The sequence below is a fragment of the Lacerta agilis genome, chromosome 8 (genome assembly GCF_009819535.1).
Source record: "Lacerta agilis isolate rLacAgi1 chromosome 8, rLacAgi1.pri, whole genome shotgun sequence".
NCBI lineage: Eukaryota > Metazoa > Chordata > Lepidosauria > Squamata > Lacertidae > Lacerta > Lacerta agilis.
This window is the reverse complement of record NC_046319.1, coordinates 4,408,055-4,551,740: the sequence shown is the minus strand read 5'-3', so window position 1 is coordinate 4,551,740 and position 143,686 is coordinate 4,408,055. Positions and strand designations below refer to the sequence as shown.

General features: G+C 47.7%; 2 protein-coding genes across 2 annotated transcripts; both read right to left on the bottom strand.

The window, feature by feature from the left end:
* Window positions 1–35,017: 35,017 nt before the first annotated feature.
* LOC117050854 (tubulin polyglutamylase complex subunit 2-like) lies at window positions 35,018–39,962 on the bottom strand. The gene is made up of 4 exons (XM_033156748.1): window positions 39,922–39,962; window positions 36,680–36,689; window positions 36,137–36,280; window positions 35,018–35,320 (listed from the first exon to the last, which is right to left on the bottom strand). The coding sequence occupies exons 1-4, from the start codon at window positions 39,960–39,962 to the stop codon at window positions 35,018–35,020; spliced, it is 498 nt and encodes a 165-aa protein (XP_033012639.1).
* Window positions 39,963–69,498: 29,536 nt separating this feature from the next.
* On the bottom strand, window positions 69,499–141,486 carry ADD2 (adducin 2). The gene is made up of 15 exons (XM_033159110.1): window positions 141,338–141,486; window positions 96,461–96,671; window positions 94,066–94,201; window positions 91,341–91,492; window positions 90,154–90,234; window positions 88,927–89,076; window positions 86,948–87,091; window positions 86,200–86,298; window positions 82,837–83,013; window positions 81,072–81,323; window positions 79,147–79,266; window positions 78,656–78,745; window positions 77,074–77,230; window positions 74,967–75,083; window positions 69,499–69,853 (listed from the first exon to the last, which is right to left on the bottom strand). Exons 2-15 carry the CDS (start codon window positions 96,641–96,643, stop codon window positions 69,549–69,551), a joined length of 2,163 nt encoding a protein of 720 aa, XP_033015001.1. The 5' UTR covers window positions 96,644–96,671; window positions 141,338–141,486; the 3' UTR covers window positions 69,499–69,548.
* Between the last annotated feature and the right edge of the window lie 2,200 nt (window positions 141,487–143,686).

Genomic DNA, 143,686 nt, shown 5'->3' with positions numbered 1-143,686 from the left:
CAGCAGAGGACATCTCTTGGAAAGGAAACGGACGTGTGCCTTGCACAAGCATTCCTAGCAGAACAGAGTGTTAGGATTCTTCTCCCGTGCTGCAGTCATGAGATGGTTTCTATCACATGACAGTGTAAGTTTTCATTCCACCTTGTGGGAAGTGACGGAGACAGGATGTTTGTATTACTGTGTTTCTGTGATGTGGGACGTTTGTCCTTTGCTCCTTCTCTTTGCTGTCTGATGCTGAAGAGGAAGGAGCTGGTTTACGATGCTCCGAGTGTAAATGCTCCGAGTGTAAATAAACGTAGTCTAGCCAAATGCTGCGCTACTGAGTCTGTACGTTGACTGCCTACACTCTGCTGATCCTGAAGTGTGCTGATGTCTCTAAGGTATCAGTCGCTGTGATGTTGGGGCTGGAGAAAGATTCTGAATCTCCCCAACGACCCACCAGGTCTCCTACTCGTGTGGAGGACCTCCTGACACAGAGGCCCCTTTCACCATCAACATCCACAACATCCACAGATGCCCCCCGTGCAATCGTTTCAACGGGGTCTGTCCTCCTGCTTCCCCCTGCTCTGACGTCTTGGGGGCTTCCTTACCACTAGTATATCCCCCAGCGTCTCTAGTGAGGGGGCCTCTGAAAGCAGGCTGGTCAACATGGTGAGACAGGCAGTGACAGTCCGCTGATAAAAGTCCTGAAAGGAGAGAAGCAAAAGCAGTTAAAAGCTGAAGACCCCCGTGGAAATCCCAAGTGCTCTGGAGCCTTCGAGTCCAGCATCCCCTTTCCACAGTGGTTTCCAACCAGGTGACCCAGTGGGAAACCCGCAAGCAAGACGTGAGCTCAACAGCACCCTCCTTCCTTGGAGGTTGGATGGCCACCTGTCACGATGCTATGGTTCTAGTTCTGGAGCACCTCGGGTTCCCTATGCCTGGTTCTTGGACTCCAACCACTCCTGGCTCTTGGCCATGCTGACTGGGGCCAATGGCAGCACATCTGGAGAAGCACACATTCTCCAAGGGGGGGGGATATTCTGAATCAAATGTTGTACTAAACTATTAAATAAACTAGCAGTATAGCAGAGTGAGAGTGAGAGGGACAGGAGCTGTATGTTTGTTTAGCGTGTGCGCCCAAGGAGCCAGCAGATCAGCTGAGACGCTGGGGGATTTGCATAATTCCCCCCTCTCCCTCATCCCGTGCCCTCCCTTCCGCAGAAGACTTCCTATTTCACCTCCTAGCTTTCACTGCGCTGGTGGCTCAGAGCTCAAGGTTGCTGTTGTTTTGCTGTTGGTTGCTTAAATTTTATCCTTCCCATTCAACCCCTCCTGTGCACTGCCATCACTCTGCAGCCTCATTGCTCAGTTTAGGGAACTCACAGACCTTTGCTAGCTGAGGCTGCTGCAGCTGTTGCTGGCTACACACCGCTTTTAAAAGCGCCTGCTGGCGAAGGAGAGCCATGGATCCTCCGCTCACAACTGCAGCGGCAGTGGAGGGATTCTGCCGCCGCCCGCAGGCATTCGTTCCATAAGACGCACAGACATTTCCCCTCACTCTTTAGTTGGAAAAAAGTGTGTCTTGCGGTGCGAAAACCTTGGCCCTCCAGATGTTTTGAGACTACAGTTCCCATCATCCCTGACCACTGGTCCTGCTAGCTAGGGATCATGGGAGTTGTAGGCAAAAAACATATGAAGGGCCAAGGTTGAGGAAGCCTGATCAAGCGTCTCTGGCAGCATTATTTGTAGCTTGCACGGCTCAGGCTCTTTGCCCTCAAATCCTTTAACCTGGCAACCCCATTTTCCTCCATTCATATCCCTAGAAGCAGGAGGGGCAGTCACCTGGCTCTGGGTGGTTGGCTTCCAAGATGGCAAACAAAATACTTTTTGGGTGATTTTCTGCACAAGCTCACTCCGAACCAACTCATTCGTAGGTGGTCTCAAGGCACTGAAGAGGAAAGAGAAAGAAGGGGAGAGGAAACGATCAGCACCCAGCCGTCCATAAACTGTGTCTGGCCAAGGGGTACAATTCCAGGGTATGGCAAGGGAGGAGCCAGGAATAGGTGGGGCAGGGACAAGCTGTAGGGAGACTAGAAGTACCTCCCCGTACTTACGTCATATGTGTGATTGTGTCCATGGCCTGCTGCAGGACAGAGATGGATCCCTGGGGCTCCTCTTCAATAATTTGCTGTTATGGGGAAGCACACAGCATGTCAGAGAACTGGAGGCTCCATCCCTGCCGCCGCCGCCACACCAAGTCCCAAATTCTGCTCTCTATCCAGCCCAGCCCACGTTACAACTATGGGAGATGAGTGGGCTTCCTGGATCTGGGAATAAGATCCATTTTTCTCCTGGACAGAGCTCTACCTCATAAGAACCTAAGACCAGCCTTTGGGACCAGGCCAAGGGCCCATCTAGTCTAGTATCCTGTTCTCACAGTGGCCAACCAGATGTCTGTGAGAAGTCAGGGAGCAGAGCATAAGAACAAGAGCCTTCTGTGGCTTCCAGCAACTGATATTCAGAAGCCTGCCTTCCTGCCTTCCTTCCACTGTGGAGGTAGAACATAGCAATCATGGCTAGGAGCCATCGATAGCCCTCTCCTCCTGGGAGAACCTAGCCTCTTTTACTCAGGCACCGGTGAAACCCTGCTGAGGTTACCACAATGTAGGGCTGCCTTTAAAGAGGGTTTGGAAACTTGAGCTACTGTAGAGCAGAACATGACCACCCAGGAATTAATATATATATATAAAACGCTCTGAAAAAAACACCCCAGGAGATCTCTCTCTCTCTCTTTTTTAAACTCACCATAAGGCAGCGAGCCAGGTCTTCTTTTTGGGGGAGGGTGACATTTCCCCCATTAATGTTTTTTAGTGCCTTGCTTGTTAAAATGGCTGCCTTCATGAAGCATTTTTTCACATCCTGGTCCTAAAAAAAGAGAAGGGATTTTATCAACGCTTTGGTTTTACAATGGACTACTGGAACAGGTTAAGTTTGAGAACCAAGGTACCACTGTAATACCCAGTTTGGTCCTAAGTGTGGCATCAGGATACACCCCAGTCTGCAACCCTATGAGAGCCATACCTTCGTGCTGTAATTGTATTGAAAGAGGATTTCTTCCATTATAGGTCCAATGAAGGCCGGCAAGTCTTCAGGCCGCGCCCCAAAGGCCATCTGCCCATAGGAAAGCATGGCAGTGATGCTGGCATTCCTCTGGTGGAGGGAAAGGGAGGGGAAAGTGAGTTTGGGAACCTTAAGTGCAGTAGGAGGCAAATCACCATTTGGTTGGGACCTTTTAGCAGCTTGGTCAGTAAGCTGTTGTGCAAACTTACAAAATTCATATTTTTTCTTCCTCCAGGAAATTCAAACTGCTGGCAAACCAGGGTTCCCCCATCCTACATTTGTGCATTGGGGACATTTGACCCTATTGAATTTTGTTGGTTGGGCCCAGTTCTCCAACCTGTTAAGATTATCTTGAATCCCGATTCTGTCTTCTGCAGCATTGGCTACCCTTCCCAGTTTGGTATCATCTGCAAATTTGATGAGCATCCCCTCAATTCATTTCGTCTAATTTATTTTTTAAAAAAACACGTTGAGCAACAACGTTCCCCAGGACAGAACCCTGTGTGTGACACCCCACTGGTCACTTTCTCCCCAGGATGACGAGGAACCATGAAGGTGTAGACTGACCACCGGTGCTCTTTTCCAAGGGAGGTGCTTTTTTAAAATTAAAATGAACCAGGTGGATCTGCTCATCTTCTCCATAGTGAGGGTTGGAAAAATTCATTTGTCATTTCCCAACTCACAGAAAAAATCCAGGGGCAACACACTCCTGGGTTTCATTGCTCTTGGGTAGCAGAGCACAAGAGAGTTCAGGGCTGCATTCAGATGTAACAGTAAACCAGAGGTCATCAGCATATGTTTTGGACTCTAGCTCCCATCAGCCTCAGCCAGCATGGCCAACGGTCAGAAGGAATGGGAGTTGCAGTCTGTAGCATTTGGAGGGCACCATTTTGGTTACTTCTGTGATAAACTATGGTTTATTATTGTGTGAATGAGCCTTGGACTCATCGGCTCCTGCTCCCTTCTCCTATAGCACAGTTGCAAAAAGGAGACTACAGGCTTTTTCTTCCATGTTTAACTAACCGCAGTTTAGTGATGCCCATATCAGGACACACTGTGGTTAATCTTAACAAAGATGAACAAGCCAACTTCTAACCATGGATTCGGGAACTGGCTCCTTTGAACAAATCATAGTGAATGTTAACCATAGTTTGGGGCGTTTGAAGTAACACTTGATGGAAGTTAACTGAAAATGGAAGGAAAAGGTTCTGATCTCCTTCCAGCTGGGTTGAAGGAGAAGTGGAGAGTCAGGGGCACATGACTCCAAGGCCCCCTCAGATTATGGAACTGTTAGATCCGCATGCAGTTACTATGCCTTTGTAATAATTCACTTAATTTACAACTATAGGGAGGTGAACACAGAGAGTGATACTCAACTATGCTTTGCTTCAAGTAGACCTGTTGAAATGAATGGGCCTAACTTAGTCATGTTCATGAAATTCAGTAGGTCTACTCTAAAACATAGTTGAATGGGGCCAGCAGGCATTCCCATAAGGCAGAAGAACCCTTCCCCGATAGCAATTTTGGCAGCTCCCCTGCCCTGGGGTGCACCCCGTTTTTTTTAAAGCTAATTGCAGCTGAAACCTCTCCCCTCTTTCCCTCTGCCTCTCCCAACCTGCCAACTGCCTTCTCTCTTGGGTTTTGCTCCCTCCCCTCATTTGGAAAGGTGTCCCCTTCTTCCAAACTCTAAGACAGGGCAGGCAACCTAAGGCCCGTGGGCCGGATGTGGCCCAATCGCCTTCTCAATCCGGCCCGCAGACGGTCCGGGAATCACCGTGTTTTTACATAAGTAGAATGTGTCCTTTTATTTAAAATGCACCTCTGGGTTATTTGTGGGGGATAGGAATTCGTTCATTTTTTTTTTTTCAAAATATAGTCTGGCCCCCCCACAAGGTCTGAGGGATGGTGGACCGGCCCACGGCTGAAAAAGGTTGCTGACCCCTGCTCTAAGAGGTTCTTCATTCAAAACCACAGAGAATCCCCGCCACTTTCTGACAGCAGAACACTCTCCCTCGGGAGGTTCTGGACTCTCCTTCGTTGGAGGTTGGATGGCCACCTGCCAGAGATGCTTCAGTTGAGATTCCTGCATTGCAGGGGGTTGGAGTTCCAGTTCAAAACACATGGATGGGGAAGGGGCACCAGGTTGGGGGTGGCTGACCTACACTCTTGCAATGCTCCTTCCTCATTTGACACCCTTACCTCAATCACTGCGTGGCCGAAATCCCTCACCGCAGTCAATGTCTCTGGCAAGTGGCAATAGGCTGCCACACCGACAGCCTCTGAAATTCCCTAAGGAGAATGATGCACATCAAGCATGTCAGTTTCTTCGTTGCAATCAGTGATCATGAGGGATAATAATAATAATAATAATAATAATAATAATAATAATAATAATAATATACCCCGCCCTTCCCGGTTTAAAAATCGGGCTCAGGGCGGCTAACAACCAATACAAAACAATGATAAAAAAACAACTTTTAAAAAACAGCTAAAAACAGCATAAAAAACAAACATCAGTGGGATCACCAGGGCTAACTGGCCAAGTTAGTCTTGCTAGGCCAGTAGGGAGACCAGGGAAGGATTTTAATATGGTGTCCCAGAAGGGTTTCTTCAGAAAAAAGGGAAGGGGAAAAAGGAATAGGGGATCAGGCTAGATTGAAGGCCAGGCAGAATAACTCTGTCTTACAGGCCCTGCGGAAGGAAGTCAGGTCCTGCAGGGCCCTAGTCTCATGGGACAAAGCATTCCACCAGGTTGGAGCCAACACTGAGAAAGCCCTGGCCCTTGTGGAGGATAATCTGGCTTCTTTGGGGAGGATAAATGGGATTCCGTAAGCACGGAAAGGCGAACCTATCAAATCTGCACTTTCATAAACCATATTTGAAACAAAACATTGCTATCTTTTAAAATTTGCACAGGTGATTTTGCAAAGCAGTCATCCAACCAATGTTTGAATAAATGCATATTTTAGGGCAGGGGTCTGCAACCTTTAAGACACAAAGAGCCACTTGGACCCGTTTCCAAAGGAAAAAACAACAACTGGGAGCCGCAAAACCATTGCGACATTTAAAACAAATATAACACTGCATATATTGTTTCTTACCTTAATGCAATAATAATAAATAACGTATAGGAGCCAATACAAAGTATAATTAGTAAAAACAACAAGAATAAGTTCTTACTTTTTTGCATTGACTCGGGCGTACCCAGGATCAAAACTGGGGGGGGGGGGCAAGCCATGGTCGTTCAGGTTGTGACATTTCAGCACGGAAAGGCGAATGAAACCAAAATTTTAGGGAAATTATATATAATCATAGCAGTGCTTTATTACAGTAGTTATTACAATTATTTGCTTGGTTTTTTAAATTTTTATTCTAGTTACATGTCTTATACCAGGGGTGGCCAACTCCCAAGAAACTGTGATCTACTTTCAGCAGTGATCTACCCCCGTTTTTGGGGGTTCAGCTCAAAGTTGTTTGGGGAGGGTATGGTGGGTGGGAGAGAGGGCTTCCCCCTCTAAGATAGGTTGGCAAGCGAACTAATAAAGAAAAAGGGGGGTGGGAATGGAAAAGTGGGGTGGAAAAATATAAATTGGGGGTGGGGTGGGGTGGGGAGGATATCTATTAAAAATATGTAGTAGTTTAAAAAATAAAAATAAAGGGGGGAAATCTTTTTCTTCTTTTTCCTTTTTTTGAAAAGAAAAACAAAAGGGGAAGAGAAAAGAAAAAGGGGGGATAGAGGGAGAAAAGGGTAATAAAAATTCAAATAGAGTGGCTGCAGCAGCTGTGGGGGGTGTTGGTTTGTTTTTCGTTTGTTTGTTTGTTTTAAAAATGGGATTTCTCCCCTTGGATTAAAAAAGGAGGGGAGGAAGAAAAAGAGAGGGGGGGTGGGAGAGCAAGGCAAAAAGCCAAAAAGCAAAAAACAGGTTTGAGGGGGGGGGGAATTGCGCTAGGCACTGCAGCGCGCCGGCCTCGGGGCTCCGGGCCCTTGGGGCTCCGGGCCCCCGAGCCGCCCTTGGGGCCGTCGTTGAGCATGTACACCGCCCGCAGCGAGCGCTGGCGAAGCACTGGTTGGCGGAGGTTTCTGAAGCAGCCCGGACGTTTTTGCCGCTGCCGCCCCAAAGCAGCTCTACTTCATCCTGTCGGCGACCATCACCGCCCTCCCGTCACGGCGACGCCTGGCCCGCCTGCTCCGCCCTCCGCGTGGCTGCTTTGAAAAGGATTCCACCCGACAGGGGCCGCTCAGAACAGGGGCCGCTCCAATCGCCGCCACCACCTCCCGCCGCCTTTATTATCCCGACTCTTTTCTCTCTCTCTCTCTCTCTCTCTCTCTCTCTCAATAACTCGCAAAGCCCAGCTCCTTCTTCTCCCCGCCCTAACGCCACCCTCATTGGCACGTTCCCCTCAAACAGGAACAGGCATCGCGGCGGCTCATTGGCCGGATGAAGCGTCGCTCTCCCGTGCCCGCCTCCCGCCTTCATCCTCAGTGGCTACCTCGGCGGTAAGGCCCCGGCTCCGAGCCTATGCGCCAAGGCGGGCGATCTGTCATGCCAATCGGCACGCCGAGGTGGTAAAAGCTCAGCCCTCCCCACACGCTTATTGGTGTGAAGAAGTCGCTTCCTCTCTCTGGGAGTGGTCAAGGTGGACAACAATCTTGGGTCTGTCCTCGGGAACCCCGAGAGGGCTGAGAAAGACCACCCAGCTGTTCAACGTTGATGCGGATTATTCATGGGTTTTTTGGCCCTTTTTTTGCCGATAACCATTTAATTATTATTGAAAGGGCATTGAAAGGGGGCATGCCGGAGCCGCGGGAGACCTGTCAGAGAGCCGCATGCGGCTCCGGAGCCGCAGGTTGCTGACCCCCGTTTTAGGGGAAAGTGTGCATTAAAAAATGTACATAAATGGGGTTTAGTGGGATTTGCTGGCAAAAGCGTGTACATTTGTCACAACCATGTATTTAAAAATGTGTTTATTAGGAAAAATTAGCACTAAAATGTTGATAAATTTTAATGAGAATGTGTGTTTTCTCTAAAAAGGGTGGGGGGGTTGCAGATTGCTGCAAAATGTGGGGAACCGAATTTAAGAGTGGAGAAATGAGACACTGAGAGAACCAATTTGGACTGATCCTTCCATCCCGGATAATAGGGGTGATTTGAAGAATGGTATTTATGTGGATTCTGAAGTGGACTGACCAGAACACGCCTCCCACCTCTTTGAATCTTGTGATACAGTTCTTGGCTTCATTAAACGCCAATATACATTAAAATGCATCATTTATTCCCTGGAAGTATTTGTAATCCACCCTTCACCCAAAGGCGCCAGAACTGAAATAGGCACAATCTAAACCAGGGTGGTCCAATTTCTCATACCAAGTGGGCCGCAAGAGTAATTTAACACGCAACCTGTGGGCCGCACACTGACTTGTTGTGTGGGAGAGGGGAGCTAGGCCAAAATTTGACACACACACCCCGGGCCTTATGCTGCTTTCCCAAAGGTAGACAGGTGAGGTGCTGGATTTGGGGAAGGAAGCAGGAGGCTCTGGCAGGATCTTGAGCCTTCCCACCTTCTTCCCAATGCTGGGAAAGAGCTAACTAGGCTTTGGGAAGGAAGCTGGAGGACTCTGACAGATCCCTCATGCCTCCTTCCCAAAGCCTAGCACCTCGCTTCCCCAGGGCTACAGGTGTGTATGGGTGCCTCAAAGGTTGCTGAGGGCCGCCAAGAAAGGCATTGAGGGCCACATGTTGGCTGCTCTGATGTAACCCAAAATTAAACCATGCTCCAGATATATGGAGGGCTGGAAAGCGGTTCCCACTATAAGGGGCATTGAGGGTTTGACTGGGTGGGCAGGAAATCCTTGGAGGGTGATGCAGTTGGAGGAACGAAGCAGAGAAATAAGGAGAGAGGGCTGGTGGGGTCTGTCGGGTAATGTCAGGGACTGGCTGGATGAGTAAGAGTGGGGGGCACCGCCTGCCCAGGGGGACCCCAGACGACGACCTAGACCAGCGGTCCCCAAACTAAGGCCTGGGGGCTGGATGCGGCCCAATCGCCTTCTAAATCCGGCCCACAGACGTCCGGGAATCAGCGTGTTTTTACATGAGTAGAATGTGTCCTTTTATCTAAAACTAGCTGACCCGGCCACACGTTGCTGTGGTTTTTGAAATGCTTTTGTAATGCTTAGGTGTAATGTTGAGTTTAGGTTAGGTTAGGTTTTGTTGTTTGTATTATAAGACTTGACGGTAGACTACCTTTTCTGTTTTGCCATTGTTTGTGTAGATATGTAAGTTTTGTGGATTTCCAACTCTAGAGCATGGAACATAAAATTGTCCATGAGAGAAGCAATCAGTTTCTAGATGTATACCGCAGGAGTTCAAAGTTTGTCATTGGGATTTGTTGATAGTCATTGCATATGGCAATCTTATTGGAAATTGTAGTCTTCTAAATTGGAACGGTATATCTGATGGTATTATTGTTATTCGAGGAATGAGTGCGTATGATGTGGGCATTGTTTTGTCTTTTGTTTTAATTTTTTTTGGTGATTTGTATGTTTGTTGGTTGGTTTTTTGTTGGAGGATATAAATTTTGATATTTTTTGTTGTTGTGGGTGGTTTGTGTGGGTTTGTGTGTGGTTTTTTAAAATATTTTTTATTATTTGTTGTTGTAAACACAGGCACAGGCTTCCCCACCCCAGTTGAACTGCGTCCCCTCCCTCCCTATTTTTAAAAATATTTTTAAAGAGTCCTCTTCGGTGTCAAAATCAGTGCCCTCCTCTTGCGCCTTTATTTTTCAAATCGCTTCCTTAACACTGCGAGGCCAGCAAGGAATCTCCCCCCCCCCAACACTGCAAGCCACCACCTTTCCATTTAGGAGATTCTCTCGTATAATTGATCCTCGCACACTTTTCTTTCTTATTTAATGCTGTCCTGAGAGCAGCTGGCTGCTCACATCGCAGCCATGTCGTCATACCTTCCAGTTTTTAAATTTGCTATTTGAGAGAGGAGAGATCTCCACTTTGCATGTAAAGAATTTATCTGAAGGAGACTACTCCTGTTTCTAAAGTAAGTTGAAAGGAGAAGGGTAGCAGATAGGCTTTAAAGTGCAGAGACTGAAGGAATGTAATCATAGAGTTGAAAGGGACCCCCAAGGGTCATCTAGTCCAACCCGCCACAATGCTATCCTTAATGTTGTTTACATCTCTTCCCCCCCCCCTTCACATGGCTTAAAGTCACTTGTAATCAGATTTTGGGGTTGATCCACTGGGGTTGGATCAGTATAAATAGAAGAATGCAATTCTATATAAAGGAGAAATATTCCATGTAAATTGGCACACTTGAATTTAAGCATGCTTTACAGTCAAGGCTGTAGGAATAAACCAATTTAAATGCTCTATAATGTGTAAAGTTGGGATTTTACCCTCAGGACTGGATTGAAACGAAAGTTTTGAACAAGTTTTCTTCAAACCCAAGAAAAATGATATTAGTATAAGACATGTAACTAGAATTAAAAAAAATTCCAAGCAAATCATTGTAATAACTATTGTAATAAAGCACTGCTATAATTGTATATAATTTTCTTAAAATTTTGGTTTCATTCACCGTTTCCGTGCTGAAATGTCACAACATGAGCGACCATGGCTCTCCCCCCCCCCCCTAGTTTTGATCCTGGGTACGCCCCTGGAGCGAAGCATGGTCGCTGAGCTTTCTCATCCTACATCCTCCCCCCCCCCACCATAAGGAATGGTATGGCCCAGGTCTAAAAACCTTTTCCTGCCTGGAGCCAAAACTACTAAGAGCGCTTCTGGCTGGGGAAAGAGAGTTTAGGACTTCCTCTTAACTGTTTTTTTGGAGTGCAGTAAGGCTTTTGGCAGAGGCTGGGGCTAGGGAGCTTAATGGGGGCTGTCCCTGCTGTTGGTTCCTCCGGTGGTTGCACACGGGGAAATGGCGGACTGAGGTTAAGGAGGGTTTTTGGTCGGCGCACGGTCTGTGATGCTGCCCTGCGATGAGCCTTTCTATTGGTTGTTGTTCAAAGTCTTCAGTTCTGTTGCTGGTGACACGTAATGTGTGCGCCATTCCCCCCCCCCTTTATTCTATATTTTAGGCATGATAGGTGTTCTTTTCTTTAATTTTTATTATGCCAGATCCTTCCTTGATGGTCATGTTACGCTTTGTCCTAATTTGATGCGATTTGGTCCAGCTGTTACGGAGCAAGGTCCAGCGCGCACGCAATGGGAACATTTTTATATATATAGATGCATCTCTGGGTTATTTTGGGGGCCTGCCTGATGTTTTTACATGAGTAGAATGTGTCCTTTTACTTAAAATGCATCTCAGGTTTATTTGTGGGGCATAGGAATTCGTTCATATTTTTTTAAAAAAAATATAGTCCGGCCCCCAGAAGATCTGAGGGACAGTGGACCGGCCCACGGCTGCAAAAGTTTGCTGAGCCCTGACCTAGACCCTGGATCGTGGTGGCGGGACACTGGGGAGCAGCCTGGGGAAGGGACGAGCTGGGAGGCGCCTGAAGCAGGAGGGTTCAGAAGGAGGAGGTTGAAAGTCTCAGTGTGAGCGCAGACTCAGACAGGGAGGAGTCCCAGATTGCATCTGCTACTCAGCGGCTGGGCAGTCCCAGTCCTGCTGGCTCTCCTCCCCCCTGACACCCCTCTTGCAGAGAGACCTGCATGTTGCTGGGTGACGGGCCAGGCAGGCTCAGAGGAGGAGCCCACCTCCTCGCCTCAGTCACTGTCTGCTTGGGAGGCATCTGGAGTGAGTTTCTGAGGTCTGTTTCAGTCTCCAGCTGGAGCAAGTTGAGCCAGAGCAACTCTGCAGGGCTGTTGCTTGCTGTACATAAAAGCTAACTGCATGTCCTGCCTCACGTTCTTGCCTGCCCTGTGAATGGCCTGTGCTCGCCTGACGGCTCCTTGACAGGCGGCCTGGCCTGGTCCAGAGGAGGAGCCCCCAGGGAAGAGCAGGCCAGAGACTGCAGCGCCACAGATTGCTCCAAGGAGGGACAGAGGCCCTTTTAGGCTCTGCTTCTGCTCCGCCGCACCTGGGCTCCACCCCGCCACCTCTGTCAAACAGCTGCAGACTCGTAAGGAGTGACCCTTGGGGCTTTTTTTGGCCACAACCCACTGGAACTCAGTTCTGGAACCTCTCAGATGGGCACCATTGTCATTAGAAGAGAACATGGTGAGTTCCAGCCCCTATTTTTCTAGAAACAGAGCCAAGGACTTCATTCACTCACCTCTCTGACTCTTTCCTCTTCTAGTGGTAACCGGAAGAGGACCTTCAGGTATTGGAGGACTGTGTCTTCGCCCCTAAGATTCCGCACATGCAATCCATATTGCCTGTATAGGGGGTACTAAGGGTTGGGGAAGGTTTGGTGAGTCAGAGTGAGGAGACCACACCAGCTACGCAAACTGCTTTTTACCTTCTGAAAATGCCAGGTAAAGCTAAATAATCATAATCATAATAAGAGATTGCAAGTACTAGTCAATCAGGGACGCAGGTGGCGCTGTGGGTTAAACCACAGAGCCTAGGGCTTGCTGATCAGAAGGTCAGCGGTTCGAATCCCCACAACGGGGTGAGCTCCTGTTGCTCAGTCCCTGCTCCTGCCAACCTAGCAGTTCGAAAGCACATAAAAGTACAAGTAGATAAATAGGTACCACTCCAGCGGGAAGGTAAACGGCGTTTCCGTGTGCTGCTCTGGTTCACCAGAAGCGGCTTAGTCATGCTGGCCACATGACCCAGAAGCTGCACACCGGCTCCCTCGGCCAGTAACGCGAGATGAGCGCCACAACCCCAGAGTCGGACACGACTGGCGTCAGGGGTCCCTTTACCTTTTTACTAGACAATTGTTGTTGTTTTTTAAATTGAAGATTTTCTTGATTTACAAATGTGTATGCAATGTCTCTCTCGTATTTTTTCCATGTAACATTTTGTTTTAATGATTTGTGTGCAATTTTACACATAGTTTCCTTACCGTGCAAAACTAAATTATATTAATTTAACCACAATATCTTCTGAATTCCCAAGTCCTGTTACAACTCTTTAGTACCCCTCATTTGGGGAATTTACAACTTTCAAATTCCACAAATGAGGGGTACTAAAGTTCAACATTTCCTAATTGCTGTGCCTCCACTGTCGGAGGCAGGAATGCTTCTGAATACCAGTTGCCGGAAACAGGGGCGTCGCAAGGGGGGCGGGGGGGCCGCCCCTAGGTCAAAGGGAGGGGGGGTGACACTTTGGCTGGCCCCTGTCACCCCGCCCCGCCGGGCGGACCCGAATAGGGGGCATGTCGCCTTTTCCCCCTTCCAGCGGCTATTTTTCGGTGGGGGGGGGGCCGACCAGCGAGGGTGTGTGTGTCAAACTTGTCACCCCCTCCTCGCTGGCCACCACCCCCCGCCGAAAAAAACCGCTGGGGGGCGGGGAAAGGAAGCAGAACAGGCGCATTCAAGCGCTTGCTCTGCTTCTTTTTGCCCTTTCCGCCGCTTTTTTTCGGCGGGGGGGCCCGACCAGCGAGGAGGGGGTGTCACGCTTGTCACCCCCTCCTAGCTGACCACCCCCCCCTCCGAAAAAAAGCCTCGGGAAGGGGGAAATTCCCCCTTTCTGCATACACGTGCATCGTGACGTCATGATGACATCACGACGCACACGTCGTGCCCCTCCCCCCGGGGGGGGGTGCCTCTGCGCTGCCGCCGCCCCCAGCAGCGCAGAGGCTAGCTACGCCACTGGCCGGAAACCACAGGAAGAGGAGAGGTCCTCTGTGTTCAAATTCTGCTTTCAAGTTTCCCATGGGCATCTGGTTGGCCACTGTGAGATAAGGATGCTGGACTGTGCAGGCCGCTGGTCTAACCCAGCAGCCTCGCCTGCCATTCTTACGACACACTTTTGTCCTAGATACGCTGACCCTAGGCTCTTCCCGCTTTGGAAGAGAACTAATACCTGCACCCGCAATCTCTTACGGGTCTCCCCACCCTCCCTCCATGACTGAAACTGGGAGAGGGTGTTCTCTTTTGTGGCACCCCACCTGCGGCACGGTTGTTGGTTGCCAAGAGAGAGAGGGGAAACCTGAGCAGAATACCTCCTTGTATTCTGATTGGCTTGCTAGTTCTGAGGGAGCTTTGCCTTTGAATGTTTCATTCAGTGTCTCCCTGCTATGTACAAGGCCTGTGCTAAGAAAAAAAGTAAAACTTCTCTGTCCTTTTTTCCTTAGATTGTATGCTCCCCCCCCCCCACAAACCGGTGTTATGATACGCAGGACTTACCTTTTCATGAACAGCCTTGGAGGTTTGCTTTTAAAGTCGGAAAGAAAAGGGAATAAAATTAAGAAAAGTGTTATATTTCTTGTCTAGAGAACAGTTGCCATTTATTTGCCACTTGTCGTATCTTAAAAATAATAATTCATGCCTAGAAATAGGCTTCTTGCAAAAATCATTTGGACTAAAATCTATTGCAGTCAATTCTTTTTTAAAAAGTAACACTCCAAACAAGATGAAATAAATCCTCTGGACTGTGAAACACACCATTCATTTAAAGCACTTTGTTTCCTGCCATGAACACACCATAATAACAAACTGAAACAATCCCACCCCCAGTATTATTATGTATTAGATTTTCAGTTGCATAAAATATTGGCTTGCCTGCTCTGCCAAATGCACAGGCATTAATTAAATCAGTTTTTTAAAATAAAAAACTTTTGGAGGAAAAATCTTTCTAAAGATAGTTTTCTATTTAAGTTGCATTATAGTCCAAAGGCTAAAGGTAAAGGGATCCCTGACCATTAGGTCCAGTCGTGTCTGACTCAGGGGTTGCTGCGCTCATCTTGCGTTAATGGCTGAGGGAGCCGGCGTACAGCTTCCAGGTACTGTACAGAGCAGCACACGGAAACGCCATTTACCTTCCCACCGGAGCAGTACCTATTTATCTACTTGCACTTTTGACGTGCTTTCGAACTGCTAGGTCCAAAGGCTATTCATCAGGAAATAAGGGTTCCTGTGGAATGCCCTCCCACCAGATGTCAAAGAGAAAACCAACTACCAGACTTTTAGAAGACATCTGAAGGTAGCCCTGTTTGGGGAGGCTTTTAATGTTTAGTAGATTATTGCATTTTAATGTTATCTTGGAAGCCGCCCAGAGTGGGCGGGGTATAAATAATACATTTATTATTATCATTATTAGTATTATTATGTTTTTCATATGGGCTAAAACTCAGTCTAAGTTTTCATTTTTTGTTTAACCCCATCAGTTAACAAACATGGATAGATATGCCAAAATGCTATTGTTTTACTTAAACGAATTGTTTAAATTGTTGGAGCTGATGGCATCCCTCCAGAAATGCTAAAATCACAGGCGGGCTGCTGGGCCCCTTTCCTAGCCACTCCTTTCACTCCTATAGACAATACCGGCCGCATCCCAAGGCACTGGGGCACAGCCATAGTCGTTCCATTCCACAGAGGGGATCCATCGAACTTCAGGCCCATCAGCTTATTAAGTGTAATTCGCAAACTTTACTCAAAGCACCTGCTGGAAAAATTCACAGAGTGGCTTGAGGATAAAGACATTCTGGCAGCAGAACAAGCGGGTTTTAGACCCGGCAGGCCCACGCTAGATCACTGCCTAACGCTACAACACCTGATAGAAAAATATAACTCAGGAGGGCAGGCCTTTGACTCAGTCCCCAGAACCAGACTCTGGGACAAGCTTCGGGCCACTACCATCGATAGAAGGCTACTACTATATTTAATTCAGGTACTGTAGTACATTCAACACGGCCCTCAGAGTCAGGTGCAGCCGGCTAGGGCACTTAACAGATCCCATCCAAACATTTAAGGGTGTTAGGCAAGGATGCCTTTTGGCCCCTTCATTATTCAATTTTTATTTAAACAACTTGGTAAGCACTCTCCACAACCTCGACTTCCACCCCCTGAAGTTAGCAAACCGGCACATGAGCTTACTAGGGAAAAGCTGAAGTCCCCTTTTGGGGCGCCTTAGGATCAATTTTTATGGTAGCCCAAATCTCTGTCGTATGGATTAATGTATATACTTCAATTTTAACGCATGAGCTATTGCTGCAATCTATTAATGGTATATTTTATCTTTATGAATGCTGTCACTATTGTGTTATGTGAGCTGGTCTTTGACAGTAATAAATTATTATTATTATTATTATTATTATTATTATTATTATTATTATTAATGAAATGATTATTTTTCTCCTTCCAACAAAGTACAGCAGAAAAGTTGTCCAAATATAAACAGTTAACTTATTAAACCTCACAATAATTTCATAATTATGTGTCTATGGTGGAATGCTCTGTCCCAGGAGACTAGGGCCCTGCAGCAGGACTTTCTCTCCTTCCGCAGGGCCTGTAAGACAGAGCTATTCCGCCTGGCCTTCAACTTAGACTGATCCTTTTTTCCTTTTCCCTTCCCCCTTTTCTTTGAAGAAACCCTTACTGAGACCCCACATTAATTCTCTTCCCTGGTCTCCTTGCTGGCCCTAGCAGGACTAATCTGGCCAGTTAGCCCTGGGGATGCCACATTTATGTTGTACTTACGCTGTTTTTAAAGTCATTTTTAATCCATGTTTTTGTGTTTGTTGTTAGCCGCCCTGAGCCTTGTTTTGATCAGGAAGGACGGGGTATAAATAAAAATTTATTATTATTAACAGTATAACCAAATCAGTAATTTTTGATTTAACTGTAAAAACTTCTCTGAAAATGTATTATTCCCAAAATGAAACCTTCATCTGATTGTAAATATTAAGATTATACCAGCAAGAATGTAAAAATAAGATTTAAATCAAGTCTTACAGACTAGTGATTTGAATCGTGATTTGACTAGTGATTTGAAATCCACCCTGCATCTCACACACCTCGGGAGCTGGCTGAAGGTGTTCAAGGATGGTATCTAAAATTTCCCTCTCGTCCATCATCCTCAGAGTGTCTCTGATTGTTTTTCCTCTCGGCATCTTCGTAGCTGTCCACAGGTATCTGAATTTTTCATCTGACAGTTCTTGAGAAAGAGAGAGAAAGAGGTGAGTAAATGAGGCAGGCGAGAGGGAAAGGTCAGCTCTTTGTCAGGGGACTTTGTCAGGGGGCTTCCAGTTCCTCCTTCCAGGTGGGATTCAATGGCACGGCGGCAGAGTCGGTTCCGCTCCCCAACCGACTCCAAATTGGACATTTTTTGTGGTGGGAAAAGTGACGGCGAAACTAGAATGGAAAGGGGGAGCTAGCATTTGCTTGATGTTACATTGTCTCATCTCCTCAGTCAAAATCCCCACAAACTTTTGCCAACGGAGCAGGGCGAAGGTTCAGGAATCAGGCCATCGGGAAGGGGCCACAGAACTGCCACATCCACTCAGTTCCCCGGACCGGCAATGGCAGCCCCAAACGGTGGCTGCACCATGCCATCTTTGCATGCTTCCAACGGCACCAACTGGTGTCTATCATATTGGGGTCTTTCTGGGGTGGCTGAGGGTCATTTCCAGCCCTCATCAGGGACCTCCTAATGAAAGAGCTCCCCACCGCTGCTAGTACTACTTAGTCGTTGCTCTTCACTGTAAACTACGGTATATCCAGAATTACAGAGCCTGTGTGTACGTTCCAGGCACCTGGACTTCTGCTAGCACAATTGGGCTCCCCCCACCCTCTCTTCTCCCCTATGCCCCAAAGCACCCCCTAATTGGCTCAGGGGTAGGCAGGCAAAGCCCCAGAACAAAGCATGCAGGGGGAAGGAGCGGGTAGGTTGTGCCGCCAGGAAAGCAGAAATGTCTGAGCTAACATAGCAATCTGCTGAGCGCTGTGTTGAATTTGTCCCCCTTTCATCAAAGTGGGATAAATGGTATTTGGCAGTTTCTGGAATGTGCAGATAGCGGATGCATGCCGTATCTGAACAGGGATCATAGAACTGTAGAGTTTGAAGGGACCTGTGGGGTCATCTAGTCCAACCCCCAGCAATGCAGAACAGAACAGGGGCAGCCACCCGGAAGTCCCTGCTCCATGTTCCACGCCTCTTACAAAAGAGGGGTGGGGTGGGGTGGGTGGGACTTGCGCCCAGGGATAAAAGGAAACCAACCGAGACAGCGGCCTCGTATGATGCAGAGCTTGCCAAGGGGAACCCGGAAGGGATCTGGTTCTGCCTACTCACCTGGGAACCCTGGCCCAGAATCCTTCTTTTTAAGCAGGGGCAAGTGCTGCTGCTGCTGCTGCTGCTGCTGCTGCTGCTGCTGCTTTGCGACTTGCCTGGCGCTGGGCTGGCGTAGCACCAGCTCTGGGAAGACAACAGGCTGGGCCTGTGTCTGCCTCTGGGCAGGTGAGGGAGAAGCCTTCACCAGTATGGGGAGCAGCTGGGATTGTCTCTGGCTCTGGGCGAAGAGAGATGGCGGGGCCTCCCGCTTCTCCCGCCGCCCCTGGCTGCTGCTGCTGCTGCTCTCCGGCATGTCTTCCTGGCTGTCGTGGCCCTTCTTTTTCAGGCCCCGCAGCTTCTTTACGTAGGACGTCATCCTGCAAGAAAGGAAATGGCCCGCTGGTTGGTTTGCTCATTTGGAGCCCCGTTGGACGTCAGGACAGCAGAAGAGCAACTCGGCCAAAGGAACTCACCATGAGGTCTGGAGAACTGAATTTTGTCGCGGGTGACGATCATGCTTAACACTGAAATTGGCAATCGGTACCAGTTGTAGAGCTCAGTCCTATCCAGAGGTTAGTGTAACCCGATGAAGTGCAGGCAACCTGGGTCAGTTCTGGCCTTGGGTAAATCTGGATAGGACTGAGCTCTACAACTGGCACTGATTGCAAATTTCAATGATCATCGCCAACGACAAAATTCAATTCTCCAGACCTCATGGTGAGTTCTTTTTGCTGAAGTCTGAGTTGCGAAGGTGAAGGGGACCTCAGCGGCCAGGAGCTCAGCTTTTGGGTTTTCTTCCCAGGGCAAGAATTTAGCTGCTTCTCACGCTGATGACTGTGCAAAGGAGAAAGATTTGCAAGGTGGAAGTGTTGCCAACTGATCAGGTGGGGGACACGGCCGGGCCTCTAATAGCAGCCTGATCTACAGATACCAGAAAGCAAAGCTTTTACTGGCTATAGATTATTGGGTTGTCTTAGTTTTTGTTTTTATTATGCATTTTTTATTTATTTCGTTTACTTGATGAGATTTATGGGTATAGGATTGTATACAAATTATTATTATTATTATTATTATTATTATTATATCCTATTTGAGGCTCCTCCCCCGCAATCAGGCGGTATATAAATTTTATGAAATAAATTAAGAAACATGAAAACCTGCTAATCTGCCCAAATCAAACTGCCATTAGGCACAGAAACAGGCTGGTTAAAAGAAGGAAGTTGGCAATCCTGTTTATTTTGTTCCAGAGGTAGCCAGTTTGAATGCTCTTACCTGATCTCTTTCCAATCTGGGGGGTGCAAAAGGAAATGAAAGCTCCCTGGTAAGGTGGCTCCTCCTCACCAGCGTTGCTAGGGGCCCCTGGAGACATGAGGCATTATTGATGGCATCATCATGGGTGAAATGATGTCAGTGGCAAGGGGGCCTCTTGCTCACCTGGCCTGGGACAATGCCCCCCCCCTCAGTTCAACTGTGGCCTCCACTGGGTCTTGCTGAATCCAGAAGCCAAGCAGGTCTAGGCAATATTATTATTATATTTAATAAAGTGAATTAATGTTATTAAATTTCTATGTCACCCTTCATCCAAGGATCATCTGCTTGTTTCACCTCTGCACTCTAAGTTATGGGTGGCCTTTCTCTCTTGCCAGCATTGTACTGTATAGTGGAAACAGAAATGCCCAGCTTCAAATTATTATTATTATAATTATTATATATTTATTTCTACCTTGCTTTTTCCCTGATGGGGACTCAAGGCAGCTTACGGATGAAAATAAGACAGGCTAAAAACATGCCGGGGGGGGGGGGAATCTACAATTAAAAAACAATTGAACACTGATAGAATTCAAACTGTGTGTATACATATTAAAATATTGTAAAACCATACAAATAATTGCAATAAAACCAGCACAGCACAGGCCCTTTCATTCAAAACACGTTTTTATTTTATATTTGTGTGTACTTCGCTGATCATAGAATTGTAGCGTTGGAAGAGACCCCAAGGGTCATCCAGGAATCTTTTGCGCAACACGGGGCTCAAACCCACAACCCTGAGAGTCTCCTGCTCCATCACCTGAGTTTTAGGCCTTTATATAGTCCACTCCTATACACATCGTCTCAGAAGTTCTTTTAAGTTCAATGAGGTTTAATCCCAGGTAAATGTGTATAGATCCTTGCAGCCTTACAGCAAAATCTCCTCAGTTTGTTGGAATTCTTTTAAAAAAAAAACACAGTGGGTCTTCACCTGGTAACCATATATCCAGTGCTTCAGAGAAAGTGCTTGCTGTTTGATATCACACTGCCCCCTGGTGGATCTCTGCAAATTTTAATGCTATATTTTTAACCAGAATTTGCTGGCTACAGAACTGATAGAACTTTATCCCATGTAAAGCAGAGATAAGTTCCTGCAAATATATGCATACAATAGACACAGAAATGGGGAGAAATTGTCATTTAAAAGAGAACCTGCCCCATTCACAGTTTGGAAACGAAACGCAAAGCAGATCACAGCAGTCCTTCAAAATTCACACTTCTTAGAATTTCAAAACAAAATAAAATAAAAAATTCCTTCCAGTAGCACCTTAGAGACCAACTAAGTTTGTTCTTAAGTTGGTCTCGAAGGAATTTTTTATTTTATTTTGTTTTGACTATGGCAGACCAACATGGCTACCTACCTGTAACTAGTATCCCTGGTTGGCATGGAAACTGCCAAGGGATGGAACCGCAAAGAGCCTTTCTTCCCTCCCTTGTTCATTACATGGCGCTTCCTCCCTCCTCGCAACAGCCCTGTGAGGTTGGCCAGGCTGAGAGGCAGAGACTGCCAGCCCACCACCCTGATCTCTTCCTGTTTTTATTCTCACAACAGCCCTGTGAGGTAGGCCAGGCTGAGACCAACACAGCTACCTACCTGTACTTAGAATTTCACACGGCCATTTCCCAGCCAATCAATGCCTACAACAATGTATAGGCAAGAACGAACTGACATTCACAAATTCGTTGTCTTAGGGAATGATGCTTTGCCAAAGTGTGTGTATTAGGAGAAATTCACACTACAATGCTGATGAATTTTCACAAGGACTTAAAAAGAAAACACCATGTATCGGAAACTGATGTGGAGAACTGAATATCAGATTGGAAAAATGAAGAAGTGAATCCACTCATAATGGGATACAGAAGTTGATGTCTCCAAATACAGTACAAGCAATTACCAAGATGGGAAACTGCCAGGTTATATAGAATATGAAATGTATATGTGAATAATAGCTCAGCAAAATGTAAATATCTTGGGGCACATTTTAGCTCTGTAAGAACTTGGGCAAACAAGCAACATTCCTGGGATGAGCGAGAATATGACGTTTCCTGGCTCACGTCTTCCAAAGGGAAGACATTCCTTGCCTTCTCCAGAAGAGCTTCAAATGAGCCAAAAGGACATTTCTTCAGATACTTGAAGAGCGATCAGATGGAAGATGAAGCAGGCTGGATTTCTCCTGGTCCAGAGGGGAGGAGCTGAACCAATGGATTCAAATTACACAAACAGATATTCTAGCTAAACCTTAGGAAGGATTTTCTGACAGTAAAAGATGTTTGACCGTAGAACGAGCCCAGTCCGAAGGCAGTGGACTCTCCTTCATTGGAGGCTTTTAAACCGAGGTTGGATGGCCATTTGTCAGGGAACCTTCAGCTGCGATTCCTGAATTGCAGGGGGATGTAACAAGATGACCCTTTGAGGTCACATCCAACTCTACCATTCTATGAATCTAGAAGAGTACCTGCTGGCTCAGGCCAATGGCCCATCAAGTCCAGCATCTTCTTTTCACAGTGGCTGACCCAGATGCCTCTCTGGGAAGCCTGCAGGCAGGACATGAGCATAACAGGACTCTGTCCACCTGCACTTCCCAACAACTGGTATTCAGAGGCATATACACCTGTACCTGCGCCCAGTCAAGCTTGCTACAAGATTTCCACCAGGGAGCTGATGGGGCTCCACAGGGTCAGGGAAGCCACCTGGAAACAGTCCTATCGATGTTCCAGCCTACTTGGCCATTGCACAACAAGACCAGGGCCTCAGGAGCACCAGACATGCCAGTCAGAAGATCCCTTCCGATTCTACAAGTCTCTGGGGCCTGGACCATCTTATTAGAGAGGAATCTGCCCGGCTGCCCGGCCTCCCACTTGTCTGTCCATTTCCAACAGCAAGAACTGATGGACTGTCAGGCTGGGCTCCCTTACCCACCTGCTTGCTTACTCCAAGGCTGCCTCAGTTCCTGGCAACCAGCACCCCCTGGCCAGCCCCAGAGGCACCATTTGCCTGGGGAGCTTGTAGCTAGGGCTGTGGCAACCGTCACGCAAGCCTTTGGGAGGTAGAGATGCGAGAGGGCATTAGAGGAGGGGGGGAAGGAAAGAAAGAGGGACAGAGGCCAGTGCTGCCCGCAGCACCCCTGACCATCCTTCAAGGCACCCCAGGGTGCCACGGCACACTGGTTGAAAACCACTGCCTTAGAGGCTGGATCTGCTGCCCCTGTGGAGACTGCCATCTGAGGCAGTGGCCTCACCTTGCCTCATGGGTGGGCCAGCACTGCCCACGAGCATGGAGAACATCAGGCCAAGAGACATTAAACCAAAAGATTTGTTGTTGTTCAGTCATTCAGTCGTGTCCGATACTTTGTGACCCCATGGACCAGAGCACACCAGGCACCCCTATCTTTCACTGCCTCCCGCATTTTGGCCAAACTTCAAGGTTATCCTCACACAATTCTTCCCCCAGCCCAGTTCCTCTATCAACTTTCTACGTGTTTTATTGGTGTCATTTAGAGATTTCTTTTCAACTTTGTTTTGTAAAACAAGATCATTATATACAAAAACACCACCAGCAAATTGCTACACTATTATATGTGTGTATCTCATTGTCCGATACAGTAAACCACACGTGTTTGATCAGAGTTGAAATGTGCTGAATCTTCCCAGCATTCAAGAAACATCAACTGGCTCTGGACAACATTTATTGCGCTACTTAATTCCGTTCTTTCCTTTTTCTGCCATCTGTTCCCTTGGAGATCCCTGCGTAATCAGCTGATTCGTTCCCCATTCAGCCATGGCGAGGATTGACATCATTTCCCAGGTAGTGCACATTGCAGGGCCACAATGGGATATGATATGATCTGATAGAATCAAGTTCAGGGGTGACTTTTGAAAAGCAGGATAATTTCCACACACTGGAGAAACGTATAGATTCAGCCTTGACACAACGTTGAGGCCATTTCTATACGCACAGAACCACGGTTCTCAGGGTTGAGAAGCAGATCCCAACCCACACTCCATGATGCGCAGAACAACTTTCATGATTTGGGGACCACCTTGCTGAGACTTTCCTTGCCTCTGGCAGCTGAGGGTGTGGAATAGAAGTGTGGAACCAGCTCTTTTTGCTTGTTTCATGGTTGTTTTTTATTGAAACTTTTCAGCATACGATACCATAAAACACACACTAAATGAAACTAAAGGAAAAAGGAAAACAGCCAAAAAAGAGAAAGCTCTCCTTTTGCTTTTTCATCACATACCATTTCCCTATGTTGTGTTTTTAGCAAATACTCTCAGAATTGGTCTTGGTTGTTTTTCTTGTTTTTGCAAAGATGGCCCTTCTAAAAACTGGTGAGGTGGAGGGGTGGCTTGCAAATGCTATTCTCACTATTACTATTGCTATTTCAGTTACTACTATCATGATTTACTCATGTATTCCTGCCATTTCTTTTGCCCCTGGAAGGTGCTCATATGGATGCAGCAATTACATTTGCAAACTGTGTCATGGGGAATCTACCACGCTACAAGCTTCCGGAGTATGTGATCGGCCAGTTTGTGAGATCCTTCTCAGCTTCTGCTATGACGTTTTTACTGTTTTATGGTATGCTACTTCCCTTGACCCCCAGCGCCTCACAAAGCCACTAGAATAGCTGGGGGCAAGGAAGAACTAGCCTGAATTTTTATTCTTTTAAGTGACACACGAACAGCCTTCTCTCTCTCTCTCTCTCCCCCCCCCCCACATTGCGGATCTGTGCAAGGGCAGAGTGGTTCGACAGAGCAGTCTACTTGTAGCCTCCCCAACCTGTGCTTTTGCTGTTGAACAGTGTAATCTGGTTGCTTCCATTTCAGAGGCGCATCTTTGCCACCTATCCGTCTCTGTACATGTAGATTTTGAGCAATTTATGAATGAGGTCGGTGCACCAGGATTGGCTTTATTTACTGTATTTATTTCTTGAAAGTTATATATGGTATTTCTTGATTTTATATGGTATTTCTGCCCTTGCACAGATCCGCAATGTGTGCGGGGGGGGGGGGGAGAGAGAAGGCTGTTCGTGTGTCACTTAAAAGAAACAAACATACCCAAAGTGGTTTGCTAAAAGAATGAAACAGTAGGATTATCAGGGAAAGCAGTTAAACACAACTATTTCATAGGGAATCATTCTATGGCTTCTAGATAATAGACATGGAGAGCTTTGACCACACTGAAATGCTATTATAATAAATAATTGTCCTCATACAGGACTCCTCCTTCAGAGACAAATGTACCAAGGATCTTCCCTGTGACAGCCTTTTAGATATTTGAAGATGGCTATCATATCTCCTCCCAGTCTCCTCTTTCCCAGGTTAAACATACCCAGTTCCTTCAACCATTCCTCATAAGGCTTGGTTTCCAGACCCTTGATCATCTTGGTCGCCCTCTTCTGCACACTCACTCTAAGCCTGACCTCCCTCGCAGGGCTTTTGTGAAGACAGAATGGGGAGGAGCGGCAGCCCCTAGGAAAAGGGCCAGTCTGTCGTTCTCTCACTTTAGCCTGGGGGCTGATGCCGCAGCTGGTGAAGGCATACTGCGGTGAAGGTTTTGGTGAGGAAATGCCAGCAGAGAGCTCGGTTCACAAACCAGATCTCAGAATGCGGGGTGACAACTGGAAGAGAGAAGAGAGACTATTAGATCGCAGGATGAGAAGAACGGACCACCCCACCTTTCAAGGGGGGTTAATAAGGAACTCTGAGGCCTAGGGATGACAATCTGGGCCTCGGTGCTTTCTACAAAGGATGAAGGCATTTCCAAAGGAAATTCATCCTCCAAGGCGCTTCTTTGGGTGCTAGGAACAGTAGTCCAAAACATCTCCCACAAAGCTAACTGGGGTTTCCAGATGGGGTCGATTAATGCAGGTTGCAGGCAGCTCTTGGCCTGCTGGTATCACACAACATACGTGGCTTGTTCTTGTACACAAGGCAGACCTTCCCATTCCCTCCGCATGGGTCCAGCTCAAACTCCAGGCTCCACGAGTCCAAGTGAGGTTTCTCCAGCTGCCTCGTTACCTTTGGGGAGAAAGTAAAGGCTGCGCGAGGCTGAATTTTGGATGCAGGGCAAGAAAAACTCAAACCATGCAGAGCTTGGGAAGCTGGGCGTCAACGGGGTTAATGTATAAGGTCACGGAAATTTTTGATGGGGCAGCAAGTTGGGGCAGAGAGGAGGACCAAGGTCTCCCATGGACGAAGGGGTGAGATGGTGCAGTACCTCCTTCATCATCAGTGTCCTCCAAGTCAGCCAGCATGGGGGCATTGGGCAAGGCATAGATGGACAATGCTCTTGACTCAATTTAACTCTGAGATGCTGTTGATGGTCATGGAGCCGTGGCATCAGGTTGTCTGGAAAAAAGGTAGCCATTACTAGGTTGCTGGCATTGATGCCACAATTCTGTAGAAGCATAGAAGGCTCACAGAACATGGTGCCCTCTGGAGAAGAATCTCAGCTTGCTTGCTTGCTTTTTGCAAAAAGCAAGCGCCTAACCGTCATGGCCGCAAAAATGGGATTGGCAGCACGCAGAGGGCTGCTGCTGAAATAGAAATCTTTCTGCTGTCGAACAGCTCCTGTTTCATTCCCCCACTTCCCAAATTAAAGACAGAACACAATTTAAGCAGAGGAAATTGGTGTGTGGACGCAATTGTGATCAGATAAGAATGTATTTATTTCGTGTGAGTTTTATAGCATTTATATACTGTTCGACTATGAGAAAAACCCTCAGAGCGGATATTGATAAAATGATCAACAAAATGTTAGAAAGAGCTATTTAAAAACATTCAAAAGTTATTTATTTGTATACTGCCCATCATCTGAAGATCCCTGGGTGGTTCACAGCACAAAAACACAAGGGGCAAATGCAAAATACTCAGTAGAAACAGGAAACAAACCAAACCAACAACACCCTCTCCATTAATTAAAATCTATGGTAAGCTAAAAACCGGATTCAAACACGTGCCATACTTCTTAGCATCTGGGTAGGCTTGCCTGAACAATAATATTTCTAGCAGGCACCAAAAAAAGAGTACAGCGAAGGCGCCTGCCTGTTGTGAATAAGCAGGGAGTTGCAAAGTGTGGGCGCTGCTGCACTAAAATATTGATTCCTTACATATGTATTATGGGGTGTTTGTAGCAGTGTTGTTCTCAGCCTGGCCTCCCTCACAGGGCTGTTGTGAGAATAAAAACAGGAAGAGATCAGGGTGGTGGGCTGGCAGTCTCTGCCTCTCAGCCTGGCCAACCTCACAGGGCTGTTGCGAGGAGGGAGGAAGCGCCATGTAATGAACAAGGGAGGGAAGAAAGGCTCTGTGCGGTTCCATCCCTTGGCAGTTTCCATGCCAACCAGGGATACCAGGTGAGCTTCTCCAGGTAGGGCTTGGAGTGACTTGAGCCTTGGTGCGGCCTTCTCCTCTGTCCGTGTGCGTCTTTTGCGTGTTCTCGCGGTCCGTAGCTCAGGCGCCGCACCGCCGTGTCTTTCGGGAAACGCAGTCCTCCCTGTCCTTCATTTCCGTTCTGCAGGGGGGGAGGAATGGAGAGCAAGCACTACGAGTCCCAGAAGGCAATGGGAGAGCCGGCTCCCTGTCCTCCTCTCTTTCTCCCCCCTCCCGTTCCGAGTCCTCCCCATTGGCCGGCTCTTCCGACTCCATATTTGGGCCCAGCCTGGGGCCCGTTGGCCAATGGGAGCCGAGAGTCGGGTGGGGGGCGTGGCAGGGCGGTGGAACTTTGGCGGCGGCAGTTGGCAGTTGGCAGTTGCTTGCTTACAGTTATTCGTCCTGGAGCCCAAGGTAGCGGACGTGCACATGCGGGTCTCAGGAAGTCTCCCTACCCTGGCAGTATATGACATCAAACTGTGAATAATGCCATTATACGCACTGACTTCCTGACAGATTAGATGCGGGCTTTTGAGTTTCATTTGCCTGCCTAGCCAACTCCCAATTGGCCCTTTCCTCACTCGGAGGTATCAGAGTTTTGTTGGCCTGCTTTGACTTGCTTTTATATTCTGACTGTTGTTGTTACTGAAAAAAAGAAAGAAATATTTTCATGGATAATTTTAACATCTTAAGCCAGCTGACAGCGAGTCCAATTTATGCTCTCAGCTCCCATGATATTTTTTTTTCCAGACCCAGGAATGATTCCTGTTTGTGTGAAAACGTGTTCTCTGTATTGGCCCTTAGAAGTTAGTGTCATGTCAAGGAATTTGTTTAGGTAAAGTGTAGATGAATTTTCTATGACTAATTTTCTTCATGTTTCATCTACAAGAAGTTCTTTTCTTCGGGCAGACTATTCAACAGATCAGCCCTGGTTGCTCAGCTTGCAGTCCCTTGTTGCCACCCACCCCCTCCTTGGGTCCTGGCTGGGGGCTTCCAATCCAGAGAGAAGCTGGGGCTGTCAAGGCATCCAGGGCAGTTTGCAATGTTAAAATACTGAAACAAAACAAATGAGATTTAATGTAAACGTGGTCTAGGACGGTGGCAGCGATGGCAGTCCAATTGAATGCAGACTATTTCTGCCTCCCTTGCTCTCTTCTTATTCTCACGCAGCTGAAAAGTGGCGGTTTGTATCTGGCTTAGAAGCCTTTTTTCCTTTCTTTTTTTGTGCCATCATTGTGGCATTCAATTTTGTAGGCCTTGAAAAATCCTCCTTGTCCAGGCACCTAAAAATCTTCTTTAGCATTTGTAACTGGCTAGATAAATACTTGCAAGCCTGGGGCCAAAATGGAGCAAGCAAGACCAGTACAATTGTACCATAGGTCTACATACCGTATGTAGTATATCAAGATTATGGATCTTATGACGTTGTGGTTGCTGCAGTAAACAACAACTGTTGCAATGTAAGGCTATATAGACAAGCGCAGTATTGATTTTCGTTACAGGGGACAGCAATCTACAGCTGCAAAGTTTCCTTCTTAAAGTGACCCCTTTAGCACAACAGATATAAAGCAAACTTGATCCATGCACAGGTGTTATACATATAGACGTTAGCAATAACTCGCAAAAAACAACTATAATCAATTTCAGTATTCACACCTGAGGGATACAAGGAATCAAGTAGAAAAATAAATCTAGTTTCTTTCTGCATGAGGATTCTTTTAGCTCGGTCCTGTAGAAAAAAAATCCTCATGGATCAAGTTTGATATACTACATATGGTATGTACACCTATGATACAATTGTTTATATTGTTTATATTATTCTTATTTATCAAAATATGTTGAAATAATACATTGTATTCATTTATACAGTTTAGAACATCTTCAAGTGATGAAGCCCAGGAGGGCGAAACAAGGCATTATTCCGGAAATCCTTGTCAAGATTCTGTGGAACTGGTAGCAAGCTCCCATTTGGATTTTATGAATATACTAAGACATACGTGGAACAGAAATTAGCAAATATTTGGACTTTATGAATGAACTGATCTAATGGGACTTCTGTTTACTTTGTTGAACTTTATGTGTTACAAGCTGTGTACAAGAGAAATATTTGATATTCCGGTGAGCAACCTAGCTGCCAAATTCTGAAAGGCAGATGGCAAGCTCCGATTTATGGGGGAAACTGACATCTTCCTTCTGGACCTGCAGAATCACTGCCTTCATAAAGCACACAGTATGGCAGAGAACTGCAGACACCATCCCTGCCCCCGCCACCACACCAAGTCATGAATTCTGCTCTCTATCCAGCCCAGCCCACTTTACAACTTCTTCACAATTGGCAAGTGGGTCCTGCTATGGGAGAAGAGTGGGCTTCCTGCATCTGGGAATAAGATCTATCTTTCACCAGGACAGAGCTTTACCTCATAAGAACCTAAGACCAGCCTTCCGGACCAGGCCAAGGGCCCATCTAGTCCAGCATCCTGTTCTCACAGTGGCCAACCAGATGTATGTGAGAAGTCAGGGAGCAGAGCATAAGAGCAAGAGCCTTCTGTGGCTTCCAGCAACTGATATTCAGAAGCCTTCCTTCCTTCCTTCCTTCCACTGTGGAGGTAGAATGTAGCAATCATGGCTAGGAGCCATCGATAGCCCTCTCCTCCTGGGAGAACCTAGCCTCTTTTACTCAGGCACCGGTGAAACCCTGCTGAGGTTACCACAATGTAGGGCTGCCTTTAAAGAGGGTTTGGAAACTTGAGCTACTGTAGAGCAGAACATGACCACCCAGGAAATAATATATATATAAAACGCTCTGAAAAAAACACCCCAGGAGATCTCTCTTTAAAAAAAAAACAAAAAACTCACCATTAGGCAGCGAGCCAGGTCGTCTTTTTGGGGGAGGGTGACATTTCCCCCATTTATATTTTTTAGCGCCTTGTTTGTTAAAATTGCTGCTTTCATAAGAGGGTTTGGAAACTTGAGCTACTGTAGAGCAGAACATGACCACCCATAAATAAAACGCTCTGAAAAAAACACCCCAGGAGATCTCCCTTTTTAAAAAAACTCACCAATAGGCACTGAGCCAGGTCATCTTTTTGGGGGAGGATGACATTTCCCTCATTTATCTTTTTTAGTGCCTTCGTTGTTAAGATTGCGGCTTTCATGAGGCTCTTTTTCACATCCTGGTCCTAAAAAGAGAAGGGATTTTATAAACGCTTTGGTTTTACAATGGACTACTGGAATGGATTATGTTTGAGAACCAAGGTAATACCCAGTTTGGTCCTAAGTGTGGCATCAGGATACACCCCAGTCTGCAACCCTTTGGTGGATGAAGCCAGAGACACTGCCCTAGGGCACAGTCTGAAGGCATGTGGTGCAAGGACCTTGACAGAGCTCAGGAGGTCTGCTCAGTGCCTGGATGGCGACCACTGGGGAAGTGGTTGCACACCTCCTGGAGTCCTATGAGAAAGGCAGGATATATAGCCGAGAGAACAAACAACAGGAGTCAGTGGGAAAATGAGAGCCATACCTTCCTGCTGTTCTTGTATTGAAAGAGGATTTCTGCCATGATGTTCTCAATGAAGGCCAGCAGGTCTTCTGGCCGCGCCCCAAAGGCCATCTGCCCATAGGACAGGATGACAGTGATGCTGGTATTCCTCTGGTGGAGGGAAAGGGAGGGGAAAGTGAGTTTGGGAACCTTAAGTGCAATAAGGAGGCAAATCACCATTTAGTTGGGACCTTTTAGCAGCTTGGAAAATATTAGTAGTTACTACGTTGTTGTGCAGACTTACAAAATTCATATTTTTTTTCCTTCAGGAAACTCAAACTGCTGAGGTTACCACAGTGTAGGGCTGCCTTTAAGAAGGGTTTGGACAGGGGCAGACAAGGGGGTGTGTTGGGGGCGGTCCGACCCGGGTGCCCCCCTGGAGGAGGGTGACACTCTGCGCTCGCCCCTGCGACTCCCAAGCCGAGCCCTGTCGCTCTGTAAAAAGCTTCACTCACTTGCTCGGCCGGCGCGCGCTTTGCTTCTTCCGCCTGAGCAGGAAGAAGCAAAGTGTACAGCGGCCAAGCACCCTGTCCATGTGCAGCCTGTATGGAGTGCCGTGCACCAGCAGCAGCACGGACGGACTGTGCATGTGCAGCATTCCATACGGAGTGCGAACACACGGGATGCCACCCTTACACAGTCCATCCTGCCGTCGCGAGTGGCACCCCATGTGGCTGCTCATGTGCGGCAACTCGTAAGGCTGCTGCACACAAGCAGCACCCTGTCCATGCTGCTGCTCGTGCATGGTAGCTCGTAAGGTTGCAGCGCGCAAGCAGCAGCACGGACGGAGTGCACATGTGCGGCATTCCGTTTGGAGTGCGCACGCGCGGGATGCCGCACATGCGCAGTCCGTATGGAGTGCCATGCGCGAGCAGCAGCACGTACAGACTGCGCATGTGCGGCATTCTGTATGAACATGCGCAATCCGTCCATGCTGCTGCTTGTGCACGGTAGCTCATAAGGTTGCTGCGCGCAAGCAGCAGCACAGACTGACTGCGCATGTGCGGCATTCCATTTGGAATGTGCACATGTGCAGCCTGTATGGAGTGCCGCGTGCAAGCAGCAGCACGGACGGACTGCGCATGTGCGGCATTCCGTATGAACATGTGCAGTCTGTCCGTGCTGCTGCTTGTGCACGGTAGCTTGTAAGGTTGTCGCGCACAAGCAGCAGCACAGACGGACGGACTGCACATGTATGGCATTCTGTTTGGAGTGTGCATGCGCGGGATGCCGCACATGCGCAGTCCGTATGTGGTGCCATGCGCGAGCAGCAGCACGTACGGACTGCGCATGTGCGGCATTCCGTATGGAGTGCGCATGTGCGGAAGGCGCACATGCACAGTCTGTACAGGGTGCCAAAAAAAATTCCGCACGAGGTACAGTCTGGGCTTGCTATGCTGTTGGGTTTGGAAACTTGAGCTGGTGCAAAACACGACCACCCAGGAATTAATATATATATAAAATGCTCTGGAAAAAACGCCCCAGAAGATCCCCCCTCCCTTTTTTTACTCACTATCAGGCACCAAGCTAGGTCTGCTTTGTGGGGGAGGGTGTTATTTTCCAAAAGTGCCTTGGGTCTGCAAATTGTTGTTTTCACAAGGCTCTTTTTCACAGCCTCATCCTAAAAGGAGATGTACCGGTAGTCCCAAAACAGCTGAAGGGCCGAGTTTGGGGTGCCTGCTTTAAAATATGTGACATACTTTGTTCTTGTCTCCCTCCTCCTTGCAAGAAAGGTGGGGGGACTTTGTTGCAACAGAATAAAGATCTGCCTTGCTTTCATGGGATCCTGCCTCAGCTCATTCATCTCTGACCAATAACGAACTTGGAGGACTCCGAGTCCCTTAAAAGGGGAGTTAGGCCGTTGAAGATACACCCCTTGAATCTGGTAACACTGTGCCAGGTGGGGCTGATGGGAGTTGTAGTCCAAAACATCTGAAGGGTTGGGGCAGAAGGCTGAGTTGAATGGTGGGCAGCTTTTCATAGTTCGGTGCAGGGGCGTTTCTAGCCCCTTGGCTGCCCAGGGCGGGAAGCCAAGAGGCACCCCTGGGGGCGGGGCATCCTATGTGCTGTGGCTGCTCATGCCTGTGCGAGCAGCCCCCGTATGAAAGGGTGCCAGGCGGGGGATTCGGGAGTTTCTGCAGCCCGCACAGACACCCTAAGCCGCCACCCAGGCTCCCTTGGTGGAGCGCAAGCCGGGGCAGGGAGATGGACGAGCTAGTGAGGAGGGGCCACCCCGGCAGTGCTGAAACTAGCCTAATTTTTTTTTTAAACCCAGGGGGCGGGGCCACTGCCCGAAGTGTCACCCCCAGCAGGGCGCTTCCCTTTCCATTTTAGAGGCCCTGAACGATTATACCGGGGGGACCCTGGCCGTTGGAGGACCCACTGGCACGGCAAACATCTTTGCCACCTATCCGTCTCCGTACACGTAGACTTTGGGGGGATTTATAATTGAAGTCAGCGCACCAGGATTGGTTTATTTATTTATTTCGTGAAAGTTATATCCGGTACTTCTTGATTGTTCAAACAAACCAACATACCCAAAGTGGTTTGCTAAAAGAATGAAACAGTAGGATTATCAGGGAAAGCAGTTAAACACAACTATTTCATAGGGAATCATTCTATGGCTTCTAGATAATAGACATGGAGAGCTTTGACCACACTGAAATGCTATTATAATAAATAATTGTCCTCATACGGGACTCCTCCTTAAGAGACAAATGTACCAAGGATCTTCCCTGTGACAGCCTTTTAGATATTTGAAGATGGCTATCATATCTCCTCCCAGCCTCCTCTTTTCCAAGTTAAACATACCCAATTCCTTCAACCATTCCTCATAAGGCTTGGTTCCCAGACCCTTGATCATTTTGGTCGCCCTCTTCTGCACACATTCCAGCTTGTCAATATCCTCTTTAAATTGTGGTGTCCAGAACTGGACAAAGTCCTCCAGGCGTGGTCTGACCAAGGCAGAATAGAGTGGTACTGTTCCTGTGATCGGGACACTATACTTCTGTTGATGCAGCCTAGAATAGCATTGGCCTTCTTTGCTGCTGCATCACCATTGACTCATGTTATGCTTGTGGTCTACTAAGAACCCCAGATCCTTTTCACATGTGCTACTCACAAGGCAGGTGTCTCCTAGGTTTCTATTGCAGACCCCCACCTTTTCTGCCTCCTTTATTGCATGGATTGATTAAATTTGAATACTGAACCCCTTTCTTATTATTCATGGCTTGCTCTGCCCGTCAGGTGCCAGGTGGGCAACAACCACTTATTTAAATATAGATTAATTGAAACAAATTGGTTGATAGCTCTTGGGGATGCGAAGGTAGGTTTGAACCTCCTCGCCCAACGTTAGGTGAAATTTCAGAAGTTAGGTTGTGCATTGAGCTATCACATTTATTCAGGACTGGAGTAAGAGTACAAAAGGTGCTTTTGATGTGCACCCTACCTTCTCTCCAAGGAATTCAAGGTGGTGCACCTCAGATTTCCCCCCTTTAAAAGTACAAAATGAGAGCATAAAAGCTGCGGGTGGAAACAGGTCTCCTGAACTTGATGCAATGCTTGGAAGCAGGATGGGCCAATACACTGAATCTGAACCCTGTTTTGTGTTATTGGGGATGCAGAGTGGGATACTGCCAGATCTGGATGAGGTTGCACTCCCCCCCCCCCCCGCTTGAAGGAGCAGCTTGGGGGTACAGCTGGATTCAACACTGTCAGTGGAGGCTGAGGTGGTCTTGATGGCAAGGAGCGCTCTCCTGTTCCACTAGCTCAGCTGGAACCCCTTTTGGACAGCTATGCCTTGGCCATTGCGCTCCATTCTCTGCTAACTTCCTGACTGGATTGCTGCAACACGCTTTACTTGGGGCTGCCCTTGAAGACAGTTCCGCCAGGTATGATGGGAGTTGCACTCCAACAACCTCTGGAGGGGCCACCCTTGCATTAAAGGCCGATTTGTGATGGATGTAACTGAGGAGCAGCACAGGCAAGTGATGGTCCAGTTCAGGGATGGGGAAGATACAGGCAGAAACCATTTTGCAAGGCTTTCTTGGCACAGAGCTGCAGAAGAGATATCACACCACAGCATGGTAATATCCAAAATCATGTTGCATGCCGAATTTGAGGGAAGAGTCGTGCTTCAGTGTCAGAGTATGTGTGTTGGGTGCAGAGTTCAATCCCTGGGGTCTCCAAGTGGGACTGAGAACAGGTGCTGCTGCTGCCCAAATCCTGGAGAATCAGTGCTCAAATGCCTCTCTAGGAAAGTGGGAGTGAGGCAGAACAGAGCAAGGGAATGGAAGAACTTCAGCCCTGGGTCAAAAGGATCAGTTCAGAGGCGAGAACATTTATGTTGCAGGCAAATCCCCACTGGTATCTCCAAGGAGGGCTGGGAGAGACCCCCAGCATGCCACCTGAAGCCCTGGAGAGCAGCAGCCAGTCAGTGTAGAGGTGGTGTGGCATAGTGGTAAGAGCAGTGTTTCTCAAACTTGTGTCCAGACAACACCTGGGGAAAAACACTGGATCAGAATGTTGGTCTAGGGCCTGGGAGGCCCGGGTTCAAATTCCTGTGTGGCCATGAAGCTCACTGGGTGACCTCGGGCCAGTCACTCACTCTGAGCCTGACCTCCCTCGCAGGGCTTTTGTGAAGACAAAATGGGGAGGAGCGGCAGCCCCTAGGAAAAGGGCCAGTCTGTCGTTCTCTCACTTTAGCCTGGGGGCTGATGCCGCAGCTGGTGAAGGCATACTGCCAATGCAGCAGCCCCAGGTGGGTGATCAGGAGCCGGCAGTAAGCGGTGAAGGTTTTGGTGAGGAAATGCCAGTAGAGAGCTCGGTCCAGAAACCAGATCTCAGAATGCGGGGTGACAACTGGAAGAGAGAAGAGAGACTATTAGACCACAGGATGAGAAGAACGGACCACCCCACCTTTCAAGGAACTCTGAGGCCTAGGGATGACCAACTGGGCCTCGGTGCTTTCTACAAAGGATAAAGGCGTTTCCAAGGGAAATTAATCCTCTGAGGCCCTTCTTCAGGTGCCTCCTTCACAAGAGGTCAGGAGGGTGACCACACGATAATGGGCCTTTTCTGCAGTGGCCCCGTTTGTGGAAGGCTCTCCCCAGGGAGGCTCGCCTGGCACTTCGCTACCTATCTGCACCTACCAGGCGAAAATGTTCCTCTTCAACCCAGCCTTTGGCTGATTGACACCTGACAGCTTTCTAATTGTGTTGGGTGGGGGAATGCTTGTTTTTCTTCTTATTTTTATTATGCATTTTGTTTTTGTTTTATATTGCAGTTTTATGTGGTAAACTGCCCTGAGGATTTGTGGATGAAGGACGGTATGCAAATTTTAATGATAACTAGCTGGCCCGGCCACGCGTTGCTGTGGGTTATTTTTGCTATTTAAAATTCTGACCCTGAAAGTATTCTGGGAGCTCCTGTTTTCGTTCTTCCCTGTCCCTCTAGAGCAGGGGCCAGCAACCTTTTTCAGCCGTGGGCCGGTCCACTGTCCCTCAGACCATGTGAATGAACGAATTCCTATGCCTCACAAATAACCCAGAGATGCATTTTACATAAAAGAACACATTGGTCGGTGGTCTTGATCACCTGGGACTGTGTGTGTTGAACACGCGAAGTTGTGGAGGCCATTTTAGGTGAGAGCTGTGGAGGCCATTTTAGGTGAGGAGGAATGAGGTCTCCCATAGACAAAGGGGTGAGGTGGGGCAGTATCTCCTTCATTGTTGGTGTCCTCCAAGTCAGCCAGTGTGGGGGCATTGGGCAAGGCGTAGATGGGCAACACTCTGACTCGGTTTAGCTTGGAGATGTTGATAGTCAAGGGGCAGCAGGTTGTCTGGAAAAAAGGCAGCCATTACTAGGTTGCTGGCATGGATGCCACAATTCTGTAGAAGCACAGAAGGCTTCCTCTAGAGAAGAATCTCAGCTTGCTTGACTGTGGCCACAAAGATGGGATTGGCAGCACGCAGAGGGCTGCTGCTGAAATAGGAATCTTTCTGCTGCTGCAGAAATGATCAACAAAATGTTAAAAAGAGCTATTTAAAAAAATTCAAAAGTTATTTATTTGTATACTGCCCATCATCTGAAGACCCCTGGGTGGTTCACAGCACAAAAACACAAGGGGCAAATGCAAAGGTTATGGATAAAATGATCAACAAAAAGTTAAAAACAACTATTTAAAAACATTCCATATATATATATATATGTGTGTGTGTGTGTGTGTATAGCCCATCACCTGAAGATCCCTGGGAGGTTCACAACACAAAAAAGAGGGGAAACACAAAATAGTAGAAACACGAAGAAAAACAAAACAAAACAGATTAAAACACATGCCATACTTCTTTGCGACTGGATAGGCGCCGAAAAGAGTACAGTGAAGGCATCTGCCAGTTGTCCAAAGTCAATCAATAGAATTTATTTAACCGTCAGTCAGAACACAATCATTATCCATACAAAAATTAAAAATCTAAACATCTCAAGGAGCTTAACAATAAAACATACAATGAGAAGTACATTTAGACCCATATCAATACTGTCAATTTTAACCTTACGGCGTTTAAGGGCCAAAAAAAGAAGTATGGCCACCAAGAAGGTTGTGGTACCAGTAAAATTGTTCAACAAAAACAAAACCTGTCTTTCTCTGTCTACTAGGCAAAACTAGCAAAGGAGAGGAGCTATAGGTTTTACAGGGAGTTCCAAAGTATGGGCGCTGCTACACTAAAATATTGATATATTACATGTAGAAAGTGAGTAGTATGGGGTGTTTGTAGCGGTGATGGTCTCAACCTGGCCTACCTCACAGGGCTATAGTGCAAATAAAAACAGGAAAAGATCAGGTTGGTGGGATGGCAGTCTCTGCTTCTCAGCCTGGCCTCCCTCACAGGGCTGTTGTGAGGATAAAAACAGGAAGAGATCAGGGTTGTGGGATGGCAGTCTCTGCCGCTCAGTCTGGCCTCCCTCACAGGGCTGTTGTGAGGATAAAAACAGGTAAGATCAGGGTGGTGGGATGGCAGTCTCTGCCTCTCAGCCGGGCCTCCCTCACAGGGCTGTTGTGAGGATAAAAACAGGTAAGATCAGGGTGGTGGGATGGCAGTCTCTGTCTCTCAGCCTGGCCTCCCTCACAGGGCTGTTGTGAGGATAAAAACAGGTAAGATCATGGGGGTGGGATGGCAGTCTCTGCCTCTCAGCCTGGCCTCCCTCACAGGACTGTTGTGAGCGGGGAGGAAGCGCCATGTAATGAACAAGTGAGGGGGGATACTCTCTGCGGTTCCATCTCTTGACACTTTCCATGCCAACCAGGGTTGCCAGGTGAGCTTCTCCAGGTAGGTCTTGGTCTGGCTGAGCAGGGCCTTCTCCTCTTCCTCCTCCCTCCGGCATCAGCCCCTGACCACCCGCTGCCACTGCACCACCAGAGCACAATTTCTGTTCTTATCCTGAAGCGTATGTAACCTGAGGTACCACTGTACCTGCTCAGCTTCCAAAAGGTCATGGCATCATGTTCCTTCTGGCCTTACCCTGGGAGTATGAGATCAAACTGTGAATAATGTCACTGACTTCCTGACAAATGAGATCCGGGCTTTTGAGTTTCATTTGCCTGCCTAGCCAACTCCCAATTGGCCCTTTCCTTACTCGGAGGTATCAGAGAAGGTGAGATAGTTTTGTTGGCCTGCTTTGACTTGCTTTTACCGGTATATAAAGGAAGAAAGAAAGATAGATAGATATTTTCATAGATAATTTTAACAGCTTAACCCAGCTGACAGCGAGTCCACTCTCATGATAATTTTTTTTTTGTCAGACCCAGGAACAATTCCCATTTCTGTGAAAATGTGTTCTCTGTAATGACCCTTAGAAGTAGAAGTTAGTGCCATGTCAAGAAAGATGTTTCTGGAAGGTACCGGTAGATGAATTTTCTACGACTAATTTTCCTCAAGTTCTTTTCTTCAGGCAGATGATTCAATAGATCAGCCCTGGGTGATCAGCTTGCAGTCTCTCTCTATTGTGCTAATTGTTGCCAACCCCCCCCCCCCCACTCCTTGGGTTCCTTCAAATCCAGAGAGAAGCTGGGGTTATGCCAAAGCAGCCCCCCCCCATTGATATGTAGTGAATTACATACTATAGGATGCTCCATCCCTGAATGACAAAAGTGTGGCAACTTGCTCTAACTGCCTTGTGAAGAGTTTAGGAACAAGGCAGCAAAAATTACGCTTGTCCTCCTCTCTGGTCCTCTCTCTGGTCTTTGGTTCTGTGTTGTGATTGTTCCTGTTCTAGCCTCTGAAACATGGCTTGGAATAAGACTTGTCAACTTCATGATTGTCAAAGAAATGGTAGGGAGGAGCATAAGCTAATTGCTCCAAAGCCATTAAAAATCGGTTTGGTATACAAAATAATTGAGCTTATTCTTATAAAAGGGTTGAGAAGAGTCAGGCAGCTGATGTGATAACTGGGGTCTAGAAAAAGACTATTAATCTTTGGTCTAGGCCCCTGCAGGACTCTTCAAACCAAGCATTTGGCCCCTGTCTCCAGATGGGAAGAGTAAGTCCAAGGTGCAGGGTTCTTGGTGGTGGGCAGGGGTATCCTTGGGCCTTCTCAAGTCTGGGCTGGTTTGTTTTTCTTCATTAAGAGTTTTTTCCTGGCCTGCTTAAGCTTTTTCTTTTCTTTTTTGGTGCTGCTTTCATTTCCTCTTTTTTTTGGGGGGGGGGAGTGCTTTGTAAGAGTGTTTTCCTGATCTTGTCTGTTCAATCTCTAGGAATTTCCACAGAGCAAGACACCTGCTGAAAGGTCCGAAAGGAGACATGAAGGCAAAGGTGCCTGCAGCTGCTGCTCCTGCCCCAATGGATGCCTGGAAAAGGGCAGGACAAGTGCCTGGGCAGCAGGTCAGTACAGAGAAGGGCAAATGAGACCAGAACTCTTTGGGGGCTGCAATCTGGCAGACGTAACCTGCAAGTCCGTTCAACTCAGCAGGACTGAGAAAACCTGCGAAGGATTACAATGTGAAGTTGACTTGCTGTTTTGTTTATTTATTACTGTTATATGCTGCCTTTCTACCAAGGCATCCAGGACTATTTACAATGTTAAAATACAAACAAATTAGGTATAATGTAAACGTTTGCCTCCCTTGCTCTCTTCTTATTCTCACACAGCTGAAAAGTGGCTGTTTGTATCTGGCTTAGAAGCTTTTTCCACCATCTTTTTTGTGCCACCATTGTGGCATTCAAGGCGCAAAGATAAAGTAATTGTGTAGGGATTGAAAAATCCTCCTTGTCCAGGTTTCTAAAAAAATTCTTTACCTTTTGTAACTGTGGCTAGGTTAAAATGGAGCAAGGAAGACTAGTTCCTGTCCCAGTGCCTAAGGATTAAAAGCTTCTTTAGGGAGTCAAAACTCTGGATATACCTCCGTTATTGCCTGTTCTTGCAGCTGTGTATAGTGTTGTGACAGATGAGCTGCCTTTCAGCATGAACAATAATCCGTAAACATACCCCTGTGTTTTCTGGTCATCATAGCCATTGTTATTGGCCATCGTGTTGTGTTATACAGTCATACCTCGTGTTGCGTATGCTCCGTGTTGCGTACGTTCAGGATACGCACTCCCGCACCCCGGAGGTTTTTTCTGGAGCGCACGCGACCACCGGATGCGCAGAACATTTCTGCGCACTTCGCACATGCGCAGAAGCACTCAAGTCGCGACTTTTTGGGTTTTTTTACGTGCGTTTGAGTTACGCACAGCGACCCGGAACAGATCGTTTGCGTAACCTGGGGTTCCACTGTATTGTTCAGCTTTTCAGCATGAACAGGCAGCTGCAAGGGATTTGTCAAAAGGAGGCATATCTTCTTGCTCCTCCTATTTGAGGCTGGAAGGGAGTGGGGGGGGCAGATTGGTTGGTGAGGTGCCCCAGTGTGGGAATATGTTTTTAAGGTGCTATTGCACCTGATTGTTTGTGGTTATTTTAGGTGTCCTTCCGCGTTAGCTAGGAAGGGAAAAAGGTCCAGCAGGAACTTCACTGCATGGATCGCTCTGCGCTGTTAGCAGAGTGCACCAATTAAGTTTCACTAAATGTCAGTTAAAAGTTTCCCGCCTAAACGTAGCCCAGTAACAGGATTGTAATTGGTTGATATGCTTGTTATGACGTTGGTTAACACTTTAATAAATAGCTGCCGCTCCCTGTTGTGGGGTGGAGAAAGCACGAGGCAAGCCGAGTAAGATCATCGTTGCGTGACAAGCACAGAGAGAAAGAGAAACCGAAACCAACCACGCAGGGTAGCTAAAGGCTTCTTCACCAGACTGCAGTCTGCGTTGTATTTATTTCATTTTCGTTTTTACTTTAAAACCTTTTATTTGGCCGTCTAGTTTTTGGCCATCCTTTAGTTTAGTTCCTTTCCTATCTGGAAACCTTTGGAACAACTAAACCGAGGCAACCTTCAGGACTCACAACCATCAACTCACAGCAAACCTTCAGATCGTAGCCAGCGGTGGGAGCGGGTACTCCAGCATTACCGGCCGTCCCATCTGCTGGTTACCCCCACACCCCAGTGCTTCACCTTGGAGACTTGCTGCCTCCTCCCAGTAGGTCTCTCTTTTCTTTGGGGGCAAAGACAAGATTCTGCAGTGATCATTCCCCACATTCTCTGTTGAGAAGCTTCCCTTTATTGGGCCAGACATTGGTTCACCAAGTTTGTTATTTTCCACCGGCCGTGGCTCTCCAGGGCAGTGGTTCTCAAACTTTTTTCTCTGGGCCACACTTTCAGAATAAACATTTGCTTGCACCACATCAAATTTTATTTTACTGATTTTGGATTAAGCCTTGGCCCTTCTCTGTGCCAGCCTTGTGCTCTACCTACCGTGTTACCATCCCTCTTAAGCAGAATGTTCTTGCAAAGAGCGGTTCAGGTTATCAGAACTGCCTTCCCCTCGTGGGCAGAACCATGCCAGTGTGACAGATGGAGGCGGAGCGTTAAAGATCGTCCCCCAAGACAGCAGCAGTTTATCCCTGCAGTGTGGCCAGTGCTCCTTTCAAATACATTACAATGTCACTAAAGTGGAAGATTTAAACTTCAGTTGTATGAGAGCTGCTGTAAAAGCCCACCCTTACGCTGTATTTATTGAATTTGTAGCTATGACTAATGGGCCTTTGTCTAAAGAAGCAATAGTGGGTTATAAAACAACAAAGCAGAGATCAGAGGAAGAGAATATTGCATGTTACATGTTGTTGCTGTTTAGTTTTTTAGTCATGTCCTAATCTTTGTGACCCCATGGACCAGAGCACGCCAGGTGCTCCTGTCTTCCATTGCCTCCCGCAGTTTGGTCAAACTCATGTTGGTGGCATGTTACATGTTAGCCCCCCATATGATGATGATGATGATATATATTAGTTTTAAAACCTGGAGCCAGTAAACCAATTAGTTCTGTACTTCTTCTTTTCCCTGAGGCCAATTTGTCTTACAGGGTAAATTGGAAAGTATGAAAGCCCTTGTTTCCAAAGAGGAACTGTTGCCCAATTGCTGCCCAGCTGGGCTGGTGTAGCCGAGTCAGAAATCAAGATGTGCATTTGATTGGGTGGTGCAAACGAAAAGTACAGCACTATTTCAGAAAAGAACTGATATCTCAATTTATTTTTATTGTTTTGTTTCCCACCCTATCCCGCCCAAGGGTTGAGGGTGAGCAGCAGGTATTTCATCTGAAACATCTCTCTAAAGGGCTCATGCTCAAAATTAAACACAAATCAAAAGGTTTGAATGAAGCACGTTTAATGCCTGGGCTTGGGAGAAACGTCACTCAGTACACATTGATCGCTTCTATCCATTTCAAAGACAGCTTAAAATAATAATTTTATTAGCTTTTGAAGACTTCTTTGAAAGGAGTAGCTGAACCCAGAAGGGCATGTTTAGCCATAACTCCCAGTCATGCTCTTCAAGAGGCATCACATAGAAGAGGTACAAACCCTTTGTTCATTCTTTGTGATCTGTGCCACAGGCCTCTGTTGGCAAGAAATGGCAAGCTCTTCAGAGGGAAAAAAAGTATTGTATCGTTAGCCTTTGGCTAATGTAAAGTGGCACCTAAGGGGATGGAGACATCCATGTGGTGAAAGGGGTCGGTTCTAAAATCACTGAAGACAGCCCAGTATTTGACGACTTGCCTAGTAGCCCCAGGCAACCAGGAATTTCATGCAGATGACTGAGCATTCAGTGTGGTGTAGTGGTTAAGAGCGGTAGACTCGTAATCTGGGGAACCGGGTTCGCGTCTCCGCTCCTCCACATGCAGCTGCTGGGTGACCTTGGGCTAGTCACACTTCTCTGAAGTCTCTCAGCCCCACTCACCTCACAGAGTGTTTGTTGTGGGGGAGGAAGAGAAAGGAGAATGTTAGCTGCTTTGAGACTCCTTCGCGTAGATAAAGCGGGATATCAAATCCAAACTCTTCTTCTTCTTCTCACTTGATTTCTTTGCTAGCTGTAAAGGAAGAGTACTCTTATCTCATCCGCAGTCAGCACAGAAACACAGTGGACTATCAGAGTGTCCTCCACCATCCATCATGGAAGAAGGTACCTTTTTTGCTGTGTTTCTATGCTGACTTTGGAGGAGGGGACAAAACAAATATTGCAGGCTAGTAACTTTTTGACTTACCGTATTTTTCGCTCCATAAGATGCACTTTTTTCCTCAAAAACAAACAAACAACAAAAAAAAACCCACAGGGCTTTTCCCTTTGCAAAAAAAGCTGTAAAACGTTTAGCTGATCCTCAAAAAACAGGGCTTTTCCCTTTGCAAAAAAAGCTGCAAAACTTTTAGCTGATCCTCAAAAAAACAGGGCTTTTAGAGGAGGAAAACCAGAAAAATATATTTTTTTTCTTGTTTCCTCCTCTAAAAACAAGGTGTGCCCTATGGAGCGAAAAATACGGTATTTGTAAGGCTGGCTGAAGAAGTACCCTTCTTGAAGGTCAAGTCTCCCCTTTGTGTACAAAATGGATGCAGCAGGAGGAAGGGGAACAGCTGCTGCATCCTTGTTGAGCTCTTCTTGTATAGTCATACTCATGTTGCGTACGCTCTGTGTTGCGTACATTCGGGATAAGCACTCCTGAACTTTATTAAAGAGAGAAAAGGGGATTTGACCATACAAGATCAATATTAGAAACTGCAGTGATACAAAACAATATAAAAATACTGTCAAAAATTTATGAATTTATACTTGATTGGCATACAAAGGATGAAGAAATGAAGAGTGTCATGACCAAATGGGCAATGGACATAGGGCATAACATCGAATATGAAAAATGGTTAATATTATGGAACACAGGATTAAAATTCACTGCATGCACCTTGCTGAAAGAAAATCTATTAAAAATGATGTACAGATGGTATCTCACTCCAACCAAACTAACAAGAATGTATAAAACAGGAAATAAAATTTGCTGGAAATGTGAGGTGAAAGGAGGCAATTTCATTCATATGTGGTGGCAGTGCGACAAGGTGTAAATATATTGGGAAAGTATTTATAATGAATTAAAGAAGATTTTTAGATACACTTTTCAGAAAAAGCCAGAAGCATTCTTGTTGGGGATGGTTGAGGAAGATATTTTAGAAAATGATCAGAAATTGTTTTTATACGCAACAACAGCGGCGCAATTATTGTTAGCGCAGGTTTGGAAACAACACCAAATGCCAACAGTGGAAGATTGGCAACAAAAAGTAATGGAATATGTGGAAATAGCTAAACTAACGGGGATTATTCAACAAAAGGGCGACGAAACATTTCAAAAAGAATGGAAAAATTTTATGGTGTATATAGGGAAAATGTGTTGAAATAAAAATACCAGTAGAATTGGGGGAAAAACCCCACCTCACAATGGGAAACTTAGAAACTCAAATATTTTTAGTGGATTATTAACAACAAAAGAACAGAAAATACATGTTATGTACTGAGTATATTTCAATACATGAACTTGAAATAAATAGAATTTACAAACAATATATAAGTAGACAATAAGACAATAAGTATGGTATATTTAGAAGGGTGTATAGATATATAGACAATTTATAAACAGATGTATGTAAATAGAAATAAAATGTATACAATTGAAAAGGACAATGTGAAAAATTAAGAATGGACATAAAGACAGAAGGGAGAATGGAAGTGCAAAATGTAATACAATATGTATATGTAATATAGTATGTATATGAAGTACAAATTGTGAAAATCAATAAAGATTATATATATATATATATATTTTTAAAAAAGAATAGTTGCTGGGGTGGCGAAGCTGGAGGCAGCTGGGCAGCTGCATCTGAGAGCCCCCAAAACTGCTGCTGAGGCAGCTGTCGGACTGTCTCCGCATTGACACCGATGCTCCTTTCACGAGGTGAGCAGCTCCACCCAGCTCCTACACCGTGCAAGCAGGAGTGGGGGCACTCAAAACGGAAGTGTGGCAGGAAAAAGGAAGTGTAACACTCAAAATGCAATAGTTCGGATTCCGATAAAAGTTTGCAAACCAGAACACCTACTTCTGGCTTTGCAGCATTCGAATTCCAAGTTGTTCATGAACTAAGCTGTTCAAAAACCGAGGTACCACTGTTATGTTAAACTATCAATCTAGTACCTCATGTAGCTTGAGCATTCTAAGACATTGGAAAAAACAGTGCAGTTTTTAAACATCAGTGGTTAAAATCAGTGTATTTATGAGTCCTGATTCCAAATGGCATCCCATTGCATCCATGCATAGACAAAAAACTGTTCCTTGATCTCAGAAACCACCATGAAAAATTTGCTGACAATAGCTAAAGAGGTGTCCAAATGCCTAGGGAACATACAACACCCCCCCAAACCCCACTTTTATATGAATGAGGAACCAGTGATAACCAAGTCCGGTTTCCAGTAATAATGTGCTCTAGGGCAGTCTGGCTTCATCCACCGAAGGGTTGTAGACTGGGGTGTATACTAACGCCACACTTAGGACCAAACTGGGTATTACAGTGGTACCTTGGTTCTCAAACTTAATCCGTTCCAGAAGTCTGTTCTAAAACCAAAGCGTTCCAAAACCAAGGCACACTTTCCCATAGAAAGTAATGCAAGATAGATTAATCCATTAAAACCCCTAAAACAGCAATTTAACATGAATTTTACTTTCTAACAAGAGCATTTCTGGGTTGGGGTTAATTTTAGGATTGGGTTAGTGTTAGGGTAAGGATTAGAATTAGGGTTAGGGTCAGTGTGGCTTTATGTTTCCTTGTGATTTTGATTCAATCTCCATTTTATAAAATCCCTTCTCCTTTTAGGACGAGGATGTTAAAAAGAACTTTATGATGGCAACAACTCTAACAACAAAGGCGCTTCAGCAAATAAATGGGGGAAATATCACCCTCCCCCACAAAGTGGACCTGGCCCAGTGCCTAATGGTGAGTAAAAAAAGAGGGGGGGGAGAGGGGGATCTCCTGGAGTGTTTTTTTTAGAGCGATATATATATTCCTGGGTGGTCATGTTCTGCTCTAGCTCAAGTTTCCAAACCCTCTTTAAAAGGCAGCCCTACATTGTGGTAACCTCAGCAGGATATCACAAGTGCCTGAGTAAAAGAGGCTAGGTTATCCCAGGAGGACAGGGCTGTCCATGGCTCCTAGCCATGATTGCTATGTTCTACCTCCACAGCCAAAGGAAGGAAGGCAGGCTTCTGAACAGCGGCATAGCTCACCGCTCTGGCACCCGGAGCAGCAAACATGCTGTGCACCCGGGGCGGGGTGGGCCACCCACAGGGGTGATTGTTGCAGTGATCCCCACCCAGGCGGTGTGATCGGCACGGCGATCAACGCCCAGGGGGGATTTTGTCACCCCCTCAGAGATGGCAGCTCGGGCGGATGGAAACCCCTCCACGCACCCTCCTTCCTACGCTCCTGCTTCTGAACATCAGTTGCTGGAAGCCACAGGCGGGGAGAGGGCTCTTGTGCTCTGTTCCCTGATTTCTCACAGTGAGAACATGATGCTGGACTAGATGGGCCCTTGGCCTGGTCCCGAAGGCTGGTCTTAGGTTCTTATGAGGTAGAGCGGTCCAGGTGAAAGATGGATCCGATTCCCAGATCCAGGAAGCCCACTCTTCTCCCCTAGGAGGACCCACTTGCCAATTGCAAAGAAGGTGTCAAGTGGGCTGGGCTGGATAAGGTGCACAATTCAGGGCTTGGTGTGGTGGTGGCAAGGATGGAGCCTCCAGTTCTCTGACATGCTGTGTGCTTCCCCATAACAGCAAATTATTGAAGAGGAGCCAGTGGGGTCCTATTCTATTTCTGTCCTGCACCAGGCCATAGAAACCATCACCCATATGACGTAAGTACGGGGAGGTACTTCTAGTCTCCCTACAGCTTGTCCCTGCCCCACCTATTCCTGGCACCTCCCTTGCCATACCCTGGAATTGTACCCCTTGGCCAGACACCGTGCATATTTCCTCACCAGGTTTATGGACGGCTGGGTGCTGATCGTTTCCTCTCCCCTTCTTTCTCTTTCCTCTTCAGTGCCTTGAGACCACCTATGCATTCCCTGCTTCGGAGTGAGCTGGTCCAAAAAAGCACCACAAAAGTCTTCTCATTGCCATCTGTGAAGGTTACCAAGCTGAAAGCAGGGAACTCCATATGACCAACCCAGAGCCAGGTGACTGCACCTTTCTGCTTCTAGGGATATGAATGGAGGAAAATGGGGTTGCCAGGTTAAAGGATTTGAGGGCAAAGAGCCTGAGCCGTGCAAGCTACAAATAATGCTGCCAGAAACGCTTGATCAGGCTTCCTCAACCTTGGCCCTCCATGTTTTTTGCCTACAACTCCCATGATCCCTAGCTAGCAGGACCAGTGGTCAGGGATGATGGGAACTGTAGTCTCAAAACATCTGGAGGGCCAAGGTTTTCGCACCATAAGACACACTTTTTTCCTCCTAAAGAGTAAGGGGAAATATATGTGTGTTTTATGGAGTGAATGCCTACGGCCGGCGGCAGAATCCCTCCACAGCCGCTGCAGTTGTGAGCGGAGGATCCATGGCTCTCCTTCGCCAGCAGGCGCTTTTAAAAGCGGTGTGTAGCCAGCAACAGCTGCAGCAGCCTCAGCTAGCAAAGGTCTGAGTTCCCTAAACTGAGCAATGAGGCTGCAGAGGGATGGCAGGGCACAGGAGGGGTTGAATGGGAAGGATAAAATTTAAGCAACCAACAGCAAAACAACAGCAACCTTGAGCTCTGAGCCACCAGCGCAGTGAAAGCTAGGAGGTGAAATAGGAAGTCTTCTGGGGAAGGGAGGATCCCCCAGCGTCTCAGCTGATCTGCTGGCTCCTTGAGCGCACACGCTAAACAAACATACAGCTCCTGTCCCTCTCACTCTGCTATACCGCTAGTTTATTCAATAGTTTAGTACAACATTTGATTCAGAATATTTCTCATACGACTCCAGGAGGTGTGCAACCACTTCCCCAGTGGTCATCATCCAGGCACTGAGCAGACCTCCTGAGCTCTGTCAAGGTCCTTGCACCACATGCCTTCAGACTGTGCCCTAGGGCAGCGTCTCTGGCTTCATCCACCAAAGGGTTGCAGACTGGGGTGTATCCCTGATGCCACACTTAGGACCAAACTGGGTATTACAGTGGTACCTTGGCTCTCAAACTTAATCCGTTCCAGTAGTCCATTGTAAAACCAAAGCGTTTATAAAATCCCTTCTCTTTTTAGGACCAGGATGTGAAAAACAGTCTTATGAAGGCAGCAATTTTAACAACCAGGGCGCTAAAAAATATAAATGGGGGAAATGTCACCCTCCCCCCAAAAGACGACCTGGCTCGGTGCCTAATGGTGAGTAAAAAAAAAAAAAAGAGGGAGATCTCCTGGGGTGTTTTTTCAGAGCGTTTTATATATATATATATTAATTCCTGGGTGGTCATGTTCTGCTCTACAGTAGCTCAAGTTTCCAAACCCTCTTTAAAGGCAGCCCTACATTGTGGTAACCTCAGCAGGGTGTCACCGGTGCCTGAGTAAAAGAGGCTAGGTTCTCCCAGGAGGAGAGGGCTATCGATGGCTCCTAGCCATGATTGCTATGTTCTACCTCCACAGTGGAAGGAAGGAAGGAAGGCAGGCTTCTGAATATCAGTTGCTGGAAGCCACAGAAGGCTCTTGCTCTTATGCTCTGCTCCCTGACTTCTCACAGACATCTGGTTGGCCACTGTGAGAACAGGATACTAGACTAGATGGGCCCTTGGCCTGGTCCCAAAGGCTGGTCTTAGGTTCTTATGAGGTAGAGCTCTGTCCAGGAGAAAAATGGATCTGATTCCCAGATGCAGGAAGCCCACTCATCTCCCATAGTTGTAAAGTGGGCTGGGCTGGATAGAGAGCAGAATTTGGGACTTGGTGTGGCGGCAGCAGCAGGGATGGAGCCTCCAGTTCTCTGACATGCTGTGTGCTTCCCCATAACAGCAAATTATTGAAGAGGAGCCCCAGGGATCCGTCTCTATTTCTGTCCTGCACCAGGCCATGGACACAATCACGCATATGACGTAAGTACGGGGAGGTACTTCTAGTCTCCCTACAGCTTGTCCCTGCCCCACCTATTCCTGGCACCTCCCTTGCCATACCCTGGAATTGTACCCCTTGGCCAGACACAGTTTATGGACGGCTGGGTGCTGATCGTTCCCTCTCCCCTTCTTTCTCTTTCCTCTTCAGTGCCTTGAGACCACCTACGAATGAGTTGGTTCGGAGTGAGCTTGTGCAGAAAATCACCCAAAAAGTATTTTGTTTACCATCAAAGCCAACAACCCAGAGCCAGGTGACTGCACCTCCTGCTTCTAGGGATATGAATGGAGGAAAATGGGGTTGCCAGGTTAAAGGATTTGAGGGCAAAGAGCCTGAGCCGTGCAAGCTACAAATAATGCTGCCAGAGACGCTTGATCAGGCTTCCTCAACCTTGGCCCTCCATATGTTTTTTGCCTACAACTCCCATGATCCCTAGCTAGCAGGACCAGTGGTCAGGGATGATGGGAACTGTAGTCTCAAAACATCTGGAGGGCCAAGGTTTTTGCACCGCAAGACACACTTTTTTCCAACTAAAGAGTAAGGGGAAATGTCTGTGCGTCTTATGGAGTGAATGCCTATGGCCGGAGGCAGAATCCCTCCACTGCCGCTGCAGTTGTGAGCGGAGGATCCATGGCTCTCCTTCGCCAGCAGGCGCTTTTAAAAGCGGTGTGTAGCCAGCAACAGCTGCAGCAGCCTCAGCTAGCAAAGGTCGGTGAGTTCCCTAAACTGAGCAATGAGGCTGCAGAGGGATGGCAGGGCACAGGAGGGGTTGAATGGGAAGGATAAAATTTAAGCAACCAGCAGCAAAACAACAGCAACCTTGAGCTCTGAGCCACCAGCGCAGTGAAAGCTAGGAGGTGAAATAGGAAGTCTTCTGGGGAAGGGAGGGCACGGGATGAGGGAGAGGGGGGAATTACACAAATCCCCCAGCGTCTCAGCTGATCTGCTGGCTCCTTGGGCGCACACACTAAACAAACATACAGCTCCTGTCCCTCTCACTCTCACTCTGCTATCCTGCTAGTTTATTCAATAGTTTAGTACAACATTTGATTCAGAATATTCCCCCCCTTGGAGAATGTGTGCTTCTCCAGATGTGCTGCCATTGGCCCCAGTCAGCATGGCCAAGAGCCAGGAGTGGCTGGAGTCCAAGAACCAGGCATAGGGAACCCAAGGTGCTCCAGAACTAGAACCATAGCATCGTGAAAGGTGGCCATCCAACCTCCAAGGAAGGAGGGTGCTGTTGAGCTCACGTCTTGCTTGCGGGTTTCCCACTGGGTCACCTGGTTGGAAACCACTGTGGAAAGGGGATGCTGGACTCGAAGGCTCCAGAGCACTTGGGATTTCCACGGGGGTCTTCAGCTTTTAACTGCTTTTGCTTCTCTCCTTTCAGGACTATTACCACCACATAGTTTCTGCCTGCTTAGTTACTGCACTGTTACCCCCCGCCTGGTAAAAAGCCTCGCTCGGCAGCTTGCTCGCTCACCCGCTCAGTGCTTTGCTTCCTTCCTGCTCGGGCTGCGGGCGGAGGCGAGGGGCAGGCCAGGGAGGGGCTTCAGCGGCCCAAGAGAAGCGTCCCCTGGCTCGCCCCTCGCCTCTGCCCACAGCCCGAGGGAAGAAAAGCGCCGAGCGGGTGAGTGAGCAAGCTGCGGAGTGAGGGTTTTTACCAGGCGGTGGGGCAACGGCACCCCCCGCCCAGTAAAAAGCCTTACTCCAATGCTTGCACGTGGTTTGCTGGCGGCGGCACTCCAGCGCTATACGGACAGTGCCGGGATCCTCTACTCGCAGCTGCAGCTGCATATAGAGGAACCTCTGTTCGCAGCTGTAGCCGCGAGCAGAGGATCACGGCGCTGGAGTGGCGGCGCTGGCAACCTGCTACGTAGCGCACCTGTGCAACGTCGCTATGTAGCAACTCATGCACCGTATGTAGTGACACATGCATTGTACAGAGCAATGCTTCACATGCCCGCTACGTAGTGACGCCCCGCCCCCGGGTGCACGTCAGGTTTCCCGCTTCGGGTGCCGAGTGGCTTCCTACACCACTGATGCTCCCTGCATTCCATTGCTATGGCTGTGGTGAGGTGTAGGTTGTATTACTGTGTTTACCGTACACACAAACACACAAATGACAGATCACAGGGCGGTTCACAACATAAAAATACAAAATCAGAACACAAAATGCACAATAAAACAAGAACCCAAGAGTGAATTAATATCTAATTGTACTAATGCTTCTTTTTTCTATGTCTTTAGTTGTTCTTATTTTGTTTGTAAGCTGCCTCGAGTCCCTGTCAGGCAAAAAGGTGGGGTATTAATATTAATAATAATGATAGAGCAAATTGCAGCAAACTTTCTCCTTTACAAAACAACCCCTTTTTGCAATTTGTCCCCTCTATGGTCCCAAGCTTTATGAATTTTCAAACCTGGATTAATGGTTGTCCTTCCATCTGATGATGATTTCTCTCCCGCAGCACACAAATGGCTGGATTGCCTGCAGAAAAAACAGTGAAAGGAAAAGAGCCATGAAGACCACCAGCGCCTGCTCAGATGATGTTTCTGAGCATTTGGACTTTGATGTGAGTGACCAAGGCTTAATGCTGCAATTTCAGATTTATTTATTTATTGTGTGTTAAATTTCTATACAGCTCTTCGTCTGAGGATCACAGGGTGGTTTACAATATAAAAACACAGGAATACAATAACAGATTGTTCCGATTAGATATTGCAAATGGGTTTTTGGCAATAGGCTTTTCGTCTTCGTTTTTAACTTGTTTTAACTTGCCAGATTTTCTCTAGATTCAATGAGGGCAGGATACAGGGTGGGATACAGGCTAGCATTTTTACTGACATGTCTTATGGATGGTGTGTAGGACACTGTGGTGTAGTGGTTAGAGAGTCGGTCTAAGACCTGGGAGAGACCTGGGTTCAAATCAGCAATGACTCTCATGGGCCTGTGACTGCCTCTTGGCCTAACGTACGTCACAGGATTGTTGTGGGGATTAAATCAGGAGAACCACCTTGAGCCCTCTGGAGAAAAAGGTGAGAGGTAAATGCAATAAAATAAAGAAATAATAAATTAAAAATAAGTTGCGTGCCTTGAGGGGAGTGATTCATCAATGAATACAAGAATAATTGGTACTAATCAGCACCGATCCCACAGGAAAAACCCTTCTGGAAGCATACCCAGACAAGAAGCAGGCTGATCTGTCTAACCCTAGAGTGAAGATGAGGGTTGTGTGCGGAAATTCCTTTCCTGACCTATGTAGATCATAAGAACAGAAGAATCGCTTAGCTGGGTTTGCCAAGAAACCCATTTAGTTCAGCTTGCTATTTCCAACTTCAGGCAGAGGGACGCCTCTGGGAAAATTTCAACCAGGGTGTTCAAAGAATTCTGCATCTGTGCACGAGAATTTGTTTTTTTAGCTATCACAACATAGCAAGTTAGCATCTCTCCCCCTTTCCCTATGGTTTAACAATACTCCCATAGATGTTCTCTGTGATTGAGCTGGGACGTACTGAGGTACCCTGGAGCTCAGATGGTCAGGGCTTTGTAAATGAATAGAAGGACCTTGAAGCTGTCTCAGAAATAGATGGGCAGCCAATGCCGCTGTTTGAACAATGGTGCCCCATGTTCTCAGCCCAAGGCCCCCACCAGCAATCTGGCTACAGCCTTCTGCACGAGCTGGAGCTTCTGAAGCAGACCCAAGGGCAGCCCCACCTAGAATACATTGCAGTCATCCAGCATCAAGGATACCAAAACATAGACTACAGTGGTGGTCAGCCTATCACTGGCCAGGAATAGCCAAAGTTTGCAAGGCAGACCAAGCTGGTAAAAGGCACGCCTGGCCACAGATAATTTGGGCTTCTGGCTGCAAAGATGTATCCAGGAGTATCAGAAACTATACACCTGCTTCTTCTGAACAGGTAAAAAGAGACTTGTTCTACCCAGCATTCAAGCATGTTGCTTTTATGAATCTGCATTTCAGTCTACATTCTCCCCTAATGTATGCATTTTGTGATGGTGGTTTGGAGAACGGCATTGCCAAATTTGTGAAAGCAAGGATTTTGGAGGAAGACCTATGTCTTGGTTGGCGTATTGCTTTGGAAAGTTCAATGTGAGCTAGATGGATTTTTTCCTGCTCCCCAAAGCTGCGTGGCATGGCGTCAGGCTTCAGGAAATCCGATCCCTTGCCCATGTCTTTTATTCAATAATGACAGAGAGAGGTGTAGAATGCCGAGTAATCTCCTCCCCCTCCCCTTCTCAGTCAACAACAGCACACACACACCCTTTACGGTGGCTGCTTGGGGCCAATTGCCTCTTAGCTCACAAACAAACAGCCGTTTCTTTCTCATCCCGGTATTTTAAAAAAAACATATACATAATAAATTTTCCTTTTTCCTACTTTCCATCCCATTTTCCATGGTGTTTTTTCATTCTATTGCATTGCTGCACCCTAATTGCACTCTTTTGTATCATAGCCATAATACAATAATCTCCAATTATTTCCGTTGCTCATAGTTCAAATCCTGCTTGCAAATTGATGATATTATAATATTTCTTTAGATACCGTAGTCCTAAAACATAAAACAGTCATGGTGAAGTTCCCTTATTTTAGCTGCCAGCTTTGCTTATCCATTCTTTTTTGCTGGGAACTTCTTCGTCTTTCCATTTCTGTGTGTAGAGAATCCAAGCTGCTGTAGTTCCATACACAAATAACTTAACCATCTTCTTTTGGAACTTCTGACCCTGTAACCCCAAAAGCTTGTTTTCTTTTCTTTTTCTTTCTCTTTTTTGGGGGTGGGGCGGGGTAACATCTTTTTTATCTCGTCATATATCATTTCCCCCAAATTTCTCACTTTCTTTCAGGTCTTCCACACTTCTTTTATCTCCTTCCAGCTGCCCATGATTGTCAAAGAAATTTACTAACATCTCCCTGGAATACAAGACCCGCACACCAAAGAAGCAATGTTGAGTACGGTGTGCAACCTTGCGTCATATGGACGCAGTGATAGACATCCTTCTGGAGTGCTCACTGGAATGTGACGAGCAGGGGCCTCTAAGTGGTGAGTCATTAATCCTCATAATACGTTCCTTCTGCGCCATTCCATTTCTTTCCCATCTCCCTCACAGACTCCATGGCGGCGCCTCCTCCCTCCCTCCTCCTGGGTTCTCCCTGCCCTGCCTAGAGGAGGAAGGAAGCTGCCTGAGTGCCATTTTATTTAAGCAGCCCCTCTCCGGAGCACCTGTGGGGAGGGGAAGAGGGGAAGAGGTACCGGCAACAGGAGGCCCAGCAGGCCGCAACACAGCACCAAACCCAAGTGGGTACCCCCCCCATCCAAACAATGACTATCAGCAGTGCAGATATGAATTTTTATTTTATTTTAATCATCTACAATACTGTCTGGCCTGCCTGATGCTCTTGCATGGAATATGTCCTTTTAAAATGCATCTGTGGGTTATTTGTGGGGCCTGCCTGGTGTGCATAGGAATTCGTTCATCCCCCCCCAAAAAAATATAGTCCAGCCCCCCCCCCAAGGTCTGAGGGACAGTGGACTGGCCCCCTGCTGAAAATGTTTGCAGACCCCTGATCTAATTCTAATGTTTAATTTTTTAAAAAATGGGCTCTTTTTTCTGTATCTTTTTCTGTTATTTTGTTTGTAAGCTTGCTCGAGTCCCTGTCACTGAAAAAGGTGGCGTATAAAATGATGATGATATTGATACTGAAGACGTAGAACATACTGCAGCAAACTTTCTCCTTTACAAAACAACCCCTTTTTGCAATTTGAAGTTAAATGTCCCCTCTATGGTCCCAGCATGATTGATCCAACTAGTGGCCCAAGCTTTGTGAATTTGCAAACCTGGACTGATGGTTCTTCTTCCATATGATTATTATTATTTCTCTCCTGTAGCCATGGCTGGATTGAGTTGGGAAAGAGCTGTGAGAAGTACCAGCTTCCTGTTGAAGCACGTCTCTCAACGTTGAATTTAGATGTGAGTGAGCAGGTGTCAAGCTGACTTCTGGACCAAGGCTTAACCAGATCAGGAAGCTAGTGACATGGAAAGGCTTCAAGTATTAACTTAAATATATTCAATATATATATGTTTGTTTGTGGTTGTTGTTGTAGTTGTTTTTTATTATTGTTATTGAAAATTTAATAAAATTATTATATATATCTATATCTATATAAATTTAGAACCTTTTTCAACACAGACACATTATAGACACACATCTAAGCATGAATATTTCTTAGATCCCAGCCCTTGTCTCGGCATTTGTGTCTGCTTTGTGCAAGGGTTGAAAACAACCACCCATTTTTCTGGTGACATAACAACTCAACCCTCTAAAAACTAGTATAGCGTGATCCTACAGCACAGGGCCTCAGTGCCATAGCTGTACTCCTGCCAGGACAAGAGATCAACAAGGATGCAGCAGCTGTTCCCCTTCCTCCTGCTGCATCCCTTTTGTACACAAAGGGGAGACTTGACCTTCAAGAAGGGTACTTCTTCAGCCAGCCTTACAAATGTCAAAAAGGAACTAGCCTGCAATATTTGTTTTGCCCCCTCCTCCAAAGTCAGCATTGAAACGCAGCAAAAAAAGTGCTTTCTTCCATGACGGGTGGTGGAGGAGACACTCTGATAGTCCACTGTGTTTCTGTGCTGACTACGGATGAGGTAAGACAGCTAGCCTTTACAGCTAGCAAAGAAATCAAGTGAGCTGGCTGCTCAGTCACCTGCATGAAATTCCTGGTTGCCTGGGGCTACTAGGCAAGTCATCAAATACTAGGCTGTCTTCAGTGATTTTAGAACTGATCCCTTTCACCTTTTGAGTCTTCAAACACATGGATGTCTCCATCCCCTTAGGTAGTACTTTAAACTGGTGAAGGCTACCAATACTTTTTTCCCCCTCTGAAAAGCTTGCCATTTCTTGCCCACAGAGGCCTGTGGCACAGATCACAAAAAATGAACAAATGGTTTGTTCCTGTTCTGTGTGATGCCTCATGAAGAGAGTTGTGGCTTGACATTACCAAGAAAACATGCCCTTCTGGGTTCAGCTGCTCTTTTCAAAGAAGTCTTCAAAAGCTAATAAAATTATTAATTTAAGCCTTTGAAATAGACAGCAACGATCAATGTGTACCAAGTGATGTTTCTCACAACCCCAGAAATGTTTGTTTTCTATTAGGCAATAAATACAAGAAAGAAAGAGAACTGGGATTGACCCCTATGGCACCTCCAGCCCCTAGCCTAGGTGCCTGGCTTATACTTTCTTCCCAAGTTGTTTTAGCTCTTCCATTTTGAGCATGAGCCCTTTAGAGAGACATGTTTCAGATGAAATAGCTGCTGCTCACCCTCAACCTTTGGGCAAGATAGGGTGGGAAACAAAACAATAAAAATAAATTGAGATATCAGTTCTTTCCTGAAATAGTGCTGTACTTTTCGTTTGCACCACCCAATCAAATGTACATCTTGATTTCTGACTCAGATACACCAGCCCTTAGGCACTGGGACAGGAACTGGTCTTCCTTGCTCCATTTTAACCTAGCCACAGTTACAAATGGTAAAGAATTTTTTTAGAAACCTGGACAAGGAGGATTTTTCAAGGCCTACACAATTACGTCTGCCACAGATTGCAGCCCCAAAAGAGTTCTGGTCTCATTTGCCCTTCTCTGTACTGACCTGCTGCCCAGGCACTTGTCCTGCACTTTTCCAGGCATCCATTGGGGCAGGAGCAACAGCTGCAGGCACCTTTGCCTTCATGTCCCCTTTCAGACATTTCAGCAGGTGTCTTGCTCTGGAAATTCCTAGAGATTGAACAGACAAGATCAGGAAAAAGTCCAAGTTCTTCTTACAAAGCACCCCCCCCCAAAAAAGAGGAAATGAAAGCAGCACCAAAAAAGAAAAGAAAAAGCTTAAGCAGCCCAGGAAAAAACTCTTAATGAAGAAAAACAAACCAGCCCAGACTTGAGAAGGCCCAAGGATAACCCTGCCCACCACCAAGAACCCTGCACCTTGGACTTACTCTTTCCCATCTGGAGACAGGGGCCAAATGCTTGGTTTGAAGAGTCCTGCAGGGTTACACCATAGACCAGGCATGTCCAACAGGTAGATCACTGGACGTCTGTGGTAGATCACCAGTAGATCAGTGGCTCCCCCCAAAGAAGCTAAAAAACTTTGGCTCCCCTAAAAAAAATCTCACCATCTTTGCCCTGCACCCCTAAAATGACCTGAACCACCAAAAACAGGGCTTTTCTCCCTAAAAAAGCTCAGCATCGCTTTCCTCTTCCCTAGAGAAGCTCAACAACTTTTACGTGAACCCCCCAAAACAGGGCTTTCCTTCCTAAAAAAAAGCTCAACAACTTTGACCTGAATCCCCCAAAAGGGGGTAGATCACTGCCAGTTTTTAACTCTGTGAGTAGATCACAGTCTCTTAGAAGTTGGCCACCCCTGCCATAGACCAAAGATTAATAGTCTTTTTCTAGACCCCAGTTATCACATCAGCTGCCTGACTCTTCTCAACCCTTGAGAAGAATTCGTGATATTATAATATTTCTTCAAATGGTCCTAAAACATAAAACAGTCATGGTGAAGTTCTCTTGTTTTAGCTGCCAGCTTTGCCAATCTATTCTTTGCTTTTCCATTCTTTTCTGCTGGGAACTTCTTCATCTTTCCATTTCCTAGCTGCTGTAGTTACATACACAAAGAACTTAACCATCTTCTTTGGAACTTTTGGCCCTATAACTCCAAAAGCTTCAGTTTTGTTTTGTTTGTTTTTCTTTGGGGAGGGGGATATAATCATTTGGAACATCTTTTTTTCCTCGTCATATATCATTCCCCCCAAATCCCTCGCTTTCTTTCAGGTCCACCACACTTTCTCATCCTGGTCTTCTTTTATTTTCTTCCAGCTACCCATTATTTTCAGGGAGATTTACAACCGTCTCCCTAAAATCAGAGACTCCCGGGCAAAAGGGGAGACCCTGACGGCGCTGGTCCACCTCGCCATAAAGCGTCTGGATGCAGTGGCAGACTGCCTGTTAGCTACCTCCATCGAGGCCAACGGGTAAGGGCGTCTAAGAGAAGAGTGTGTTACGGAGGGATAGGTCCATTTTGCCTGCAAATCTCAGGATGTCTCAGATGCCCTGCATAACCTGCGATCCACCAAGCCAGGCCACGGCCCATCAGCCATGGGTGGAGGTTTCCCAACTCTGTGGCATCTCCCAGGTTTTTGAAGTAGAGTTGCCAGGTTTTCCTTCCACACACACACACACACACACACATCCCTTCTGGACAGTTGGGAGGGAGAGGGGACAAATTCAGTTTGGGTCACTTTTAAGTGACAGCTTACATCATTTGCAATTTCCAAAATAAAAACAGTCCTATTTCAAAATTTGGACTATTCTGATTTTTTCAGTGCAGTTCTCCAGTCACGCAATTCACACACCCACACACAATTCCAGCTCGATACAGAATTGTGACCATTTGGTGTCAGGGTCTCTCAGTCTTTCCTGTTGTGAGTGGGGCGCCTGCCTAATTCTGGTGCCAAGGGTCAAAAGGACGCGAGGAGGAGAGTGTCGAATAGGCTCTGGGTCTGTTTTGCAGGATTATGAGCTCTGGGCAACGAACGATATCTTGAAACAACTGCCAACTGCCACTCCCAACGTCCCACCGCTTTGCCACGCCCCCCACACCCGGCGCTCACCTCCCATTGGTCGACAGGAACCAGGCTTTGCCCAGATACCGAGTCGGAAGAGCCGGCCAATGGGGAGGCATCGGAGCGGGGGGGGGGAGAAAGGAAAGAGGGGTTGGAGCCGGCTCTCCCATTGCCTTCTGGGAGTCGTAGTTCCAGCCCTCTATTCTCCTCCCCCCCATACAGAACGGTCCCCGAACGGAACTGAATGACAGAGAGGAATGCGTTTCCCACCTTGGTGCGGCTTCTGAGTTACGGGTGGCGAGAAGGCTCAAGAGACGCGCTCCTGGTGCTGCCCCCCCCCGGTTTAGCGTACAGGTGTGCAGGTACAGGTGGGCAGGGGCTGATGCCGGGGGGAGGAGGAAGACGAGGGAGGAGAAGGCCCTGCGCAGCGTGAGCAGCTCCAGCCACACCAAGCCCTACCTGGAGAAGCTCACCTGGCATCCCTGGTTGGCATGGAAACTGCCAAGGGATGGAACCAACCACGAAGAGCCTTTCTTCCCTCCCTTGTTCATTACATGGCGCTTCCTCCCTCCTCACAACAGCCCTGTGAGGTAGGCCAGGCTGAAAGGCAGGGAATGCCGGTCCACCACCCTGATCTCTTCCTTTTTTATTCTCACAACAGCCCTGGAGGTAGGCCAGTTTGAGAAGCACGGAAAATGCTCCAAGGCTACTTACTGTATTTTATTGCATTTATATCCCACCTTTTTCTCCCGGGAGCCCAGGGTGGCATTGATGGTTCTCTCCCTCCTCGTTTAATCTGCACAACAACACTGAGGTAGGTTACTCTGACAGGCACTGATTGACCCCCCCCCCAACATCACCCAGTGAACTTAATGGCCGAGTGGGGATTTGAACCCTGGTCTCCCAGGTCAAAGTCCAACACTCGAGCCACTGCACCATACTGCCTCTCCTTTGACTTTGCTATGGCAGAAAATCCTGTCTGGAGCCTCTCATGTTCTGGACCTGACCTTCAGCACACTTGCCCCCCAAAATTAGGGCAATTAGTTACCTTTGGTTGGAGGAAAAATCTTTGCTTCTTTCCATTTCTTTTTTTTAAAGGCATGCCTTCTCCAAAGTGTACATGCCTCTTATAATACTGTGATGTTCTGTTTTGCCCCGGATATTTCTGATCTAACATCCAGGTTTTTAAGGCAGAATTTCCCATTTCCCAGTGATGCAATATGCAATCTCCCTCCATTCCCCGTCCTGCCTGTTTCCGCTATGATCTCAGGAGAACCGAATTTATTCTGTTTATAATTTGCCGGCTTGTTAAATGCCTCCCGTGGCAGCGGTGCGGAGGAGGAAGGCCCCGCTGGAAAATTGGTCCTTCGCATAAAGGGGATCTGTATTTTTGTATTAAGGCTGGAACTAAATGATTTTAGGCGTGAACCCCAGGAGAGAGCAGCGCAGTTCTGCTTGGAGCCCAGGGGGATGAACTTAATTACCTAACAGGATTTCCCCCATCTTTTACCTTTGATGCTTCTAAAGATGGAGCCCCCTATCTGTCCTCTTCTATATTCTACGCAGAAACTTAAGATCTGCCTGCTTGGTAGCTTCCAAACACCGTGTGCTGTGCAGCGCCTTTCTTCCTCTAATTCCATCCTTCCCCAATCTGGTGACCTGTAGGAGTTTTGCAGCTGATGGAAGCTGTAATGCAGTGGTGTCATGGACTGGCTGGATGCAGAGAAGCTGGGGAACCCCCAAGAGAACCCCCAGGGGAAGAAGGCTCTTAGAATCATAGAAACAAAGAAAAGCCCCTAACGACTAGGACCCCAATTATCTCAGGGACAGCCTGATTCCTTATGCTTCACCTTAGTCACTGAGAACCTCTGGTGGTTCCCAGCACCCCTGAGTTTCATCTAGTCTTCATTAGGGATGTACCCTTTAGTGTGACAGGCCAAGCCCTGTGGAACTCCCTGCTACTAGAGGTTTGTCAAGGACCAGACCTCCTTTCCTTCAGAAATCTTTTGAAAACTTTGTTTAAACAGACAACATGATTTTAACCAATCAGTATTGATTGATATTCATTGATGTTTTATGGATCTTTTTCTTGATTCTCCTGTCTTTATTTTCCCACTGGCTATATTTCTACAAAGGGAAGATTATAAAATTTGTAAGTAAGTATAAATAAATCAACATGTGGTCTTACAGCCCTCTGCAGTGCAAAAATCTTTTTTCCCAACGTGGGGCTCGAGCTCACAACCCTGTGAGACTGATGCTGCGGACTGTGCTATCCATTTGTTTGCAAGCTGTATTGCTTAGATCTTGCATGTGAGGATCTTGGTGGTCTCCCACCCTTGTTAGCTTCCTTTGCTTCCTAGTGCTAGATTTCCTAGCTGGCAGATGAAGCTTGTGCTTAGGGCACCAGCAAAGCAGGGTCGTTCCAAAATGAGTCTTTGTTTGTTTTTTACGTATCAAATGTCTAATTCTTAACAAACACTGAAGCAGTCTATTACAGGGAAACTCAGAGCTTTGTTAGACTTCCTTAATATTTCACACTCTGGCCTCATTTTTCTCTCCTCTTTGTAGTACTTATCCCCACCTAAACCCAGGGGTGACCTAGCAATGTAGATTCAAATAATGCAAGAAAATAAAATCCTGTCATATGCAGCAATAAATCTATGGGGTTTGTAGTTTTAAAATTTCATGCTTCTGTTTTGCATGACATATTGGGACACTACGGTATTTTCAGCGCTTAGGGGCTCTTAATGCAGTCCCAGGCCAGATTTGAATGTGTCTGCAGGGGTCCCTAACTGCTGTCATGCCGAGCAGCCCTGAAGGGACCTCTCTGTGTGGTTCTCAAATTCTGCAACAACTTAAGAAGAACTGAAAACCAAGTCTGGAGCTCACCTTCTAGTTATGCTTCCCAAACAGTAAGGCATTGTGGCTCTGATCTGTGTATAACGTGTGCTGGCTCATAGTAAAAACAGATTTCCAAAAATGCTTTCGGTGTTCAGGTGAAAGTTTATTTGCATTTGCTGTTTTTTGCTTTTTTGTGTATTTTTTTAAGAGCAATCAAAAGGAGAGAAAAGCTGTTTAAGGAGTTTCCGATGCAGATATTTAGCAGTCGTATCTTGCTTGGCAACCCAATGGCAGCCCAGGCCTCTCTCCTGGCGCAGCTCAGTCGCTTTCATACGGCACTATCCATTAGGTCAAGAAGAAGAGCATCTACCATTATCTGTACGGAGGAACATGCAGCAGTAGCAGAAGGCGGCACCGTTGGGAAGGGGTCAGCTGCTGACTCGTCAAACTCTCTTGAAGACAGCAAGTACCGGTATTCAAAGGTTTAGAAACCAAAGTACAATACAAAAACGAAGATATAAAATTGCAAAGGAAAAACAAGTCTGAACTGCCCCAGTGGTTGAAATAGTGGCAAGTACAGAAAAGAAAGAAAGAAAAGTGGAGTCATTTGTGTCATAACGCATAAAGAGAAGAGTCTTAAGTTGCCAGAGAAAGATTATTTACACCAGAACCTCAAAGGCAGACTTCACAATATCAGTCAAAGGCCAAACACGGGGGCTTTATTTACAGAGGGCAACATTAAATAGCACTTTGAAGCAACGATTGTCAGACACAGACACTGAAGTTTTTGCCGCCCGACTGATAACACAGAGCGTTATTGTGACCTCTGCTTCTGGCTGATCTGGGCCAGGCCTGGCCCCAATCCCTTTTTGGTGGGGAGAGAGGCAGCTTGGAGATCTGCAGTGTGTGGAGGGGAGTGGGGGATTGCACTGAATCTGGGGCTGGGCTTGGTGGACCCCTCTAGGCCACCCTCCCTCGACAAGGACATGGGCCAGCTGTGATCAGTGTGTGGCAGCGGGCAAAATCCCAAGGAGTTACTGTGGAGTCCCAGGGTGGGAATTGTGGCTTTCCCGATGGGGAGGTGCCTATTACTGCCTTTGCTCCTTTCCCTGGCTCTTCCAGACACCGGTGCTGTATCCACACACTCAGTCTCACTACGGGTAACACTCCTGAGATGGCCGGGTGACCCAATTCTTCTATGTATATTTTGCAGTCACACTTTTCAGCTGTGAAATGTGGCATTGGCCCCAGAACAGAAGCATCCTAGGAATCCTGAGTGTGGTGGGCAGATGAGAGTAGCATACATACACCATCCCTAAAGTGGAAGCACTGGCTGCTGACGGGGGACAAGTCAGGGCTGGTTTCTGACCTAATAGTAGTAACCTGTGAGCGGTCACCTCAGAGACTCCCTCCTCCCAGGGCAAGTCTTGCAGATCAACAGAGTTGCCCTCACCTTCTTGACTCTCCCACCTCTGCTGGTTGAAATCTGGAGGGGAATGAAGGCCTGGGAGGAGCAGCTGCTCTCTGGGAACAGCCTGCAAGTTGACCCCCACGTAGAATCATAAAGGTTGGAAGGTCCCGTAAAGGTCCTCTAGTCCAGCCCCTGCAATCAGTAACCATGGCTAGGCTGAAAGAAGGCAATGAATAGGCTCTCCTAGTAACTTTGGTGGGGTGGAAGGAGCCAAAATTATGTTCTTTCAAGGGCAAGGCCGTGCCACCTTGGGCTGCCTAGTTGCACCCCTCATAATATATCCATTGACTCTCAAATCTTCCATTGTAAACCCGGGGTGGGGGGGGGGAGATGCAACCCTTCACAAAACTGCTACTTTTACACCCTAGGGGGGGGGGAAACCACTTTTCCTCCTTGGGGAGTGAATGCCCACAGATCAGCTCCATAAGGATGGTGATGGTGACAGGCTTGCTTCATAATAATTCAGCATTTGCTTATGCCTTGCTGCTTACGTGGAATAAGTACTCTTGTGAACAGATGCACAATTATAAATGAATAATTACTAAGTGAGTATTTTGTAATTACAGAGTGAGAGTGGGATTCTGTTCTCCGCTAACTTCTCTTCTAAATATTATTTAAAAAATAAGAATTGGGACTTAATAATCTTTGATTACTCAGAGCTTGTTATTCTCAAACAGGGGCACATTTCATCAGGAATGTACTCAGGACAAACCCCGAATGCACCCAGGACATTCACTTCACAAGAATAAAGGTAATGGTGTAGGATGGGTGGGCTGGGCCTGCTTCCAAACTGGGCTTTCAGGTGGTTCTTGCTTTCCAGATACAATAGCCTCCAGTTCACAAAATCATAGATGTGTAGAGTTGGAAGGGGTCAAGAAGGTCCTCTAGTCCAACCCCTGCAAAGCAGGAATCTTTTGCCCAGTGCGGGGCCTGAACCCACAGCCCTGAGGTTAAGAGTCTCATGCTCTACCAGCTGAACTATCCCAGTTGGCTGTGAGTGGCTCTCATTCCACCTTCTCCAACTGTGTGCCCTCCAGATATTTTAGACCACAACTCCCATTAGCTCCAGCCAGCACACTTGTTCTGACTGGGAACTGTAGTCCAAAACATTTGGAGCATTCCCAGCTGGGGAAAGCTGAATAACTCGTGAGACCTGGCCAGTGTAATGAGCCACCCTTTCTGGCCTCACTCTGTATCCTCTGCAAGGCTTCAGCATTTATTTTCTAACCTTCCTGTGGTCTCCTTGAAGGCCGGCCTCTGCTCAGCCCCTCTGTTTAACTAGCCTACCTCCATGTACTCAACAGCAGGGAAATAAATCTCCACCCTTTTCTCCCTATAGCCCCTGTAAAGACTTGGAGAAGAGGGTAACAAAAGAGAAAGTTCCTCTGGCAGCATCCGCAGAATGCCATGACTTCCACACTTAGCAATGGTTCCCCATGTGCTTTGCAAGCCTTGCTTTTCTTTCCTCTACCCATGCCTCTGTATACAGAAGGCAGTGTGTCACGCATCTGACAAAGTGGGCTCTGGCCCAATGAAAGCTGTTGGCGCAGCAAATGGAGCTGTCCTTAGAGAGCAACAGGATTCTTTGTGTCTTTGGCTAACAGAGTTGTTTTGGCCTTTGCAATCAAAAGAGACGTTTCCTTCCAGGGTAGCTGGCATGACTCCCAACTGAATCTCTCCGAGAAAACGTGAGCCCCCAAGCATCTTTCCTTAGCATCAATGAGCCCCTGAGCCCCTCTCAGCAATGATACGCTGCCCACATCTCCACTGACAACATCCTGCAAACACAGTGTCACCACCACCCCTTCCTCACTACAACATATAAGTGTAGAGCTTATATGGTGGTTCACTTCTGCTCCTAAATATTATTTTCCTGACCAGATCTGCTCTGTTTCACAGCAACTGCCCTTCCTGGAGAGAATTTGGACCTTGGTTCGCATTGTGTGGCCTCAGTCCGCCAGATTCTGACTACACACCTAGAATCAGGGCTCCCCCCACCCCAGCAACTCAGTTCTGGCACCTCTCAGGTGGGCACCATTACCTCCAACACCTCCTTTTCTAGAAAAATAGCACTGCCTAGAATCATAGAAATATAGACTTGGAAGGAACCCAATAGGTCATCCATCCCAACCCCCTGGGTGAAATCAAGCAGTCATTCTTCAGACTCACTGCCTGAGCTGGCGACTTCGTCTTTGGAGGTGCCATTTCAGTGCTGGGAAAAGGAAGATTCTCAGTGAGGTTTAAAGGTCTGCTTTTGGGGCACTGTCTGGTGGAAAGCTGGGATACAAATATAGCAATGAATAAATTCAAGATTACATTGACTGATATATATGAGAGCATTGGTTGTGGCTTATATAGGAAGCTGCCCTATACAGATTCCATATAGCTCAATATTGTCTACACTGACTGGCAGCAGCTCTCTAGGGTTTCAGGCAGAACTTTCTCCCAGTCCTGAAGATGCCAGGGATTGAACCTGGGATCTTCTGCTTGCAAGGCAGATGTTTTGCCACTAAGCTATGGCTCCTCCCCACACTTTGCATTTGTTTGCATTGAATGGCTATTGCAAACTTATCAGCTCCGGCCAATCAGGTAATTCCACCACCTTCAGTTTTCATGATTTTGACATGCACACCTGGCAAATGAAACCGAGGCTGCAGCAGGCAGGACCAGTGAGTTGCCCAGAAATGGGAGGGCTTCTCAGGAATGTGGCCTTAAAACTGAGGTGTGTGCAGAAGGAGGAGACATGGCCCCAACCCTTCCCAAAGGGATCTCCTGCATAGACTGCCCATTAAACCTACCATTTAAGCAACGTTTGTGTATAATGAACATTGTTTGATGTTATCAGCTGGTCTGTGGAAGCACCAGAACCAGAGACGCCTTTTGTTGTAGTAGTTTCCAAACAGCAGGACATCTCCAGTCACTTATTCTTTATAAAAATGACCGTGAGTTCTAAAATATTCATTCCCTTTCATCTATTGAGGAAAAAGGGAGAATTTGGTCCTTATTACAAGAGAAATGAGTTTCTCTATGCAAAGCACCAGTATAATTTTTGAGGTACAAGAAGAGTGAAATCTCTCCTTCAGTGAGTTTAAAAGAAGATATGGGGTTGGCTATTTTACTCTCAAAATGTACTAGTATGCACCAGTGGAGCCCCTGTGTGTGGACACACACTCCCCACTTTCTAACAAATGGGATAACAGAAGCACCTTCTCTGGCTCAGATAGGAGATGGTTCCTTTTTGAAGGTGCTACTTTCTGGGTATTGTGATATAGAGACCTGAACTACTCCATGTGAGCAGCTCTTGCCCATTTCAGTGTGTCTTGTGCAGGAGAACATGCACAGAGAATGTGCCCAAGCAGATTTGCACTACCCTTGTGATTCTTTGCATAGGCATGTCCACCAGAGCAAAATACCATTGCTTAAGTCTCCCTAACTGTCCAGTGGCAGAGGTAATGCATAGGGGACTCTTGTCAATTTCAGTTTCTCTCCGTTATTCCAATCTTAATTCCAGTTCTTCACATTTCCATATCAGTTTGCAATGTATTTTTTTAAGTCCTGCTGGAAATTCATTAGCATTTTAGTGTGAATTTCTTCTAACACGCACATTTCTGTATGACATTTTGCCTAATAACAAATTTTAGCAAAGCATGTTTTCTTCAAACACAACACATATTTGTATGTTATTTTTACTAGTCTATGCATAAGTATGCACGACTTTACCTCTGTAGATGCATTACTGCACACACCACTTTCTCAGAAAACTGTAATGCAAAATTTGGGTAGTTGCTTTTCAATTTGTATATTGTTTTGGGAAGTGTGAATTGGTAGTGGTGCCTTTCAATGCAAACTGAATCCTATTTCTTCCCACATCTCTAGTGCTAGAACACACAAATTTGTTCTGGAGCGGGAAATAGCAAGGGTTGAAGTGTTAAAGTCTCCTGCACCACCCCCAGGAATCCTGATCTGCATTGTTCCCCCCACCCACCCACAGCACCCCCAACACCCACAGAAAAAAACCCACCCACCAAATAACCCCACCATTCACACTTTTGCTAATTGTGCAATGGTGTGGTGCTTAGTTTGGCCCCAGTGCTAGTGAAGGATCACGCTTGTGTGTAACCTAATCCTAACTGTTCTTTTTTTAACTTTAGAAAAACCTACTTCTGGTGGGGCAATAGGAGAAGTGGCTTCACAAATCCACCTAACATTTTCACTTTTCTTAAATCACGCCCCCCCTCAATTGTCTCTTTCTTCTTGCTGAGTCTCAAAATGCAGAGCAAAGAACAAAGTTTAACTACCAGAGTGGAGGCTCGGATTGGAACAGGGAACTAACTGACTGGCAGGGAAAGTGTTAAGCACTGCCCTGCCCACCCCCCAAACACCCATTTTCTCAGTCCTGATCACTCCACCAGAAGCAGCAGCTTCATTTTCAGATTAGGCGAAGCCGCCACGATGTGCCTGTAATGCTTAGCATGGCTTGAAGACTTTAAGGGTAGGAGCATCCAAATGTGGTGGACCACAACTCCCATCAGCCCCAACCAGCATGGCCAATGGGCAGGAATGATGGAAACTGTAGGCAGACTACACTTGGCTGTTCCCAACCCTGCCTGGGAGGAGGAACAAAGATTTCAGCGTCCCTTTATGAGAAGGTTTTGTGTGACTTCCACAGACCCCCAGCCACTGCCCCCCGCCCCGCCCCTGGATCCAGCCAAACAAAGGAAAACACTAACAGCTCTAATTAACTTCCGTTGAAAATCTGTATCTGTGTCCCAGCCAAGCAACGCGAGGGATGCTCAGATCACTTCTAAATGTTAATGCAGTAGAGAGAGCAGAGGCAGGCCATTTCTGTGCGGAACCTGCACCCGGATCAAAGTGGCTCTCCAAAGCAATTTACAGCTGCAGCAAATTTTACAATCACTTGTGAAAACACCTCAAAGCGTGATAAAATCCCTTAATAGTGCAGTAAGTGAGAAAATAATATTTCTGTAAGCTTTCCGTCGTATTATCCGTTGTGATTACACAAGTGACATTATCGGCAGTGTTTGTGGCTGTCTTGATAGTCCAGACAACCAAACTAGCACTTACGTGGCTGAAATGGAGTTATAGTAATATCTATTTCCCTTAATGTAGTGCAGGTGGAACTTGGGGAAATCTTATTTATTTCCCACTAGGGCGTCAGCATTCTACCAGCAGCTGGAGCAGAGAGGCCTCTCTAGATTTGATGTTGCTGCTGGGTGCCCACAGCTGACCATCTAAGTACAAGAAGCTCCCTTAGAACAAGCCAGGTCATTGATCCACCTCGCCAAGCTTCAGCGACTCCAACTGGCAACAGATCTCAGAGGCTTCATCAGGTGAGAGACCTCCTTTGGTCCTGTGACCTGGTGTCCTTTTCTCACCCGAGACACCTCAAATTGACCCCAGGATCACGTGCATGCAAAGCACATGCTCTACCCCCAAGGAGACATGTGCGTGTGTGGGGATATTGCAGCCCATAAATCGAAGCGGGTTTCAATGCAGGACCAGTAGACAGTCCTCAAAACAAGGGAAACGATTCCATTTGTTAGCCTGGATTGTGAACCGGGGACCAGCCCCCTGCTCATTTTGAAGCCTGGGGCAGAAAATCCACAGGGTATCCCCAGTACATCGAGAAGTTCTCCTGCACAAGCCCCATCAAAAAGAATATGAGATGTGCAAGAGACTCACCATCCTCTTGTACACCTCACAGTGACTTCCAACGAGGAAGAACTTCTTGGTGGATTGTGCCCCAGGGGTCAGCTCTGTTCTCTAATGGCACCTGCCCAGCCTTGTTCCCTCTGCATGGCAATCCGCTGATGCAGGGGGAGCCAGTCCTTATATTAAAACACCCACCTTCCCCAAAGGCATTTAGTGTCACTCATTCGTACGGAAAAGAGGTCCCTGGTGCTCTGCTGGCTCCTGGGTCAGATCCTTGCCCAAGAAACCCCACGCCCTTCTCCAAGGGCTTCTCTGCAGCAGGAACAGCTTGTCTGCTTTAAAGTCCAGAGCAATTTCCGTCAGAGATTAATAGCGGCAATTGGATCAAGCATAAAAAAAACCCAGTCCAGCCTCCCGTTCCGCAGGTTCCCTGCTTCAGCAAGGGATCAGCACTCGCCCCAGTGCACACCACCATTATTTCTGAAAGTGACCCGCTGTGTACTATAAAGCAGTCCATGGGAAACTTTCTCGCATGGGCCTGACATGGCTTGGGACGTCTGCGCTGTGACTCCCCGGAAGTGACTGGCATTCAGTGGCAAGCACCCTCTCCATCCCAAAGGGAGCATTTAAAAAGACAGACTATCTTGGTTGTGTCCTTGGATTTGTGGCCAGGAGGAGGGTTGTCTCACAGATCCTCAGACAGCATTTCCTCACCTTCCCAAGCAAATCCCATGGGGGGGGGGGGACGACGACACATTCCAAGGTCCTCAGCCTCTCTTTTTCGCCGTCCAAAGAGATGCCACTGTAAGGAGGAGTTTTCCCTGTGGCGGCAAGAGCAGAGCGAGTAGCGGAAGGCAAGAGGAAGAAGAAAAGGAGGAGAAAGGAGGAGGAAGGGGGAGAAGAAGAAGAAGAAGAAGAAGAAGAAGAAGAAGAAGAAGAAGAGCAGGGAGAAGCATCCAGGAGAGGCCCTCAAGACTCTGTCTTCTCTTTCTTTTTGCTCTTTTTCAGAAAGGACGGGGCCCGGAACTTCTTTTTCTTCTTTGAAGGAGACTTGGATGGGGAGCCCTCAGGCGACACAGGTCCACTGGTGACCGTCTCTGTTTTGTCCTTAGGGGCGTCGGTGTCTGCGTTGGTGGTCATCTGGCTCATTCCTTTGCTGAGCAGGTCCTCTATGTTTTGATCGTCCTCCTTGCCGTTCACCACCACCGTGCCTGGGTCGTCCGCCTTCTGGTCAGCTTCGGCAGGCGCCTGGCCACCGTCCGCCTTCTTCCCACCTTTCCAAAAGAAACAAGAAACGAGAGCTGAAAATCCAACCGATGTCGTCTTGGGATTGCACCAGGAGTGATGCAAAGCAAGTAGTTCAAGTGCAAGACATAGATGGGAGAGACCTGCTCAGCCAGGAGGCTTACTGGGTGACCTTGGGGCCAGTCCCTGTCTCTCATCCTGATCTACCTCACAGGGTTGTTCTGCAGAAAAAGGGGCACAGGGGTGTGTGTGAAACAATAATAAAGGGCTAGAACAGATGGGTGACAAAATAATACGACTGGGAGTGAGGGGATGGAGAGAATAAATAAGGTGCATTCAAGAAAACAAATGCCAGTAAACTAAAATGCAATTATTATTATTATTAATCACTACTGTATTAAAATAACTTTTTTACTGTTAAGAATGGCTAACACTAAAAATGTAACATTAGCAAAAGTTAGAACTACAATGCATAATGACTGCCGTTCCTTTGGAGAGCCAGCGGTGGGGCAATGGTTAGAGTGTTGGACTCTGACCTGGGAGAACCGGGTTCGAATCCCAACTCAGCCATGAAGCTCACTGGGCGTGACCTTGAGCCAATCACTACCCCCTTGGCCTAACCTACCCCACAGGGTTGTTGTGAGTATGAAACGGGGAGAGGGAGGACCACGCACACCACCTTGAGCTGCCTGGAAGAAAAGGTGGGCTATAAATGTAATGAACACATAAGTAAATATTGAAATACTTTGTACAGCAATAACCATCGTGTCATTACCCAAATGGCGCCTGCTCCAAAGGCCTGCCTGAGCAAAGAGCTCTTGAGCGGATTAACTGAATGAACATTCGGATGGGGCGGGACAAGCTGGTCTCAACAGGAAGAGAGTTCCACACTTGGAGTGCTGCCACTGAGAAGAGCCTCCCTTGCAGATTGCAAGAGAGAGAAGAGGCACTTCTTCAAGCAGCTGGGTCCAAGTGCCAACACCTTGAACTGGTCCTGCTGCAGACATTGCAATGCTTTCATGATCTGTGCAATGAGATCCTATCGTACGGGCAGCAGGATCCTGCCCCCCTTGAATGTTCCACACACTTTTCAAGGGAGCGCACAGCAGTAACCCAAGTGGCAGGTTAGCAAAGCATGAACTACAGTGGGTAGGCAAGTCCTCAAAGGGCGGTAGGAGGGCCTGCTAGTGCTGGGCATGGGGACCCCTAGCCGTGGAGGACATGTGAGTCTCTGTCGACAGTTTGGAATCTAGGAACAGAGGGAGATTGGAAAGTGCCTTATACTGGGTCAAACTGCTGGTCCATCAAGCTCACTATTGCCTGCACTGACTGGCAGCGGCTGTCCAGGATTTCAAGCAGGAGTCTCGCCCAGCCCTATCAGGAGATGCCATTGAGGACTGAACCTGGGATTTTCTGCTTGCCCACTGAGCTGCGGCCCAAGCTGCACATCTGTTCCTTTCGGGGGAATGCTGCCTGGTTCGGAACAGGCCATTTAGGGATTTCTCAGATCCAGGAGCCCTTACCCACACAGCTTCCACCTTACCAAGATCCTTCCTCAGTTTATTGGCCTTCATGCAGCCCATACAGCCTCTTCAGATTAAGCCCTCTAGTTCTTTCCTATAGATGTTTAATAGCATATAGGTGTTAAACAGAGCTTTAAAGTGTTCCAAGTGCAATCTATAGGTGCATATTATCTATAACCCTTACAACAAACCCGCAAGGTAGGTTAGGTATATTGCAGATGGCATGGGGTTCAGGCTTAGGGATGACGGCAAACACTAAAGGAACCTAGAAAGTTCCCAGCGCATGTGAGATTTGAAAATAATAATAATAATAATAATAATAATAATAATAATAATAATAATAATAATAATTTCTACCCCGGCCATCTGGCTGGGTTTCCCCAGTCACTCTGGGCGGCTTCCAACAAGAGATTAAAAATACATTAAAACATCAGTCATAAAACTTCCCTAAACAGGGCTGCCATATAGTTGTTTATTTCTTTGACATCTGATGGGAGGGCGTTCCACAGGGCAGGCGCCACTACTGAGAAGGCCCTCTGCCTGGTTCCTTGTAACTTCGCTTCTCACAGTGAGGGAACCGCCAGAAGGCCCTTGGCGCTGGACCTCAGTGTCCGGGCCGAACGATGGGGGTGGACAAGAAGGGGCTTCCTGGTCTGTTCTTGGATCTCTTATGCTACACCAGTTCTTGTACATATTCTGTACTACGTGCTACACCAAATATTTTTGCAATATGCCACAAAAACACGATGTATTGCAAAGAAAACTTTGCTAATCAGCAGACCGCATATGATGCAGGGGAGCTGCCCCCCCCCAACCATAGAGAGGTTTCTATACTGCTCCAGGGTGGGTCTACTCCATCAACCCATTAGGAAAAGTCTTAACAATGACTGGTAGGTAGCCGTGTTGGTCTGCCATAGTCAAAAAAAAAACATGCAATGTTCTTGGTATGAGCTTTCGTGTGCATGCACTGAAGAAGTGTGCATGCACACGAAAGCTCATACTAAGAACAAACTTAGTTGCTCTCTAAGGTGCTACTTGAAGGATTTTTAAATCTTAACAATGATGAGAGCTGCAACGAAGTCCAACATTCAGTTCTGTTCAGTACAAATTTATTACATCTCCCCGGTACAAATGTAGGCTGCAGTCCTCTATTAAAGCCTCCTTCCCTTCCCCTGAGCGGAATCAGAAACGGAGACTGGGGCAATTCAGAGAGGCTGCTCAAGAGGCAACTCAAAGGCTGTCCATCACGAATCCTCCAGTCACATCCATCAGGATGCAATCAAAGAGGCCAAACCTACATCCCTGTTATATTATTGTTGTTATTATTTACCCATCGTTCACGCTAAGGTCCCAGGGTGGGTTACAACACTGAAACCTTAATATTGGAAGAAAAAAGAGATACTGGGAATTAAAGAATGGGAGGAAAAAGTATTTAGCTATATAGACCTAGCCAAATTAACGGATGCAATCAGAGGACGCAGCATTCAAAAACCTCAACGAAGTTGGGGGAAATTTGGAGATTATCTGGAAAAACAATGCCCCACCTTGAAAGCTTGGATCCATTTCTAAATATCTAGTACTGGAATTAGCAGTTAATAGAGAGTGATAGGTGAAAATAAAAGAAAATATACGTCTAAGGAGTATTATAGTAGCGAAAAGCAATTACCGTACTAATAACCCGAGAAGAAGACAAGGGGAAGTCGGCGAGTGGGTAAAGATCAAGAAGAGGGAATCGATTTATTAGAGATATATAAGAAAGTGAAGATAAATAATTGTGCATTTAAAGGATGGAATAGAATCTGTTTTTGATTTGGTTTTGACTAATTTGGATTTAACTTTGTTTAATTTGGATTTGGATTTATTTGATGTATTGGATGTTTGTTTTTATGGTTTTGTAATGTTCTTGGTTTTTGTAATTTTAAGTTAACTTCAATAAAGAGAATTTTAACAACAATAAAAAAGAAACCTTAATATTAAAAAATGTTTCAAACAACTTACAATCACAAAGCAAAGGTGGGTTCTAAAAACTAACACCTCAAGTGTCAGAAGCCAGAGTAAAGTGGTGCATCTTCAACATTCTCGGGCAACTGTTAAATGATGGTGCCAGACACACCTCTGGGGGCCACCACAAAGAAAGCCCTCTCCTCCTGGGCCACCAGCACACCAAGCCTCCGAGGGCAGACAAACTACCGGGAGGCCCCCCTCTGCCTATCATAGCACTGTAGGGAGACTGTAGGGAAGGAAGTCATATTTGGAGTCTGAGACATTTATGGCTTTAAACACTAATGTAAGCAGCTCAAATGGGGCCCGGGAACGAACTGGCAACCAGAGCAGCTGTTTTGAAACGGGTTAAAAGAAATCTAAAGGGAACCCCAGCCAGCAGTTTGGCTACCCCTCTCTACGCGGAGATTCTGGCAGAGGCTTTTCCTAACCACGCTTAGCCAAGACCCTGTTTAACTGGAGCTTTTGGGGAGTGATCCTGAAACTCTGCTTGCAAAGCGGATGGCCTGCCACTGCCCTGTGGGCCCTCTCGGCATCATGCAACTGAGTCCATGTTTTACACCCGTTTGCAGCTCCAAAAATAAAAGGGTTGCTCAGCCCTGAGATGCTGAAATGGAGGCTGGATTGAGGACCCTGTGTCCCCCCCCCCCCGCCGGGAGCAGCTGAAAATTGAGAAAACAGCCTCTCTATACTTACTAAAGTGACAAGTATTCAGAATCAGAGGGAACTCCTTTGATGAGAGCAACACATGGAAAGAGAAAGGAGACAGTGTGGAGACAAACACACCAAACACAATGAGGCACAAATGAGACAATGCAGAAGAGGGGGGAAGCAGCAACACTACAACCCCCCCCCCCGTAGCCACAAGAAGCCATGCCCCTCTCGGATCAGGGCCACACTTCCACCACACCCTTGAACAGGGCTGGGCATCACATCCTGGGGAGGGTAAGATTTCATAGCATCACAGAGTTGGAAGGTTCCCCAGGGGCCATCTAGTCCAACCCCCTGCCATGCAGGGGTTACAGCAAAAGAATCCATGACAGGTGGCCACCTCCAAGGAAGGGGGGTCCACCAGAGCAGGACAGGGAGGGAAGACAGGCCTTAATTCTCCCCCTGCCAGTAGCTGCTAGAATTAGCTAGTTGCACATATTGTTATCTTACGGGCACCAGTGGGTGGGCCTTTTCCGCTGTGCCACCCAGCCTTCGGGAACTGCACCCCACCCCTCGATAAGACATCATTTGGGCATCTTTTAAAGACTCTCTTGTTCACCCAAGCATTTGCCAAAAATTAGTGCGGAGGAAACAGATGTACCAGGCCCACAGTTATCAGGGGCCCCAGGCTGAAATTCCATTATAAAGAAACAAGTCTCATATCTCCTAGACTCAGGTATGAAGCAAAAGGTATAGGCACTCTTCTAAGCGATTTTTGTGGGATGAGCCAGCCTGGCTGCTCCTGCCTTTCAGTGTTTTTAGCCACCCCCATTTCTCCAATCCTATTAAAAGCATCTAATCCAGTGGCCACCAGCTCATCTTGTTGCTGTGAGTTCCAAAGCCTAACCTTTCATGATGTGAAGGAGCAGGTGCTTGATTCTCAGAGCGCTACAAAGGCTTCCCTTACCTTCCGAAGTCTTGGGTGGGCTTTTTAACGGAGGCTCGGCTGGGCTCTGGACTGTGGGGTCTGCAGTCGACTCCAAAGGGGCTGTCACCTCTTCCTCCAGGCTTGTGTCTTTCTCATCTGGGAGGAGATGGGAATACAGTGGAGGAAAGCATTGTCTCAGGATGCCTGGATGTCAACAAGGATGGAGAAAATCCCCCCATCTCACTGCTACTAAACTGTTTCAGACACAGAGCTGAAGGCGACTGTCAGGTGTCCTCCTGGCTCCTTTGCAAGGAGAAGGAGGTCTTGCAACCCCCCCAGGCCAGGGAGTTCAAAGGGAGGCGTCACAACTTGCTGGGGGCTGTGGTCATCAGCAAAGGGGTCCAAAATTCTGTGCAGCCAAGGCAACATTTCAGGTGGCTCACCTACTACCGAGCTGGGTTCGAGGTTCTTGTATTTATTTACAAAGCCCTGAACATCTTAGGTCCAGTGTATCTCAGGGATCACCTGAGGCCCTAGATCCCAGCTCAGTCACTGAGATCACCTGCAGGAGCATTGATGGTAGTTCCTGGAGTTGGTAAGGCTCCTTTGACAACAGCAAGTAACTGAGCCTTTAGTGCCACCAGCCCAGTCCTGTGGAACTTCCTGCCACGAGGGGGTGAGTTTATGGAACCAAGGGAGCGGTGGCCCTGGAAACAGTTGGCAGCCACCGCCCTAGGGATGAACTATTTTTCACTCTGTGCTGACTATGTAATAGGATAGTTATTATCCTCTATAGTGCAAGTGCAAGTGTCTCTGCGTCCAGTCCCTGTGTCCGTGGGATTGCGCTACTGCGCATGTGCCCCACGGACAGCCATTGGGACTTGGAGCGCAGAGACTTCGGGCGGCCGGGCGAAACTGTTGAAGCGGCGGGTGTGCGCTCGCATGGACTTACTTCTAAGCGGCGGCGGGCGAGCGATGTCAAGCGAGAGCTGCTCGGTCAGCTCTGCGCGTGTTCCCGATGTTGCTAGGGCAACAGGGACGCTATGCGCAGAGCTGGCTACGTCATGCGGCTCTCGCGTTGTTAGAAAACAACAACCAGATAAGCGAGAGCCGCTCAGTCAGCTCTGCGCATGTCCCCGACGTTGGTAGGGCAAAAGGGACGCAGAGCTGACAAAGTTTCTATAACTAACATTGAGGCAGAGTCGCCTCTGAAATTCTGTAGGACAAACATTTAAAAAAAACCCCACTGGTGTGATCCATACCATAAACAAACATTGCCCAAACTCTTTAGAAAGCGATAGTATTTTTAAAAGTACTGAGAAGCACTCTAGGTGTGATTCCCAGCAACTATTATATGTTTAATCAGCCTGTCTAGAAAGTTCTGAAGTTGGAAGAGCTTCATCCTGCCAGTAATATTGGGAGGTTAATTGATGTGGATGTTTCAAAGCAGGGCATGCAGGTGCTCATGTTTAACTCAATGAGGCTTTCTCCTAGGAAAGTACAGTTAGGCTTGCCACACATTTTAAAGTGCATGATTCCCCTCAAATAATTTTGGGAACTGTAGTTGGCACTGCAGCTCTGCGCAAGGTAAACTACAGTTCCTAGGATTCGGGGCAAATGTTTGACCACATATGTTCTAGCGCCCGTTAATTTAACAGGCTTAATGTCTACTAGTAATACATAATTCTATCTCTCCAGGATCAGAGCAAGGCAGTGGGCTTTTGACTGCGAGCAGGAGAGTCCTGTTATAGGATGGGGGAGAGGTTGGTTTGGATGTCATCTTTGGGTCCCCTCCAAGTCTGTGGTGCTCTGTCTGTGAGATGGGATTCTGTAGGAAAATAAACAACTCACGTGGTAAAAAATAAATGTGGAAAAAATAAAATTCTCCCCCATCCCTGTGGCTGTAGCACACCACCTACAAATTCCTTGGAACCATCCATATCCCATCCTTCACGACTAATACTGCTTTCTTGTCTCTCTCAGCTCATGACACAGCATTAATCTCCCCAGAGTGTTTAGGTGGCCCCTAGTTTATCAAGTGGCGTTAGTTGCTAATACCAAAGCAAGAGCTGTGGTCTTTCAGCCCACTCAAGTTTCTAGTTCTCAGCAGCAACCAGCCTCTGTGCTCCTGAACCATGATATTTACCGTCGAGACCCAGTTTCTTTCTTTCCACTTCCTTCTTGTACTCCTCCAGCTCCTGGTCTGTCAGCTGACTGAAAGGGTTTGGTGGCTCCGGCTCCGGAGGAACCTCGTTGTGGGATACATCCTTCATCTCTCCGTCTGCCAAGTGACTCTCTGTAGACTGCATTGGGAGACAAGAACGAGGTAACTATGGGGGAGGAAGCCTGCAGGCAGAACCATGGAGTCTGGAAAGCAGAAAGGTGCTCTGGGCCCATGGATCGACCCTATCATGCTTCTATCCCACCCTTTCTCAGTGGCTGCTCCCAACCTTTGGAACTCCCTTTCTAGTGAAGAAGAAGAAGGAGTTTGGATTTGATATCCCGCTTTATCACTACCCGAAGGAGTCTCAAAGCGGCTAACATTCTCCTTTCTCTTCCTCCCCCACAACAAACACTCTGTGAGGTGAGTGGGGCTGAGAGACTTCAGAGAAGTGTGACTAGCCCAAGGTCACCCAGCAGCTGCATGTGGAGGAGCGGAGACACGAACCCGGTTCACCAGATTACGAGTCTACCGCTCTTAACCACTACACCAAACTGAATGCTCCCTCCTCATTGTCCTTCTGCCGGCAGATGAATACCAGTTTACTCTGACAGGCCTTTGGCCCTTGTTTTTGAAGGAAAGGGCCTTTAATAGCACCATCCTGTTTTCATTATTTGTATTTTAATAGATTTGTCTTTTTATATTGTTTAAATTCTACTGGAGTTTTAACGATGTTTTTAGCATTTTTAGTTACAGGTAGGTAATTGTGATTGTGATTGTTATTTTTAAGGGAGAGAAAAGTAGTACTGTAATACCAGGGAAAACCCCATCTGCCTCAAAACATCCTGGATTCTTGTCTGCAGAAGGTTAAATCAACCTTGTCTTATCTTCCAAGTTTAATGCTGCAAAGGATGGTACTCTGCTGATCTCATAAGCATGAGCAAGGAAGGATAATAACTAAATAAATAAATATCCTCTCCTACTGCCTAAATCCATTCCTACTCTTTTCAGTGCTAAATTCTTGATGGTGAAATTTAATTCCCAGTGAGATCAGGAAAGCCCCAACCCTCTATTATTTGAAATGAGCCTAAGAGCTGGGATTCAGCCAAGGAGGCCATGAAGGACTTCCGCCAGTGCAACTGGGCTTCCTCCTGCTACCCCCCTCCATGCACACACAATTGGCTCTTTGGGGGTCCAGAGACACCCCAGAACTGCAGGGTGGTGGTGGTGGAGAAGAGGACAGATCGTTCTATCAGGCAAGCAGAAATGCTTGAACAAACAGAGCGATCTGCTCAGCGCTACGTTTAACCCTTCTTCCCCCCCCCCCCAAGATGTCTATAGAATAAATAAGTAAAATATGCCTGTTCTCCTAACAGCCTGGTGAGATCAATGTGGTAGAGAAATGGTGTCTGATTTGGGGTCTCCCTCCCAGTGACGTTTATGGCACTGGAGCCAGCCCCCTCCAGTCGACATGCATTGAGTGGTGATTCTCCCAACTTTACAATTCAACGATGCTATGATTCTATCCCAGGTTTTTACACCGGGAGGCTCCCTGAATGACAAGTACCGGGCTCCTGCTTTTCTCTGCTATCACGCTGGCGAGCAACTGGGACTGGGGTCCGGCTGATTTCACGTCCTGGCGGTTTTGTTCTCTAATCTGCAAGTGGAAACGAAGGGAAAGAGGGGAAGGTTTGCGGTCTGTGGGATTGAAGCAATGCCCCTGAAGAAGAGAAAGCAACATGCAGAGTTTCTTGGTGCCATCAGGGGCTGTGGATCAGAACCAGGCTCCCTTTACCATCACTAATGGGATACCTGGCTGGAGTTCTGACCTAGTCCAGTGGATTGGACTAGGTGACTCCCAACCCTACAATTCTGTGACTCTACACTGCATTACATCAGCTCTCCCAATTGTATTTCTGCTAGGGAGAGAGGCTGCGGGGATTCTTCCCCAATACACAATTGCCAGGATTATTTTTTGGGGGGGGGCCATAGCAACTGAGACGGTACCAAGAGAGATGGAAAGTGTCCAAAGAGCAAATGGGAAGGAGGTGGCTGTACCTTATTCCTCATTTCCAGAACTTCTTGTGGGTCTGTGTAGAGAGGCACAAATTGGTTTGGGTTTTCAATTCGGATTGGTGTTCCACTGCTGGTTTTCTCCACCTCGTCTGCTTTCATCCACTGGGCAGCGTGAAAAGTCAAGAGCAAATTGTAAGGGCAAAGGGAGGTCTGTTAAGGGTGGAGAAAGGGCGCAGGGGGGTTCCTTAGCTGATTCTGGCATTGCAAAGGGGTTGGACTGGATGATCCTTGGGGTCCCTTCCAACTCTGCAAAGGATCTGCAAAGCTGAGAGGCAGGATGGGATTTGGGGCTTCTGAATTCAAACTGATGAGTCAGCTTTTGCATCCACACTGAGAAAGAGCCCAGATATGTAAGGCTATAGACATTCAGGTTCCTAATTAAGCAAGAAGAGCTTTTCAGATCATTGTGACCCCCATCTTCTCTCACTAACCTTACTGTGTGGGCCCAGCTGTCATGTGACTAGTCCTCATTAACTGTATAATCTGCCACTAATGAAGGTTAGGACTCTATTACCTATTTCCTGGTTGTCACTGAAAACAGAAATGTATGTCCTCTGATTTTCTGAATAGTCCAAGGCAGAATTTTTCTTGAAATGAGTTAAATGGCCTGACTGAATTAAAACAGCTTCTCGAATCTTTAAACTCCCCCCCCCCCGGTGAATATGTGGCTGCTACTGGGGGTGGGGGAACAGACGGACCTGAAGAAGTAGCCTCAGCACAAGAGGGTAGAAGTTTGTCACACAAATAATGGGATTCAGAAAAGGGCAACCAAAATTATCAAGGGGGTTGACTGACTCCCGTGAAGAAAAGTTGCAGTATTGGGGACTTTTTAGTGTAGGGAAAAGGCGAGTATAAGTGAAGTTTATAAAATAGTGCATGGATAGAGAGTTCTGTCATAACATTAATGAAGCTGAATTCAGAACAGAAAAAAGCCCTTCTTCACCCAGCACAGTTAAACTATGGAACTTTGTGGCAGTCACCTGGGGATTACGGTGAGGAATTATGTAATATGAATCATATCATTGCTGGGCCTGATTCATAAGCATAAGTTTCTGATAAAACCCCACAAGGCTGTGCGTCTTCCCATAGGGCTCTGCACTCTCTAAGCGGGCAGGTCACGTTCTAAGTTGTGGCTTGCTGCGGCCAGATGCTGCTTCCCATTTGCCAGCATTCCTTTGAACTTAGATAGCATCTTGCTCTGACCATTAGAGAGGAAACTGCCTGATCAATCTCAGGAGTTGGTAAGCAATTTGGATGTTAGATCTTACCTTTCTGCTATCTCCTGTTTATTAGTTTCTGCCTCTATCCATTTGTTACATGCTCTGATGTTCTTTGATGTGTGGGGATGTAGTTGCCAGCTGTCCCATGAGATCATGGTTAGGCCTACCTGATGCCATCCCACGAGACGCCTAGGGGTGCGCTGGTGGATTTTCATCGGCTGATTTGAATCTGTAACGTTTTTGCCTGTGTGTAATAAAATACCCCGAGGGGAAGTGCAGAGGGTCTTTTCTATTCTGGTCTCTCTCTGGCACTGTCTCCCAGGGCTTGCTGGTCAAGCTCTGCCTCTTTGTCTTCTCTTTCTCTAAATCCCATTCTCACTTGCACACATGCAAACCCCACATAGTGGTGATTTTCTCAGAGTCCAGTTCTCCATGTTGCATCCGGAACGCAACAGAACTGTAGGCGCTGTAACTCTAATAGTCTGACGTCACCCCCAGAGGTGCACTCCTTGACGGTCTCCTGAGATAGATGCCAACCAACCAACCAATTGTCCCCTAAATTTCTGCTGTAGCCAATTGGATGGGGGAAGAGGGCCCTGCCTTTCTTTCAGCATGGTAAATGGTGGCCACTTCCCTTATCTGGAGCATTTCGCAGGGACAAGAGGCAGTGAATGGTGTTCTACTTACGGTGGTTTTGGTTCTGCTGGCACTGCCTTGGCATTCCTCGGCCACATTCACCCGCAGGTAAGTGTTAGGTGTGTTCAGCCAGCGGGTCTTTTCCTTCTGCTGCTTCTGGGCATGCTGCCGGAGAGTTGAGATGGGGGCTACGTCCTCCTCAAACACAAAGGACGTGACGGTGGCTGGGATCTCCACTTCACTCTTGTGCTTGGTTTTCTCCTGGACAAACGGATAGCGGTAGGCGTAGCCGGTCCGGTAGCCCTAGGAAGGACAAAGAGGCTTCCCTGAAGGCTCCCCTGCATGCTGACACAGAGGCAAAAGCTTAAGCTGCGAGGCCACTTGCCTTCTGCACAGAAACTACCTAGAATCATAGAATCATAGAGTTGGAAGAGACCACCAGGGGCCCGGGCCATCCAGTCCAACCCCCTGCCAAGCAGGAAACACCATCAAAGCATTCCTGCTGATTTTCAATCCTCCAAACCAATCCCAAGTTTCTGGTCCTGGTGGCTGTTGGCATGCATGAAAAACATTTGTATTTTTACTATCTTAGAGATTACCACATTTCCTATCAGTAACCTCTACCAAGATTCAGGTAGGTAGCCATGTTGGTCTGACGCAGTCGAAATATAAAAAATAAAATAAAAAATTGTCCAGTAGCACCTTAGAGACCAACTAAGTTTGTTCTTGGTATAAGCTTTCGTGTGCATGCACACTCTTCTACCAAGAGTCAATTGATAGCAGTTCTGATTTATGGGTTAAAGGTAAAGGGACCCCTGACCATGAGCTCCAGTTGTGTCCGACTCTGGGGTTGCGGCGCTCATCTCGCGTTAATGGCCGAGGGAACCGGCGTACAGCTTCCGGGTCATGTGGCCAGCATGACAAAGCTGCTTCTGGCGAACCAGAGCAGCGCACAGAAATGCCGTTTACCTTCCCGCCGGAGCGGTACCTATTTATCTGCTTGCACTTTGATGTGCTTTCGAACTGCTAGGTTGGCAGGAGCAGGGACCGAGCAACGGGAGCTCACCCCTGTCGCAGGGATTCGAACCACTGACCTTCTGATCAGCAAGCCCTAGGCTCTGTGGTTTAACCCACAGCGCCACCCGCATCCCGATTTATGGGTTAACCATAAGTTAATGGGATTCCTTAATGAGATCTAGCAGCTTGCAAATGCTCAGCTTGAAGTTATAAAATGGTAACCATCCATTATTAGACAATTTCGGCAGACGGCATCCAGGAACTCATTGAATTAAAATAAGTTGGGGAAAGGTTTGCTAAAGCCAGGGTGGGGAACTTCAGTGGCCCTCAAGTCACTCTATGTGGCCCTTGGGTTTCTCCCCACCACACCCCCTGCTGTGCCGCCTTTGCTTTGGCCTCTCCTGGAGTGCTTTTGCCTGGCTGGAATCATCTGTGGATTCTGATAATGCCGCTTGTTTGCCAGGAGGGAGGACAGGGAGGGGCGTGGGGGTGGGATGGGGGGTGTCAAAGCTAGCCTGCTTACGGACGCATTGTTAAAACCGTGTTTATGGAAGACAATCTTACTCGGCTACGAGTGATCGCCAAAGACTGTTCCAAGGTAACATCTGCATCAATTGCTCTGCCCATTTTTGCCTCTGGCCCCACCCGCCGCTGGCATGCGGGCACCAGAAGGTTGCCCAGAAGGAAAAGCATCCCTCAGATGGCAAGAGGCTCCCCATGCACTAGACAGAGAAAGTGAGGATGGGACGCATGTCCAGGAAAATGGGGGCACCGCTGGCATCTCTGCTTGCAGACGCACCAGGTTGTCGAGCATCCTCATCAGGGCCTCAAACTCGTGCTCTCCCAGCCGGCTCTTCTGCATGGGTCCAAAGGTGCTCCCTGCCCACCGGACAGAGCCAACGTCATGGGGCCGGTGCTTCTCTCGCTCCAGGACTATCAGATTCTCTGCTCCGCCGGCACTGGACAAGGCTGAGACCTGGAAAGATGCAAACCACAAGAGAGGCCATTTATCCCCATGTGGTGTCCAAGCAAAATATCCGAGCGCCGAGAGAATATCTGGAGAATAATTCAGAGATCAAAAAGTGCAGGAGGGAACACTGGGGGGGGGGAATAGTTGGGAGCCAATTTGTTGCAGCCCCAGCAGGAGCCCAAGGGTGCGGGGAGGGGGCCAAGACAGTAGCATCCTTTGGTGATCAAGGAAGTGTGGAAGGAGCACATGAATTGCCACCCTTCCACCTGCAGATGGCGATCATGCGCTGGGCCCTGGCACATGGCTGACCTAGTTTTTTCCAGCTGACGCTCAGAGGGGCAGACAATGGCACAGAACATCAAAGACAGGAATTGCAGGAAGTCAAACCTGCACCCACCCCCCACCCCCCACCCCGTCTGGGGTTGCAGAGCTTATTAGTTCCTGACAAGTGTGGGCAGAACTAGAAAGACAGAGAAGGGGGCCTGTTATGGAAATTATGGGGGGGGGCACCTAAGCAAAGTCTCCTCCCGAGTAAACTCATTGGGGTACGGAGTGATGCCCTTAAGGGAACCCATCTCTCTGCCATGATCCAGTAGGCGAGAGACCATGTACACAGGGAAATGCCTCAGCAGGTAATCTGTGGGTGCTTCAGGAAGCCACCGGGCTAATGTCCCTCAACCGGAATCCCATTGTTCTCTCCCAGATAAGTGCTCAAGGTATCCTTGCCAATACTTAAACACCCATTCACATTTGCTCAGGGCTATCTCCCTGATATTGCTCCGTTTCCCCCATATGTTAATCTTGCTTTTCCTATATGCTAATCATGTATAACCCTTCCCTTTCGTGATGTAGTGATGATGTTTTAGTAATGTAGAAATGACGTTTCCCCAAACTGTATTCTGGGATATGATAGGAGTTTTTAAAAGTTCTTGTAACGCTGCTCTCGGGGTGCAGTTTTACTGTAACCTATTGCACAATAATAAACCCTGTCTTGTCCTTTGCTCCAGGGGCTGGACTTCTTTTATTTAACTCCGCAGAAACCAGTGGGCTTATCCCCAAGGGCCAGGTGCCTGGGCAGTTCCACACCTGGGATTTTCCATTACAGGGCCGGGGAATACTGTTGTGTTTTGGGGGTAACATTTTTAAAGCCCCAGAAGAGGAAATAGCTGATGAAGCCCACCTGTGTAAATAATAATACAATTGATTAATTTATGGATTATGAAGCTTGACGTTCTATTCTTTAACTTTCTGCCTATGCAAAAAAAGTAAACATTACCAAATAAATTACGCAAAGCAAGAAAATGGGTGCAACATTTTCAATTTTTTGCAGATCTTAGCAGGAACCAGCTTGGAGGAAGGCAGTGGGAGCTTTTCCTTTCTTCTGCCATTCATCAGCATAGGGATTTTCTTTAGGATCATGACTGGTGCATGGAGGGTTAAACTTCACTACCGCCACCGCCCAGCAGTGGAAATAGTGCCCCTCTTGGCTTAATTGTTAATTTATTTATTTGTTACATTTATTCCCCACCTTTCTCCGAAGGAGCACAGAGTAGCATACATAGTTCTCCCCCTCCTCGTTTTATCTTCACAACAACCCTGTGAGGTAGGTTAGGTTACAGGGCCTTGTAATGTTGGGGCTGGTGGGATTTGTAGTCCAAAATGCCTGGAGGGCACCAGGCTGGGGAAGGACAATGTTCAACCAGCTGCAGGCTTTTCTAAAGCGTCCCAGAGAGTTCAGAACAGAAGCATGATTTTCACTGGGGACTCCACAGATGCCAGGAACCACTATACTCTGCCAAGTTTCACTCTGTAGCATGTTAGGTACACAATGTTCCTTCCATAACTCAAATTCTGAAGGAGAAAAACATCATTTCCCTGCGCCTAAAAATTTAATTATTGCAGCTGATGCCACTAAGATGTTACTTGGTTGTAGCCAGCTAAAACAAAATCGAAAATTCTTTCTAGTAGCACCTTAGAGACCAACTGAGTTTGTTCCTGGTATGAGCTTTCGTGTGCATGCACACTTCTTCAGATACACTGAAACAGAAGTCTTCAGATACACTGAAACAGAAGACTTCTGTTTCAGTGTATCTGAAGAAGTGTGCATGCACACGAAAGCTCATACCAGGAACAAACTCAGTTGGTCTCTAAGGTGCTACTAGAAAGAATTTCCGATTTTGTTTTGACTATGGCAGACCAACACGGCTACCCACCTGTAACTGTAGCCAGCTAAGATCTACTCAGAGTAGATGCACCGGAATGAAGGAAACCACATCCACTAATTTCATGGGGTCTATTTGGAATGTGGCTAACATTGGAAATAAACCATTGCTAATTTAACAGGGGTATGTGCGTGTGTGACATATGTGTGACATATTGTGTGTGAAGGCACAACCAGATGCCTTCATCTGCCCCAATTGCAACAAAACAGGTATCTCCCACAACAGTCTCTACAGCCAGAACAACCTTCCAACAGTTTGACCTACCCCCAAAGGGTGCTCCATTGCTTCCAAGACAGGTGGGTGCCAACCAACATGCGTTAACATATATACTATCAATAGTAACTGATACAAACTATCAATATCAATGGATATTGCTTACTTTAGAATGAATTTAAAATATTGTCACATGATATTCTCAGAATGAATTATCTGGGTTGGTTGCCACCTTGTGAACTTAAATGAACTGGCATTAGACTGACTAGAGTGGTGATGCCCTGATGTGCATTTTTGCTCCTGTGTTGTTACTGTGGCTGCTTTGGGCATGCTTACGTGGGGAAAGGACATACACAAATTGAAATAATAATGATATTAATAATGATGGTGTCTCTAATGCTGTCAAGGAGTTGGAGTAGATGGCCCTTTGAGTCCCTTCCAACTTTATAATTACAGTCATACCTCTGGTTGCGTTCGCTGCGGGTTGCGTTTGGCATGGGTTACAAATGCGCTGCACCCGGATGTACCGGAATGGGTTACTTCTGGGTTTGGTGCTTCGTGCATGCGCAGAAGCACCGAATCGCGCCACGCACAGACGCAGACGCAACGCTTCAGGTTGCACTCTGTTCATGTTGTGAACGGGGCTCCGGAATGGATCCCATTCACAACCAGATGCACCACTGTATATGATTAGATAAAACGTGCCTGGTGACTAAAAGAAGGGTGTGTGTGTGTGTGTGTTTTCTCTGCTGCTCACCTGCACTTCACAGGCAGCCTGCAAATGGAAGATCTTGTAGAAGGCTTCTTCCACCGTGTCTCCCAAGGCCACCACACCATGATTCCGCAACACTAGAACCTGCCAAGAGAAGGAAGGAGAAAGGGTCAGTAAAAATGGCAAAAGCCCTAGGTGCTTCTCAATTCTGTATAATCATTCACACTGCCTCTTGTCCAAGGATTTCAAAAAGTCTGTCTAAGCCCTACTTCAGAGGTCTAGATCCCAAATGCCAGCTCCTCCACACTTCCGTGTGTCCCGCCGTCCCCCCTGCCCCCACCAGGGAAACTGGCACTTTACCAATGAATCAGAGCAAGCACCAGTCAGGTTTTCTGTGAATTGATGCTTCCTTTGGTTCAGTGTTAAAGAGCAGGTTTTCCCGGGGAAAGTCATGGGGCAAACAGACAGAAAACCACTTGGACCCATGCCTAGAATGCATGGGGCAAGCAGAAACCCTCTTGCACCTGTGCTTTCTGGGCACAAAACAAGCAACGTGTGGACAATACCAAAGGGCTGTTTGACTGTGGAATGGACTCCCTCGGAAAGCGCTGGACTCTGCTCCACTGGAGGTTCTTAAACACAGCTTGGATGGCCACCTGTCTGGGATTGTTCAGTTGTGATTCCTGCATTGCAGGACCTTGGGGTTTTCTTCCAACCCTACATTTTGTTGATTCTACGACGCACCACGGCGCCAGAGGACGCTGAAGCCTGAATGCTACCTCTCAACCCTCACCTTGCAGGTGGGTCCTAGACACTTCTGCAACTCGATTCTGTCTGCTTCTTCCTCCATCTCCCCATTGAAGTCAAAGTAGACCATGTTCCCTGCCAGAAGTGCATCGTGGGAAATGGGCAAGAGGCCGTGCTTCATGGCAGACACCTGGGAAGGAGAAACAGAGATGCAAAGGTGAGCAGGTGGAGGTGAGCATCTACACTGTGTCTTGAATGGGCAACAGAGGTGGACCTGACCTTTGCACAGTAGGTTACATCCCAGGCATGCTAGAGTCAGAGATTTCTTTGCCTGCATTTCTCCATCTCCCCTTCCAGGGCACCTTCCAGCCAGGCAAAAGCACTCAGTGGCAAGAAGTGCCTTTTACCAACTGCAGTTGCTTCAACAGTTGTGGCCATTCCTGGACTAGGAAAGCCTGGGCACAGTAGTTCACTGGTTACTTCAAGGCTGGATTACTGCAGTGCACTCTATGTGGGGCTTCCCTTGTACTTTGATCCGGAAATTTCAGTTAATGTGCAGTGCTGCAGCATGATAGCTGACAGGATCGAGGCCTTGTCAGCACACAACACCTGCGTTCATAGGTCTGCACTGGTTTGGCAATTTGCTACCAGGCCAGGTTCAAGGAGTGACTATTAGCACATAAAGCTCTTAACCACTTGAGACCCGTTTTATATGTGAGATGGCCTTACCCCGCCTGTGCCCGCTCAAGTGGTTTGAATGGAACTGGCACTGTTACAGGGGCTACATAATACCCCTTCCACATCTCTAAGGACGCCATCTTTTAGTGTGGCAGCACTGACACTTTGCAACTCCTTCCCTATTGACATCAGCCTTCACTGTACTCTTTTGGGCGCCTGCTAAAACATTTTTTTTGTTTAGACAAGCCCACCCAGATGCTTAGAAAGTTGTTGCGAGCCTTGTCAGTGGTTGCACAGGAGTCATGAGTTTCTGCTCTCCTCCCACCCATCCACAAGCCTGGAATCTAGCCATTTTCTGCCCCTTCCCTTAACACAGGGGTGCCCAAACTTGTTTTCAAAGAGGGCCAGATCTGATGAAGTGAACATGCACTAAAGCTGTTGATCTTTTTTTTTTTTTTTTAGGATTTTACCCCAGGAAATAAACTGTCACAGGGGCTGGATTAAACCGACTGGTGGGCTGAATTAGGCCCCTGAAACGGACTTTGGATATGCCTGCCTTAACACCTTCCAATGCCTTTGATCAACATCCCCTCTGGGCGTTATGAGCCACAACCTGGGGATCTTGCAATGGAGTCAGGCTACTTTCTCAGAGGGAGAAACACCCGGGCTTTATTTGGGGACCTCCTGCCCGGAGGACACAGTCCCCTGCCATTTCCCCAATGACTGCAAAACAGTGCAAGAGTCCTTTATCCACTCAGCTCCTTCAGGGAGGTGGAATCTACCAGCCAATCTACTTTGCAGAGACTACAGCCCCCATAGCTGATTCAGAAGCTGTCCAAGGTCCTGATCTTGACTGAGCCTAGACTTTGACTGGACCCTGCCTGATTCCTGGCCATAGAACCAGGTGCAGGGATTCTGTTCCTCTTCCCTGTCTCATTTGCTGTTTTGTGGTTTCCTCTAAACATCTCATTTCTCTTCTCCTGTCACCTCTGCTGCCTTATTGTCCCCTTGGTGATCCAGCAGGCGCTTCTAATGTTCTTATTTGAATAAACTCAAAAGATGCCCTGGTTTACATGATGCCTTCCAGATAGCACTGTTGGGTTCAGTGTTGGGCATCCTGGATACTGTGAAACTGGGGTCCCCCCGACTATTCCTAGGACCACCTCCCATTCAGAGTCTCCCGGAGCCTCTGCAGTGCACAAGGAGGGATGGAGAGAGGCCAAGCTGTTCCAAGCTTAATGCTCTTCTATAAATCAGCCTCGGAGCCAGCCCAGATGTCTTGGCAGGAGGCTCTGTCTGCTGTTTCTCGTTGCTCTGTCAGCAAGACGAATGGACGGCGTTTCTTACTGCGGCAGTGGCTGGCGTGTGCAAATGGATGATGCATCTCACGTCTGGTCTGGCTGCATAGATGGCAGAGTGCAGGCTGAACCTACGGGTATCTACTGGGAAGCTGGTGCTGCCTGCCTCCACCACTTCTCCCAGGATGTTCACTTTAACCTGCAGTGCAAAAGAAAAGGTGGAAGCACAGATGGGTGAGAAGTGTGGGTGCTGAATTGCACCCTACAGGTGATGCCTGGATGGCAACTTCCTTTTGGGGATAGACGGGGTAGGGGACACAGTCTTTCCCAAACCAGGTGGCAAGCTAGGTCGACATGTGCCATGATAAATACATTATTGACAATATTCAAGGCTCATGGCAATCCAGCTACAATCCTCTCATGAGGGAGTCTGCCTGCTGCATCTCTGCATGAGTCACTGCTCTGGTTCTGCGAGCTTCCCATAATACCCACAGTGAATGAGTGAGCCAATTGCACCTCATGCAGAGACACAGTGGAGCTTCTCAACCTCGCTGGAGGCTGACTCTTCCACCTCTGCATTAAGTTACTCTTCCAGACTTGCAGACTTCCACTCAGGTCTAGAGATGCGGCAGATGTCTCTGCCGTCAGATGCTCCGCTTGTTGTATCTTTGTGTGAGTCATTGATCTGCGAGTGCCACCTGGCTGGGCAGAGGAAATCCCAAGGCAGTGACTTTGCAGTTTACAGAGGAGTGGAACCCCCCCCCCCCCCGCAGGACAGGCAATTCTTACCCTTACCCATTCTAAGAAGAAATCTTTACAGTCACAAGAGTGACGGGTACTTCCCATTTTAATTCAGACCCAGAGTGTGCCCCGTTATCAGAATTCTGCACTTTCTCATTTTATCCCCTCTCAACCCACACCCGGCCCCAGCAATCCTTTGCACATCAGACAGCAAAATATGAAACAGAGACCTCACCCTTCCAAGCCACCCTGCAGTTGGTGATTCCTTGGGTTTTATAAGGCTTACACTAGCCTCCTCCAACCTCCAGGTATTTTAGTCTCCAATTCCTATCAGCTGACCAAGCCATTTGCCCTCGATGATGCCAAGGGAACTGGGGGCCAAGACTCAGCACCATGCCTCTCATGATGTGTTGCCTGACCCTCCAGGGAGATGGTGTACTTATTTATTAATAATGCCTTAACCGTGAAGATGCTCAAACCCTCAAGTTAGCCAGTTGCGGAAATGGAGAGAGGGAGAGGGGTCTTGTGTGCTCACCAGGCTAGAAGCTGTAACTTCAGGACAGGAAAGGCCCACAGGGCAAATCAAGAAGTGGTCCTGTTCTTTGCTGACTCTCAGCTGTGAAAGGAAGACAAGAAGAGAATGGTGAGCTCAAGTCTCCATTTCCTTGGGCTCCTGTGGCCTCCTTCTTCCCTAGGGAAATTAAGGTCAGGAGGCTCTTACATTCATTTCATTATTTCCACCTTTAAGACACTGTTTATTTCTGCCATTTCTTACTATAAGACCCCAGGATGGCTTACGACAATATCATTTACCATTATGAAAACTGATAAAACTATTACAGATATAAAAACAAGTAAAACTGTTCCAGTCAGCTCAGTACAGTGTAAATTATGCCGAAGAGGCGGGTCCCACAAAGCAAAGCAAAACAAAACAAAACAAAACAAAAAGCACACCCTTCTTCAGCATCTGGTGAAACCTATAAAATGAAGATGGTAGAAACACTTCTGTGGGGAGGGAGGTCCACAGTTTAGTGGCTACCGCAGGGGAAGTCCTCTCCTGAGCTGCCATTTCCCGCACTTTCTGAGGGTGGCGGAACATCCAAGAGGGTCAGCAGAGATGGAGACTCGGGGCTTTAAATACTGTTACACATCACCACAATCTTTGAGTGTTGAAAGACTGACTCCAGAGGTTCCAGGCACTTAGGTTCCTTGGAATGAAGGTCAGCAAAGACTGTGATGCCTTTAAGATATTCTGGTTTTATTTACACATGCATACAACCTGAGCATAAGATGGAAGAGTTCGCAGCATCAGCACCCCATCAGATTTTGCTTCTCTATTAGTCACGGCTCTGGATCCAGCCCAGGACACTTTAAGATGAGGACACCTTAAGTGGCCTGTTAAGGTCACTGTCTTGAAAAGAAACTTGTCTGACCAATTCAGCAACCACCTGTTAAGATTTTAACCCTCACTGGGTAAACGAGCCCAAGAATTAGGAGGGACTCAGGACATCATCCAAACTGACCCCACCAAACACACAACAATATCATTGCAAGGACCTTCTTGGGCCTGGAAACAAACTGGCGCACCGTTGCCTTGAGCCAAAGGGGATAAAGTGGGTATTGACCAAGAAAAAGGAGATTTCAAAGCGTCTTGTTTCTTGTTTCCTAGCCACTGAAGGAGCAAAGTGGGTGGTGGGTGGCAGGGAAGGAGGGACCCCTCACCGTGACGCAGGTGCTGCTGAGCTGTGCCCAGCCATAGAGATCCAGCAGCCGGTAGACGCTGCTGACTTTGCAGCGCATGAGCCTCTCCCCTTTGGCGAAGGACGTGGAGTCAAAGCCCTGGAGGTCGTTGATGGGGGTCACCGTGGACAGGTCTGCGGGAGAGAAAGTGCACAGGAGGGGTCAGCTGGTTAAACAAACACTATCAAGGCATCACTGGAGCTGGGTGAGACGGTCCATTTGCATGTTCCAACCATGGCTCTGGAAAAGCACATTGCCTCTCATTTTCCTGCATTCCTTGTGGATTATTTAATTTCTATTTGAAACAGAGTTGGGGGACCTATTGGATACCACAGGACACGTTCTTATCCAGATAGGCCTTGCAGACCAAATTTGACAGGCGGGTGGGAAATTGCCTGATGTCACAATGATGCCAGATTCAATGTGCTTTGAAGTTCTGAAATTGGGACTTCAAAGCACCATTTAAGGTACTGCTAAAATGAAGTCGTCCCCCGCCTCCCCCGGCTTTAGCAGAGGATTATGAACCAGGAAGAACATATGAAGAGCCTGCTGGGTCAGGCCAATGGCCCATCTAGTCCAGCATCCTGTTCTCACATTGCTGCCTCTGACCATGAAAGCAGAGAATAGCCATTGTGGCTCATAGCTATCAATAGTCCTCTCCTATATGACTTTGTCTAATCCTCTTTTAAAGCCATGCCAAGTTGGTGGCCATCACTGCCTCCCGTGGGAGTGAGTTCCATAGTTTAGCTCTGTGCTGTGTGAAGGAGGACTTTCCTGTCTTGAAGGTTGGCATCAGATGCCCTGCTAAAATGGAGGGGGAACGCTTCAATTTAGCCAGGGACTTGAGGTAAGTGACTTTCTGGATCAGGAAAGCGTTTGCATGGAATCTGGTCAAACTGAGCAGGGCTCAACCTGCCCCCCTACTCCACTTGTCAGCTGGTGAGCAGGGAGTTAAATCCTGCTGCTTTGGTTACATGCGCCTGTTCCTGGCTGGAAACAGGCGTGGGGAGCCAATGCAGGATTTAATCCTGACCTTCTGGCTCACCAGCTGACCTTACAACCATTTGGCTAGGGCAAACCATCACTTCCTCCTACCATTTCAGGAGAAAGACCCTCCCTCACTGGCCGTCAAGTATCTCAAGGGACAAGATGGAGAGAGAGGAATTGTGGCTGGGGTGGAGGTAGCTGCAGAATGAAGAAATGGATCCCCTTTGGGGCTGGAGCCTCGTGTGTCAGGTGGGTGGGGGTTCTGCAGAAGTGAATGCTAGGAGCAATGTGTGGGTCCGCCAAATTCAAAACAAGCTTGAAAAGTGGGGGGGGGGTTTGTCCCATGAGAAGACCAGGTCTGGGTACAGGGGGAGGCAAAAGGCTGAGCACAGTCAGGCCTTGCTGTAGTCACATCATACATTTAAAGCAATGTGACACCACTTTAAACAGTCACAGCTTCCCCCCCCCAAAAAAAACTTCTGGGAGCTGTAGTTTGTTAAGGGTGCTGAGCGTTGTTAGGAGACCCCTTCCCTATTCCCCTCCCAGAGCTACCGTTCTCTGTGGAGAGGGGCTGATTATTGGACCACTCTAGGAATTGTAGTTCTGGGAGGGGAACTGGGGTCTCTTCACAACGCTCAGCACCATATATATTCTTTGGGGGAAGCCATACATGTTTAAAAAGTGGTACGATATTCCTGCAGATGTAATGGTGTGAATGTCACCTGTGTGGTGGCCAGGAGGTCTGTGTTTATGTGAGGCCCAGGCAGATTTGTAGGCAAGAGGAGGGAGGGAGGAGGGAGGGGCGTAGGGGGGGGCGGTCCGCCCCATGTTCCATCATGGAGGGGGTGACAAATTATCAAGGAACAATTACTGCCCCACTCGGGCGGTTCATAAAAAAACTTTTTAAAAAAATGCCTGCTCCAAAGGTCTTATGTTACTATACTAGGGATTATATGGCTACAGTATATATGAAATTTCATGCATATCAGTTAATATCTTGACCCTCCTCCACCAAAATAGCTGTTTACTTGGCTGTTTTCCTATGTTGTGAAGGCTGAAATTTCAGTTCAGTGGAGCACTTACTGTTCCCAACTCTAACCCTGTGGAAAGCCATCTAATTTAGATTTAGATTTAGATTTAGATTTATTTATTGTCATTGTCCGTATATACACAGTATACACAACAACGAAAATCAAACACCCAAAGACCGGATTTACCATACACATTTGCACATATCTCCAACACTCTCATCCTTATTAAAACATAATCTATTAAAACATAACATAATCCAGAGAATAACATAACCTATTAAAAGCATAGCATAACCTAAAAAGCCTGTCTCATTCCTTACTACTCACTGCTTTAGACTTTAATTTGATTTTGAGATATTTTTAGGAGGTAATTTAATTGTTGTTTGATTTTATACCAATGTTATGTATCTGATGTTAGCCACCCTGAGCCCGACTTCGGCCGGGGAGGGCGGGATATAAATAAAAGTTGTTTATTATTATTACTTGTTATTATTCCTTTATAAGAAAATATGAAGTAACGTTAAACCATTTTTGCAGGGGGGGTGGGAATCAATGGGGGTGTGTGACAAAAAAATTTCCGCACTGGGTACCACCTGACCTTCCTACGTCTCTGGGAGGAGTAAAGGGGCTCAGGAGGCGGAGAAAGTGCTTTGGCACCAGACTCATTCATACAAGGGATGCCAACTTACTCAAGGGCGAAGGCGGGAAGACGGAAGGGGCAGTGCTGGCCATGAAGTCTGCAATCTGCCGGAGGGCCCAGATATTGGAGTTGTTTCCTTTCTTCATTTGCTCCTTGATGAGGCTCTCCAGCTCCTCCCTGAAAGACTGGGGTGGGGGAAACCCACAGAGACCCTGAATGATCCAGGCTGCAGCAGCTCGGAGTCCTCCTCCTCCTCTGTACCCTTCAAACTCTGACATTCGTTTGCTCAAGAATGACCACTTCATTCATTTGGATATTCAGGGACCAGAGAGAGACCCTTTCACCTGCCCAGGAAGACTCTCAGGCTGATCCGAAAGTGGTCATTCTTATAATAAAGGGAGACTTCATTGTAAAACCACTGCAGGGCAGGCCCATCCATGAGAAGCGGCGCCAGCATTGCTTGCCACTGTTTTTTGAGGCAAGATCTTGAGAGGTCTTGCCCGCATCCTGCAAGATCTCGCCAGAACCAACCTCTGCTCAGCTAGGTAAGGGATGTTTTGGCAGCAGGGCAGGGCAGGGCAGCGTAGCACTTCATGTTGCGCGGCTAGGCGAAGTCCCCCCAAACCCCGGGGCAGTCCCTGAGGGAAATAACGACTCTGAATCCAACTGTATGACTCAATCTCTATTGTGTGTACTGCATAATCCCTCCTTCTACCTGGCCAATCCCCCTGGCAACACCTCCCCAGCCGGGATTGGGCGGCTGCTAGAGTAGGTGGAGTCCACAGGTATCCCAACCTGGGGAAGGCAAGCCAGACCAACTACCAGGAGCTGCCACCGTGATCCAATGGGTCTCCCCGCGACCTCGCAACATGCGCACCCCATTTGATGTGGGGAACGCTCATTTCACCTCAAGTGGTGAAATGGGATGAATCATCCCTGAACCACTGAATGACTCTGGATTCAATCACACTAATGGCTTTCTATCCCACCGCAGCTGTTAATTAACTTCACAGCGCTGGGGTCATTGTTAATCTTTAAGGTATCCACATAATTTGGGGAAATGAGAAGTGGAATTGTAACATTTATTGGTTTCCATAGCCATGTGTGTGTGGTAAAAGGGGGCGGGGGTGGGCTTTCCTATTGCCAGGAGTCAGAAACCCTTATTGATCAGCTGCAAATCACTCAGGAGATCAACGAGTAGACCCAAACATGCACAGGTCCTGGATCAAGCACAGGAGGAAAGTTTGAACAAAAAAATGTAAGAAGAGCTTGTTGGGTCAGGTCAAAGGCCCATCTATTCCAGCACCCTGTTCTCAAATTACCCTATTTCCCAACTCTGTTCTAAAGGGGACCCCCCAAAAGTATTTGGGGCACCTGTAGCCAGTGCCGGATTTACATATAAGCTAAACAAGCTATAGCTTAGGACCCCACTCTCTTGGGGGCCCCAAAAAAATGTAAAGGAAAAAAAATTCAACAATTACTTTGATAAAATACATATTTTGTTATGTGCAAATGGCTTTAGATACCTATTAGGTCCATACATTTCCATACAGCATATATTCAGCACAAAAAAACAGTGACAATTTGTTGTTGGCAAAGGACAGTTGGACATATAAAGGGCCCCATTACCTTCAGTAGCTTAGGGCCTCATCAGACTGATATAAAATCCACACAGAAACATATTATTCATTTTAAATCGCTTGTGGGAACAACTCAGAGGCTGTGAAAGAATGAAGGCTAACAACAGAACCGGAGAATATCGGAAAGAATACGACATGCAGTGGAATTGAGAAGATGATGAGCCTTCCAAAACTTGAAGCGTGGGGAGTCCCAAAAAATAAATTATAATTTGGCAGAATATTTGGATTATATGAATTGCATATGTATAATTTGGTATATTTAATATGATTTGATTGAATTGTTAATTTGGAAACTTTAATAAAAATGATTTATATATACAGTGGTACCTCAACTTACGAAATTAATCCATTCCGAAGGCGAGCTCGTAAGTCGAAATCTTCGTAAGTCAAAGGCACCATCTCGGAATGGGGAAAAAATTCGGAAGTTGAAAAAAGCAGATTCAGATTTCCGTGAGTCGAGGTATCGTGCCACCGCTTTCCCTTCGGAAGTCGAAAATTTCGGAAGCGGCGGCCATTTTTTTGCTTCTGGAGGTCATTTGAAAGTCGAAAAATACGGAAGTCGAGTCACTCGTAAATTGAGGTACCACTGTATATAAAAAAGCTTAGGGCCTCATCAAACTTAAATCCGGGCCTGCCTGTAGCCCAGAGTAGGTCATGTGGCCCTGCCTCAAGGTCAGACATGTTCATCAGCTCAAGCACCAGCTGAGCTCTGCTGCTCCTGAGGGGAATGGCTCTTGCCTTGCTGCACAATGTCCCCCCGCCCTGTCAAATCTGGCTTGTACCATTGAGGTGGGTCATACTCACAGGGCTTTGCAGAATCATGGTGACCCTTTTCTTCTGCTCCATCAGGTTGAAGTCTTGGCGCAGGTCGGCAGCCATGTTCCTGATGCGCAGGTACTCAGGGTCATCTTCTGAGAAGCGGTCAAAGTAATGCTGGCTTTGGGTGGGGAGGGAGGAGACCTCCTCGGGGATGGTCTCACTGCTCATTTTGGATTTTCTGGTCTACTTTGGGGGCCTGCACAAACAAAGATGGAAAGGCCAATTGCACCCTCTCTCTCTAAAATCCTAGAACCACAGAAGTGCAGAGGTGGAAGGGACTCCCGAGGGTCATCTACTCCAAATGTCTGCTATGCAGGAATCACAGTCAAACAATCCCTGGCAGATGGCCACCCAACCTCTGTTTAAAAACCTCCAGCGAAGGAGAGTCCATCACCTTCCAACGGAGTGCATTCCACTGCCAAACAGCTCTTGCCCTCAGAAGGTTCTTCCTCGTGTTCAGTTGGAATCTCCTTCCGTGTCATTTGAATCCTACCCTCTGGAGCAGCAAAAAACAGATTCGTTCTATCTTCCATGTGGCACAGCCCTTCGGATATTTGAAGGTGGCTATTATGTCATCCACACTTCCCTTTGTCCCATAATTTCTTCCATTGGTCCGTGACTTCAAGGCACAAGTCCAAGAAGTTTTCCCTTTGTCCCACCTCTTTCCCCGAGAAAACCCACTGTTTACCGCTGAATCGGAACAAAAGTCAACCCAAAGGAAACCTGATTGATGTTTCCTCTGATTCAGCAATAAACAGCAGAAAAACCTTTCTGACCTGTGTCTAGAAGTTATGGGCCAAATGGAAGTGTAGAGGAGCCCTGACTCTTCCCTTCCCCAGGCTAACCATACCCAGCTCCCTCCCAAGGCTTGGTTTCCAGACCCTTCATCATCTTGGTCACCCTCCTCTGCACACCTTCCAGCTCTAATATCAACACAGCAATGTAAGGAAATTTCCCAAGCCGCCTAGCCCCCTTTCCCAGAATCCAGCACTTTAATATCAGAATGCACCTCTTGGAAATGCTTGGGGGGGTTATATACTTCTAGGATCACAGGGGGAAGTGGGCAGGGTGTGTGTGTGTGGGGGGGGGGAGCTGCAGGCTGAGTCACAAACAACTGCAGCTTTATTGGGATATCAGGCTGACAGAAAGCCCCGGCGTAAATTACACATTGCAGCAAATCTTCTCTGTTCATTATTGCTAAAAACGTTTAATTACAACCAAGGAGCCCAGATGGCATGTGGCTTGAAGGCAAAAGCACGCGAGTCTCTTACTTGCAGCAAGAAGAGTAGGCAGAAAACCTAGCGAGAGACCTGAAACCGTTACTCATCTGGTCACCTGTGGCGAGGAAGAATCTTCTCCAGGGGACTAAGCCTAACAAAAAGCCACAAATTACTTACTCAAAGTATATGTGGTCAGGGAAGGAAGAGAACATGATTTGCACGGTTGTAATGCTCTTATTGCACTACTTACAAGCAGATGGACCAGCCTAAGTGTTTGGTGCCACATAAGATTCTCCCTCCTGGCAAATAGAAGGGGAAGAAATGGAGGCAGTGAGAGATTTCACTTTCTTGGGTTCCATGATCACTGCAGATGGTGACAGCAGTCACGAAATTAGAAGACGCCTGCTTCTTGGGAGGAAAGCGATGACAAACCTAGACAGCATCTTAAAAAGCAAAGACATCACCTTGCCGACAAAGGTCCGTATCGTTAAAGCTATGGTTTTCCCAGTAGTAATGTACGGAAGTGAGAGCTGGACCATAAAGAAGACTGATCGCCGAAGAATTGATGCTTTTGAATTCTGGTGCTGGAGGAGACTCTTGAGAGTCTCATGGACTGCATAAAGATCAAACTTATCTATCCTTAAAGAAATCAGCCCTGAGTGCTCACTGGAAGGACAGATCCTGAAGTTGAGGCTCCAGTACTTTGGCCACCTCATGAGAAGAGAAGACGCCCTAGAAAAGACCCTGATATTGGGAAAGATGGAGGGCACAAGGAGAAGGGGACGGCAGAGGATGAGATGGTTGGACAGTGTTCTCGAAGCGACTTGCATGAGTCTGACCAAACTGCGGGAGGCAGTGGAGGATAGGGTTGCCTGGTGTGCTGTGGTCCATGGGGTCACGAAGAGTCGGACATGACTGAACGACTGAACAACAACAACAAAGATTCTCCCTCCCGGCAGAGCATCCAGCACAATCACCTCCCCCCATGTCCGTGAAGGCTGCCAGGAGGATATGCTGTTCCCTTGTGTGCACTAGGTCAGACTTGCTCCCTTCCCTTCTGCCATCCCTCATGGCACCCGTAATCTGCCCGCTGAGAGGGTCTGCTTCCCTTGGTCTCATGGTATGGCCAGCCCCTGACAAACAGGGCTGCAAACAGGAAAGGTGTGTTTTACTTATTTATTTCATAAAATTTATACACTGCTTGACTGTAAAAAAAAACCAAAAAAAACATTATTAGTAAGAAGACTTAACTGTGTTTATGCACTGAAAATCAATGAACAAAACACTTACAATCAACAGCAAAAATTCAAGACATTTGAAAAATTGACATAACAGTAGACTAAAAACAGATCAAAACCTGCATGAACTTTCCAAATGTCTGGGTAGGTTTGTCTGAAAAAGAAGGTTTTAGCAAATGCTGAAAAGAGTTCAGTGCGGGAGCCTGACTGGTGTCAAGAGGCAGGGAGTTCCATAGGGTAGCTGCTGCTGCTGCACTAAAAGATTGATTCCATACAAATGTGGAAGGGGTCTTACGTGACACCTGTAACAGAGCCAGTCTCGCCAATCGAAGCTGTCAGGTGGGTGTATATGGGCGAGGCGATCTCACAGGTAAACTGGTCCCAAGCTGTTAAGGGCTTTATATACTAATAGTAACACTACAAACTCTGCCCAGAAGCAAGTCAGCAGCCACTGCATGTCCCTCAGCAACAGTGCCGGGTGCTGACAAGGCCTGCCAGACAGGACTATGGAGCAGAATTTCATTGGGCCTCTGGGTTTGCATGTGTCTGTCTGGGGCACATCTCTCACTCTTCCATATAAATATTTGAACACATGCTGGCTGTTAGCATTGATGTATGTATGGACCAAAAACCCAACACACACTGTGTTCACACAACATTCCTTTCTAGAATCAATGGAGGTGGAGTGCTTGTTCCCCCCCCCCTTAGTCCGTTCACAATCCAGATATATTGCACATTATTCTTGCCCCTGAAGACTGCCTCCTGAGAAACTGGTTTCATTTTGAAAATAGGAACTCGGCTCGATTCTGCATTACTCTGCAGCACATCCATTTGAAAACAGAGAAAGACAGGTGCAGGTGGTTTGGGCAATGGGGGGGGGTCTCTACCCCCACCCAATGATGTCGTGGGTGAGCATATACCAAGATCACAACCCCCCCCCTTCCTTCTCTATTCACCTGGGGCAAATGGAAAAAGCAAGGGTAGCCTAATCAAAGGGAGGATTTTTAATTGCCTATCAAGTCACCAAACCCAGCATTGTGGGTGGCAGGATCTAGACTCAATCTGGATGGAGAACAGCAAGCCGAGGATGAGCATGAACAATGCTGAATTGAGTAAAAAAATTACATTTTTGCGTGACAAACAAGTCACTGTGTACACAGTCACAGAGTTGGGGAGTGTAATGCATTTGTGGGTAATCACAGAATTGTCCAGTTGGGAGGGATCCCAAGGGTCATATCGCCCAACCTCCTGCAGTCACAAATGTGCAGATTTGAAAAACACACATGGAAGAGGCTATTGAGAATTTAAAAGTAAGAGGGCACATATAATGAAAAGTTATGACCCTGCTGTGTGCTTTTCCGTCCTGCTTTGAACCCCTCAGCCTGGATGCTCATGTCACTCCCCAGGCTGGCACATTAGATGACCTGCTGTGGGGGTCCTGAATTCAGACAACACTTTTGCTTTCCATTTCTCTCCAGTGTCAGCTTGTGTTTGGATGGAGACTTCTCTTGAACTTTGCAGAACAACCACTTCCTTTTTGCCTCCTACTCTTCCAAGGCAGTGCCATTGTTACCGTTGCCTGGTAACCCAGATGCACCAGTACTTAAAAATAAAGATCTGAGTAGGATTAAGAGAGGAGGGAAGCTGGAAAGGTCTTCCTGTTTTTTGAGCCAGGTGCCAGTTGTGATGGGAAGGGGCACTATGGAAAGGGGGATATATATATTTATATACTAGCTGGCCCGGTCACACGTTGCTGTGGTTTCTTGTTTTTTGTTTTGCTTTTTAAAATTCTCCTTACCCCGAGAGTATTCTGGAAGCTCCTGTTTTCATTCTTCCCTGTCACGTTAGAGCAGGGGTCAGCAACCTTTTTCAGCCGTGGGCCGGTTCACTTTCCCTCAGACCAGAGCCGTCTCATCCATAGAGGCCGGTGGCGCGACGCGCCAGAGCGCCGGGCACCCCAGGGGCGCCCCCGCGAGCCTGCCGGCATACCGGGCTCCCCCTCCCCAACCCGCCCCCGCCCCCACGGGCAGGCGGGCACTCGCGCGCCGGCGGGCGGGCTGTAAGCCGCCCGCCCTCGCCTCCCGGAGCCCCAGCTGGAGCGCTGAAGCGGCGCGGGGCTTTGCGCGACCTTCCAACACTCCAGCTGGAGCTCTGGGAGGCGAGGGCGGTCGGCTTGCAGCCCGCCCGCCGGTGCGCAAGCGCCCATCCGCCCGCCCCTCATCCTCCGCCCGCCGGCGCGCGAGCGCCTGCTCCAACGCCATGCCCCTCATCCCCCGCTCGCTCGCCCACCCCCCCTCCCGAGGGGCGGCCAGCGCGGGAGGGAGGCGGGCGGAGAGGCGGCAGGCTGGGGGCGCCGAGGGATCGCTGCGCCAGGGCGGCCGATCCCTCTAAGACGGGCCTGCCTCAGACCATGTGGTAGGCCGGACTATATTTTTTTTGGGGGGGGGGAATGAACTAATTCCTATGCCCCACAAATAACCCAGAGATGCATTTTACATGCGATGCTGCGGCGGCCATTTTAGGTGAGGGCACAGGCATTGTTGCTCTGGCCAGGTTTGATGATGTCAGCAGGCAATCCGCCTTTCTATTGGATGCTGTTGGAGTCTTCATTCCTTTTGGTGGTGAGGTATAATAGGTGTGCCACTTCCCCCCTTTATCCTTTATTTTAGGTATGACAGGTGTGGTTTTTTAATTTTTATTATGCCAGATCCTTCCTTGATGGTCATGTTACGCTGTGTCCTAATTTGATGAGATTTGTTCCAGCAGTTACGGAGCAAGGTGGTGTTACGCGCGCACGCAATGGGAACATATATATATATATCTATGATATATGATGCCAGAGAAGTAAAAAAAAAATGCCTTGGGTAGGTCTGCTCACATGGTTTAGCCATCATCTAACTTTCATGCAAGGTTATTGCATGCTTGCAAAATAAACAAGTAAATAAATAAAATCCCTCAGCATTTGAGCAAGCAGAACTGCTAAAAAAAAATCCCCACAATAGGGGCCGGCAGGAGGAATTGTGTCTGCAAAACCCCTCTTTTGTGTCGCCCTTGACACAGAGCTGCGCTTGCACATTCTTGCCGACCCAGATTGCTTTTAGCTGGCTGCCCGCCAGCCTCTCTGTCCTGCAAACAGCTCTTAGTCCGCCCCGCAGGATGGTCACTAGTTCAAAGCTTGTCCTCACATGACTGCCTTATGAACTCAGACTGGACCCCATCTCCCTCTAGCAAGGTTTGGAGACTGGCGGTGTCAAAGGCCACCTCTGACTGTACTGTTCCAATGCATGAGGGGGCCCGTGTCACCTGTGGGACTTGCCCTCTCTTGACACCTTTGCAGGCTTAAAGGGCTTAACAGTATATAATACAGTGGAGGCTCGGGTTGTGAACACGATCCGTGTGGGAGGCGTGTTCGCAACCCGCAGCATTCGCAACCTGCGCCGCTGCATCTGCACACGCGTGTGACGCAAAACGCGAGTGCCGAAACCCAGAAGTAACCTGTTCTGTCACTTCTGGGTTCGGCGCGGTGCACAACCCGAGGTATGACTGTAATCTGAAAGGCTTGCAGATGGCTACAAGGTTACAGCTACACCCTTGTGTTTAGACCATGAGTAGGATACAGTCGCACCTCGGGTTACGTACGCTCTGGGTTGCGTACTTTTCAGGTTACGAACTCCGCTAACCCGGAAGCGCAACCCGACATGTGTGCAATTTGTGCATGCGCAGAGCGTTTTTCGCGGTTTTTCCATGTTTTTTCCGTCTGCGCATACGCAGAACGAATTGTTCGGGTTACGTACTGTATGCGCAGAATGAATTGTTCGGGTTATGTCCTTTTCGGGTTACGTACTGTAACCCGGAATGGATTAAGTACGTAACCCAGGGTACCACTGTACTAGCTTCCAAAGCTGCAAAGTTACGAGGAGGCTAAATCTTGTCACCACTGGGCTCCATTCTCTGCCCAATGGCTAGCAGGGCCACAATGCAAGGGAAAATATGTAAATTGGCTTAATTTATGCAGATGGAAAGCTTCAGGAACTTGTAGCCCTGACTATAATCCGCTCAGCCTCCAGCTAAGACTTACCTAGGCTGCTTCTGGATGAGTGTGCAATTGCTTTACTGTACCCTGTTAAGTCATGTTTAACCGTGTGTTGCGTTTCGTCATGGTGATCAGCCTGTGCCCCATGACTGGCCATATACAGAGGGCATGGAGGAGGGTGCCAGCCAAGGCACCAGGAGGAGACTGGCACTGAGGGCGAAGATCACCCCAAAATGGAAAATGACAGCAAGGGTGAGGATTGCCTTGCGCCACGTTGCCAGGATGAGGCAGACATGAGGGAGCCAGATAAAGGGGCATGAACAGGGGACTGGTGGAAGACTTACTTCACCAGAGGGGCCTGTTCAAAGCAAGGAGTTGAGCCCAAACACCCCCCTCCCTACCCCCACTGTTACCTCGAGTCTGTAGGTGGTCAAGGTGGGAATTAACAACACTGTTTGCTTAGCAGAAGGAATGAACCGCTGCGCACATGGCCAGCAGCCTGGAAAGAAGGACTGCCAAGCACAGGTGGGGAATGTCTAAGGAAATGCTCACAGGCGTGGCTGGCCAGGCTAAGATGGGGTTGGAAGCTCAGGGCAGGTGATCCCTGCACCTATGGCTGACTCAGATGGAAACCGCCTTAACAGTAGTGCCCTATTTAAGGGGGAAAGGGGCAAGCCCCAAGGGTTGACACAGCTCTCCAGGGTAGACATGAGGAGGAGACCAAGGGATGATGTAGGACGTCACGGCACAAAGGGGGACCAAGCGACCCAGGCTGGGTGAAGGGGCAGCAGAGGCAAGGTTTGCAGAGAGGAAGCAAGAGCAAAGAGGGACAAATTGCTGCCGAGAGCAACCAGATCCAGGATAGATGGCGGGGTGGGTGGGGGGTGGAACTTGACGTGGGGCCACCTCCCTCTCAACGCTGCACCAAGCACCAACTGCGACAAGTTTCCACACGATGCAGCCTTAATCCGGGAATCCTCCATGTTTCCCCAGCGTTGCTTCCACCTCCCCCATTTTGGGGGAGAGATGTGGAATTGCAGCCCCAAATGTGGGGTTGAGGCATGGTGGGAGGTGCTGCCATGTTGAGTTTGAGAGAGGTAAGAAGCAGGCAGCCGTGGTGAAGAGGAGAAATGGGCAGGTCTTGGCAGTGGCGGCTCTGCTGGGACCCTCAGCAAGTGCCCCACCTTACCAACCCGTGATGCCAGCTCTGGATTCAGCATCTGGCCTCCAGGACTCTGGAAGGAACAGCACCCCATCAGGTCTGGAGTTAAACATCCAGCCTGGCCCTAACACACACACACACACACACACACACACACACACACCTTCATCCTTCCTCCACTGTCTCTTGGGGGCTCTGTCTGGGAAGGAGAAATTCATTGCTACCCAGGCTGCTTCTCTCACCAGCTTTTAAATATCTGTCACCCCAGGCAGCTTGGACATGGCTAGGCTGCCCAGTTCTGCCCACGGCAACTATGCGCCTCCACTCTCAGACACAAAGGGCCCATTGTCAAGGGTCCCAGATGAGGAGGAGTCTCTCTCCGCGCGTCGCTTGAAAACCCAGGAGGAATCCGCAGATGGCAGATGTGAACGGAAGACAATCAGGCAGATCACGAAACGGCATGCCGCCCGCAGCCCAGAAGGGTGTGTGACAGCAGCGCATTCAGGCAAGGAGGGTTGGGAGCAGTCTGGGGCCACAGGGCATGTTGGCGTATGAGCCAGCTCTGGCATATGGTGCTTTGGCGATCTCATTGTGCCAGGCAGCGGGCGGCAGCCAGATTGTCTTACACGGTGCAGCAGAGTTGCCCATGGGGGGGGGGGGAGCTAGAGTTTTTACAGGAGAAGAGTCCCCTGGGAGTGGGGGGGGGTGGAAGGCAAACAGCAAGGAAGCAAGGAGAGCTGGGAAGATTCTCTGAGCATTCTCTTTCCCTAGGTTGGAGTCGGAAATTCTGTCTGCAAAGCAGAGACCCTAGGAAAGGTGGGAGTGGGCAGCCGGGGGCTCTGCAATCTGGGATTCTCATCCTGGGATCCTCTTAGCAAATGATAGGGCTCAGTTATCTTCATGCTTTCATTTTCTGCCCTATTGGATTGCCCCACCAACAACTCCACAGATGCTGTTCCATAGCAGGATGGCATCTACACATGCAAACAGACATGCACAGACTTCATAAGGAGTTTAATTCTAGAATCCTCTCCAGCAGCCTGTCTTGTTATAGCTGCAGTTGTAATGTAAGAAAATGTGAAAGCTCGTCAAAAGGAAGGAAATCAAAAATGGCGGAGGGGGTTGCAAAATAAAATTCAGGGAGCTCAGAGTTTCTTGGGGGATTTAAAAAAAAACCTCCTTTTTACTACTCATGCTGAGAACAACTCGCTATTTGCAAAATTGCACGTACATCCATTTCTCATTAATGACAACGCATAAGAAATGCACCTCTTGAGACTCGCGAAAAGGCGATCATGGCAGCATGAGGAAGCTCTAAACTTCCTAAACATACAATGTTCCAAGCATCTTGGAATAAAACAAACAATTTCCATTTTTCTGTATCTATTTTTAAGGCAATTTTATGGCACCCCTCTTCTCTCCCCTTCCCTTGTGAATTTAGCAATCTCTTTTGGCTCTCTGCGCGCCCCCCCCCCACTTTCTGCTGCTTGACCTCTCTGGAGGGACAGGATTCTTGGCACCAAACACTACCGCCTTTTTGAAGTTGATGTGTCCAGTTGAGCCGGGCCTCAAAGTGGATTAATGGAATTGCCAAACAGGAGAGGCGAACCAATAAAGGCAATTAAATTAAGCATCAATCATGCATCTCTTTCCATGCGCAATCATTGCCACATGCTCGGCCAGAGCGGGCCTCTACACAGGGCGCACCTTCCTTGGTGTGTCAACGCAATCTGCTTGCCCCTGAAAACCACATGCTATTACAGGGACAGGGAAAGAAACCTCCTTCCTCCTCTGAAATAAGCTACAACTTGGTTCAAAATCTTGTTGCATGCACACCAACCTCTGAGCAGCGAGAGGTTCTAGGAGTTCCTGCACTTATCCAGGGTTTGGTTTCCTTAGCATGAAGGTCTGTGGAAACTGTGGTGTCTTTAGGATATATGGGTATTTTACACAGACATACAACCTGAGCATAGGATGGAGGGGCTCACAGCACTAGCGCACTCATAGATCTTGTTTCCTCATTCAGTTCCCAAGGAAGCCCCAGAGTCAGCTTTGGGTCCAGCACAGAGCAAGAGAAGCCTCTGTGTATCCAGATTCCAGCACACAGCCCAGCTTCGCCTATTGTTCTCCATCCTAGAATGAGGTGGCATCCAGCCAGGTGAGGTGAGAAAAGGCCCACCCGTTTTCCTCTTTGCCCATTTGAATGGCAGTACTTAGAATTGGCACCTGTCTGTCTCAAGAGACAATGGAGTATGCCTCTGAGGGTGAAGTCAAACCACTGCATCAGCAGCAGTGAAGTGATCTCCCCAGGGCACATGCCTGGCCAGTGTGTATGGATGTCTTGGGCTGCTCAGGTGACAAGACTCCCCTCTTGGCTTCGCTGATGGGGTCCAAAGGAAAGCAGAGCAAGACGTGTGGCACCAGCTTGGCTGCAGGAGTTGCCAGATGGAGGGGTACAAAGTGCCTTCCAACTGCCTTAGGGACTCCACTCCAGATTTGGGCAGGGTTTACTCCTTAGCCTTTTCATCTCCTGAAGATGTCCTGCAAGGCAGTGGAGGTTTGGTATCAGAGTTTTCCTTCTCCTAGATGGGCTACCTTCTCAGTTGAATGAGCCCCATTTGCCCCTCACTTGCCCCTCGTGGGTGGCGCTGTGGGTTAAACCACTGAGCCTAGGGTTTGCTGATCAGAAGGTCGGCTGTTTGAATCCCCACGATGGGGTGAGCTCTCGTTGCTCAGTCCCAGCTCCTGCCCACCTAGCAGTTCGAAAGCATGTCAAAGTGCAAGTAGATAAATAGGTACCGCTCTGGCGGGAAGGTAAACGGCGTTTCTGTGTGCTGCTCTGGTTCGCCAGAAGCGGCTTAGTTATGCTGACCACATGACCCGGAAGCTGTACGCCGGCTCCCTCATCCAATAAAGCGAGATGAGCGCTGCAACCCCAGAGTCGGACATGACTGAACCTAATGGTCAGGGGTCCTTTTACCTTTCCCTCTACAGCAGGGCTGTCTTAAGCCTATCTGGCGCCGTGGTGCAGGGATCCCTCCGGCACCCCCCGCGCCCACCTTTCCCTCCAGGGAAAGGTGGGCATTCTACGTGGATCCCTTCCACGGGGACTCCTTGGGCTCCTTCCCGGCCGCCCCGCCCCCTCCTCCGGTCCTGCACAGCGGTAGGCTGGAGAAGCGCTCAAAGGAGGGGCAGCTGCTGGGGATCGCGCCCGCCTCCTGGACAGGGCGCACACACCAGTCAAAGAGGGACAGGCAGAGGGAGGGAGGCTGATCGCTGTGCGCCCGGCTCACCACAGCCGATCACCTCCTCCTGCCTTCTCCCTGGCGGTGAGCAGGCTGCCACCCCTACTGAGCTGCCGACGTGGCCCCCCGGACCTCTTCCCTGGTGCCCTCCAGAACATGGCGCCATGGTTCCCCGCACCACTAGCCTCTATGGCTAAGACGTCCCTGCTCTACAGCATGTGCAGAAAGTGCCTTCTTGACTGTTGGGCCCACTCTTGGTCTCATCAACTCAATCAGCTGGAGCCTGTCTTCACACGCAAGGGAAGTCCCTAACTCAGCGAGGGTTTGATACCCATCGGCTCCCCTCACCTGGTTTAGCTGACCTGTCACAGCCATTCCTGGGATATGCCAGCTGTCGCTTGCTGACAGCTTCCAGGAGGCACTTGTGAGAACTTAGTGCATGCTGGGGACTAAAGATGGAGCATGATGTGTCCTCCACAGAGGTACCACCTCTCTCCCACCCCCCAGCAGTACTTCTAGCCAGCCAAAGCCATCACCTTAACAAAGGAACTGCTTGGCTGGTCCTCCAGGAGTTCTTGTACTCCAGCTCCCATCACCGCTTTCCATTGGTCATGCTACCTGGAGCTGATGGGAGTTGAAGTTCAACAGCAGCTGGAGGGATGCAGGTCCTGGGTTGTTCAGAGGAAAGCGAAGAGCATCAACTGCACCTTAGTTTGGCAGGGTAAGAAAAGCTGTCCCTGTAAAGCGGCCAGGACAGCAACCCTTTTCAGTCCCCTTTGGGAGTGGGGGGGGGGCAAATGCTGGTGCTGGGTGGGGGGGAGAGAAACAGTGGGAGCAGCAACAGATGAGACTCTTAGCTTGGAATGTTGCAGAAATGCGCAGAAGGAGGGAAGCTGTTGAACAACAAAGGGTTCAGCATTTCACATCTTAATAAGAATGGCCTGATTTCACCAGGGTGGTTGTAACATGATATGCCAGACACCCCCTCTGAAAGACACAAGGCGAAGAGGCAAAGAGACTAGATAGATGCTACCCAGATCAATAGACAAGAGCAATCAAGAAGCCACACACAGCAGTCTGCAGGAGGTGCTGCTGCAAAGCTGGTCCTGCTACTACACTCTAAGGAAAACAACATGAAGCAAGGCTGCTCCAAACTCAGGGGTGGACATTTGAGCTTTAGCTGCAAAAAAAAAAAAAAAAAAAAAAAAACCCTGCAAAAAACTTAATTTTGGTTAGCAATCCAGAATCAGCTGGGAATATTTCTTGCATGGCACCCTCATCTCCAGCTCCCCATGGATTGTGCCCTGTGGGTCAGATCTGTCTCCCACATATCTGCCCTTTGTTGGTCTCCAAAATCCATCTCTCGACATGGCGGACCCACCTTGCCGGCTTCCAGCTTGTTCATAAAGATTACCTGCCAGTGGAACGAATTGCTTGCTCCACACACCCAGCTCTATTTCCTTCACACCTTAAAAGGTTACTTCACTCCGAGGTCATCAATACTGATTTTCAGCTGATTACTACACTGCTAACAACAGCAAAACACTGCATTGAACAAAAGTGGAAAAATAAAAATTCACCCCTCCCCCACCATAACTGATTGGCAAGCTACCTGGCAAACTATCTTCATGATAAAATCTAAATTTTTTTTCATTTTTATTTATTCACAACACTATATATATAGTTATATTGTCCCTTCCCCCCATCAAATGTCACTTTCTTTTTCCCCTTTCTATTTTGTTCATTTTCTTTTTCTTGTTAGGAAACAAGGATGTCTAATAGTTTTGGCCATGAATTGTGATAACATTGATAAGAGAGAGAGAGAGAGAGAGAGAGAGAGAGAGAGAGAGAGAGACGGGGGCGGGGCGGGAAATCAGCCTCTTTTAAACCTTATTTTCCTATCTCCTTCGTGTTCTCTCTGCCACATCAGCTGTTGCCTGACTCTTGCCAGGGATTAGACACCCTCAGATCACATCCTCAGACTCCTCCCTTGCAGTGCCATAATGTACAGAGGGATTATTTTTCAGGTGGCAGAATATTAAAAGGTCTCTGAAGGCATCTGGGCCATTAACAATTCAATGGGAGCAAAAACAGATCAAGGCATTTTGAATTTCTTTCTGCTATGGCTTCCCAAGGTGCTCCTGACGTTCCCACGTTGATCTGTTTTAGGTGTGCTGAGATTATTCATTGAAAAGAGTCACTCTGGGCTATAATCAGGAGCAGGTTTTTCTTTCTTCTTCCAGGTCTGACTCCTTAGAAATGGTTTGGGGGCAGAGATCTGGCTTAAATGGCGCTGTGGGTTAAACCACAGATTCTAGGGCTTGCTGATCGGAAGGTCGGCGGTTCGAATCCCTGCCACGGGGTGAGCTCCCGTTGCTCGGTCCCAGCTCCTGCCCACCTAGCAGTTCGAAAGCACATCAAAGTGCAAGTAGATAAATAGGGACCGCTCCAGCGGGAAGGTAAACGGAGTTTCCGTGTGCTGCTCTGGTTCGCCAGAAGTGGCTTTGTCATGCTGGCCACATGACCCGGAAGCTGTCTGTGGACAAATGCCGGCTCCCTCGGCCTATAGAGCGAGATGAGCGCCGCAACCCCAGAGTCGGACACGACTGGACCTGATGGTCAGGGGTCCCTTTACCTTTACTGCTCAGTCTCATAGCTTCCACTAAGGAGAAACTGACAAGGCCATAAACAGATTATTTTGCAAAAGTGAAAAGGAGTAGTAAACCTAGCAATAAAGACCACTTTGAAATAGGCCTGGAAATACCCTGGTGACCAGTGCAACTGATTCCGTATCAGCTCCATTTAATTGGACAAAATCTGGGATCTTCTGAATTCAAAGCATGGAAGCTGCAACTCTGCTGGGCTCCCTTGCCAGTTCACGCCTGCCCTTTTTATGTTGCTCTTTGTGAAATTTTGCCTTTGCATTTACAGAACAATCAGGGGTTCCCACCCCCACCCCCACTCTTCTGGTTATTTCAATTTGATTCAATTTAATCTAATAGTTATTGTCCCTCCTTGGTCTGTTATGGATAAGCTTAGCGTTCTTAAGTGGCACTTCAAACAGCAAAACAAAGCCATTATGCAGGTCACATGATGAGAGCCATGAAAGCGGGGGGGGGGGGGGAGGGGGGCAGAGAAAACGAAGAGATTCAGGATCACAAAAGAAATGCAAAAATGACAATCCCAGTCTGTTCTGGCTGGATTGCAATGTTCTCCTTCAAAACCTCCCAGTCTAGCAAGGTGACAAACTGGAAAGCAGCAAATTTACAACATGACGACAGAACGAATCTAAAATCTCCAGATATGCTACGACAACAAATCTGGAGGGATGAGAGCTCCATTTCTTGTGGAGGCCATGAAGCAAGGAAACAGGGTCACTGGCAGATCAGCTGTGGGATATGATCAGCACCTCCCATCTGTCCCAGGGTAAACTGACAGCCCAGCTGGGCAAAGGGCAGGCTGAGATGATGCTGTCTGACAGGCAAAGGGCCAGGGCTTCCTCAGAATGCTTTGATGTGCCTTGAAGACAAACAGGAGAGGTGGAAGCAAGGAAACACCTCCCCAAGTCCACTGCCCATTCCATGCCCCCAGCACCCTTCCTAGGTACTAGGAGGGTGCTAAGAGGTATGGGGCCACTGGAGGTGTAAATGACTATCAGGCTCTGAAAAGCTGGTCTCACTGGATCACGTTCATCAATTTTGTTGAGTTAATTAAACTAAATAGTTTTAACTGAATTTTGAATAAATGTGCAATTAATTGTTGCTATTTTATTGTGCTGTTGCCTTCCTTAGTAGGCTGTGCAAACCGCTATTAAGAATAACGCTTTGGATAGGGTAGCAGGCTCTGGGGATGAGTCTGTGGAACCAAGGAGGCAGCGGCCTGAGAAAGTTCTGGAAACGCTGATCTCTAGCGACAATTTTCTCAGGGCAAACTGACACATCTGTTGAGGGGGGAGCAGTAGATCTGTCCCCCCCCCCAGCTCTGCCTTTTCCTAAAGAGCCTGGGCCTCGTTGTGCCTCAGTTTCCTCAGGGAGTGGAAGGCAGATAGACACAAACATTATACGCTGTGTGCCTGGGTGTTCCCCGATGTGCATGTGATGTGCCAGTGTGGGTACTGGGGGCTGGCCTGAGGTGTCAGATCTGGGCAATGCCCCAGTCACCCACATGCAAAGGGGGAGCCCTCAGCAACCCCTTCTCTACAGCTCTGGCTTGAAGATGAGGTTCTCACACTCCATGACTCTCTTGCAGCTTCTCCTGCTTCACAGCCATGAAGGAGCTTGTGCGGCTACAGAACTGGCTATGGGCCCTTCAAGGAACGCTTATATCTCCTCCAAGGGGATGGAACCCCTGGAAGAGATGAGCCTGCCAACTTTCTTAAAAGCCTTTAATTGACTCTGGTTACACATGTAAATCTAGCCCTGCTCCTGCCCCCTGCCCAAGAATCCTGGGAACTGTAGCTTACCCCTCACTGAACTGCAATTCCCAGCACCCTTAACAAACTACAGTTCCCAGACTGCTTGGGGGGGTGAGCAAGGGTGTTTTACCTGTATGGTGCTTAAGCAGCCAGTGCCTCCCACCCATTAGTGTGGTTTTGTGGTTTAGAGTGTTGGACTAGGACTTGGAAGACCAGGGTTCAAATCTCAACATGACCACGAGGCTCACTGGGTCACCTCAGGCCAGTCACTGCCTCTCAGCCGAGCCCACCTTGCAGGGTTGTTGTGAGGATTATAATGGAGGAAGGAGAGAACCACGTATGCCACCTTGAACACCTTGGAGGAAATATAAATGCAATAAATAAAAAATAAAATCAGGCAGCAGGGCCCACTGAGAAGTGCCTGAGGTCCTGATCTGCCTTGCCCTGGCAATCCCTATCACTTCTCCAGTCCCGGCAAAACAGGATACAACTGACTTGTGGTGTTGTGACATTATCTCCCTGGCATCCCCTCCCCCTTTTTGTCATGTCTCTGCCATTGCTTGCTATCATTTTGCATGTTACTGTTTTTTAATGTTAGCCACTGTGACAATTATAAATACAAATGTCACACCGAGAGAGAGAGAGAGAGAGACTTCCCAGTGAATTGTGCCCCAAGCAACTAGATTTGGCTCCCATTCTGCTTGTTACTGATACCCAAAATCACCTACCTGCCCCACCCTGCCTCATGGTACAGCAACCGTGGCCCCAGGATTGTGGCAATCAGCACTGTTCTCTGTGCTGCTCACCGGGCTTTTGTCTGCACAGGTGAGAGACAACACCTTTGCCTTTGACTGGGGCTGTTAGTCTCATCTGCATCCTCGATCTTCCTTGCTTGCTAGTTCTGTCTTCCTGGGAGCCTTTCCATCATCGCCCTTCCTGCCTGCCAATGAGAGTCATGAGATGGAAACACAACATCTGTGCTGCAACCTTAAGCTCCCCATCAGCTAAGGCATCTCCAGTCTTAAGCAAAACAAGCACAGTTGCGACCACAAGGGAGACAGCACCTCTTCCGGCAGGCTTCTCTGGAACAGCACCAGAGCAGCCCTCTTCACGGAACGAGAGATGGGAAGCAAAGGGAAGGTCAGGAGACACCGTGGTTTTTATGGGGGCAGAGACACAGGTGGTGACTAGGTGGCAGACTGCAACACAGGCAGGGCGCAACACCTGCATACTGATCAATAGCAAGAGCTATTTCAGAGAGAAGAAGAAAATCTGACGCTATTAGTTCCCACTGGCGCAGAGTGAATTCTATCTAGGGAAGGCAGGATGGAGTGTTTACTGTGTGCAGCACACCAGACAGTTATTAAAAATTCATCCAGAAGTCTCAACCAATCTGTCTTTCCTTAGTGAACAGAAAGAAATGGAGGGGAAGGAAATGGTGGCATTAAAAGATAAGTTGCAAGAGCATTATTTCTGCCTCTTCATGTGTGAATCTTCATCATGCAGTGCATAGTTAAACTATGGAACCCCCACAGGAGGCAGTGATGTCCAGCAACCTGGATGACTCAAAGAGGATTAAAAGACAAGTTCATGGAGGAGAAGGCTATTGATGGCTACTAGCCATGATGACTATCCTCTATGCCCAGTTGGAGGCAGCAATGCTTCTCAATACCAGTTGCTGTAAACCACAAGAGGGGAGAGGGCTCTTGTGCATCTGGGTGGCCACTGTGAGAACAGGCTGCTGGACTAGATGGGCCACTGGCCTGATCCAGCACGCTCTTATGTTCATGGCATCAGCCATCAAGAGTTCCAGATGTTCAAGACTTGCCTTCATTAGTTGCTTGCTGCAGATGAATGTCAACAGGGAGCCGATAGATTTCCCAGATTTCTGTCCTCCAGATGTTTTGGACGGCAACTTCCATCATCCCTCACCATTGGCCATGATGGCTGGAGCTGATGGAAGTTGTGGTCCAAAGAATCCAGCGGGCACAAGGCTGGGGAAGGCTGATTTAATGAGTAGCCGATGCCAACAGTTGCACTGGAAAACTTTGCCATTTGGCACAGGGGATTACAAGAAGCCGCATTTGTGCCGCTGAGTCAGGACTGGCTTGGAAGAAGTGCAAACCAATCCCTAGAGCTGAACTATACTTGCAGGCTTTTGGGACAGGGCTTGATGCTTTTGTGCTTCAGATGGTATTACGGAGTGCCTCTCCTTTTCCGCTTCTAGTAAAACATGTTTTCTACTGTTTCAAACTCCTGCAAAAGCAGACTGGCCAGAGACAACAGCAAGATGAAAACAAAGGCTGCATACACCATAGGAAGCAATGCTTCTTTGCCATCACCTTCCACTCTCTTTTATCCAGATAAAAAATTAGGAAGACTGGCTCCATTTTCCTATTCTCTGTTTATATATTTGGTGTGAGGAAGCTTTTGTATTCATGTGTGCACTTTTGCATACTGACAATGAAAGACGAATGAATTTGAAAGTAACACAAACATGCAGCTTGGCCCCTGATTAGTCAGGTACTTTGGACAGTTCCTAAACCCTCCATTCAAGATTTCCAGTACTTTCTGTCCTCAGATGTGAAATAGTCAGGGAATATTCAGTAAATATTCAACATCTAAGTTTGCAGAGGATAGACTTCCGGCGGCTGGCGCCATGATGGATGGTCGTGGGCTGCTTCGGCTGCGAAGCACCCAGTTCATCCCGGGGGTCAGAAGCCCTGCAGCCGCATAGCGGGGCTTCGGTTGGGGCGCGGGAAGAGCGTCCCGTGCCCTGGGCTCCCCGGCAGTGCCCGTTGCGCTCCGAACCCTTCCCCCGCGCCCCCTGTAAAGGGGGAGTGGGGGTGAAGGGACCACGGAGTCGGGCTTCAGGGGAAATGCCCCAACCGGGATGTTTACATGCGGCGGCAAAGTCCGTGATGAGCGTCTCTGTTCTACCTGTCATTAAGGAGTTGCTAAGAAACCAGAAGCTGTGAGTAATTGACTGACTCTTTGTATTCCGGGAAAGCTCTGGGATTAAGAAGAACAGGCAGCCCGCCTCTCTCCCTTCGGGCAGGGAAAGAAATTAACCCTTTAAGTGACTGCTGCTACAATAATCAATTGAAAGTATTTGGAATTTGAAAGTTGAGTCTGTTGAGATCTCCTTTTGGGGGTTAACTGAGGAAAAAATATCTCCATTTGAAGTTTTGGTCTTTATACCCCGGCTTCGGAAGAAATGGCGGCGATTTGGACTTGCGTAAGAAAAAATTGAGACAAAGGAAGGAAAGACAGGAAACGTAACTTGATACCCACCTCCCCCCGAAGATGTTGGGCTATGTGCTTACGTTGGCATTGAAGGAATGGGAGGATGAGGAAAAGCTTACTGTCTTTCAACTGGAACTGCTTGATCGAAAATTAAGAGCCTTGAGTGCGATTATAAATGGAAAGAATTTGTTTTCCACAGAGGAGGCTTTTCGAAAGTGGGGGTGAAGGGACCTCGAAAGTTTCATTCAATGGAAACAGACCTTTGCAAACAGCTGGAAGATGTGTTGGAAGGATGGTTTGAGATGGCTGAGCAAATCCGAATAGAACAGGGGCCGATTTCAGGGGGTGGCAGCAGCCCTGGAACGGAAAGATTTTTAATATCCAGACCCCGAGGTGGCAGCCCGGGGTCGAGGGACACAGAATTAAGATTTCTACAAGAAGAAGAAGTATGGCACAAAGGTACGGAGAAACTCAGAATGGAGAGGATGAACATCTTGGAGCTCGATGCAGGGTTTGTTGTGGTTGCAACCTGGATCTGTGGACATTCAGAAGAATATAACAGGAGATCCGGTTCTGGTGAAAGACAGGAGAAGATAATGGACAGAAGGGGAGTGGGTTGAATTAATCAATGTATAATATAGATGGTCTGCCATGGCATCCGAGATCGGAGTGTGAAGTCTGTTAATTATAAGTTTATTTTATATAAGTAAGGAGATATTGAATTTAAGTCAAAAGCAGCATGATAAATGATAGAAGAAATAAGTTTAGCTGTAAGAATATTTGGTTAAGTTTTAGGTTACAATGCAAAGATTAAGACAAAGGTGTTTTTGCTTGTTTAAGTAAAGTTAAATTTTTATAGAGAAAAGTTGTTAAGGAAATAGTGTTTTGTTTTAAAACCGAAGGTGTATAGGCGGGGGAAGTCAAACGTCAAGATTTGGAACTAGATTTTTTTTTTTCAGTAAGGTATACAGATAAGAAGAAGAATCCTGACATTATGTGTATTTGTATTTGTTTTGATATTTGTAGGTGTGGGGGTTGGGTTTGTGTTATTTTGTGAAAATGTCAATAAATTCTGCTTAAAAAAATAAGTTTGCAGAGGATAACTGGTGGGAGCGATTTTTATTTCAGCCCTAAAATTTCACCAGGAAGCAGGTCCAACCTCTTGAGCACCACATCTCTGCAGAGAGGCCACTTTCAGCTTTCTGCCTGTACATATTGTTAAAAAGCAGTCCCCGGGAACTTGCCTCCTCCTCCTCCTCCTCTCTCATATTCTGGAGCGAAGGCCATCGTTACACCAACCCTGTTAACAAAAGGGTAATGTGTGGGAGGAACAATTCAACTGGGAGAGCCACTCGCTCGTCATACCGGGAGGTCTTGAAACACAAAACAAGGTCTGTGGGCTTCATGCCTTCAGAGGCAACATTACTGTTTGACACATCAGCCCGGCTTTCCCTCGTCATGTTGATCGTGGCATTTAAACAGCCACTTGAACCTGCAGGAGACAGCAGGCGGAGAGCTGGCTGCCCATGGCTGCAGCAGCCAATCTCCAGAGATACTGCGGAGCAAGAATGGCAATTCATTTTTTTTTTATAGCCTTTATTTATTTAGATACAAAAGGTACATTTTCTTCCCGGGGACAGAATCCCACACGTGTTAAGCCTCATCCAAGTTTCACACTAACACCCATATATTTATGCCCAGTTTATTCCTCATTATTTTTCCAAAAGACCAGTGCTGGTGAGTTGTAGTCCAAAACATCTGGACCACACCAGGCTGGTGAAGGCTGCTCTGTGCAACTGGGTGGAACGGTCTCGGAACACATAGAAAACTCTGGCAGTTCTGTAAGTTTGATAAATTAGGCAAGCACCAAATGATGGTGGTGATCATATTTATTTCGTATACCCTGTCCACCTGAGTGGGTTACTCCAGATAGTCTGGGCAGCTTCCAACAAACTACGGGGGGCGGGGAAGAGTATCAAACATTAAAAGCTTCCTGAAACAGGGCTGCCTGCAGATGTCTACGAAAAGTCATTTAGTTGTTTAACTCCTTGACATCTGACAGGAGGGCATTCCACAGGGCAGGCGCCACTACCGAGAAGGCCCTCTCCCTGGTTCCCTGTAACTTCACTTCTTGCAATGAGGGAACTGCCAGAAGGCCCTCGTCGCTGGATCTCAGAGTTTAGGGCTTTAAAGGCCAGCATCAACACTTTGAATTGTGCTCAGAAATGTACTGGGAGCCAATCTAGATCGCTTATGAGCAAACAAAATAAAAATAGTTTTTTCCCCTTCCAGTAACACCTTAGAGACCAACTGAATTTGTTCTTGGTATGAGCTTTCGTGTGCATGCACACTTCTTCAGATACCAAGCATGCACACGAAAGCTCATACCAAGAACAAACTTAGTTGGTCTCGAAGGTGCTACTGGAAGGAATTTTTCCCTCCGACTACGGCAGACCAACACGGCTACCTACCTGTAACTGGATCTTAGGACCAGTGTTATATGGTCCTGGCAGTTGCTCCCAGTCACCAGTCTAGCAGTTGCATGCTGGATTAATTGTAGTTTCTGAGTCACCTTCAAAGGTAGCCCCACACAGAGCACATTGCAGTAGTCTAATCAAGAGATAAGTGGAGCATGTACAATTCTGGTGAGACAGTGTGCAGGCAGGTAGGGTTTTCAGACATTGTACCAGATGGAGCTGGTGAACAGTGACCCGGAAACTGCAATTAATCCAGAATGCGGCAGCTAGACTGGTGACTGGGAGTGGCTGCCGGGACCACATAACACTGGACCTGAGAGATCTGCATTGGCTCCCAGTAAGTTTCTGAGCACAATTCAAAGTGTTGGTGCTGACCTTTAAAGCCCTAAATGGCCTCGGTCCTGTATACCTGAAGGAGCGTCTCCACCCCCATCGTCCAGCTCGGACACTGAGGTCCAGCGCTGAGGGCCTTCTGGCGGTTCCCTCACTGTGAGAAGTGAGGTTACAGGGAACCAGGCAGAGGGCCTTCTTGGTGGCGCCCGCCCTGTGGAACGCCCCCCCCCCCCCGATCAGATTTCAAGGAAATAAGCAGCTATCCTATTTTTAAAAGACACCTGAAGGCAGCCCTGTTTAGGGAAGTTTTTTTAATATTTAATGCTGTATTGTTTTTAACCCTTGATTGGGAGCCGCCCAGAGTGGCTGGGGAAACTCAGCCAGATGGGTGGGGTATAAATTATAAATTATAATAATATTATTATTATTGACCTGAGCCTCCATGAAGTCCAAAATGACCCCCAGGCTGTGCAACTGGTACTTTAGGGGCACAGTTACTCCAATCAGGGCCAGGGAGTGCAAACCCACAGGCAGTTTGTAGGGTTGTAGGGGCCCCTGAGGAAGTAAGGTGCAGTCTGAGAGGCACCTCAAGGCATTTCACAACGTTACAGAGGATTTTGGGTTGTGATTTTTGCCTCATGCGGGCCAGCCACTTTGGAAGAGGAAAATGGATGGAGTCAGCCATGCATCATGATGGTTTGTGGTGACATCCTTGGCCTGTGTGTCCTGAAATATCATAATATGTGAATGGGAAGGCCAGTGTCTGTGTGGTGGAAGCAGGTTCCTCCAAAGCCCACAACATGGGTCTTTCCCCTTCCCTAGAAACCTCTGCTGCATGCATGACAACACCAGCCCTGTGGATGGGATACTTGGGCTATTTTCCATGTATTTTCTCTCAAGCAATAATTTTATTAACAATGACAAACAAAGAGATTGTTCATGACAAGTAAGACACTAGGAGGAACTGCTCAACAAGTATATCTTGTCTGTTTTATTACTGTCGAGCTTCACTCTCGTTTGTTACGTTTAAAAACCAGCAGGGCAGCCCCCGTTGATGATGATTTCAGCTGAGCAAGATTCATTTATCTTGGTCAGCAAGACTTTAATGAAGGAGGGAAAGGGATATAGAAAGAGATCAGGGCAACAGCTGCAGCTCTCCTCCCTTTCATGCAAATCAGGAGAGACCCCCGAAGCCCCCTGGCTGAGCGCCAGAGAAGCTGTCAGATGGGGCATGTTTTAATCAGGAAGACTAAGAGCACCCTGCACAAGGCCGTTTCTTGCAGGTCCTTTCCTCGTATCTCATTGCTCCACAAAATGCAGGATGATAGAATTCGTACATACATTTAATGAAAGCCTGAAGGTGTAACTCAATACAAGGAGCAACTTTCTAGGGCTGTATGTCGCTGAGCACTTGGGTTGCTGAAGATGTGTCTTCCATAGCACTCCAGATTCAAGTCTCTATATGCTTATTCCTCCTTTTGTCCTGGGGGCTATCACAAATCCAATCAGTTCCACCCCCCCCACCCCCATTATGCAAAATTTAATACACAGCAGACTAAAAGCTTTCTGAAAGAGAGAGATGAGGAGGGACACAGAGTTGGATAAATGCCTTGAGAGAATGGATCGTTCTTTTTTGCTGAGCCTGACAACTGGAGCCAGTAAACCAGGGGTGATACTAGGCTTTATTTCACCCAGGTCAAAGACCCAGTCCCCAGTCTCTCTGTGTGTGTACACACACACACACACACACACACACACACACACTGGCTGGGAGCCTCAGTGGCACTGCTCTGGAGACTTCACCTGGACAAAAAATAAAAAACCCAGCAACCTGGCTAGCACTCCCCCCCCCAAACTACGACACTGCAGTAAACCCAATCTGGAGAGCTAAGAATGAGAGGTGTTTGCTGAATCCATATTTGAAATATTTTTCAATCTACATTATCTTATGCTTAGAGCCTCCCTGCTAGGGTGATGGTGCATGGCTGCACAGGGAATGTAATGATATGGAATCCAGTTCCTGCAATGGAAAGGGGACTTATCAGTTTGGATGAGATTCCGAACCTCACAAAGTGGGCAAGCTGAGGACTGGGAAGAGGTGCTGGGACTCAGGAAGGCTAGGGGTCAGGGAGCTCAGATGCAAAGCGATGGAAGGCTTTGAGAAGAAGAGCAGAGGAGATAAGGAATCAAAGCAAGAAAGGGCTCTCTGAAGTAGGACTGCCATATCCCAGTTTCCCAGTGATTTGTGTCCTATGGAAATCTAAGGCTGCAATGCTATGCACATTTCCCTGAAAGCAAGGATGTTTACACACTAGGGATGCTTCCAAATAGGGATGTAATACTGGAAATGGATTGCTGGTGTATCACAAGCAAGTGGTTGGCAAATGGTGACAGCAGTCACGAAATTAGAAGATGCCTGCTTCTTGGGAGAAAAGCAATGACAAACCTAGACAGCATCTTAAAAAGCAGAGACATCACCTTGCCGACAAAGGTCCATATAGTTAAAGCTATGGTTTTCCCAGTAGCGATGTATGGAAGTGAGAGCTGGACCATAAAGAAAGCTGATTGCCGAAGAATTGATGCTTTCGAATTATGGTGCTGGAGGAGACTCTTGAGAGTCCCATGGACTGCAAGAAGATCAAACCTATCCATCCTTGAAGAAACCAGCCCTGAGTGCTCACTGGAAGGACAGATCCTGAAGCTGAGGCTCCAATACTTTGGCCACCTCATGAGAAGAGAAGACTCCCTGGAAAAGACCCTGATGTTGGGAAAGATGGGAGGGCACGAGGAAAAGGGGATGACAGAGGACGAGATGGTTGGACAGTGTTCTTGAAGCTACCAACATGAGTCTGACCAAACTGCGTGAGACAGTGGAAGACAGGAGTGCCTGGCGTGCTATGGTCCATGGGGTCACGAAGAGTCGGACACGACTGAGCGACTAAACAAATAAACATTTGAAATTGGTTGACTAGTCCCCCTTTGAGGCTGCTCTTGCCATCTTGCATCCCATTGAATGAGGTTTTCTGTGGGCTGGGGACCATATTGCCAGATCACTGTCTGTCAGATGATACGAGGCCTTCTTGCTCAGTTGGGAGAAAATATGACATCAACACACTTCCTTCGCTTTTCAAAGAGCTGTGTAACATTCCTTAAACAAGGTGCATGGAAATACTGTATAAGCACCAATTCTATAGCAGCTGAAGCACATGAGGAAGGTTGATTCTGTCCAAGAGTTCATGGAGCAAAAGATTTCGGCAGCCACATCATGTCTGTGTTAGCCATGCCCCCTGGGCCCACTCACTTTTCAAGAACACCACCAACAAAAAATGTGTTTTCCAAGCCAGGAACCTGAGCTGCCTTGTGCACATGGGCACAAAGTGCTTGTTTACCTGCCTGGGCAAAGCTTTGCTATGGGGCAGGGATTGGAGAGGGTCAGGGAGGATGGTCAAGAGGCATGGGGGCTGGGGTGCCATAATGCAGCCTTTACCATGCTAGTTTTCAACTACAGTTCTCATCAGCCTCACCCAGCACCAACTTGGGGAAGCTAGCCTAAATGGATAGCGGAGACAAAGTTGAAGAAGAGCGGAAAGTAGGCTAGAGCAATATTATTACATATATTATTACATACTGGCGGCTTTCTTTCCTTAGAACTGACAATCTCTGCCCATCCTTCCAGAAACTGACCTTTGTCTAGTGCAAGCCTCAGTAGCTCAGCTGACTTTAATTATATGGTAATATCTTGCACCCACTGAGAATAGAGCCCTGCACTTTTAATTGGTCTCAATGGGAAATTTGCCTTAAGAGCTGATGAAAAGTCAAAGCCTTTGATTTATGTACTTTTTAAAAGATTGAGATTGACTGTTCAGGACAGCAAGTGAAACTGGGGTCTCTTTAATTCAGATCAGGGATTATGCCCTTTGTAGCAGTTCTGCAGCAGTTCAGCCCCTGTGAGCCGACCCAGAGGGATGATTCTGAATATCCCCCTCCTCCAAATTTTGCCCCAGATATCGGGGCTCCAATTTGCCTCGACTTGGTCACAATGCAGCACCTAGGCATTTTCTTTGTAGCTTTCTTCCTGGTGTTTACCTGTCTGGGCAATTTTAAACATGGCTTTAGATAGTTAAGATTAAGAACACAATTAACCCACTGGCCCTTGAGAGATGCCTACAATCAGGGGGGTGCAGGCAAGAGCTTATTTCTTAGGCTTGCCATGACTTAACCTACTCTTCAACTCTCCTGACGGACTCTCACTCTCCTCGCCACCTGCCCATCTCTGTGGACTTGCCTTCCACACAGTAGCACTCTCAGGCCTGCTAGACTCTCAGGGGTTACTATGGCAACCAATTCTCAGTTCCAGAGGGTACCACTTTACTGGATGCTGACCTGGTTCCTCTGATGACGAGTAGCAAAAGCCCCACACTCACATCATTGCCTCGATAAAAATGGCAAAGCAAACTGAAAATAGCTGATAAGAGACCAGATTCATCAATGGAGATGGGGGAAGAAGAATGTGGTAGCCGAGGACATGGTCTGTGGGAAGCAGGTCCCATCTTTAGTCTTGGTCATCTGTTGTTAAATGAGACACTTAGCAGCAGTAGGAATGAGCCACGCCTGAGGTCCCTGGAGATTTGCAGCGCAGTCAGCACTGGGCTAGTAGTTTAACCCAGTGGTTTGACCCAGTACCACAGAGAGAGAGAGAGAGAGAGAGAGAGAGAAACTGGATAGGAAAATTACATTTTGATAACCCAGTATTCCCTCAGCCACCAGCGCACCTGTAACATGATAATGCAATTGGCCTAACTTTCAGGACTGCTATACGGGACACTCAGATGCTGTATAGCATCAGTATATACTGATGATTTTGGCAAGGTGCCGTCTCATACCGAGATAGAAGAACAAGCAAATATTGAATTATAAAGACGCATTCATAAGCTAGAACATAACTGGATACATGGAAATGGCTACACGTAACACTGGTTCCCATGCATTGCACACTAACAGAATGTAACAATCTCTGAGAATCAAGGTTTAGTTAGCAATGCTTATTGCGCATGCGTATTAGATTAGGTAATGTACATGCGTACTAAACTAAAATGAGGTAATGAAATATGATTGGTTAATTTGAAATCCTTTGTCTGAAATGTTATAAATACCCCTGCCCAGACCTTTGGGCGGGGTTGCAGTCTTTGCGAAACGATTTCCACTGTAACCCTTATTGCTTTGCAATAAAGAAAACAAAATGCAACAAGAGAACTGGATAAATAAGGGAACCTGGCCTTTAACTAAGGTCTGACTGTTGTCAGGCTGGTCAGGCCTCCCATAGCCATTGACCATTTGGCCTGACTTGCAGACTGCATGCCAGCCAGACAGCTTTGGCTCAGCAGGTCCAGCCAAGCGCAGGAAGTGCTACCATTAGCCTGACTCCAAAGAGATCTCTCCTACTGGATCAGCGGCATTTTTCAAGAAACCAAATTAAACATAGCAGATGAGCTTTATGAGGAACGGCTTAGGGAGCTGGGTATGTTGAGCCTGGAGAAGAGAAGGTTAAGGGGTGATATGATAGCCATGTTCAAATATATCAAAGGATGTCATATAGAGGAGGGAGAAAGGTTGTTTCCTGCTGCTCCAGAGAAGCGGACACGGAGCAATGGATTCAAACTACAAGAAAGAAGATTCCACCTAAACATTAGGAAGAACTTCCTGACAGTAAGAGCTGTTCGACAGTAGAATTTGCTACCAAGGAGTGTGGTGGAGTCTCCTTCTTTGGAGGTCTTTAAGCGGAGGCTTGACAGCCATCTGTCAGGAATGCTTTGATGGTGTTTCCTGCTTGGCAGGGGGTTGGACTGGATGGCCCTTGGGGTCTCTTCCAACTCTATGATTCTATGATTCTAGGTGTCTTGCCATAGAGACAAGTGGGTGGACCCCTGGCTGAATGCCACATCGCCCTAGAGGTGGAAAGAAGAACAATAGCCAGGTAGAAGAAGAACACAGGCCAAGGATGTCACCACAAACCATCATGATGCATGGCTGACTCCATCTATTTTCCTCCTCCAAAGCGGCTGCCTTCATGAGGCAAAAATCACGCCCCAAAATCCTCTGTAACGTTGTGAAATGCCTCGAGGGGCCTCTCAGACTGGGAATTCACAGACACTCACTTGAAATGATGGGTCAGATCACATGGCTTGCGATATATACAGTATTGATAGCTAATTGCCATGCTTACAGTCAAACTGTCTCAGAGCAGGTTTCTCGTTCAAACTGCCCCCGAGTACAGGCAGCCAAGTCACCTTGCAGAAAACCATTGTGCTCTCTGCTCATGTTTGTGGGTTTGTGTTGGGGGGACGGGACACAGTTCATGCCCAATTCACAAGCTGGGAAGAGACACAGAGGCTTTTCTTGCTCTGTGCTGCATCCAAAGCCATGGTTTTGGGATCCTCCTAGGAACCTATAATGGGCAAGCAAGATCTGCTGGAATGTTAATGCTGTGAGCTCTACCAGCCGTATGGCAACCCTAGCTGAGCACAAGGCTCCCTTTTAAAGTGGTGCTTAAGGGTGCTGTGGCTCAGAGAAGGCGCTCCCTGCTATGAATAAGTGATAGCTCCTGGGTCTGAGGGAGGTTGATGGGGGGGGGCATGCAAAGATGCTGGGGGAAAGCCTTAGGAGCACATCAAAAGAAGAAGTAGCCAGGCTCTGCAAACAGAAGAATAAAATTGTAGAGTTGGAGGGGAGCCCAAGGGTCATCTGTTCCAACCCCTGCAATGCAGGCATTGTTAGCAAACGTCCCGCTGGGGCAAGTTGTGAGACTGACCCCCAGGTAGGGACGAAGCTTGCGTGCCCTCCTGGCTACTCAAGTCCAGGGGCACATTGATATGCGATTGTTCCCCAGCATGAAGAACAACACACACAAGCCATTAAGGCTAAAACTACTTTATTGTAGATAAGATGCAGAGTATTCTCTGCTTGCCAGCTCAGAAAGTCAGAGCTGTGCATTAGCGTGTCCGGCATCTCTCAAGCCAGAAACGAAAGTAAGAAGTACAATAGTAAAGTAAAAAAACATCACATGTGTGAGAAAGCTGGTAGAACTGGTGGCTTTCCCACAGGATAAAAAAAGACACAGTCATGCTGGCCTTGCTGCTGCAGCTTTTGCAGCTCGGCTTGTAATAATATCCTGACAGGCATCACAGTTAAGGAATCCATGGTAGAGGCCATCCAAATTCCGAAGCAGATTTAGGGGAGTGTGACCAGTTTGGTCGCACTGGGTGCAGAACTTCAGGGGCACTGCAACTATAATGTAGAAAGGAAGGTGAGAGGCAGGGAGGTGGGTGCGTCAAATTTTGCGGTGGCACATGGCACCACTGAAATTTGAGACCTCAAGGCCCACCACTGCAAACTCTTGCTTAAAAACCTTCAACAAAGGAGAGTCCACTACCTTCTGAGACAGTCTGCTCCATTGTCAAATGGCTCTTAGTGCCAGAAAGTTCTTTTCCAACTCTCAGTCTTCTCTTCTCTAGGCTAAACACCCCTCAACTGTTCCTAAGGCTTGGTTCTCAGACCTTCGATCCACTTGGTCGCCTTGCTCTGCACACCTTCCAGCCTGTCAATCTCCTTTTCCACTGGGTGGGAGGCTTTTGCCCTGGGCTGAGCAACATGCCAGCCATGACTGATGGAACTGTCCATTGGGGAAATGCCAAGGCATTGAAATGCCAGAGCTACATTTAAAAGCACGAGAACATCTCAGGAGAAGGTTAAACGGTTGGCTGTGCTGCTTCGTCAATGTGGCATTTGCATCTACGGCATCTTAGCTGAGTCATGCCAGCTGCGTGCTTGATCCCCAGCTAGCCACCGCTGACTCAGACTGGGTGGCAGCACGGCATTGGGGGGGGGGACAGGTGGAAGCTGCTTAATAATAATATTATACATTCATATTCTACTCTTCCTCCGAGGATGGGGTGGGTGGGTGGGCACACACATGCATGGTCCTACCACCTCCCATTTTACCCTCACAACAACCCTGTAAGGTATGTTAGGGTGAGTGATCGTGACGGTGCATCCACCCCAAATGAACGGAATTTGAACCTCGGATTCTTCACTCTTCGCCCAACAGGCTAAGCACTACACCACTCTTGGCATCTGGTCTCCTCAGACCACTTCACGTGAATTATTTCAACAATCCTAGCGCCATTCCTGTAAGGCATGTCAAATTGCTCATCCTTCCCTCAAAGCGGACGGCACTCTGAAGCCATTATATATCTCCTTGCATACAGTCAAGCCAGAGAGAGTTGATTGGCGAGGAGACATTTGAACCGGGGGTGTCTTGGAGAAAATGTTTTTGCTCTTTGGACCAGCATAGGATGCTTATGTGGTGTGACTTTAGACCTGAAGGAAGCAAAGAAGCACACCTGTCTGGTTTGCTCCCATCCCTTTATCAGGAGTTTGAAGCGGAATAAAGTCCCTGTGGATGGTGTAACCGTGCTCTGGATCCTTCACACACACACACCGGAAACACACTATTTATGTGTACAAAGTTTCTAAGTTTTTATACCGCAGCTTCTTCCAGGTTCTCCATTGCTGGGCTGGTGAAGTCTTAGCCACTCGTTCAAGCACTGAAAGATGCACCCTATGCTTTCTTACTTCAGAGTAAGTCCCACTGTAAGATTCACTTCCAAGTAAACATGTCTAGGGTCAAGCTGCTACATTAAATACCCGTTCTTGAAAGCTGAATCAGAGCAAAAGGCAGTATGCGGAACACCAAAATAGCTGTTTGCTCTGGTTGAGCTTTAAAGAGCGAGTTTTTGGGAAGACAGCTCTGGATTGAAGAAAAAAAAGGGTGCTCAGACATGAAGCTTTAAAGCGTAGAGCTGTGCCTGGAAAAAGCAGGACGAAAGGTTAAGCATGAATATGCCTGTAATTCTGGGCAAATGAACTGGGCTGGGTTCTATTCAGCACACTCTGATGGATGGGGCCAAATGGAATTATCCCATTGATTTGAAAGAAGCAGCTTTTAATGTAATCAGAGAGGCGAAATGCCATTTAAAAAAAAGAGGCAGCAGGACACCATTCTTCCTCCCAAACCTTTGAATATCTTGGGCGGGGGCGAGACTTTCCAGATGCTGAAGGCGAAGGGAGTTCCCTATAATAAGCCTTCCAGATGCTTTGGATTAAAATTCCCATCAGTCCCACGATTCATACTACTGTGTTGGCTCTGGGCAGGAGTTGTAGTCATAGAATTGGATATCTGAAAGGTATCCCAGGGGTCATCTAGTCCAACCCCCTGTGATGTAGGAATCATGACTAATTAAATTAACTTCACAGTTCATAACTTCAGATTGAATTAACTTCACACTTAAAAGGCAAAACTACCCTTTCCACACTTCCCAGAGCAGTACGCAAACCAAAACACAGCCCTCCTCTGAATCTTGTGTTGCAGTTCTCCAACCAAATAAAGTGTACAAAAGTCCACATACTAGGGAAGACATGTCCAAAGTCTGTTTTGGTGGCCTAATCCAGCCGGTTTTATGGTTTTATCCGGCCCCCATGGCAGTTTATGTATTGGTGTCAAATCCTAAAAGCTCAACAAGTTCACTCCTTGAAAAAGCTCAACAATCTTGCGGGGAAATCCCTCCAAAAACTCAACAATTTTGGGGTAAAATCGTAAAAGAAAAGGTGGGCCCTCATGCATGTTCATCAAATCTGGCCCTCTTTGAAAAAAGTCTGGGCACCCTGTACTAGGGGGAAAGTGTCCATTTTTGTATATTATTTTCACCATATTATTGGTGAAAATAATATACAAAAATGCATCTGAAGTGTACAAGGTGAAGAAGACTGCCTTGTTATCTTGAGGGCAGTCAGATAAGCAGCCGTTCCTGACAAGTTGGCAATAAGGGAAAGGTGCATTTAAGAATTTATAATAAAGAGCCAGTGTGCTATACTGGTTAGAGCATTGGACTAGGGCCTGGGAGACCAAGATTCAGATTCTCAGTGGGCCATGATGCAGCTCAGTGCCTTTTGGCCTAACCTACTTCACAGGGTTGTTGTGAGGATTCAATGAGAGGAGGCAGAACCATGTATACACCGCCTTAAGCTCCTTGGAGAAAAAGGTGGGTTATAAATGCAACCAACCAATCAATCAATCAATCAATCAATCAATGCACTGCCGAGTGGCGCCCTTCCTGCAACAGCCGGTCAACTGGAGGGGAGGGTCCCATCATTTCTGGCATCCAAGCATCTTGGCCTCACCTTGTCTCTGGCCCTCGGATGCAACAGTTTTCTGACAGAGCTGTGAATCATCTCTCAAATGTCAGTTACATAAAAGAGGAAGAAAAATCGATATGCATTTTGTGACCTAATCAAACAGATGGGAGAGAGAGGAAGCCAGCGGGGATCAATAGGGAAGTGGAGGAATAGTGGCCTGGTCACTTTAAAACTCTCCCTGCTGTGATTTTCCACACAAAAATATTGCCCCATCACAGAATTGCCAGGAACTGGCCTGAAACAGAAAGAATTATCTCCATCCCCTGGTCTAACATGGCATAAACCAACCAAAAGAGCCATATTAATCCACTAATGTTGGTTCACTGGGAGGGAACAAGGCTTCTCACCTTGCAAAACAGGAGGCCTCTTTTCTCTTGTTCTCTCCTGATTGATAAAAAAAATAAAAATTAAATGGGTAATATGGAGGCTGTCTTTGAGGGGGGGAAATCCATTTGGTGCCAGAAAGGAAAGAGACAGTCCTTTTTTTCCAGAAAAAGATTTGCTGTTTTACGGTGAAGACAGACATGACATTTTAAGGGCCAGGTGAAGAGGCTGTTTTGGGAGAACATGGCTTGCGATATATACAGTATTGATAGCTGACCCATCATTTCAAACTGCCCCTGAGTACAGGCAGCCAAGTCACCTTGAGGAAAACCATTGTGCTCTCTGCTTATGTGTGTGTGTGTTTGTGTTGGGGGGACAGGACACAGTTCATGCCCAATTCACAGACACTCACTAGAACCTATTTTTAAAAAATCATGTGATCTTTGCTTTTATCTACACAAAATGTCAGAAGTTCCAAATGCATGTGATTCAGTTAAGAACAACAAAGAGTCTTGCAGCAGCACCTTAAAGAGCAGCTAAATTATTATGGAATATAAGTCCGCCTCCCCCAGCCTGGTGCCCTGCAGGCAGTTTAGACAGCAACTCCTACCAGCCTGCGCCTGCAAGGCTGTTTGAAGCTGGGGCTGATGGGAGATGTAGTCAGAAACATTCCAGTCACTTAGCCAGATGTGCCTTCTTCCAGGATGCCCCCTTCTTTTTACACACACACACACACACACACACACACACACACACACAGAAGAGAAGAGTTTGGATTTGATATCTCACTTTTCACTACCCGAAGGAGTCTCAAAGCGGCTAACATTCTCCTTTCCCTTCCTCCCCCACAACAAACACTCTGTGAGGCGAGTGGGGCTGAGAGACTTCAAAGAAGTGTGACTAGCCCAAGGTCACCCAGCAGCTGCATGTGGAGGAGCGGAGACGCGAACCCGGTTCCCCAGATAACGAGTCTACCGCTCTTAACCACTACACCACACTGGCTTTCAACACACATGGTAGCTGAGCATGCCCAGTCTTTTCTGGGCTGGTTTCGGGTGTGTTCTCTTCCACTCCTCTAAGTAGACAGTGCCATTTTGCTGGCATAAGAGAACAGGTTCCCTCTCAGACTACATAGGATATCCAGCTCTTCAGTGAAGCGGCTGACACCATTAAGAACCACAACAGGAATAATAAACTCCAAATGACAGTGATTTGAGACAACAAACTTAGCCAACTCATCTATAGTGTCGCTCAACATGGATAATGAGCTACCTGCACTTCCATTCATTCTCCATTCTCCACATGACGGTCTCCTCCAAATCACTGCCTTCCCACACTTTCCCCTTTTTAAATCTGCATTTTCTCAAAACACTATCCCTTAAGCCAAACTCTGATAGACAATCCATAGTCAGTCGTACGGAAAGCCACCAAGAGCTTCGGGAGCACTGAGAGTGCAGCATCTCCATTGCCCATTGCCCATCATAGGTCACCTACCAGGATGCCTTTTCCATCCCAAAGCCTTACCTGAAACCAGACTAAGACAGATCTAAACCATCAGGCATTGGAAGGCCACAGCCCACAACAATGCCCTGTTTAGGGAAGTTTTTAAACTGTGATATTTTAAATGTATTTTAATGTTTGGTGGAAGCCGCCCAGAGTGGCTGGGCAGACCCAGCCAGATGGGCGGGGTACAAATAATAAATTATTATTATTATTATTATTATTATTATTATTATTATTATTATTAACAATGCCTTGTCCAAAATTGGAAAATTAGCACAAATTAGCACTGATAGACCAAGTTTGACTTGTTAAAGGTGCGACTTTCCTAGTGGCCTCTTCAAGCTGTCGGGAACAACTCCTTCCCTCAAAGAGGGATTAACCGCCTCCTCAGAGGTCCACTCACTCAGTCCCAATCTTGCTGTTTTAACTGGCCAGGATAGGCAAGGGTCACGCAAAGGGGCCGCCAGCCTCATCCCACAGAGCCACGTGCCTCCGGCGTCAGGCAAGAAAACCTGAGCAGCATCCATCAGGCAATGCTTCCTGGTTCCTTCGGTCTCTGGGGGCTCATCCACACTTCTGCTTCTACTGTGCCTGGAAAGCACAGGTCTGAGCCCTTTCCCTTTTGTCCTGCTCCTTTCCAAGGAAAAACCACTCTTTAGTAATAAATCGGAGCAAAAGCTAATCCGGAGGAAACCCAAATTGCTGTTTGCTCTGAGCTCTGAGCAGATTTCCCCAAGGGAAAGCAGTGAGACGACAGGACTCTGTCATAGCCAGTGTGTCTGGGTCAGCATGGATGGGAGGCATTTTCTTCTCCGCAAAATGCTCAGCAAACCGGTCGGTCTGAAGCAGGCCTTCAATTCCTTCCTTTCCTACACAGCTCAGCTGGCCTAAGCAGCCTCGGAGGTGGTAGGTCAGCCTGGCAGGGCTCAGATCCAAGAGGTTGAGCACAAACCTGTGTGCACCTTGCAACTCTGAGCGAAAGCTCTCCTGCAACTCTACCGCTGATTTTGTGCAGCAGAAGCCAACGCGAGAGGAATAATGGACGCTTCTGCCTGGGGCTGGGAGGCATTCTGGGATATGGTGCTAGGAGTGCCTTCACAATGAAACATCACGCGGGAGTAGAGAGAGAGAAAGGCTTCTCGGTGGATTTGGCTCGGAGCAAATTCCCGAACAGAGTTTTCGCATCCACGACAGCTACCAGATTAACTGAAACAAAGCCTGATGTCCTCTCCATCATGTACAAAAGGCGGCCCACATTTCCTCTCTACGCACTCTGCTATTAGTGGAGCTTCCTGTCTTGTCTTAGAGCATATTGGATGCATGGCAGCCACGGATGGGTGAATATGTCCATTTCAGTTCTTTCTCAGTTTCTCATTTCCCCCCAGCCTTAAATTCCACTTGCCCTCTATTTGCACACTTTTCTTTGCAAAAAGTCAGGATGAAAACCCGCTTGCGTTTCCAGGAGCATTTTTGCATGCCATCACATTTTCCTGCAAGCCCTTTATCGTAATGCAGTGTGGTTTTGTAAGTTACTTTCAATAATAATAATAATAATAATAATAATAATAATGGCATTTTGCACTGGAGAATCACATCACAAAAAGAAAGAAAAATGCAGATTTTTAAGGATTAACAGTGTTCCGGATTGCTTATCGGTCCAGGAAAGGTGAATTAGGAATTAAAATGAAAACTGAAGTGATTTATTCTTACTGCTGGCTATAGTATTATTTATTTAGAGCATTTGTACCCTGCTCTTCAGTCAATTCCAGAGTGGCTTACATAGGAGCAATCAAAACAAGACAGACCCTGTCCACAGGCTTGCAATCTAAAAGAAACAGGCACTTTACAAAGGAATAGGGACACGGAAGGAAGAGGGGGAAATCAAACTCAGGCGCCCATCTTTCTGTTTCCCATCTCTCCCACTGAGAAAGTCTGGTGGAATGGTTGCTCCAGTAGAGGATGCCATGTTAGAGGGTGAAGCAATTTTTGCAAATTTCTTAAGTGAGGGGGTCTTAAAAAAATGTTTTTAGGTGTGAGGAATTCAAATCTGCTATTATTTTGGTGACTGAATAACATTTAACTTGTTAAGTCTATGTTTGCTGAAGTACATAAACCGATTTTGGAAAACCAAAGACTTATAATTGTACCTTCTGAAAGTGTCACGTAATGCTAAATAATAAAATACTAATAATGATATATGGTATATGGTATAACTGCACGCACTTTTAATGATTTCTGTGCAATTTTACACACATTCTACTTACTAAGCAAAACCAAATTATATTTATTTAACCAAAATATCTTTTGAATTCCCAAGTCATGATACAACTTTTTAGCACCCCTCATTTTTGGAAGTTGACAGTTGAACAATTCAACAGGCCCTACTGCTCCAGTATCTCTTTTTGGGATGAACCACAGAGATAAAATAAAGCCAGTCTCTTTCCTACCCACTTTCCAGGTTACCAACACAGCCACCCACCCACCCCATACCCTTTTGTGTGTTTTGACCCTAATGGCAGCACCATTTTTGACTCAAGTAAAAAGAAACCTCAAATTTTGAAGCATTTCCCTGCAGTTCAGTAAATCAAGCTGATCTCAGAATGTAAATCGATACTACAGCAGCCATGGGCAGACTTCCACCGATCGCTCCAACCTCTTGCCTCTCCAGTAACATCTAGCAAGACACAAAACAATGCATGGCTCCATAATGCAGATGGTGAATCGGGGGGTGGGGTGGGGGGTGAAGGAACTTGCAGTGGGTCCTGTTGCATGGAGTATCTGGCAGCGTCGGCTTGCAGGCAGAGGAAACAGCTGCCCTGAACATTGACACTCCATATCGCCACCTTGGAAATGGTGAGAAGGGACATTGTTGCCCAGCTGGTGCCCAAGTTTGTGTTTCGGGCTCCCAGATGCCCCAGCCAGCATGACCATACAATGCTGGGGCAGATGGGAGAGAGCACCCTGTTGGGAAAGGCTGCTGGAGTCTGAGAGCACCAGAGTAACTCAGTGGCCTTAGCGGCAAATAGCTGCCATCTAGTGATGGTGGGTTTTCTGGCAAATATCGAACCGGGAAATTTTCTGCCACCTTAAATCAATGGAGAAAATTAATTAATTAATTAATTAATTAATTGCATTTCTATATTCCCCTTCCTCTAAGGTAAAGGTAAAAGGTACCCCGATAGTTAAGTACAGTTGCGAACGACTGGGGTTGCGGCGCTCATCTCGCTTTACAGGCCAAGGGAGCCGCCGTTTGTCCGCTTCCGCAGACAGTTTTTCCGGGTCATGTGGCCAGCATGACTAAGCCGCTGCTGGAGAACCAGAGCAGCACATGGAAACGCCATTTACCTTCCCACCGGAGCAGTCCCTATTTATCTACTTGCACTTTGACGTGCTTTCAAACTGCTAGGTTGGCAGGAGCTGGGACTAAACAACGGGAGCTCACCCCATCGCAGGGATTTGAACCGCCGACCTTCTGATCAGCAAGTCCAAGTGGCGCAGTGGTTTAAACTTCATCTAAGGATCACATAAAAGCACAATAATGCACAACAAGCATATGTTATATAGATTAGATTTAGAATGCTTTGCCTTATATTTATTTAAAAAACTTATTCAATGCACAAAATTTAGATATGTGGGCATCTGTTTGTCTTGAGAAAACCTTTGTGTAGCTTTTTCTTCTTCCAAAGATATCCTGCAAGCCTTCCTTCTCCTAGATTGGCTGCCTTCTCAGGTGGAGGAGCCCCATCTGCCCCTCACTTCCCTCTGCAGCAGGGGTCAGCAATTTTTTTCAGCAGGGGGCCGGTCCACTGTCCCTCAGACCTTGTGGGGGGCCGGAGTATATTTTGAAAAAAATATGAACAAATTCCTATGCCCCACAAATAATCCAGAGATGCATTTTAAATAAAAGGACACATTCCACTCATGTAAAAACATGCTGATTCCCGGACCGCCCACAGGCCGGATTGAGAAGGCAATTGGGCCGCATCTGGCCCCTGGGCCTTAGTTTGGGGACCCCTGCCCTACAGCACATGCAGAAACTGCTTTCTTGACCATTGGACCCACTATTGGTGTCATCCGCTCAATCTGCCAGAGCCTGACTTCGCATGCAGGGGAAGCCCATAACTCAGCGGGGATTTGAGACCCATCAGCTACCCTCACCTGGTTTAGCCAGCCGGCTGAAGCCGTTCCCGGGGTGTGGCCACTGTTGCATGCTGACAGCTTCCAGGAGGCCCAGGTGGGATATAAATATTATAAATCTATAAAAGGCTCCCCCCACCAAAGGTAGTTGCTAAACCATAGTTTAGTTTTCTGTGGACAAGCTGCAGATTTTGAGGCCTCCCTGCTTGTCCCCTCTTGCTCTGGGTCAGCCAGAGTCTGAGAAGGAGCTCAAAAGCTTGTGCTTCTGTTTTAAATTAACCACAGTTTGCCATTTTGTCTGAACCTGACAGATTTGGGTTAACCTGATATATGCCTTGTTAAAACAAGCTGTTTTTCAACCATAATCCAAGAAACTGGCTTGTTCCGACAAACCACAGTTACGATAAACCAGAGTTTAGGGTTCCTAATGATGCTTAACCTAAAACGGAAAGGGGAAAGGGGACTTCCGGCTGGCGACGCCATAGCGGGTGGTCGGGGCTGCTTCGGCTCCGGTTGGGGTGCGGGAAGAGCGTCCCGCACCCTGGGCTCCCCGGCTGCGCCCACGGAGGCTCCGAACCCTTCCCTTGCCCCCCCTGTAAAGGGGGAGTGGGGGTGAAGGGACAACGGAGCCGGGCTTACGGGGATATGCCCCAACCGGGATGCAAATGCGGCGACAAAGCCCGCGGTGAGCGTCTTAGTTCTACCTTTGAAGAATGGAGCCAAAGGAACCCGGTGGTCGTGAGTAACTAATTTGACCAGAAATCGAGCTTTTGGAACGATCCGGGGGGAAGGAGAAAGGCAGCCTGCCCTCTTCCCTTCGAGTTAAAGAAGCTAACCAATTTGAGCAACTGCTGCTACAGGACTGCTACAATGTGCTTAAAATTGATACATGAGACTGGCAAACTTTTTTCTTGGGAAGTAAATTAGTGGAAAATATCTCCATTTAAAGTTGCGGTATCTGCGCTCCAGTTTAGGAAAATGGCGATGAACAGAGAGGCAGGAGTAGAAATTTGATACCCACTCCCTCCCCCTCTACCAGTATGCTGGGCTTCGTCCTTGAACTGGTACTGAACTCTGGACTAACGGACGAACAGAGGCTCACTGCTTTGAAGGTGGAACTGCTGTACAGGAAAGTCAAAGTCTTGTGTGGGGGTCTGAAAGAGAACCAATTGCCCACAGAGGAGGCTTTTAAAACTTTTGACACTTTGGAAGAAGGTCTTGCCAAAGAGCTGAGAGGATGTCTGGGAAGATGGAGAGAAATGAGTGAGCTACTTCGGAGAAGAAACTCGCCTTTTGGGGGTGGCAGTCCCAAGGCGACGGTAAGATTTGTTATATCCAGTCCCCGAGGTGTGAGCTCGGGGGCCAGGGACAGAGAATTATGGTTTTTACAAGAAGAAAAGGAATGCTACAAAGAACCGGAGAAGCTGAGAGACGATGAGATGGACATCCTGGAGCTCGTGGCAAGGAGAGCTTTGGACTGTGCCTGGATCTGTGGACGCTTGGAGAGGGAAGCCACAGGGAAATTTAGTGTTGAGGCCACCAGGAGAAGAATAATGGACAGAGGGGGTGTGGGGTGAAACACTAAGTAAAATTTAAAGCAGCCTGTCATGGAATTTTGAAATCGGAGGGTGAATACTGTCAACAATCTTTCTGTTTTATTTTTTGTTTGAATATGAAAGGAGATATTTTGAGTTACTATGTTATTAGCAGCAGTTTAAAGGATAGAAGAGATAGATATGATATAAATGATTGGTGAAGATTTTAATGGAAGAAGAATTAGGATGAGATATTACTACGATGATGTTGAATATATAATTGTGTGTAATTACATAATTGAATTTGAATTTCAGGAGAAATGGTTATAAAATAGTTTAAGGATATGAACTCGAAGGAGAAAGGGCAGGGGAAGTCAATGGTCAAGATATGGAAATAGAAATTTTCTTTTTAAAGAAAAGATGCAACAAGAAAACTTGACACTGTTTGTATTTGTTTTATCAATGTATTTGTTTTGTATTTGTTTAATTGTAGGTGTGGGTGTGGGTATATGTTGTTATAAGAAAATGGTCAATAAATTCTTATAAAAAAAAAAAGGAAAGGGGAAAGGGAAGCGGGACTGTGCAAGCGAGACTTACTATGGCCTGTCCTTGTAAACAATGGTAGCATGATAAGCGCAAACAGGGCCACCAGCAATGCACTCCTATGTAGGCTGGTTTATAATAATGTCCAACTGAGCTAAATGAGGCTGACTCCCTAGTATGTAGTGACTAGGCCTATAGCCTAAGGAGTGATGCGAAGGTGTTGAAAACTGTTCACATCCTAATTTTAGCATGCCTTGAAAGCTGGATATATAAATAGATGTTCTCCCTGGGAATAGTCACCCATAAAAGAATGGTAATTTCAAGTTTAATTTTACGTGGAGCTAGTATTCAGATGGCTCTAGACTGAAGAAGGGAAGGAAGGAACAAGGAATTAAAAATAGCCTTTCATGGCTGCCGTCGCTAATCCTGAACCTCCAAGGAGGAGGAAAAGGAAGAGGTGGCTACATGGCACCTTTCCAAATCATTGCATTGAGTTGGGGTCCCCCCCTTGCCCCTTCCATCCCAATCCCTTCTGAGTCGAGCCTTGGAGGATTCATCCACCTCTAGTTTGTTCTCTTACTGTTATTTGACCACAATGCTTGTGCAACTGCATCTGGCGGAAATAGAAACCTCGCCTCAAAAGCAGCAGCAAGGGGGAATATCCAAGAATTCTGGAAACAGGGTCTGCTGCATCCTTGGATGAGGCAGAATTTAACACCAAACATAACCATGGAAACAGAGATGTAGCTTTTTCTAAGCCACATAGAGCGTTGGAACATAAAGCCTACAAGAGCAAGGAGATGTGCCTGCAATTAGGAAGAGCTTCCAAAGACGGGCACACAATTTATTCGGGGAGAAGTGACAAGGATAGGAAATGGTCTAAGCAACCACCTGGGCATACCAGATGCAAAATGGAACTAACCTGCCCTGACCCCGATGTCTTGGACCGCAACTCCCATCAGCTCCAGCCGGCACTGTCAAGCTCCCATCAGCCCCAGCATTGCACAGGATGATGGGAATTGTGGTCCAGAAACATCTGAAGGGTACCAGTTTGGGATAGGCCGCTCTTGCCCATTTCAAGAGAAATATTAAACCAGGTAGAAGAAGTCAGTGGTGCGACACCAAAATTTGGCACCGTTCCACCTCTTGCCTTCCATTCCACATCATAGTTGCAGCGCCCCCGAGGATCCGCACTCAGTGTGACCGAACTGGTCACGCTCCCCTAAATCCACCTCTGACTAAGAGAGTAGGGATGGAGTTGCAATGTCAACAGTTTTCCCAGGAAGATTTCTTGCACAAGTCCATGGCCCGTTTGCTGTGGTAGCACTTGCACTCTGGAACTCCCTGCCTACTGACATCAGAGAGGCATCCTCACGGTACCCTTTTCAGGGCCTGCTAAAAGCAGCTTTTAAAGACATGCCTACCCAGACATGTAAATATTGCCGTATGTTTTTAGTTTATTGCTGATCTTATCTTTTGAATGTTTCAAAGGGTGGTTTTTATTGATAATTTTATTGTTTTATTCTCTTTGTATACCTACCGCTTTGAGGGTTTTCTTTTAACAATCAAGCAGTGTATAAATGCTATGAAATAAATAAGGAAATAAACAATAAATTAACTGAAAAGTTGGTGATAACAGACCTTTCATGGATGAAAACAAGGGCAAGCTCCCCTTCTGTCACCTCAGCGATCTGAGTGGTTCCTGCCTCCCCAACCACTGTTTGGTCGGTCCTTCCTTCCTTCCTTCCTTCCTTCCACTTTTGCATCTTTCCTCCCAAAGGAGCCCAGGGCAGCAAGGAGCACAACAAGGTGTTGTCTTCAACATAGTGCTGAGGGAAAGGGCTGTGGCATCTGCCGCACACACAGAAGGTCCCATGTTCAATCCCTGCTGGCATCTCCACGTAGGGCTGGAAGAGATTCCCTGTTTGAAACCCTGGACAGCCGCTGCCAGTCTGTGTAGACAATACGGACCAATGGTCTGACTCATACAAGGCAGCTTCCTATGTTCCATCAGTTCGAGGGTTTTTCCTTGCGTGATGCAATGTTCTACCCCCTCTTCCCCCACACCTGGCACTTGAGGCCAAACCTGGAGACCCAGCTGCTACCCAACATCTCTCACTGGGATGCTGGCCATACCGTTTAGTCCTCATCTTAACAGAGACAGACAGGCACAGGGATAGTGCATGCAATGGCATTGGCTCCCATTCCATTGCAGGTTACCTTTGACTCACAGCTGCCTGAGCTGTCAGAATTTGCAGCTAAACTTGACATGATGCTTAATGGTACAAAGGAAAGATCTTTTTTTACAACTATAAGCAGCAGCCGTAGGAGCCTCGCCCCCACCCAAACCCACTACTCCGGTTTGGTCTGCAGCACCCAGGGAGAGGCAATAAACACCTTCCTCTGATACCACACCCAAAATGAACACTTTCTCCCGAATGCTGCTGTTATTCGAGGGTTCCCTCCTGCCGCAAATAGAGTTGGGGAAGGGGGATTGGGATGGTAGTAGGCAGGAAAGGGGTTAACTCCCTTCACCCTGTGAAGGAAATCAGGCCCACCCACAGCCTAGCATACCCAACGTAGATTTAAAGCACATGAACACTGGGAACTGTAGTTCCCCCTCATAAACACACAATTCCCAGCATCCTTAACAAACTACAGTTCCCAGGATTCTTTGTGGGAAATCATTAGAGCTGGGTGATAGCTGGTTTTCAAAGATGTCTGAAATAAGGATGGAGCTGTGTAGAGCAGGGGTCCCCAAACTAAAGCCCGGGGGCCGGATCTGGCCCAATCGCCTTCTAAATCCGGCCCACAGATGGTCCGGGAATCAGCGTGTTTTTACATGAGTAGAATGTGTCCTTTTATTTAAAATGCAACTCTGGGTTATTTGTGGGGCAAAGGAATTTGTTCATATTTTCCCCAAAATATAGTCCGGCCTGCCACAAGGTCTGAGGGACAGTGGACCGGCCCCCTGCTAAAAAAGTTTGCTGACCCCTGATGTAGAGGCACTGGCTGGCTTCATATTTGCATAGCATAAAGCAGGAGGTGGCAACCTAAGGCCCATGGGGGTCGTTTAACTGGCTCATGAGCCGCCCCCGAACTGAGCCTCCCGATCGGAGAGTCCCCGCGCGCTGCACTAAACCGGCACAGCGCGGCGCCAGAAATCATGTCTGCACAGATGCAGAGACCAAAAATCGGAGGATATAGCGGCATGACACCCAGTCCTAGTAGTCATGTGCTTTAAGTGCATGTTGCCCTAAGAGAGATGGCTTCCCCCATAAAGTAACCTGGGAGGCATAGTTTGCCAAGTGTCGCCTAACCACTCTTAGCTCCCAAGATTCTTTGGGCAGGAAGCCAGGATGAGTGCTTTACATTACTGATGCGTCATCGTGCCCACCTGATGTTTTTGACTGCAACTCCCATTAGCCCCAGTACTTAGCCTGTAAGCTCTTTGGGGCAGAGGCCTCCCCTTTCCTACCGTTTTGCTTCTGTTGCTCTGTGAAATACCAAGAGAAGGATCAATCAATGTTCAGATTACAGGGAAGATGAGAAAGAATAGGGTATCGTTCTTGCAATCCGTGGGCCCCAATCTGTGTCTCATTTCTACTGGAGTGAAAACCATGCTGCTCCCACAACCTTCTGAAAACAGTGGCTGGACCCTGCTCTGCTCCCCAGTAATTCAAACATGGCCCACCAGTAGATCATGGCCTGAGTCAACAAAGCTCCTCGTCATCCAGGCCCAAAGCCACAGAGGTTGAAAGCGGTTGGAAAGATTCTCGCGAAAACAGGGAGGGGGTGAAAGGATGCCCCCACCTCAAAGCATTCTAAAACAGGAACTACGGGGTCTCATCACAGAATTCTGTAGTTTGAGCACTGACAAGAGCCAGTGAAGCATGGTGGTTGAGTGTCAGGCTAAGACTTGAGAGGCCAGGGTTCAAATCCCTACTCACCGGGTGACCTTGGGGGCCAGTCACTGCCTCACAGCGTTGTTGTGGGGATTAAATGAGGAGGGGGATAACTACATATGCCACCATGAGCACTTTGGATAAAAAATTTGGGATATAAATGCATAAATAAATAAAAATACAGACGACCCTGGTTGATAAACAACAGCACCTAGAGCAAACACAGACCAGGTAGTTGGAATGGGAAGTAGGTCTGTTTTCAAAGAGAAGCTTGGGGCTGCAACACTCTCTCTCCTCTGAGCATGTTCTGATTAGTTCGTGGGGGGCTGTGACTCATGAGACCTCCTGGAAGAGGAGACTGGGTGAGCCATGGCTGCAGCAGTCTCCTCAGGGTGAGGTGGATGCTTGCTTTGACAGTGAGAAAACAAAAGAAAGAGATGAATATTCAGCAGGGATGAATGAGGCCATGCCCAGGTTAAGTGTGGCTCAGGAGTCCTCCCTCCCGTCCTCCTTCCTAACAGCACACAAGGTGGAGGAAAAGGACCTCACAGACACAAAGAGGACCCCCGGATCCGGCCCAGAGAATCAGCCGCCACAGTGACACATCCCAGCATTTTCCAGTCACTTCAAAGTGCAGAGCTAAGACCCACCTCTGTTGCCAAGTATCTATGTGTGAACCCGCTGCCTAGGAAACCAGAGGAATCCCCAGAGATCAAACACCAGAGAATCTCCATGGCATGCAAAGCCAGATCAGAAGGTTTTCGTTTTTAGGGATCAATGTATCCACAATACACCTGTGTACACATACGTGTACACACACACACACCTACACACACCTTAAGATGACCAGCAGCCAATTCTGCCCAATGGGCTGCTGCTGTGTTGTAGCAAACAGGGCTCTTGGCCACAGTCGGTTTAAAATTGTTGCAAAAACAGGCCAATCTGGTTTATGCAAACCGTGCAAAAGAGTAACCTCCGCCCCCGCCCCCACCCCCACCCCCACCTATATTCAGCTTCCAGCTCAAGAAACACCACCTGGGCTCTTCGGAATTCACTCGCGGGCTGGCGAAGGGAGCAAGCAGCAGCAACCCCAGCACATTGGGGGTTTCCCTTTTGCTGCAAGATGGGGTGAGGGTCACCGGTGCAAAACATTCAACGCCCATACCAAATTGGTTTTACTTATTTCTTAAAATAAACACACACAACAACAACAGAAACAGAGACAATACAGGGGGGAGCCGACTTGTCGAAGGTGCGGATGAAATCCGAAAGGTTTGCCTTATGCCTCCTCCTTACCCGTTTAACGCATCTTCCTTGCAGGGGCGGTTGCTCGCTTTCCTCCCCCGCAGCGCGGTCCCTTCTCCTCCTCCTCCTCCTCCCAGTCAAAGGAGCCCATCGGAGGAGCCCATCCTGCGATCTCCGGATCTGTCCCTCGCCGCGCCCCGCGTCTCCTCCTCCCAGTCTCCTCGGGCGCCTTCGCTGCTCTGCGCGCCGCGGAGAAAGAGATCCGCCCAGGGAGGTGGGGAAGATGCCGGGCAGGAGGAGGAGGCGGCGGCAGCAGTAGCAGCATCCAAAAGGGACCCGAGACCCAGGAACCGGGCGGCGGAGGCAACCTGCCCGCCTCGCCCCGTCCGCTTCGGATGATGACAAAAGGGCGTCTCCCCTCCGCGCCCCGAGCGCCCCCCTCCGGATGGCTGCGCGCACAGCCAGAGGCGCCGCGTCCCTCGGCCACGGAGCCGCCGCGCTGCCTCGTCTTCTGCTGCAGGGAGGAGCGGTGACGCAATGGGCCGTTGGCACGAGGAGGCCCCCCAGCCGGGTGGGGGGACCCCGGTGGGTGGGCCGGAAGGATGCGCCCCTCTCCTTTAAGGAGCTGGAAGAAGAAGCCGGCAGTGGAGCTGACCTCTCTTAGGAGGGGCTTTATTTATTTGGCTGCGCGGCACTTGTTTTTAATGGCGTTACTTAGGAGTAGGAGTAGGCTGCTGCTCAGGAGTCGACAGGGGAAGGGCTCGGCGGCAGAGCACCTCCACCTGCTTGGCACCCCGAAGCTCCCCAGGTAGGGCAGGGAGAGAGAGAAAGGCCGGGCCAGTATCCTGGAGAGCCGCCGCTGCCAGTCCGTGTAGGCACTACGGGGTCGATGGACCCAACACGGTCTGACTCGGTGCGCTGCGGCGGCGATCGAGAGGCCCCGTTGCGCATGTGGGAAGATGCTGCCTTTGAAATGCAGCGCGCATCTGCCACATGCGGGAGGAGCAGGGCGCCACTCTGTGGCCCGGGAGACGGGGGCCTCGGATGCGGGGCTGCGGGAGAGGGAAGAGGCAAGGAGCCAGGACCATCTCTGCCGATCAGGGGTCGCTGGAGCTCTTCGCCCATCGATACGTTTTTGTGAAATGATCTCGCCCAGCCCGATGAGATCCTTGACGGAAGTAAGTAACTGGTTTGTATGCTTAGAGTTCGCGGGGAGGTTATACGACACTGACTCTTTATTGAGCATTCATTCGGGGTTTTTTCTGCTGTGGGGATGGATTGGCCCTATGCCGCTTTTCCACAATGAGCTGAGCCCAGAGCGGCTTAGGGCAAACATGCAAAATGCAGACCACTGGGAATACAAATAAACAAAATGCAGAGCAAGTCAGTGATTTCAGAAATCACAAAAATCAACAATTTGGCAATCACAGAATAAATTCAACATTACAAAACACACACACACACACACACACACAAACACAAAACCCAAATCATCCTTGTTTAAGTACATAACCACATAGCAAAACACGAATTAACCAACGATGAAGTTTCTGGTCTTGCTGCTCTCCAAGGAGCCTGGCTTAAATGCAGTTCAGAGGGGAGGGGTAGATGACATGCAGCTGGCTCCCATATCCTTTCTCCAGAGGAGGCTGACACAGCAGCAAAAGGCAAATGTCAGAGAAGGCAATGATGGTAAGTCTCTTCTCCAGCCTCCTAGAAGTACCAACTACTGGTGCAGGGCTTATTGCACTTATTGGACAGGTAATATGCAGAAAGGTGTTTCTCCCATCGCTTTTGTCCTGTAAACAGTTTTGGGGGCAGGGGGAAGAAGCAGAAAAAATTGCAAAAAAACAAAAACACCCTCTGTGCTAATTGGGCAACCTGAATTTGCAGGTATATGATTGAATCCCACACGCAAATTGTGACAGTCTGTTATCCCACTGTGTTTAGTGTTCCTTGTTGCTATGTGGGTGTGAGGCTGTGCACACTCCAACGGGCTAATGCTCAACTGTGTCACATAGTTCTGATTTCTCTGCTTCTGAGGACTTTCCATTTAAACCACCTTGATGTTTCCACACTAGTGGGTGGCGCTTGATGGGATGCCTTCATGCTGTGTGTTGTTGTCTGTCTCCCCCATCCTGTTAGTACTTCTTTGCCCTCTGGAAGTTACAGGAACTAGACGTCCATTATGGACAGGTGTGCAAGGATTAGTTTACCTGTGCATTTACACCTGGTTTCCCCACCTTGCTCTTAAATCAGGCATCCCCAAACTCGGCCCTCCAGATGTTTGGGGACTGCAACTCCCAGCATCCCTAGCTAACAGGACCAGTGGTCAGGGACGATGGGAACTTTAGTCCCAAAACATCTGGAGGGCCGAGTTTGGGGATGCCTGTCTTAAAT

Excerpts from the sequence above, each read along its gene's own strand:
- LOC117050854 (XM_033156748.1), bottom strand. The coding sequence starts at position 39,962 with ATGGCCAATAACAATGGCTATGATGACCAGAAAACACAGGG. Across the intron at positions 35,321-36,136 it reads CTGCCCCACCTCACCCCTTT|TCTCTCTTCTCTCTTCCAGT; the intron begins GTCTATGGGAGA and ends GTGGTCTAATAG.
- ADD2 (XM_033159110.1), bottom strand. The coding sequence starts at position 96,643 with ATGAGCAGTGAGACCATCCCCGAGGAGGTCTCCTCCCTCCCCACCCAA. Across the intron at positions 87,092-88,926 it reads ACACGCCAGCCACTGCCGCA|GTGTCTGCCATGAAGCACGG; the intron begins GTAAGAAACGCC and ends TCTCCTTCCCAG. Across the intron at positions 69,854-74,966 it reads CCCACCCAAGACTTCGGAAG|GTGGGAAGAAGGCGGACGGT; the intron begins GTAAGGGAAGCC and ends TCTTTTGGAAAG.